Raw genomic sequence first — 144179 nt, 5'->3', positions numbered from 1 at the left:
GCCTGTCGACGAAAACTTCACCATCGAAAACCTGGTTAAAAACGTGATGCAGGACATTCATATTGATTCATTCTGAACTTATGACACGTCACTTGCGATGCCATACTGTGAACGTCACCTACGGTCTAAGGTATTTACTTTTAGTTGAACAAAAAACTTTCCTTTGCATGTGCTTGTGACGGGCAACTGATGAGGCATAACGAAAACACTCATTTTCGTTCACCTGGTGTCATTACTATTTGATAGTGATTTACGGACAAGTGTGATAAACTAGTAGACTAATTTGAATCAGGTTGTTATGCTTGGTCACCCGATCGATAGTACGGTGTCATACACTGGTCCATAATATCAATCACAAGGTTGTTTGGTCAATACTCAGCAGTTGACGGTCCAGGTAAAATGGTATGGATAACATAATGTAGGACATGAAACAAAACCCTACAAGTTCTTGTTTTATTTGCCACAACAGTCTCTCAGATTCTTGTTGCTACATGTACGACGCTTGTTGTGTTCGCAATGTTTGTATGTTAAGCAATGGTGTTATAAGCCCAGTAATCAGCATAGGACAGCGAGTCCATTACCTCCCTGCAACATGTGAAGAGGCTGTGAGACCACCACAGCGTCTCATTGGGACGCTATCATCATCTCCATCCAGACACGCTGATGTACACGCCATTAAGGCGTTTGGAATATTTATCCCAACACAGGTGTTTCCCCAGATTAAACTAGGAATTCGTTAGACTTTGCAGACTGAGCGCGTTTACTTGCCGAGGACTTGTAAGGGCGTGTCGTCTAGATCGTCATCGAAACACCATACCACCCTCAGAGTCTTACTTTCTTTTCTTTGTATTTAATCAGTATTTTCAGGTTATTAGTACTTAAATAACCACACCCTTCGTGCAGTCTTTTAAAACTATGAACATTCAAGTACTTTTATATGTCTCCTGTGGGACTGTATTTCTTTCGAATGAGTCAGCATATCATATTTCACTTTGAGTATGTGATGTTCAATTTCGAGTCATGAACGTTTACAGGTTTCAGAACGACATATTCATTAGGTTGTTGAAATAAACATCCATAACATCCATTACTATTGTTAGTAAACTGAAGAAAATGTTAGTTTGTAGAAGCAAGCCTTATACTCCGAGTGAAGGGGTCCTTCAGAGAAAGTAGAGATTGCACTTCAATATTCCATAAAAATACTCAGGTCTTTATCAGACACGATATTGATGAGTGCCATCAGGAGACGATGACAGGCATTTAGAACCAAGTGACTCAGGATAATACTGAAGTATCCAACGAGGGCTAACATTCATAAACACGTATCAACCCAGCATAAGAAAACCAAGTGAGTGAGTGGGTGAGTACGGTAAGTGGTAACGAATGTTTTAGCAACAATCCATGATGTCTCATCAGGGAAGTGTTTTTAAGGTATCCGAGATCATTCAGTGGTAAGGGCAGGGGTCATTTTTGATCATCAATACGTTTCTCTGAGTGTGCAGCATGGCATTTCATCTAGAAGTTTTCCATTTACGACTTTGTCATCCGTTATCAAGTTATCAAGATACGATCAATGAAAATTGGGACAAACTGTTGCCTTTCCTACACTGACTAGTGTTTCATATTAGTTTTTCACAAATTTAATACAAGTAGAGTCTCTACAGTAAAGAGATAAATAATTTTATGAATGACGACAAACGAACTTCGGACCGTGGAACATGTATGTTAATGACTGTAGTAGGAAGCGAATAAGGAAATCGGATGATCAAGTTAGTGGTGTAAGCCACTGGATTTATTTGGCCTTCTAGATTATGTTCCGGCAGAATGTTGTCTCATTCAACAGATAAATTAGTGGTGGAGTTCAGATATTCAACCCTGCATTTTTTCTCGAATGATTATGGGTAAATAATTCCAAGTTAACGGTGTTTAAAGTACGTCAAGGGATGAAAGAAGGTGTCATTTATGCGGTAGATGTCGGATTTGTGGTGTTTTCTGCTCGAACTAATAAATCGTGTATTTGCTAACGGATTAGTTGGAACAGCTGCTGTTGGCGTGAACAGACGACTCTCCCATCATTTCTGTAATCCGTCAAGGGAACATCACATTCTGCTTGGCAGTTCTAATTCCCCAGGCTACAGTAAGTGTGTTTCATTAACGTTTAATCCGGGTTCCAACGTCCGCTATGATAAAATATACAAAACGAACTTCACCCACAAGTGTATTCTAACCTGGTAATAAATGGTTTCCTGAATGAAGAATACAAAAATACAAGAATAACGCAGTTTACAGTGCAGTACTGATACCTTTATTTGCGTCAAACGGACTTATGAGCGTTTGCTTTGGCCAATACAAATATTGACCACGCTACGTACATCGAAGTGAGCATTGGTCAAGCTGTTGAAGGTCGAGCCGCCAACATTATTTAACCTGCTTTATCACCGTATTATCCCCCTGCTGCCCAGGAAATCATAAGAGGATATAAGTCATTATACAGTACAAGCGTGTGTTCATGCATATAGTTCCATTATGAATGTCCTTTGTCATTGCGGGGGATGTCCTGAAACTGATTTCAACTAATTGTTCTGAAAGGGACGGCAAAATCCAGCTGAATGAAGACAAATGCATACCAGCATAGTGACACCTAATGGACGGGCATGGTTGCAAATCAGCTTGATAATCCCACGATTAAGGCGCATCTCATTAGGATGGCTGCTCTGCATGTATCTGAGCGCCTGGAAGACCATCCGCATGTAAATGACAAGGTTAGTATTGCGCCGTTAAAGGTTTCTTCTGAGGTCATATCAGAAGCCGAATTGATGTGATGTGTTGACTTTCCTTGACTTGGAAATTCACAGGACCAGGAAGTAGAATGATGCATGGGTGACCATTGTTCGCAAAGATATGACCGTACGTTATCGATGTTTTAGGTTAGCCGAAATTCCTTTCAGATTTCATGTTGACAGGCATAATGAGTTCACAATTTGCACATGAAGACTTGTCACATTCAAATAACATTGATGTCACTCTCAAATTACACGTGAGAAAACTCCTTCCGAGATTCTATGGCAATTCGTTGTTAATGAGCGTACCTATTTCTCTACTTGTTTTGGAACGTTACATTCACATTTATCTACAACTCCCTCCTTGCACTTGGATAATTAAGCTGTAAAGGCGTAGCGAATATAAATTGAGTGAATGAGTGAGTGAGTGATTGGTTGAGTGAGTGAGCTAGTTACGGAGTTGGGTTCCACGCCTGTTTGGTCTTGCATTCCAGTTATATCACAGAAAGCCAGAAGTGATCTAAGTCTCAAACCAAGAAACATAACAGAGGCAAACCGGAATTCGACTCACAATTATCGGTTTCCTTCAAAGGGAGGAAACTCATCATTGAGAATTTCAGCGACTTGTGCAACTGAATGAATGTTTAACTTTATATGTGAGAACAGCACAGGTATTACTGGCCGTGAGGCCGTGGAAATTGGAGACAGTTTTCTAAACTGTTTATTGATTTTAAGCCTTTATATTGAATGTTGTTGTATTGTTTCTGATTTGTTTGAATACCTTTCAGAAATGGCACAATTTCCATTTGATTACAGATTAGACACTTTGGTCTAATACCTTTCGTTTGTTTGTGGCATACATAATTACGAAAACGAACAAGCCATCTGTGAGGGCAGCACTCTATTATTACTAACATCGTTGTCCTGAAATTCTGGACAACGCTCCAGAAAACCAGTTCTACCTTGAACACTCAATCTGACTTAGTCAGTTTATGCATGTCACAAGAAGTGACATTGTGGATAAGACAAGGCATTATCCTTTAATGATTTGGTGATCGTAGCTCATGATATCGATCACTGGTTTGTCTGTACTGGATCCGACTTTTCATTGTTTGGCTGTTGCTGAAAGGATCATTAAAGTACAAAGGACCGGTCATATAGATTGACCACACTTTCTGTTGTCTGACTTCATACCCTCCGATCGTTAACGGATCACCAACTTGATTCACTTACACACTCGGAGATGGAAATGGTGACTGTACAATGACTACAAAACTGGCGTTGATTCGTGACATGAAAAGTGATAATGGAATGTCGTTTAAAGTGCTTTCTAAAACCTTACTCTGTGTGTTACGCTTCAAGAACTATCATATTACCAGAAGTAGACGTTGGACATTGCACTCACCTACACATCTTTAATGTTTCATCGAATAAATCACGATGTCAGCATATCGTGATTAACATGCATTGGTTGAACTGCAGGATGTTTTCACTTTTGCATTTATCAATGTATTCCATTATTTTATCTCAGAAGTCACTGGAAAGGCTTACAAAAGCAAAGTGACCAAGTGCGTGAATATTTCTTAATGCAGCATCAACAATTGTGGAACTATTTGTGCCCGAAGTAATTTTAACAGACAAGCTGATGACACTAATCTGTCTCACTTTATGTAATCCATGATTGCATGATATTTACAAATGCGATTCTCGCCGATGCAAGTCTAAAATGAATAAATGTCATCAGGATGTCCTGTAGATTAATTGTTTTAGTGAATCAATGTTATACAGCAGCTGTAGCTGCGACACTATCATCCCAAAGACGGTTAGGTCTCGAAGATCCTGTGTTGACAGTCCCTTTCTATCAAGGAATTGGTTTAGTGAATCAGCTTTAGCTGTGATTATGTCATCCCAAACACCGTAAGGATTCGACCATCCCCTATTAATAGTCCCTTCACATCGAGGATGTTCTTGGTGCTAGGAAGACGACTGAAAGCAGTTGTAGCACACTAATTAGATCCTTTCATAGTTGTGATGTTGTACTTCAATATTGACGAAACTGTGGAAAGTACCGAATGACATGGACCAGTCTCCGTATTTAAATCACCATAGAATGATGTTGTAGTACTCACACACAGAGCACACATCGATAGAACGTTCCGTATGTACAGCAATAACAGACTCAGGGTGTAATTATACTCAGTTTATTTTAAATGATGAAACGTTTGAAATGAGACATTGACAATTCCACACCGAAAACAAGTGAAAAGCAATTTTCTATTTCTGATCAAGTCAGAGAACAAAAACATGCATTCAATGCGAACTTGTGGTATTTGCAGGTGTTGCAAAAATAGTATCGATGGTAACGTTAAACATAGGATGTGTCGTTGACTGGAGATTAAACACGTTTGTGGCATATCCTTAGCTGGGAAATGATCCGCTTAGCTGCAAGCATTATGGTCGTGTTCAAACTAAATTAATAATCGAGCTTCAAATTGTGGTTGCATCAGACATCAATGCAGGCGTCAAGTAAGGTTCGGTTGGATGTAGCTATATGTCTCGTTACATCATGCATACCTAATTAATAATCTGAGAGGGTAGAACAAAGAGATCTTGAAAATGCTCAGTAAGCGTTTATTCAAACCTAAAGGCCACACATATTTACATTCTGGCCACAAAGGAGTTATGGAATTTAGATGAATGAATTATGGATAGGAATTTCCTAGAGGTCTTGGGGCGTCACACATCTCCTCTGTTTGACAATGGGAAGGCTGTTTGACAATGGGAATGCTGTTTGACAATGGGAAGGTCGTTTGACAATGTAATCTTAGTAACCTGTGTTATATGGAATTACGCGACAGAAGTTACAACACCAGTCTTTGAGCTTGGAAAACTTACTTTACAACTTTAAAACTACGAATATTTCTTTTAGTGTTGCTTTTACGTTTTGTGTTTTCAACGATCTAAGATTCGAGTGACTTACTACTTCCTGTATAATTTGACTTTTTTCTCGGATAGTTCTCGCTCGTTCTGTTTTGTCTATGTAAGCATTTGTTTTTACTTTAGTATTGGGATTATCAAACAAAAAGAATGCGGTCATTAATTCTAGAGTTGCATAACCTTCCTTTCGCTGAATTCCCAGTCACTATGATTCTCTTTTTAAACTGTCCTGACGCCGAGGTTGGTGCTGTCTTGGAGTGACAGAGTGCTTGGAACATAGCATAGAATTGTACACGCCCAAGTGGTAACCATGTGGGACGTATGATGGGTCTTTCTCTTGAAACGTCTAGGTAAAACTCCATGCCTTAAAAATGCAATACTGCTCAAAGCCACTGTTTAAAACCTTACCTAATTCTTTTAATTCTGGAACACAGCCCTCCTGCATCCAGCCCATAGATACCATTCTCTAGAGCTCAGGAATCATATTTATTCCTACCCTCTGTGCTGCCTGTCTTGAATGTGACTTACGCTTACGCCAGTTTAGATTAATCAGAGAATGATTTTTGAAAGCGGTTTGGCTGATAAAGGAAACTACAGGTAAGACCCTGTGTGGATTACGGGGTCTGCATTATCAGATATGTTTAGAAATTGTATTTCTTCATCTTAAAAGCTGTATGTGTGGGTGGTCTGACACAAAATGAGTGTGGCGAACGCTTAGATGAGCAATAGTGGGATTGCCACGTTTTAAAGAGTGCTCACACAGGAATAAATATCACCCTTTATCTCTATGTTAGCAATACATTCAAAACTTACTTGTGTAGGAACGAACACTTGATGCCAATCATTTGAATACCAAATGTACTGAACACCAATATTTTACAATCTTGTAATGTCCCAACTTCATATCTCCAATGACCAAAGTTACCCCTCTTTCCATGTGAGAAGAAATGTTCTTATTCATGTTTAGTGGCACCAAAGATAATAATGGGTTCGTGTCCTGTCCAGCCTATCACGGCTCCAAACGAGACAATTCTACAATTAGGCACCCAAGCGTTGTTGATGTTCCATTGACTTTGGTATACAGGATATCGTTATTTCCTTCACGAATGAAATACTGCCGATGCAACATTAATATTCGGAATGGTAGACACATGACCATATTTTCACCTATAAGCAGTGCCTTTGTTCCTGGTTGGTGTAGCGGCGGGTGTTCGAGAAGGAAGTACAACATCGTGATAGTAGACCACCCTATATGACTGACGTGATAGATTTGTTATGATTCCGTTCTGTATACACTTAAAGCGTTATGACGGAAGGTGAGACTATTTCAGTTAAACTGACATTACATCCATTCTAAGTGAAAATAAATCTTTCGTTAGTAAAGGTACCAATTCACAAAACCATTTACTACAAACATTGATACTGATATCAACATCCGAATATGGCCTGAGCCTGTGCCGCCTGATAAATTAAATCTGACATATTGTTCTGATAACTGAAACCTTTGACTGTATTGTGTTGTATAAGATAATGTGGTCATATTTCAAAGAATTATTTAGATGAGATTTAACGCTGCATTTAGATTTCAGCGAGTGGCATACAACTCTTGCTCAGTGGTTGTTGATCAGTGTTACAAGATCTGAGTCCTGGAGCAAATGTTTCAGAAGTGAGAAGCTGACTCGCGAAGGACATTTTCCCATCATAAAAAGAGCCTGATGTATTTCCCTATTTAGAATTGTAGCATACGTACCTTAGTTATTTCATGCTGTATGGGACAGATGTCCACTTTTTCACCTGACACCTGATAACATAAGCGACAAAATCTATCCTAGAAATATCTGCTAGAAGGAGAGCCAACTGTTCAGTTAGGAGAGTTATGGCGCCTGACGGGTGTATCCTGCTTCACCGGTTGCACCAATCAAAACCAAATGGTGAAGCTTGGCAATTGTCCACTAGGACAAAATCCCACACAAACGAAATACAGAAATGTGTGATACAAGTAAAAATATGGAATTGTGCCGGGCGAAATTGTTGTCACTGATGCATCAAATTTGGGAATGTCCTCCACATGTTTACTTTAAAATATTTTGAAAGCTTTATCAAGGTCTTGAATGTTGATGCTAAAATTATTTCTGTGCAAAGGCACCCTTCGTTGAAATCACTCATCGGTGTTTCTTATCGTTATGGAAACTTGTCGCTTTTATTTACGTTGAATATCAAGACATACTCGGGGTGAAAGAATGAGCTCTATGGAAGCTTTGTAATCACTTTGAAATCACTGAATGACACTTGCTGTCTTGATTGATGACGTCAGTGATGAACCTCAGCTGTATGTCACTGCATATCATTTTATGTCATCGCCTTACATCACATCCTGGGGCTAAAGTATCCATTACATTGCGTAGTGGAAACTGTAGAGAATGTAATTCAGGTATATTTGCCATCCCAGATAGTCGCACAAGATAGTCACACAAGATAGTCACACAAGATAGTCACACAAGATAGTCACATATTACTTCAGTTAATTTTCACGCCACGTAGTAACATGTTTCTTAATATATTTTGAGTAGCATTCTGTTACAACGCCAAAACTTACACAAGAGGCACCCTGTCCGTTATCTATTGTTGATTAAGGATATGCACTGGCTGCAGCATGACAGAGATTGCTTCATTTTGTGTCGCTCGAAATACCTTCACAGTCCTGTTGAATATTTATCACAGCAAGGCTATATTCTGGAATATTGCAAAACTCTAGTGTGACAATTAGAACGGAAATTCAAGTAATACACACGTGAATGATTTGTGCCTATTTTCTTAGCGTTGGGTTCGGTTTGAGTCTGACTAGTGAATGTAATGTAAAGCAGTTAGATGCAGAGCTATTTACCTTGGTCATTGAACATTTCAGAGAACAAACTACCGCCATCTGGCTGATGTAGTGGGCGTCGGATATGGTGTAAATCCATACAAGATACACAAAGTAAGGCATGAATATTCAACTTTTACGATAAACTATGCACATTGGTATCCCACGAGAGGCTTCCAGTTATGTACAGGTCACGAATGAATCCGACCATGGTGTTGGTGTCATAGAAAGTTTTAAAATGCTACATAAATCTGAAGTCATTCTGAAGTAATTTGTTGCTGAACTGAATGTATATTTCAGTAACTATTTACAAAATGTGTTTACAGCATAACACCCCTGAGTTCACAATTATGGGAAAATTAATCAGCTTTCTATGGAGCATAACTAGGATGAAATCCATTAATGCTAAAAGGATGAAATTTAACCCCATTCACCATGAAATTGAAAACGATACTGCAATACAAGAAAATAAACCCAATGACTTCATCTGTCACAGGGAGTCAAAGCATTAACTGTCAATCACTTTCCCAATAAGATGTGTAGAGTGATTGTTCTATCCTTCACTGGCGTCGGTGTCACTGACTGTTTGGTGATTGTTCAGTTTTTTTTTACCTATTACAGAGTCAATGTGAAAACTGAATCTACGTGATGACGTGTGGATACGCTTTTGGTGCCCTGCACGTCAACACAAGACATCACACTGCCAGAATTGTTCGAGAATACCTTCACAAAGTATTGTGAGGGCCAGAGAGTTCTCCGGACATACCCCATTGAATAACCATGGTACCATCGTGATCGTCAGAGGACACAGCATGTACAGCCTGTAGCCAACCGACTCGCTGTCTTGCACTTGTGGAACAGGATTCCTGATGAGGAGAGGAGAGGTCTATTGGATGTCCTGGGTGGTCACCCTTACTATTGTTGGCTTGTCTCCGACTCCTGTCTCATTACGTGACTCTTTTAGCATTTTTTGAATAAAGTCTGATTGGTGTAATTATACATTTATGAACTGAGGCACAGGCAAGGCCAAAGTGTGTTTTAAATAACTGTAATTGGAAAATGATTCCTGTTAGTAAAATATTGATATTATATATTTGTTTCTCTGTTTGGTGAAGTGATAACGGTGATAACTTTCCTTTGCACTGTAATTTACTTTTACTCATTAAATCTCTAAATGACCTTATAACCTTTGCATCACGTATGTTCCGGCTTATCACTAGCTTATGACAGCAATTGACTTCTTGAAAACAATGGTCTTTATTTTGAAGCAATCTAATGTACTGTGGAGTGTTGTTTCACTCTGTGCTCTGAAATGCATTTAAACTAAACTTATCAATGGAAACTCCACCATCGAAAGCCCGGTTAAAAATGTGATGCAGGACATTCATACTGATTCATTCTGAACTTATGACACGTCACTTGCGATGCCATATTGTGATCGTCACCTACAGTCTAAGGTATTTACTTTTAGTTGAACAAAAAACTTTCCTTTGCATGTGCTTGTGACGGGCAACTGATGAGGCATAACGAAAACACTCATTTTCGTACACCTGGTGTCATTACTGTTTGATAGTGATTTACGGACACTTGTGATAAACTAGTAGACTAATTTGAATCAGGTTGTTATGCTTGGTCACCCGATCGATAGTACGGTGTCATACACTGGTCCATAATATCAATCACAAGGTTATTTGGTCAATACTCAGCAGTTGACGGTCCAGGTAAAATGGTATGGATAACATAATGTAGGACATGAAACAAAACCCTACAAGTTCTTGTTTTATTTGCCACAACAGTCTCTCAGATTCTTGTTGCTACATGTACGACGCTTGTTGTGTTCGCAATGTTTGTATGTTAAGCAATGGTGTTATAAGCCCAGTAATCAGCATAGGACAGCGAGTCCATTACCTCCCTGCAACATGTGAAGAGGCTGTGAGACCACCACAGACAGATAATCTCATTGGGACGCTATCATCATCTCCATCCAGACACGCTGATGTACACGCCATTAAGGCGTTTGGAATATTTATCCCAACACAGGTGTTTCCCCAGATTAAACTAGGAATTCGTTAGACTTTGCAGACTGAGCGCGTTTACTTGCTGAGGACTTGTAAGGGCGTGTCGTCTAGATCGTCATCGAAACACCATACCACCCTCAGAGTCTTACTTTCTTTTCTTTGTATTTAATCAGTATTTTCAGGTTATTAGTACTTAAATAACCACACCCTTCGTGCAGTCTTTTAAAACTATGAACATTCAAGTACTTTTATATGTCTCCTGTGGGACTGTATTTCTTTCGAATGAGTCAGCATATCATATTTCACGTTGAGTATGTGATGTTCAATTTCGAGTCATGAACGTTTACAGGTTTCAGAACGACATATTCATTAGGTTGTTGAAATAAACATCCATAACATCCATTACTATTGTTAGTAAACTGAAGAAAATGTTAGTTTGTAGAAGCAAGCCTTATACTCCGAGTGAAGGGGTCCTTCAGAGAAAGTAGAGATTGCACTTCAATATTCCATAAAAATACTCAGGTCTTTATCAGACACGATATTGATGAGTGCCATCAGGAGACGATGACAGGCATTTAGAACCAAGTGACTCAGGATAATACTGAAGTATCCAACGAGGGCTAACATTCATAAACACGTATTAACCCAGCATAAGAAAACCAAGTGAGTGAGTGGGTGAGTACGGTAAGTGGTAACGAATGTTTTAGCAGCAATCCATGATGTCTCATCAGGGAAGTGTTTTTAAGGTATCCGAGATCATTCAGTGGTAAGGGCAGGGGTCATTTTTGATCATCAATACGTTTCTCTGAGTGTGCAGCATGGCATTTCATCTAGAAGTTTTCCATTTACGACTTTGTCATCCGTTATCAAGTTATCAAGATACGATCAATGAAAATTGGGACAAACTGTTGCCTTTCCTACACTGACTAGTGTTTCATATTAGTTTTTCACAAATTTAATACAAGTAGAGTCTCTACAGTAAAGAGATAAATAATTTTATGAATGACGACAAACGAACTTCGGACCGTGGAACATGAATGGTAATGACTGTAGTAGGAAGCGAATAAGGAAATCGGATGATCAAGTTAGTGGTGTAAGTCACTGGATTTATTTGGCCTTCTAGATTATGTTCCGGCAGAATATTGTGTCATTCAACAGATAAATTAGTGGTTCAGATATTCAACCCTGCATTTTTTCTCGGATGATTATGGGTAAATAATTCCAAGTTAACGGTGTCTGAAGTACGTGAAGGAATGAAAGAAGGTGTCATTTATGCGGTAGATGTCGGATTTGTGGTGTTTTCTGCCAGCGGTCGAACTAATAAATTGCGTATTTGCTAAAGAATTAGTTGGGACAGCTGCTGTTGGCGTGAACAGACGACTCTCCCATCATTTCTGTAATCTGTCAAGGGAACATCACATTCTGCTTGGCAGTTCTAATTCCCCAGGCTACAGTAAGTGTGTTTCTGTAACGTTTAATCCGGGTTCCAGCGTCCGCTATGAGAAAATATACAAAACGAACTTCACCCACAAGTGTATTCTAACCTGGTAATAAATGGTTTCCTGGATGAAGAATACAAAAATACAAGAATAACGCAGTTTACAGTGCAGTACTGATACCTTTATTTGCGTCAAACGGACTTATGAGCGTTTGCTTTGGCCAATACAAATATTGACCACGCTACGTACATCGAAGTGACCATTGGTCACGTAGTTGAAGGCCGTGCCGCCAACATTATTTAACCTGCTTTATCACCGTATTATCCCCCTGCTGCCCAGGAAATCATAAGAGGATATAAGTCATTATACAGTACAAGCGTGTGTTCATGCATATAGTTCCATTGTGAATGTCTTTGTCATTGCGGGGGATGTCCTGAAACTGATTTCAACTAATTGTTCTAAAAGGGACGGCAAAATCCAGCTGAATGAAGACAAATGCATACCAGCATAGTGACACCTAATGGACGGGCATGGTTGCAAATCAGCTTGATAATCCCAAGATTAAGGCACATCTCATTAGTATGACTGCTCTGCATGTATCTGAGCGCCTGGAAGACCATCCACATGTAAATGACAAGGTTAGTATTGCGCCCTTAAAGGTTTCTTCTGAGGTCATATCAGAAGCCGAATTGATGTGATGTGTTGACTTTCCTTGACTTGGAAATTCACAGGACCAGGAAGTAGAATGAAGCATGGGTGACCATTGTTCGCAAAGATATGACCGTGCGTTATCGACGTTTTAGGTTAGCCGAAATTCTTTTCAGATTTCATGTTGACTGGCATAGTGAGTTCACAAACATTTGCACATGAAGACTTGTCACATTCAAATAACATTGATGTCACTCTCAAATTTCACGTGAGAAAACTCCTTCCGAGATTCTATGGCAATTCGTTGTGTATAAGCGTACCTATTTCTCTACTTGTTTTGGAACGTTACATTCACATTTATCCACAACTCCCTCCTTGCATTTGGATAATTAAGCTGTAAAGGCGTAGCGAATATAAATTGAGTGAATGAGTGAGTGAGTGATTGGTTGAGTGAGTGAGCTAGTTACGGAGTTGGGTTCCACGCCTCTTTGTTATATCACAGAAAGCCAGAAGTGATTTAAGTCTCAAACCAAGAAACATAACAGAGGCAAACCGGAATTCGACTCACAATTATCGGTTTCCTTCAAAGGGAGGGAACTCATGATTGAGAATTTCAGCGACTTAGACTTGTGCAACTGAATGAATGTTTAACTTTATATGTGAGAACATCTCAGGTATTACTGGCCGTGATGCCGTGGAAATTGGAGACAATTTTCTAAACTGTTTATTGACTTTAAGCCTTTATATTGAAAAGTTACAACTGAACAACACAATATAGTTTTTAGTCACAGGCTTGTAATATTTAAACGCAAAGGTAGGGAATATGTTTTCATGGTTTCTGATTTGTTTGAATACCTTTGACCATCCAGAAATGGCACAATTTCCATTTGATTACAGATTAGATACTTTGGTCTAATACCTTCCGTTTGTTTGTGGCATACATCATTACGAAAACGAACAAGCCATCTGTGAGGGCACCACTCTATTATTACTAACATCGTTGTCCTGAAATTCTGGACAACGCTCCAGAAAACCAATTCTACCTTCAACACATATTCAGACTTAGTCAGTTTATGCATGTCACAAGAAGTGACATTGTGGATATGTCAGGGCATTATCCTATATTGATTTGGTCATCGTAGCTCATGATATCGATCACTGGTTTGTCTGGACTGGGTCCGACTTTTCATTGTTTGGCTGTTGCTAATAGGATCGTTAAAGTAGAAATGACCGGTTACATAGAAAGACTACACTTTCTGTTGTCTGACTTCATACCCTCCGATCACCAGCTTGATTCACTTGCACACTCGGAGATGAAAATGATGACTGTACAATGACTGCAAAACTGGCGTTGATTCGTGACATGAAAAGTGATAATGGAATGTCGTTTTAAGTGCTTTTTAAAACATTACTCTGTCACTCTCTGTCGTGGGCAAGTGTAGTGTTATTATCACATCGGGAGATACCAGAAATGGGCTTTTGACATTGTACTCATCTGCACATGTTTAATGTTTCGCTGAATAAAGCATGATATCAGTACATGGTTATCAACATCGGTTTAACTACAGGATGGTTTAATTTTGGCACTTACCAGTGTGTTCGATTATGTTATCCCAGACCTCAAGAGAAAGTTTCACAAAATGAAGGTAAGAAAGTGAGTGAATGTTGCTTAATGCCGCATCAACAATTGTGGAGCTTTTTGTGCACGAAGTAATTTAGACAGATACGCTGATGACACTATTCTGTCTCACGTTATGTAATCCATGATTGCATGATATTTACAACTACTATCCCCGCCGATCACAGGTGCCTATAATGATTGAATGTCAGGAGGATGTCCTGTAGATTAATTGTGTTAGTAAATCAACGTTATATTGCAACTTTAGCTGTAAGAATGTCATCCAAATTACGATTACGACACGGTGTCCCCCTATAAATGGTCACTTCACATCGAGGATGTTCTTGGTGTCAGGAATATGACTGATTGCTGTCGTAGCAATATCACACTAGTTAGATCCTTTCATATTTGTGATGTTGTACTTAAATATTGAGGAAAGTGTGGAAAGTACCGAATGTCACGAGCCATTCTCTGTATTTGTTAGTTATGTTGCAGTAGTCACACACAGAACACACATCGATAGAACGTTCCGTATTTACAGCAACAACAGATTCAGGGTATAATTATACTCAATACATTTTAAATGATTAAACGCCTGAAATGACACATTGGCAGTTCCACACTGAAAAGCAATTTTCTATTACTGATCTAGTCAATGAGTCACAAAGCATGCATCCAGTGAGAATCTGTGGTATTTGCAGGCGTTGCAAAAATAGTATTGATGGTAACGTTAAACATAGGATGTGTCGTTGACTGGAGATTAACCACGTTTGTGGCATATCATTGGCTGGGGAATGATCGCTTGGCTGCAAGCATTATGGCCGTGTTCAAACTAACTTAATTATCGAGCTTCAAATTGTAGATGCATCAGACATCAATGCAGGTAAGGTTCGGTTGGGTATGGCTGCATGCCATGTTACATTGTAACAATATGTCCCTGGATGCACATATACGAAAGCTTGTGCTCCTCATAATAAAGACGTTGACACCCATAAAAAGTCTCTTCCTTATGTGTATCACCTCAAAATGCCATTCAAAAGCATGAATGCATCATTGACACCCGTTGTTTTGTGGATATGGTACGCCTCTACTGCAGTCTGTTTTCACACTAAGTACATTGAAAGGTTAATGTTTCTTGCAATCCTTCTGCCATACGACGTCATCTTCTAAAACATGGTATAATTTCACATCGTTTTTACCCCAGTTCAGAGATTTCACATTGGGTATGCCTGTTGATATTGTTGTGTATTGTCGATGCTTTTACGTTGAATTCACGTAACAGACGAGGGACATCAGTACCCACTTTGTAATGTGGAGTTACGCGACAAAAGTTACAACACTAATCTTTGAACTTGGAAAACATACTTTTACAACAAGAACTAAATCTGCGAATACTGTTTTTCGCATTGTTTTCACTTTTTGTCTTTCCAACGATCTGAGATTCGAGTGACTTACTGCTTCATATTGACTTTGATAAAGGACTTTCCTCTCGGATAGTTCTCGCTCTTTCTGTTCTGTTTTTTCTATGTAAGCATTTGTTTTTTCTTTAGTTTAGGGATTTATCAAACTAAACATTTGCGGCCATTAATTCTAGTGTTGCATAGCCTTCCTTTCGATGAATTCCCAGTTGCTCTGATTATGTTTTTTGAAACGTTGTGACGCCGAGGTCGGTACTGTCTTGGAGTGGCAGAGATGCTAGTGCTTGGAACATATCATACGATTCAAATTCCCTAGCCATGGCCCTGTTGTCAAAGACAAGCATCGATCAGGAGTTTGAATCGCCATTAACTTCGATTATTTTTCTTGGTTTGTAGTCGCCGAAGTGGTGAACATCATGCTTAAAATGCAATACTGTTCAAAGCCACTGCTTAAACCCAGCTTACTTAATTCTTTTAATTCAGGAACTACCCTCCTGCATCCAGCCCATGGGGACAATTCTCTAGAGCTCGTATCTATTCCTGCATTACCTGTCTTGAAACCACATCATCGTGGAGGGATTGCCGTGTGTCATAAAGTGCTCACATATGATTAAATATCGCCTCTTTTCACTATGTTAACGATAGGTATAAAACGTTCTTGTGTAGGAAAATCACTTCACTCCTTTTATCTTCCAATTTCATATTTCCAATGGACCAAACCTCAAACAAAACGAAACAAACAAAAAAAAAAATAGCAACGCTGTGCCACCAGATAATTATATTGGACAAATTGTCCTAATAAATGAAACTGTTGACTGTATTCTGTTGTATGAGATAATGAGGCCATATTTCAAAGAATCATTTTGAGGAGATTTAACGTTGCATTTAAATTCCAACGAGTGGCGTACGACTCTTGCTCAATGGTTGTTTTTTCAACACTTGAGTCTGAGTCCTAGAGCAAAGTGTTCGGGAAGTGAGAGGAAAGGACTTTTTCAGATTTTCCCCATCAGAAACAGAGCTGGTGAAACTCCCTGTTTAGACTTGTCATGAATTACTCCAGTAATATATGCTGCTAAAACCTTCCACACCCTTAAGAAATATCTGTAAAATCAGAGGCGATTACGACACCTGGCGAGTATACCCTGTTCTATCGGTGGCACCAATTATCAAGGTTCTGTCAACTGATCACTAGAAAAAATACTACACAATCAAATCACGGGAACGTATGATCCTTGTATGTTAGAAATATGGAATTGCGTCGAACAAAATTGTTATCGCTAATGCATTAGATCTGGGAATGTCCTCCTCTACTTTAGAACATTGTGTTCGAGATCATGTTTTGCTTTGAAAATATGCTTGACTGGCAGTTGTCCATGTTTATCATATCGTTAAATGGGACAACGAAGATACTTATCAACATAATGCTTCTTAGCGATTGCTTTAGCTGTCAACTCACGGTTGGTTTATCTTAATCTTAACTCTGACGAATCGATTGTGTCCATTGTGTTAGTTGTTTTGTTCAGCAAGTAATGCTGAATGCATACTTTAGAAACTCGGTCGTATTCCTTTGATTTACTTGATATTGGTCAAGACTTTTAGAACTAACCTGTCGTTACATGAATTTGCTGTAGATTCAGCTGTTTTTTAATCATTTGCAAATTAAGTAGGGCGTTTCTCGGTTTTGTCAGTATTCCATGCTGATGACAATTGAACTTTAAGTAGGAAATGTCCACATATTTCATTTAGCTAAATAGAAACTATGAAGGTTTATAACATTAAAACATGAATGGATGAATGACATATGGTATTTGAATGGCAAAGTGACCTTATTTTTGCCAGGGATCTGCCAAGGATGGTGCCACTCATGTGAAATGTGTGAGATATGTTCGAAGCATGCTCCTGCCTTTTTTACTGTGCCACCAACCTATGAGATTATATACATAAAGAGTCTGGATAGAGGTGTAATATATGTGAGGCTGAACGCCCGTTTAATCTGGCCAGAGATTGTCCAATTGAAATTGTGTCTACGTCTGTCCGTCTGTTCATTTTGGATTGTATAAAAAACAGTGTCGGATTCTAGCGATGGAGTTTCAGATGTCCTTGGATGCACCGTCAATTTCGTCTTTTTGAAAAATGTATGAGATTCTGGTTAGAGAATGAAGAAAATTTTCAGATATAGTGTCACACATTTGTGATTGTGTTAGCAATCGAATTGTAGCTGGGAAATCAATCAAATCAAATAATCAAATAAAATAATATCAAACTTTTTCATGTCAGACGGTTTCACCTTTCCGTAGCATGAAACAATATCACATTGGTTGTATGGTACTTAATTTAGTCATCTAGTGAAGTTCACTCATCCGACGCTGATGCAACTGGAAAAAGACCCCATTTTCTACAAAGGAAACACTAAGGTTTGTCCCATTAACACAGGACTGTGTCGATGCTTGTAAGGTGGAATGATTTGAGATGCTGAGAAAGTGACACTTAAAACCCTGAATTGTGGAAACACTACAAGATGACGGACGTTGTCCACCCAACGGCTGGCACCAAAGGTGTGGCACTGTCAACCTCAGTATATGTCCACAAGTTAATTCCGTTCCATGAGTAATTATAACCACTGGAATGATTATACTTGTCTGTGTGAACATCTCCAGACGTAAATAACGTTACGACGAACAGCCTGCAAAATAAGGATTTCGTCTTTGTCTTGTTTTCTTCATGATAGCTATTAAAGTTAAATGTTCCTTGAATCAGTCTACAGAATAGACCGTCGAATAGCCTGCAAAATAGAAATTTCGTTTGTATTATTTTCTCAATGATGGCTATTGGAGTTAGATGTTTCTTGAAGCAGTTTCTGAGAATAGACCGTCGTAGAAACTCTGCTTACAACAGTTAAATGTTAAAGCCAATGCATCATGTACATTACTGTGGCGAGATTATGAATTCTTTAACGTTACTCATATTATTTCAGTCACCGTATATGTATTTAATGTATATTGTATTCCTTTGACAAACATGTAAGAAATCTGATTACAATAAACATACACAGAATTGTACCTGGGGATGGTGAGGTGCAATGAAATTTAACGTCGAATATTTCGCTCATATGACCACGTGCATGCGTGTGTATGTGTGGTTGTTTGCACTATCCCAGACCTAAGCTAGTTTTATAAAGAGTTAGCTCACCGACATACTGTGAATACCCTTTTCGGGTGCATTTTACTGACCTTGTCCAGTCCTTGTTGAACCCATTAATGTCGAACTCCAGGCAGGGAGCAACAAGTACCATATATTGACGTCATTTGGTATGACGCAGACGGCGACTGAACCCTCGGACCTCCGCTCTCGGGGGAAGTAGCTGTATCAATACTGTGATAATACCAATTGCAATCATGTCATAATACCTCTTGACAGATATTGACAGATATTATATACTACCCATGAAAAGGTTTAGACTCAGTAGTGCATATGCAACAGTGTGTAAATAAATGTCATTTTAATATGTTAAACTTTATTATTTTAAACTTAGGTATAAACCAACTTTATCATTTCTAAAGAGGTCTGTGTTAACACTAACATTTCACTGATTCATTAACTCACTAGTAAGCTAGTTGCAGCAGGTAGCTTGGGGTCTATTGTTAAGTAATTTGTGTCAGGCCCAATCTCTGCATTGGCCTGTTGACAAGGTTTCTATTGTTTGATGGATTTCACCCTCTTGTTATATTTAAAGCTTTGTACTGCCTTTGACCTGGGCAGTCCACATTTTCTCTCTCTATGAGCACAGCACAACACCAGCACATTACGGGGTAAGTTAAGTTAGATCTTTTTATATCAAATTACAGTAGGGCTAATAGGATTTAGTATGTTAGATTACATGTTTTAATGATTAGTGTTTCATCATTTCTAGTACATGTTAAGTGTTTGTAGATATACGCATACTTAGTATTTTAGACCAAATAGATTACGTATTTTGTACCAGTACACTAGTATACTGGCATGCGGTTATTCGAGCAGTAATGCATTTTATACCATGATGCTATAGTGTGTATACACGTATATGTGTGTATAGTCGGTATATGTATTAGCTATTCTATGATTGGCATGATACAGTAATGTGTATCATACATGTTTACTATAAGGTTTAATTTCTATATGCATATCTTGTGTGTGTATTAAGTTACCCTATTTACGTGAACGCTGATATATATATATATATATATATATATATATATATATATATATATATATATATATATATATATATATATATATATATATATATATATATATATATATATATATATATATATATATATATATATATACAAGCAGCATACTTAGGCAGTATTTTGTATATTTAGGTTCACTGAGAAACACTATTAAGCTGTTGGCCTAGTCTGCCTGCGTCCCTGAGACGAGGTGAGGTATTGTTTTGAGACTACAATTGTATATATTTGTAATTATAATTATCATTTATGTGAGTAAATATCAAAGCACATGTTTTAAATCTGCATGATTAATTAACAGTTATTAGACATAACAATAGTACGGTGTTCATCATACTGAATGCATGACATGAAATGTATAGTATATATGAAAGGCATGTAGTTATTTATGTATATTTTTATTATTCAGGGCCTTTTTTGTTAGTTCGTCACCTGGACTGACGGCCAACTGGGGATCTTCATATCCCAAACACCAGCTCCGAAATAAATCCCTGGAAACCCCCTACAAGTGTTCGCCTTTCCATACTAATGAGGAACACCTTTGTTACATATATGTTGCCACTGACATCACGCAAGTGTTCTTATCTGGATTTTGCAAACTATTCCATTCCGTTTAAAGGGACTGTTTGCACATGAACTTATACATTGTAAAACAAATTCGTCACTTTCAAAAGATTACTTTCATGAGTCCGAATAAGTGAAAATTGTCGAAGTCTTAAGAAAACTTTGCACCAAAACGCAGTCGTTCACATGCACAATAATTGCACATTCTTTTCGGTAAATTGATGCATGGTCGTCTAGCAATTCATCTACATATGATATGCAATAGTTGTCCCCAAATTAGTGGGAACAGAAGGGTGATATAGTGAGTGTTTGAAGTGAGCCTTAACGTTTGATGAATAGAATATAGCTGTTAAAACAAAAACTACAAAACAAGATTTTTAGGAAATTCGTTATGTTGTTATTACAGAACCGCAAAACATATCATTGTATGTGCTATCGTGAACTCAAGGATAGTGTTTCTGGAGTTAACGAGTTATTGCGTTATTGACAAAAGACGTAACAGTCCAAACAGGAAGTAACCTAATAATATGCCCGTAAGATTACTGTAAATCAATGCCTATCAAGGCGTGTCAGCTTACTCTGTGAGGAGAGAAAAAGTACAGTCGGATATGAAGACATTAAAACGTCGTAGAAATAAAATGACAGCATATATTTTCATAATTATTAGAACATTTTTCTTAGGGTAGTAATATTTGGGCTACACAGTACACATGCGTTCATGTACCACTACTTAACTTCTAGATGCCTATTTGTGAAAATGAGCGTATCCTGTCCCAACGGTGGAACCCTCCACAGATATCTGCAAGTAGAAGTGAATTGTTCAGATGAAGGAAGTTTCAAGCCCTTCAGCATTCTTTGGTGGAGTTCTGTTTTCTATAGAAACATGGACGTACACTTACACTGTGTGAAAACCTACCAGATTTATGCAGCTGGTTAAAGCTCCGTGCAACTCATGTCTTGCAGTGTGTTAAACCTCCCCGGATTTATGCAGCAGGTTTAGCTCCTGCAGGTCATTTCTTACAACAGCATGCACGTCCGCTCTTGGATTGTAAATATATGTCATTAAGTCACCAGGAAGTAGATGTTTATGCTTGAGAAGCTGATGCTGGAACGACCAGAATATATCACATTATCAGATTAAAAGCCTCTTCTGTCTGGGATTATATGTAAACAGAATTAGAAAAAACAACGTTAACGTTGCAGATTTCATAAACATACATATTGTCGAATATTTTAGATGTAGAGGTGAAAGTATGTAAAATACTAGATGTGCGACAGTGTAAGTATGTAAAATAACATGGAGATGCTTTTTTATTGTATACCACTGACTTAACTGAGCTCTGTGTCCAAAATCGTAGTTGAGTAGTTTATATTGAATATTTTATTTGTACCAGTGTTATGAAATAAATAGAATAGATTGCTTGATACTGAAAACAGGAGATGTATTTCACACTTAATGATCGTGGTGGACTAGTCTTCCGCTTCAGATATTTATCGTAAAAGGAAACAAACACGACAGGATGGTCGGACTTGGTATTATATACGTGATACTATCCAAGTTCAAGCTGCCATCACTAAATTGTCTTATCCGGAAGTCATTATGTACAGACCATAGATATGTAGGTGAAATATTGCATCGTTAAACAAGCTATGAGGTAAACCTCAAATGTTTTCTAGTAAGTGTTAAGAATGGCGGACACGTTTCTTTAACAGAAAGCTTGTTTGCAGTCCGAGTTGTCATGAAGACTCTGAAACAAATCACGCCAAACATGTGGCACATCAAGATTACCAGAGCGTCTGAAAAAGGAGGGTCTCTGAACCTTTTTGTTATATAATTCTGGAACCTTTAATCTCTAAATTACTTTCAGTTCAGAAGTAGGTCTGGCAATAGCCATGACTATTCCCGACTATCATGGCTTGAAGAGAAACTTACATAGTCGTCAAAACGTGTGTCAAGCACCTCAAAAGGATAGGAACACATTCTAATCAAGGATTGGAAATTTGTTGAGATGAGAATTGTATCCTCTTGAGATGAGGATTGTATTTCATTAATCCCTTTAAGGTTTGGGTTAGTAATCTGATGCTGTGTGTATATTCATGTTACTATTTGAACAGGGGTGATACCATTTATTGAGTGTTATTTTAGAAGCACACGCGGGTACCGAAGACTGTATGATTCGATGAAAGCTGACTACATATACTATAGTATACTACTTGATGAACTATGCGCAATGGCATAAACCTCTTTTGTCTTCAGCTCCTGCTTATAATTTTGGACAAACCTCTTATCATGACCAACGGGTGAACTCAATGAACCACGCCGAGATATTTATGTATTATACATTTTATAACTCATTCCACGCACTCCCTCACTAACCCGTAGTGCTTCTAGAGGTATTACCTGAATGCATAGTTTAAACGCTTATTGGTCTATTTAAGAGATAGCTAAGAAAGAAAGTTTTTTCTGGCTATGCGTGGTGTCATGTGAGAAACGCTACTACAATTGCTACTGTGTGCGTTCTTTAAGAAGCTTCAAGTGGCATCAAAATTGCTCTCACTCTAGCCTTCGCAAACACGACATCAATGCACACGTTCGTTTCTTTGGACATTTGGACTATGTCTGTAAATAAACGCGACAGGACACTTTCTGTAATCATAACAAACCAGTTCTGTGAAGAATACATATTGTTGAATTTTATGCAGACTTGCACAAGTCTCTAAAGTAATAAATGATAGTTAGAATGATTATTTCTCATCAATATAAAACATTCCTGTAACAGACTGGCGTCCTTATAGTCCCCCTTACCTAGACTTGCTTCTTTAAAATATAGAATTACTATGCATCTTTGGGTTTTACATTCAGTACAGTCCCGAAACAGGGCCAACTTTTATGAATCGTTATCAAATGATTTCAGTGATGATTCCAGATGTTCTTAAGGAGGTGAACCTGTCATACCATCCTTAACATAGGACCGTCACAAACACATTCCAAGGCAAGTCAGCTACGATAAAACATAGTAGGTAAGATCGTCAGGTATCAGATACGTCAAGCAAATCACATTGAAGTTGATCAGGGTCTGGTTTACTACGTGATATACGTGGGGAAAGCAAGGCTATCACTCGCTGTCAGGTCGGATATATTCGTTAAAGGTGAACACGAAGCCGGAAGTGTAGAGAATTCCGGTAAGCAAATGGCAAAAGGAAATGAATAAATTCCATTTAGTTCTCTTACTTTGAGATCTGATTACGACCGTCACTAGCTAAACCTATGGAAACTCTGTAAATAGAAATCTTCCAAAACTATCTACCGATTTATGTGAGATTGTACAAATGGTGAATGTTTGAAGCAATTTGAAAATGGATGTACTGGTAAACGTGTGTGAAAGATTGGTATAGTTTCTTTGCCGCAATACAGATTTCATCCAAGATTTTGGTTTCAGAGAAATTGTTGAATTAGTTTTTTTCTTAAAAACAAACAAACCCACACTAGTGAAAAAAGACAAGGTATACGACCATAGGCGATTAATGGGAAAAACGAATTTCTTTCTCGGCAAACAGATGTCCCATGAGTTCCTGAGATAAGGCAAGTCGACGTCTGTCAGGTTAAAGTATCTATGCACGAAATGAAATGGTTTTCATTCACGGTCAGAATACATTGCAAGTGTGTATCTCTCCTAACTGACAATGAAATCTTTTCACTTCATAACATGATCCGTGCAGCAAGTTGTGAACATAGTTTAACAAGTATCAAGGCAGTTTAGGTGGTGAAAAACAAAGTTAACGCAATAGCTTCATTGTCATTCAAAGTGTAAAGTGGTTACCTTTTCTTAAAATAGAATAGCTCTGCACCCAGCCATGTGCTTTGTCATTTGTTCATTTGTTTATAAGTTATTACTTGCTTCCTCCTGAATCACCGGATAACCCAGGGGATGAATTAGAATTTCGTTACGGAAGCTACATGGGTTTGATTTCAAACGGTGATGATGCGTGAGATTAGAAATTGGAAGCTTCTAAGTGCCATTTGTATTTTTACTTGAAAATGCCAAATTCTAATGTTGAAATTGCAACTTTTTGTCTTGAAATTCAAAACCATTACCTTCATATATGACCAAATGTATCGAGACATGCAACACTGCATGTTGAAAGTTGCACTAGTAGCATGAAGATGCAGGATAAAATGTTGAAATTAAAAAAATGAAGGCATTTCAGTTTATTATCTTGATCTGACAAGAACGTTATTAACTGAAAAGACTCTTGGTATACAAATGGAAACTATCAATGTAAGTTTAAAGATTAGGTAGGGTATTACCACAGGCTACAAAATAATGGCATCCAATTTGACATTGTTTTTAAGGAATATCAAATAATAATTGAATAATTTGATTTTATCCTGTTTTATTCCACTAGAGAAAGAATTTCCTTTTTTTGCCAATCCTGTTTTCAAACAAATATGTTTCCTGATGAGGATGTTGAAAGTCAATAGGTTCCTGGTATCCGCTACATCAAATATTACCAAACTAGCACAGAGTTGAAGAACACATATTTTGATCGGGCTGCTTGGCTGAAATTGTGACATGAGACTTGATCGTACATGTGCGTAGTGAGTATTTTCGGTAACATCTTGCCTGAAGATTGTAGATGTCGCTGATTACGTCGTCAAATAATGCCACCCTCCCATTTACGCCGTTGCATTACGTCACATTCTCCATACGTAAGTTTCAAGGCTGGCAGCGTGTGTATCTACCGTAACACATGGCAAAGACAGGCATTTGTTAGACGACTCAAACTGTCGATTATAGAAACACTAACTCTATGGCAGGAATGGAAACATCGTGACATGAAGAGAAGAAACTCCATCAAATAATGGTTGCAAGGCTTTTAGTGTCAAGCTTAAGCCTATGTTGTCTGTACCTGGGTGAATGTTCATTAATCAGACTGTCACTAGCCCATTCACCTGAGTAGCTTCTTGTACTAAGTATAACCATTTTGAATAAGAGCTGATCGATGTTTTTATGCAGAGAAAAAAATACATGTCTCAAGGACATACCAGTGGCCATACTACTGAACATGAACTTAAGGACGAAACGTACGCTTCATAATTACTAATGTATTACAGAATTAGAAACCTTATCCTAATGACAGCATGATCAGAGATACACCGATTTTGTATTGAAACTGGTATTCCAAACTCCCGTGGGAATATAATGTACAGACTGTCTGTTTCCTATGGGTTAACATTTCCATTGTCATCTGGCTTAGAATTAGTCCATAGGAACATTGCTTGTCGTAGGAGGCAACGTTTGGGTTCATGTGGAATATGCTCCCTGTTTTCGCAAATGCTTGTCGTCACTGTTGATTTGTAGTAGACTATTACAAGATTAAGAGGTATTTTGTCCTTTACATTATTCCAACTGGAACTTGTTTGTGAGAAAAATGGAAAAGACCTATTCTTGTTCAGTTCCATGTTTATAAACAATGTATGACAACTGTGATTGTTTAACGTATGTAGCATGTCAACTATGGTAATATTAGCATGTTTGATTATGATCGGTGCATATGGCAAGTTGCATAACATCAATCTACTTTCTTCCTAACGTCAGTTGTCCGTTCTGTTCATGGACATGCTGTTTTCTGGTGAACATTCCATATTCCATATTTTTAGAAAATGAATATTCCTTACTTAACCTTCATGCAATGCCCTATGGGTTCTCCACACACAAAAAACATTTTAATAGATAAGTATTATAAGTAAATATTTGAATATCAACACAACAAGCCAGTGATGAATATTATGAGCAGTGATCCAACATAGGGGTACGATGCCCCATCATCGGTGCGCCGAGTGAAAACACCCCTTTAATTAAGTTCTTTTTACGAATATCTTCTTTTTGCCACCAGCACATTTTGAGAGGTCAAATCTTGACTGGAGATCGGTCAAAGAACAGCCTGGTTATCGTGGAAAATTAGTATGAGCCAGGCCTCTGTAAACTGTAAAGAAATATTGCAGAATTTCATCGTCAAATAGACCCAAATAAAAGAAAATCCACGTTCAATGATCCGTCAGAGAAATGGTTCAGAGTTAACGAGGATAAGATCGCTGAGTGGACATGTCATAGTGAGAGACGTCAAGCCCAACAGCTGACGATTTCGTTCAGGATCAAGACCATATAACCGTAACTAATCCCACCTTTACGATGATTTCCAGTGCAAATCGAAATTCATTTTCGGAGTCTTTTGCAAATTGTGAGATATTTATGCAGTAATGCGCCAAAGAAATCGGCCAATCTTTAAACGATAATGGGACCGTAAACTTAGAACAGTAAAAGGGGAACAAACAGAAAACCTTTACAAAGATATTTCACTGAAGTTCTTCCGTTCTTGCACTGTTTGGTACTAGTGTAGATCCGGGTTGTCGTATGAGACTGTCATATGAGGCAGGCGGGAAATCTCGCTGACTTGTTTGCACAGACAGTTGAACCAATAAAAAGACAAGATACAAATAAATATGTCTCTTGAAACTTAGATGGACAAAGAAATAAAAATGACAACGACAATGATGTTGTTAAACAGTAAGGGCTACTAACACGAATACTCAGGATGAAATACTCAGATTTCAGGTCAAAAACAGAAATACAACCACGATACCCTTCATAAATATATCACCATCGATAACCAAATCTTCTTTTGTCCGAAAGTTTATCCTGGTAAGAACTGATTTCCATCGACCCGTACCTGTCGTAAGTGGCGCCTATGGGATCGGGAGGTCAGGCTCGCTGACTTGGATGACACATGTCATCGTATTCCTGTTGCATAGACCGATGCACATGCTGTCGATCACAGGCTTGTCTGGTGCAGACTCGATTATCATTAGCGGCGTGATATTAGTGGAATGTTGCGGAGTTCGGCCTCAAACAACAAAGCAACCAATCTTATGTGACGGTTACAATACACGTGCCTGTAGGAGTTAGGCAATATCATAATCATGATTCTGTGAAGTGCGGGCTTCTTTGTCTCTCATACTCCAGTTTCGTTTGATAGCAGATTTTGCTTGTGCCATGTAAACGCTGTTAGAAGCTTTGATGAAATATCATGCGTCTTCATACGTTTCGCACCAATTATGAAAAACTGTGTCATTTTAAATTGTAAACATCTATATAAATAAGTGGTTTTAACACACATCACCAGAACGCTTTCCGGGAGCTGAGACGTAGAAAGTCGGCCTCATCTTCGTCATCTTCCTTGGTTTATTGGTGGAAATAATCGATACAAATCTGGACATTTTAGTAAAGTATCACCAGAAACGTTTTGAACCGATTCAGCAAGATTTGTGAAAAGTACATCAGTCTTTCAATATGTAAATCAGGGATTAATTTGGCGAAGTCGACCAAACCCATACAGCACGTAGGTCAGATGTGCGTCTCTTAAGCATTATATACGAGAGAAAATTTCCCATTCCTGCTCTGTTTATGGTTCCAAATGTACATGGTGCATGAAGTGGGTAGGTTTATACGCTTCAGTGGCGGTGATGTTTTCGAAACAGAATGTGACTTATTAGATTGCTAAAAAGGCTAATTAATTATATAAGGTATTGTTTTAGTTATTTCAAGAAAAAGAATCACCTGAACACTTCCAGTTGAAGCACAACGAATACGTCAGGCCCAGTTTGTGATGTTTATTCCAATACAACATGAACAGATGTAAGTTAATTTATCCAACTGAGACACTGAATAAAAAATACGTCTTGGTTTGCTAACAACATTGTCCTGTCTGCTTTCATTATAAACTGATGAACTGAACGTAGAAAAGAGAAGGCGAGGTGCAGAAGTGAGTACATTTTTTGAACTGTGTGTGTTAAAGGGGGTAACTCCTTCACAAGTAATAGTCTAATAGCTGAACGTCCTTGGTGAAAGGCACACGCCTAGTTTGTGTCTAAAGATCATGAAAAACTGTGCTCTTACGGCCGTCATTGTACCTGGATCCATCCCATGGCCTTTATCGCGTTGCCTACATACTTTCTTGTCGAAAACAACCATCAATGTACTTCCTGTTACAAGGTCGTTTTCGAGAAGACCAGTAATACGGTTAGGAATTTCTCAACAATATGTATGGCAGGATATCGTGTTTACGTCGTATTAAAACGTACGTACAGTGATAAGTGATTGTATAATTGCGAGAACAGCTGACTGACGCATGTTATAGAACGGACCGTATTCTGCCACAACATTCACGAGGTGAAACATTTTGGACCTAGGGATGCAGAAAATAAAGGGATACAACTCTGGTCTTCTACCTGCACTACGAGGTTACCGATGTCCCTGTATTCATCGAATAACGGGATTCTTATGAAGGATTAACAAATGGTATGTCTTCATGAAATTGATCTAATTGCATTTTAAGTCAGTTAGTTTGGTTTAACACTGCCGTTAAAATATCTGATTTACATGGAGGCGCATTGGTCAGTGAGAGGGAGTAAGTTTTTTAGCATAATGAGCACACCAGAAAAGGGCTTCACGTATTGTACCATGTGTGGAATCGACTCGGGAGTTGTATGTGATGAGCAAACGTTCGAACCACGCGGCTACCCGAAGGTCCCTACGTCGTAATTGCTGCTATAGGGGTGACACTTGTACATGTAGAAACATGATCAGGGCGATCCGGGATTTGAACCCACTGCGACGCGTTTCTGGGTAGAATATGGGTGCGTTCCTATACATTAAGTACCGACACAAGCAATCAAATTACCTGAAGATAATTTCTGGTATTATGCAACATATAAACACAGTAAGTTGAACTAATGAAACAGATTCTTCATGGTCCAATTCTAATTTAAATGTTCTGGTGAGAATTTCAACGCTTTAGGATAAATGTTTCAGCTTTATTTTCAATTTTGTTTGTATTGTCGACAATGTAGAATATATAAAAACGTAAGTATTTGATTTCATCATTGTCTTTGTGTTACTTTTGAAACTTGACGTTGTGAATCTTGAATATGATGCTTTCATAATATCAGAAATACATAATATCTTTCGAGGTTTCGAGGTCCTCAATTGATATTAAAACCGAGCCGACCCGTGAAGGTCCCAGGGTAGAATAGGCCTTCAGCAACACATGCTTGCCATAAAAGGCGACTGTGCTTGTCGTAAGAGGCGACTAACGGGATCGGGTGGTCAGGCTCGCTGACTTGGTTGACACATGTCATCGGTTCCCAATTGCGCAGATCGATGCTCATGTTGTTGGTCACTGGATTGTCTGGTACAGACTCGATTAATCACAGACCGCCGCCATATAGCTGTAATATTGCTGAGTGCGGCGTAAAACTAAACTCACTCACTCACTCACTTCAAACCGAGCCAAAGAATGTTATAACTTGCAAATTGTTTGAGACATCATCGAGGACTGGTCGATACTTTCCTTTGAAGCATATACTACCTCTTTGTTAAACAAGAACACACACACACACAAACACACACACACACACACACACAGACAGAGTCATGACAATATACATACAATAGTCAAGAACCCTATCCATCTTGACCTCATGTACGTCGTATGTCAAGGTAGCCATAGATCAGAGTAAACAAGGTATTTATAGCTTGGATGGACGTTTATAGGTTGCATTAAGAAGATGAGGTTTACGTTTGCAGGTAAAGATGTGTTTTATGTAAGAACGGCTTGGTTTTCCATCTTTGACATTCGCAGCTAATATGTTCCGTTTGGGGATACAATCGATATGTCGAGGACATTTATTTGTTTTCAAATGAAGCTTAAGTGGCAGTTGTCCAAGTTTATCATATTGCTAAATGGGATCCCGAAGATACGTGTCAACATAGTGTCTATTTGGAATTGCTATACCTGTTCAATATAGTTGGGTTTCTCTGAGTGGTGATTTTTACGAATCTCATTGTGTTTATGTTGAAATTTTGTTGTTTTGTTCAGCAACTTTTATTGAATGGATACTGCAGAAACTCGGTGTTATTCATGTGATTTGTGAGTAAATTGGGATTGTTGTGGATCCCTCTTTTGTTTGTTTGTGTGATCATTTTGAAATTGAATAGGTGATCCTCGTTTTTGTCAGTATTCCATGCTGGTGACAATTGAACTTTAAGTAGGAAATGTCCACATATCCCATTAGCTAAATGGGAAGGTTGATAACAGTAAAACATCGACATGATTGACATATGAAAAATGAATGGCAAAGTAAACTTTGTTTCTTCTTTTATTGCTTGCTTATCCTTAAACTGCTTTGAATGGAATTTACCCATTTATATCCATGTCATGACAACCTATCAGCATGTGATCTTTCTACCATGAGATGACAGATAAGGGTTTTGAAGGTAAATCCAAACGTAGAATTGATGTTCAAATTGCACATGTATGGAACAATTGCTTTTTGTTGATAACTGTTTTAAATAGAACGAGATAAAGCGTACACTTTACAAGCCAGACGGAATGTAGTGTAGGACATAGAAGTAGCTGGACGATCTGATAAATACATAACTGTGTGTCTAGTTACGTGTATGGCCAACGATGGTCCCACTCATGTACTTGGTACAAATTACAGTACCACCAACATGTGAGAGTATGAGTAGAGGTGGCACATATAAACTTGTTTGCAAAATGTTTGAGGTTGAACACCCGTTGAGTCTAGCCAGAGATAGAAATGCCCATTTTAGATTGTTTCAAAAACGTATCAGATTCTAATGATGTAGTTTCAAATGTCCTCGGATGCTCGGTCACATGTGTGATTGTGGTTAGAGAATAAAGACAATTCTCAGATATAGTGTCACACCTTAGTGACTTAGTTAGCAAAGGAAAGGTAACAGGGACCAACAAACGATGAAATGTCATAATTTTGTATGTCAGACTAAACACACGGTTTCAGCAGCATGTAATAATATGACATTGTGTGTATGGTACTTATTTAAGGAATCTAATCAAGTTCGCTAGAACTGGAAAAGGAACCCACTCTGCACTAAAGGAACATTGAACTAGGTTTGTCCTACTAACCGAAGACTGTGACGATGCTTGTAAGGTAGAGTGGTTTGAGATGCTGAGAACGTTACACTGAAAACCCCTAACTGTGGAAACACTACAAGATCACGGACAGTGTCCAACTAGCGGCTGACAACAAATGTCTGGCACTGTCAACCTCACTCAGTATATGTCTATAAGTTAATCCCGTTTTCACACATCATGAGTAACCATGGGAGTGATTATACTTGTTAACATTTCCTGACGTAAATATCATCACGATGAGTAGCCTGCTAACTATAGACTTCATCTGTCTTATTTTCTTAATGATAGCTATTAAAGTTAAATGTTCCTTGAATCAGTCTACTGAGTTTCTGAGAATAGACCGTCGCAGAAACTCTGCTCTCAATACTTAAATGTTAAAGGCTAATGCATCATGTACATTACTGTGGCGAGATTATGAATTCTTTGACGTTACTCATATTACTTCAGTCACCATATACCACCACCGTTTGTATTCCTTTGCAAACGTATAAGACATTTGATTGCTCAGAATTCGAGGTGTGGTGCAATGAAATTTAACGTCGAATATTTCTCTCATGTGATCACGTGACTACGTGTGTATGTGTGGTTGTTTGTACTCCCCCAGACTTAAGCCGGTTTCGTAGTGCTAGCTCACACAGATACTGCACTGCAGTTAAGCATGAATACCCTTCTCAGACGCATTATACTGACCCTGGACCCGTTTCACAAAGCACTCATACATGTCCGACCTCGTAAAGCAGGTCGTAGACAACCTCTTACTTTTTACCCCGTTTCACAAAGACCTCGTACATTTACATGTCGTAAACAGTCCAAAATTTAGGACCCCGACTGACCTGTCGTAAATGCTTTAGGGGGTCGTAAAGGCTACTAGTCCAAAGATGGCGTCAACGACCATGGTACAGCAAGTGATTAAACACGCTAACTAATAGGGCCTGAGAAATTTTGAGATCATGATTCACAGCATTATTTGGTGTACAGTATAATTCCAAATGGGAAAATCGGATAATTACTATGATTATTTAATTTCAAAGTAACATGCTAACGATCACTGATATCAGTTTTTCATGTTACTACCATCGATAAATTTGAAATGCAGCCGTTGAACCTAGAACCGGTTGGGATGCTTTCGAAACTATACTCACACGAACGCCGAAGTACGCCTTCCGTCATATTGGATTGTGTTTAGAAAATCTCGTTTCGCGAAGGCCGGTATTGAGACGCCCATTACATCACGAATATTCCATAGTCAGCTGTGATAAATGTATCAATAAATTACCGATACACGTTAACATGATGTTACATCTGGTCTTTGCCACCAACACCAACGGTCTAGATAAAATAAAACGAAACATACTGGGGGTGAAACAAAGACTGCGCTAGTTTGAAACGTAAACAAACAAAAATTCCGATTTTACATTGTGTGGCACTTTATAATCGAATTCCGACATCCAACCGGCTCTCCATTTCTTTGAATGGCTCAATACCTGTATGCACAGAAAGAGTATCATAGCAGCAAAGAGGAAATTAAAAACGGATACAATGCAAAGATTTGATACTTCATAAGTAATTGTCAAAATTTCCGTGCAGCTTGACGTCATAACAGAAGCAAAATCACGCAGAACAACGGTAATTATCAGTGTTTCTGGTTTCTTCTCTTACTTACAATGAAAACGATGAAAACATATAAGAACACACAGATAGTCAGAGTCATTCTGATTACTTACATATCATATTATGCTCAAACGATCCCTGAATCGAAGGAAGAGTCCTCGCAAAATCCTGAGTATCCTTGTCAGCGAAGCAATTTTGCCATTTTGTAAGAAATCGGCCATCGGTTGTGATATCATACGTCAGCATTGTTGTACATATTATGCCATTTCTTTGAGGTGAAGGTCGGAAGGACAAGAGTGAACAAAAAAGTGTCCGATAACATTTTCAGTACTATGAAGTATATTTAGCGTATGGTCCAGATATCTTTTCATGGAACTTGTATCAATATCTACCTTTAGCCTTGTTCAATATCACATCAAACGTGGATGTACGGTATACGTTTTCATTCTTTGAAAGTTTTTGATTGAATAAAAGTTACGAAAGAAGCTGATACATTGAGCGCACGGACCATATTAAAACCATTACACAAGTGTTTGGAGATCAAACGTAGTAGGAGAATCCAATTATTACGATAAGATAACTTGTACCTTCAATTAAAAACATGACATTTGCATTGTTACAAAAACTGTGTTTCTATTTTGAAATACTTTGCGAATAACAAGACATGAAGGTGCCTGTTTGGTCTCGCTGTATGAGTTGCTGTGCAATGAAGTACATCTTAAACGATATGCGACATGGATTTAGGACCCCGTGGTACGACATGGATACGACGTCTTTGTGAAACGGTCGTAAAGGAGGTCGGAAGAGGGTCGTAAACAAGGGCGTATGGGCTACGACCTCCTCAATTTAGGAGGCTTTTGTGAAACGCAGCCCTGTGTCGACTAACAGAAAATTGTCGAATTCATAACAAAACTTTGCACCCAAACACAAATGTTCACATGCACAATATTTCCAAATGCTTTTCAGCAGCTTGGTGCATAGTCCTCTGGCAATTCATCTGCATATGATTTACGTAGGTTTTCAGAAATTAGTGGGAAAAGGCATGTTCGATGTAACCATATACACACACACACTGAGAGAGAGAGAGAGAGAGTTAGATAGAGAGAGAGAGCGAGAGAGAGAAGGGGGAAATAGTGAGTGTTTTAAGTGAGCCTCAACGTTTGATGGGTAGAATATATATAGAGTTATAACAAAACAACAACAACAAAAGATTTTTAAGTAATTCTTGATGTTGTTATTACAGGACTCCAAAGCATATCGTTACATCTGCTATCGTGATTTCAAGGATAGCGTAATAATGTGCGTAATAATGAATTGTTCAGATGAAGGAAATTTCAAGCCCTTTAGGATTCTGTGGTGGAGTTCTGTCTTCTATAAAAACATGGACGTACACTTACACTGTGTGAAAACCTACCAGATTTATGCAGCTGGCTAAAGCTCCGTGCACCTCATGTCATGCAGTATGATTGTGTGTTAAACCTCCCCGGATTTATGCCTTTTTATTGTATACCACAGACTTACGTGTGCTTTATGTTCAATATCGTAGTTGATTGGTTTCTGCTGGATATTTTATTTGTGCCAGTGTTGTATATTGACTAGAGTATATGTGTCGTTATATATGTTGATATTGAAAACAGGAGGTGTGTTTCACGCTTAATGATGGTGGTGGGGCAGCCTAGTGGTTTATGCATTCGCTCGTCATGCTGAAGACTAGGGTTCAATTTCCCACATGGATACAATGAATGAAAGCCATTTCTGGTGTCCATGCCCTGATATTTCTGGAATATTGCTAAAGGCGCTGTAAAACCATACTCATTCACTCATTACATGACATATATTTTTACCTCGGTCTTGTTAGAGCCTGAATATATTTTATTCAGGAGATCGTGCCGGTCCAGTCTTCAGCTTCAGATATTCATCGTAAAAGTAAACAAGCGCAACAGGATGGCCGGACTTGGTTGATATATGTTATATTATCCGAGTTCATGATGGCAATCACTGAATTGTCTTATCCGGAGTCCATTATGTAGAGACCGCTGTCATCTATATGTAGGTGGAATATTGCATCGTTAAACAAGCTACAAGATAAACTCCAAAGTTCTCGTGTAAGAGTTAGGAACGGTGGACAAGTTTCTTTGAAGAGAACCTGGAGTATCCGACATGTAATAAAGACCCTGAATCAAATAGACCCAATAGACTCACACAGAACATGTGTCACATCACGATTACCATAGTTTCTGAAAAAGAAATATCTTCGAACCTTTTATGAACGTCAATCAGAAACCTTTTTTCTTGTAAAATATTTTAAGTTCAGATCTTCAGAGTTTCGAGTCTGTGAATGATCATCATGATAAACTATGACAAATAAATTCATTTCTCGCTTCTTACCCCAAGAATTGGTGCTATTTACGTGCGTCTTATTAACGATTCCCCAGAACAGGACCAGTAGTAAGGACAGGGTATTTGCTTGTTTTGCTGTTTAACGCTTCATTCAGTAGACCAGACAAGTGATCACCAGTATGAACGTTGATGTATGTAATTGGGAGACGATGACATACGTGAACTAATAAACCTCATCTCATCTCAGTGTTAGTATTCTATGAAGTGCCGGTCCGACGGGGTATTACCTGAATCTTGATCTGGAACGATTATCATCAGATCCTGCCATGAGTTGAATAAGAAACATACATGAGTATTTCTGTAGTCATTGAAACGTGTGCCATCCACTTCAAAAGGATATCAAAAGATTCTCATCAGGGATAGGAAATTTGTTGAGAAAGGATGTTATTTGAGATGAGGATTGTATTTCACTTAATCTCGTTAAGGTGTGTTATTTAAAGATCACATCAAAAGCAAGGCATTGGGGCCTGTTCGTGGTAGTCATATAATGCTGAGTTTGTATATTCATGTTATTATCTGAACTTTTGTGATACCATTTGTTATGTGTAATTTTAGACGTGCACACGGGTACTGAAGACCATAAGCTTCGATAAACGTGGCGATGAAAAGCAAACTGTCGGTTAAGGCATTCAGTACTTAACGTTCTAATCTTTAAGACACCTTTTCCTTTCGGCTTGGATGTTTGGATTCGTCGAATCGTAAAATGAAAGCGGACGAAATAAAGTATAACTACTTGATAAACAACTACTATGCACGGTGATATACACATGTACTCTAAACTCAATAATACTTACGTAATAGACAGTCCCAGACGCACTCCCTCACTAACCTGTAATGCTTCTAGAGGCATTACTTGAATGCATAGTTTAAACGCTTACGAGCTATGTAAGAGATAACTAATAACGAACGTTTCTCTGACCATACTTGGTGCATGGTGAGAACTTTTATAGCTACAGTATGAATTATCCAAGAAGCTTCAAGTGACGTCAATAATACTCTCACTCTCAAGAGTTTCGACTTCACCAATATGACATCAATGCACACGTTCCACACCGTCATAGATCCTTTGTCAGTAAATAAAAGCGACAGAACACCTTTCTCTTTAATGATAACAAACCCGCTAAAGGAAGAGTGCATTGTTGAAGTTTATGTAGGCGTGTACAAAAATCTCTAAGGTAAGAATTAATAGTTTGAATGATTATTTCTAAACAATATAGAATATTCCTCTAACAGTCTGGCGTCCTAAGAGGTCATCCTATCTAGACTTGCTTCTTTAAAGTATATAATTACTGTCTTTGGGTTTAACTTTTATGAATCATTATCAAACAATGATAGTGATCATACCAACATCGTTCTTTTACTTTGATATCTGCCACATCGGATATATTCTTTAAAGATAAACACGAAACTAGAAGTGTATAGAATTGATGCCGGTCTGCCAATGGCAAAAGGAAATGAATAAATCCAACTTCGTTCTTTTATTTTGATACCTGATCACTACCGTCTCTAGCCAACGCCATGGAAACTCTGTTCTGTTTTAACTTTGAAGTAATACAGATGTCATTGAAAGAGAAATCTCTGCTCCAGTTCTCCTGAACGCAAAAATTTGTTTTTCAGGGAAATTGTTGGATTATTTTTTTCTTAAAAACAAACCCACTCTAGTGAAAACGGACAAGGAATACGACCATAGACGCCTAATGGGAAAAGCGAATTCCCTTCTCGAAAAAAACGATGAGAAGTGAGCTTTCTTTCGGATGCTCAGTGAGTTCTTGAGATAAGGCAAGTCGTCCTCTGTCAGACTGAAGTACGTATGCACGAAATGAAATGGTTTTTATTCACGGTCAAGGTACATTGCAATACACAGAATACATAGCGTATACTACATAATTGCTTCCTAAAGTTTAAATGGTTTCGTAATCTGAAAGTGTGTAACTTAGAATTAAATCTTTTCACTTTATAACCTGATCCGTGCAGCAGGTTGTCATCATAGTTTAACAAGTATCAACTAAGTTCACTTGATGAAAAACACAGTAAACGTAATAGCTTTATTGTCATTCAAAGTGTAAAGTGGCTACCTTTTTCTTTCTGCACCCAGCCATGTGTTTTGTCATTTGTCTATGAGTTATTACATGCTTCCTCCTGAATCACCGGATCACCCAGGGGATGAATTAGAATCTCGTTACGGAAGCTACATGGGTTTGTTTTCAAAAGGTGATGGTGCGTGAGACTAGTATTTTTATTTGAAATTGGCTGATACTAAGTTGAAATTGGAGCTTTTTATCTTGAGATTTAAAACCATTATCATCATATTTGAACAAATGCATCCTAACATGCAACACTGCAAATTGACATTTTAACTAGTAGCATGAAAATGCAAGACAAAATGTTGATGTCCCAAATTGAAGGCTTTCAGTTAATTCTCTTGAACGGACAAGAACATTGTAGAGTGAGAAGACTTTTGATATAACAAAGGGAAACTACCACTATAGGGTTAAAGATTTGGTAAGGCATTATCAAAATAATGAAGGCTGAGGACTATTCTATGGATACACAACTTCCTTATTTTGTAATTGAAATCTACGTTTCGGTGAAGATTATAATGTTGTCAAGCAAGGGATACATGGGAAGCAATTTAGTATATATAGAACTGTACAAAATGATTGTAATTAATTTTACGTCGTTTTAAGGGCTGTGAAATTTCACATTTCCATTGGAATTGTAAATTTTATTTCACTTAAGAAGGAACCTGCCTGGTTTTCCTAATCGTGTTTTCAAATAAATATGTATTCTGATGGGGATGTTGAAAATCAATAGGTTCCTGTTATCCGCTGGATCACATATTACCAAACTCGCACTGAGTTGAACATATGGCTGCTTGGCTGAAACTGTGCCTTGAGCCTTGATCGTATTTTCGGTCACATCATGCCTGAATATTATAAATATCGCTGATATCGTCGTCAAATAATGCCACCCTCCCACTTACGCAGTTACATTATGTCACATTTTACGTTTCAAGGCTGGCAGCATATGTGTCTACCGTAACACATGGCAAAGACAGGCATTTGTGAGACGACTCAAACTGTCGATTATAGAAACACTAACTCTATGGCAGGAATGGAAACATCGTGACATGAAAAGAAGAAACTCCATCAAATAATGGTTGCAAGGCTTTTAGTGTCAAGCTTAAGCCTGTGTTGTCTGTACCTGAGAGAATGTTCATTAATCAGACTGTCACTAGCCCATTCACCTGAGTAGCTTCTTGTACTAAGTATAACCATTTTGAATAAGAGCTGATCGATGTTTTCATGCAGAGAAGTAAATATATGTCTCAAGGACATACGGGTGGCCATACTACTGACCATGAACTTTTAAAACAATCATTTAGGGACGAAACGTACGCTTCATAATTACTAATGTTTTCCAGAATTAGAAACCTTATCCTAATGACAGCATGATCAGAGATATACCGATACGTATTAAAACTGGTATTCCAAACTGCCAGTGGTGAATATAAATATCTGTTTTCTATGGGTTAACATTCCCATTGTCATCTGGCTTAGAATTAGTCTATAGAGACATGCTATTTTCTGGTGAACATTGTGTTGAAACGTACCTATGAAAAAATGTATATTCCTTATTCAACCTTCATGCAATGCCCTTTGGGCTCTCCACACACACAAAGAACATTTTAATAGATATTTGTAACTAAATATTTGAATATCAACACAACAAGCCAGTGATGAATATTATGAGCAGTGATCCAACATCGGGGTACGATGTCCCATCATCGGTGCACCGAATGAGAACACCCCTTTCATTAAGTTCTTTTTACTACCAGCACATTTGGAACGTTGCACCGAGTGAGAACACCCCTTTCATTAAGTTCTTTTTACGAATAACGCTTCCATTAAGTTCTTTTTACCACCAGCACATTTTGAGAGGTCCAATCCTGACTGGAGATCGGTCAAAGAACATACTGATAAACGTGGAAAAGCAGTATGAGCCAGGCCTCTGTACAAAATGTAAAGAAATATTGTAGGATTTCATCGTCAAATAGACCCAAATAAAAGAGAATCCACGTCCAATGATTAGTCAGTGAAATGGTTCAGAGTGAACGAGGATAAGATCGCTGACTGGACATGTCATAGAGAGAGACGTCAAGCCCAACAGTTGACGGTTTCGTTCAGGATGATTTAGGATGATTTCTGATAGGATACCCCAAACCAATGTAAATCGAAAATCATTTTGGGAGTCTTTTAGCCATTTTGCAAGTTGTGAGACATTTATGCAGTGATGCGTCAAAGAAATCGGCCAATCTTTAAACGATAATGGGACCGTAAACTTAGAACAGTAAAGGGGGAACAGACAGAAAACCATTACAAAGATATTTCACTGAAGGTCTTCCGTTCTTGCACTGTTTGGTACTGGTGTAGATCCGGGTTGTCGTATGAGATTGAGGCAAGCAGAAAATCTCGCTGACTTGTTTGCGTAGACAGTTGATCCAATAAATAGACAAGATACAAATAAATATGTCTCTTGAAACTTAGATTGACAAAGAAATAAAAATGACAACGTCAATAGTATTGGTAAAGAGTAAGGACTACTACCACGAATACTCAGGATGAAATACTTAGATTTCAGGTCAAAAACAAAAATACAACCACGATACCCTTCTTAAATATCTCACCATGGATAACCAAATGTTTTTTTGTCCGAAAGTTTATCCTGGTAAGAACTGATCTTCATCGACCCGTGCTTGTCGTAAGTGGCGCCTATGGGATCGGGAGGGCAGGCTCGCTGACTTGGATGACACATGTCATCGTATTCCTGTTGCATAGACCGATGCACATGCTGTCGATCACAGGCTTGTCTGGTGCAGACTCGATTATCATTAGGGGCGTGATATTAGTGGAATGTTGTGGAGTTCGGCGTCAAACAACAAATCAACCAATCTAATGTGACGGTTAGAATACACTTGCCTGTAGGCGCCTATGGGATCGGGAGGTCAGGCTCGCTGACTTGGATGACACATGTCATCGTATTCCTGTTGCATAGACCGATGCACATGCTGTCGATCACAGGCTTGTCTGGTGCAGACTCGATTATCATTAGGGGCGTGATATTAGTGGAATGTTGTGGAGTTCGGCGTCAAACAACAAATCAACCAATCTAATGTGACGGTTAGAATACACTTGCCTGTAGGCGCCTATGGGATCGGGAGGTCAGGCTCGCTGACTTGGATGACACATGTCATCGTATTCCTGTTGCATAGACCGATGCACATGCTGTCGATCACAGGCTTGTCTGGTGCAGACTCGATTATCATTAGGGGCGTGATATTAGTGGAATGTTGTGGAGTTCGGCGTCAAACAACAAATCAACCAATCTAATGTGACGGTTAGAATACACTTGCCTGTAGGCGCCTATGGGATCGGGAGGTCAGGCTCGCTGACTTGGATGACACATGTCATCGTATTCCTGTTGCATAGACCGATGCACATGCTGTCGATCACAGGCTTGTCTGGTGCAGACTCGATTATCATTAGGGGCGTGATATTAGTGGAATGTTGTGGAGTTCGGCGTCAAACAACAAATCAACCAATCTAATGTGACGGTTAGAATACACTTGCCTGTAGGAGTTAGGCAATATCAAAATCATGATTCTGTAAAGTGCGGGCTGCTTTTTCTTCTCATACTTCTATATTAATATGCGGTTTTAACACACATGACCAGAACGCGTCCCGGGAGCTGAGACGCAGAAAATCGGCCTCATCTTCGTGTTCTTCTGTGGTTTATTGGTGGAAATAATCGGTACAAATCTAGATATTTTAGCAAAATATGACGTGACACGTTTTGAACCGAGATCAGCGAGATTTGTGAAATGTACATCAGTCGTTCAATATGTAAATCAGGGATTAATTTGGCGAAGCTGACCAAAGTCTTACGGCACGTAGGTCAGATGTAGGTGATGAAGAAATCCCATTCCTGCTCTGTTTATGGTTCCAAATGTACATGGTGCATGAAGTGGGTAGGTTTTTAAGCTTTCCGAATTAAAATGTGACTTAGTGGATTGCTGGATCCATTACTTGTTTTGCCGTCGGTCATGTTTCTAGTTGTGTGTGTAGCATCTTGACTGGTTAAATTTCTAGGTTTGTATGTGGTCTTGTGGTTTGTTATTTTGCCAGGTTTATATGTTACCGGTTACTTATGGTTTTTTTTGGTTTATATGTGGCGTTGTAAGGGCTTTATTACGGTGTTTATTATATGTGGCCTTGTGGTTGGTTATGTTTCTAGGTTTTCATGTGGCCTTGTGGTTGGTTATGTTTCTAGGTTTTCATGTGGCCTTGTGGTTGGTTATGTTTGTAGGTTTACATGTGGCCTTGTGGTTGGTTATGTTTGTAGGTTTACATGTTGTCTCGTGGTTGGTTATGTTTCTAGGTTTACATGTTGTCTCGTGGTTGGTTATGTTTCTAGGTTTTCATGTGGCCTTGTGGTTGGTTATGTTTGTAGGTTTACATGTGGCCTTGTGGTTGGTTATGTTTGTAGGTTTACATGTTGTCTCGTGGTTGGTTATGTTTCTAGGTTTACATGTTGTCTCGTGGTTGGTTATGTTTCTAGGTTTACATGTTGTCTCGTGGTTCGTTATGTTTCTAGGTTTTTATGTGACCTTGTGGTTGGTTATGTTTTTATATTTCTATATCACCTTGTCGTTGGTTATGGTTCTCTATTTCTATATCACCTTGTCGTTGGTTATGTTTCTATATTTCTATATCACCTTGTCGTTGGTTATGTTTCTATATTTCTATATCACCTTGTCGTTGGTTATGGTTCTCTATTTCTATGTGGCCTTGTGGTTGGTTGTGTTTTTATATTTCTATATCACCTTGTGGTTGGTTATGTTTTTATATTTCTATATCACCTTGTCGTTGGTTATGGTTCTCTATTTCTATGTGGCCTTGTGGTTGGTTATGTTTCTATATTTCTATATCACCTTGTGGTTGGTTATGTTTTTATATTTCTATATCACCTTGTCGTTGGTTATGGTTCTCTATTTCTATATCACCTTGTGGTTGGTTATGTTTCTATATTTCTATATCACCTTGTGGTTGGTTATGTTTCTATATTTCTATATCACCTTGTCGTTGGTTATGGTTCTCTATTTCTATGTGGCCTTGTGGTTGGTTATGTTTCTAGGTTTACATGTTGTCTCGTGGTTGGTTATGTTTCTAGGTTTACATGTTGTCTCGTGGTTCGTTATGTTTCTAGGTTTTCATGTGACCTTGTGGTTGGTTATGTTTCTATATTTCTATATCACCTTGTCGTTGGTTATGGTTCTCTATTTCTATGTGGCCTTGTGGTTGGTTGTGCTTCTTAGTTTATATGTAGTTATGTAATGTAAGTATTATTTTGAGGAGATTTATTGTTGCATTTAGATTTTATTGAGTTGCAGAAGGAATTGCAAGATTTAGAGCATGTGATGTACACCGTTAAAAAATCCCATTCAGCTTATTGTTTTAGTTATTTGAAGAAAAAGAATCACCTGAATACTTCCCTTTGAAGCACAACGAATACTTCAGGCCCAGTTTGTGATGTTTATTCCAATACCACATGAACACATGTAAGATAATTTATCCAACTGGGACATTACATAAAAACTACGTCTTGGTTTGCTAACAACATTGTCCTGTGTCCTTTCATTATAAACTGATGAATTGAGCGTAGAAAAGAGAAAGCGAGGTGCAGAAGTGAGTACATTCTTTGAACTGTGTTATTATATCTGTTAAAGAGGGTAATTCCTTCACAAGTAATAGTCTAATAGCTGAACGTCCTTGGTGAAAGGCACACGCCTAGTTTGTGTCTAAAGATCATGAGAAACTGTGGGCTTACGGCCGTCATTGTACCTGGATCCATCCCATGGCCTTTATCGCGTTGCCTACATACTTTCTTGTCGAAAACAACCATCAATGTACTTCCTGTTACAAGGTCGCTTTCGAGAAGACCAGTAATACGGTTAGGAATTTCTCAACAATATGTATGGGAGGATATCGTGTTTACGTTGAATTAAAAAAGTATTTACAGTGATAAGTGATTGTATAATTGCGAGAACAGCTGACTGACGCATGTTGTACTACGGATCGTATTCTGCCACAACATTCACGAGGAAAAACCTTTTGGATCCGACCTAGGGATGCAGAAAATAAAGGGATACAACTCTGGTCTTCTACCTGCACCACGAGGTTACCGATGTCCCTGTATTCATTTCAATAACGGGATCCTTTGGAAGGATTAACAAATGGTATGTCTTCATGAAATTGATCTAATTGCATTTTAAGTCTGTTAGTTTGGTTTAACACTGCCGTTAAAATATCTGATTTACATCGAGGTGCATTAGTCAGTGAGAGGGAGTAAGTTTTTTTAGCATAATGAGCACACCAGAAAAGGGCTTCACGTATTGTACCATATGTGGAATCGACTCGGGAGTTGTATGTGATGAGCAAACGTTTGAATCACTCGGCTACCCGAAGCTCCCCACGTCGTAATTGCTGCTATAGGGGTGACAACTGTACATGTAGAAACATGATCAGGGCGATCCGGGATTTGAACCCACTGCCACGCATTTCTGGGAAGAATATGCGTGCGTTCCTGAACATTAAGTACCAATACAACCTACCAACAACAACCAAAACAGTGATCCTTCATGATCCAATTCTAATTTAAATGTTCTGGTGAGAACTTCAACGCTTTAGGATAATGTGTCAGCTTTTTTCAAGTTTTTCAAATTTTCAAGTTTTTGTATCGTCGACAATGTAGAACATATAAATACGTTAGTATTTGATTTCATCATTGTCTTTGTGTTACTTTTGAAACCTGACATTGTGAATCTTGTATATGATGCTTTCATAGTATCAGAAATACTTAATATCTTTCGAGGTTGTCCTCAATTGATATTAAAACCGAGCCAAAGAATTTCATAACTTGCAAATTGTTTGATACATCATCGAGGACTGGTTAATACTTTCCTTTGAAGCATATACTACCTCTTTGTTAAACAAGAACACACACACGCACACACACGCACACACACACGCACACACGCACACACACAGCCATGACAATATACATACAATAGTCAAGAACCCTATCCATCTTGACCTCATGTACGTCGTATGTCAAGGTAGCCATAGATCAGAGTAAACAAGGTATTTATAGCTTGGATGGACGTTTATAGGTTGCATTAAGAAGATGAGGTTTACGTTTGCAGGTAAAGATGTGTTTTATGTAAGAACGGCTTGGTTTTCCATCTTTGACATTAGCAGCCAATATGTTTCGTTTGAGGATACAATCGATATGTCGAGAACATTTATTTGTTTTCAAATGAAGCTTAAGTGGCAGTTGTCCAAGTTTATTATATTGCTAAATGGGATCCCGAAGATACTTAGCAACATAGTGTCTCTTTGCAAGTGCTTTAATATAGGTGGGTTTCTCTTAGTTGTGATTCTTGCGAATCTCATTGTGTTTATGTTGAAATTTTGTTGTTTTGTTCAGCAACTTATATTGAATGCATACTGCAGAAACTCGGTGTTATTCATGTGATTTGTGAGTAAATTGGGATTGTTGTGGATCCCTCTTTTTATGTTTGTGTGATCATCTGGAAATTGAATAGGTGATCCATGATTTCATATGTGCGTAATTTATTGTTTCCGTATGGATTTGGTTATGTTTGGTTATTTCAAGGTGTTGGTAACGAATCCCATTTTTTTGAAATGTTCAAAAGAGTCGCAGTTGACATGTATATACAGACATGGAATAGTACCATGGAAGAAAGCTCAAGGTATAAGCTATACAGACAATACAAAAGCCTATTAGAGCCGGAAAAATATTTGACTTAATAAAAAATACAGAAATATTCTTACTAGGATCAGAGCATTCTAAAATGCGGGCATTCTAAAACTAAAGGCTAATGAGGGACGGTGGTTGGGAGTTGATTCTAATCAACGCATTTGTTTTATATGTAATAAGGGAATAGAAGATGAATTTCACTTTATACTTTTATGTGAATGCTACAATAATCTAAGAACCTGTTATTTACCACAAAGGTATAATCACAATCCGTCTACCTATAAATTCAAGCAATTACTGTCTTCCACATCTGAGTTATTGAATAGTCTTTGTAAATATTTATGTTTGAGCTTTGAGCTACGTCAGCGGTTGGTTAATGGATAGCACATTTGTATCCCATGGTGCCTCTTATGTTGTCATAAGCGTGTTTACAGTGTACTTGTGTATCATTCAACATATATATGTACGTATCTGTATAACTGTATATGGGCCGATGGCCTTCATACGAAATACAAGACTTGACTTGAATAGGTGATCCTCGGTTTTCTCAGTATGCCATGCTGGTGACAATTGAACATTTTACGTAGGAAATGTCCACATATGAGAGATGACAGATAAAGATTTTGAAGGTACACCCAAACGTAGAATTGATGTTCAAATTGCACATGTATGGAACCATTGCTCTTTGTTGATAAGTGTTTTAAATAGAACGAACTAACACAGGCTGCTATACAAGTGATAAAGCTTACAGTTTACATGCCAGACGGAATGTACTGTAGGGCATAAAAGTAACTGGAAGATCTGATAAATACATAAGTGTGTGTATATGAGTATGTGTATGTGTGTTACGTATATGGCCAACGATGGTCCCACTCATGTACTTGGCACTATGCACCTATTTACAGTACCACCAACTTGTGATAGTCTGGGTACAGGTGACACATTCAAACCTGTTTACAAAATGTTTGAGGTTGAACACCTGTTGCGTCTAGCCAGAGATACAATTGCCCATTTTAGATTGTTTCAAACACGTATCAGATTCTAATGATGTAGTTTCAAATGTCCTCGGATGCTCGGTCACATGTGTGATTGTGGTTTGAGAATAAAGACAATTCTCAGATATAGTGTCACACCTTAGTGACTTAGTTAGCAAAGGAAAGGTAACAGGGACCAACAAACGATGAAATGTCATAATTTTGTATGTCAGACTAAACACACGGTTTCAGCAGCATGTAATAATATGACATTGTTTGTATGGTACTTATTTAAGGAATCTAATCACATTCGTTGGAACTGGAAAAGAAACCCACTCTGTACTAAAGGAACATTGAACTAGGTTTGTCCTACTAACCGAAGACTGTGACGATGCTTGTAAGGTAGAGTGGTTTGAGAACGTTACATTGAAAACCCCTAACTGTGGAAACACTACAAGATCACGGACAGTGTCCAACTAACGGCTGACAACAAATGTCTGGCATTGTCAACCTCACTCAGTATATGTCCATAAGTTAATCCCGTTTTCACACATCATGAGTAACCATGGGAGTAATTATACTTGTTAACATTTCCTGACTTGAATATCACCACGATGAGTAGCCTGCTAAATACAGACGTCATTTTTCTTATTTTCTTAATGATAGCTATTAAAGTTAAATGTTCCTTAAATCAGTCTACAGAGTTTCTGAGAATAGACCGTCGCAGGAACTCTGCTTTCAACAGTTAAATGTTAAAGGCTAATGCATCATGTACATTACTGTGGCGAGATTATGAATTCTTTGACGTTACTCATATTACTTCAGTCACCATATACCACAACCGTTTGTATTCCTTTGCAAACGTATAAGACATTTGATTGCGCAGAATTCGAGGTGAGGTGCAATGAAATTTAACGTCGAATATTTCTCTCATGTGATCACGTGACTACGTGTGTATGTGTGGTTGTTTGTACTCTCCCAGACTTAAGCCGGTTTCGTAGTGCTAGCTCACACAGATACTGCACTGCAGATAAGCATGAATACCCTTCTCAGATGCAGTATACTGACCTGAGGCCACTAACAGAAAATTGTCGAATTCATAACAAAACTTTGCACCCAAACATAGCTGTTCACATGCACAATATTTTCAAATGCTTTTCAGCAGCTTGATGCAGAGGGAGAGAGAGAGAGAAAGAGAGAGAGAGGAGAGAGAGAGAGAGAGAGAAGGGGAAATAGTGAGCGTTTTAAGTCAGCCTCAATGTTTGATGGGTAGAATATATATAGAGTTATAACAAAACAACTACATCAACAACAAAAGATTCTTAAGTAGGATTCTGTGGTGGAGTTCTGTCTTCTATAGAAACATGGACGTACACTTACACTGTGTGAAAACCTACCAGATTTATGCAGCTGGCTAAAGCTCCGTGCAGTCCATGTCATGCAGTATGATTGTGTGTTGAACCTCCCCGGATTTATGCAGCGGGATTAGCTCCGTGCAGGTCATTTCTTACAATCAGCATGGACGTCCGCTCCTGGATTGTAAAGAGATGTCATTAAGTCACCAGGAAGTAGGTGTTTATGCTTGGGAAGCTGATGCTTAATCACATTTAATGCTAGAACGACCAGAATATATGCCATTGAAAGGTTAAAAGTCTCTTCTGTCTGGGATTATATGTAGACAGAGCTAAACAAAGGAAAGTTAACGTTGTAGTCTTTGTATACATCTTCTTTTGTCGAATATTTTAGATGTAGAGGTGATAGTACGTTGAATACTAGATGTGTGACAGTGTTAGTATGTAAAATTACATAGAGGTGTTTTTTTATTGTATACCACTGACTTACCTGTGCTTTTTGTTCATGTATCGTAGTTGAGTAGTGTATGTTGAATATTTTATTTGTGGCAGTGTTATATATTGACTGGAGTAGATGTTTCATTATATGTGTTGATATTGAAAACAGGAGGTGTATTTGACACCGTGGCTAGCCACCTCCTCTTGGTGGGTGCTGGGTAACGCTAAGAGCTCGACAACCCCCGTGTGGACCCGGGTCAGCAAGGTCCATAGCACCCCATTGCTGGTCGCAAGAAATATCCCGTTTGCCGTGGGTTGTGTCCCGTGTCGGTGGAGGACGGGATCCTGGTGGGTGAGGGCAATTTGGCCTTTAACAATGTTCCGTTTTCCTAACACACCACTTCGGCCCTTACTTCACCTAGACCGGTAGTTGAATGGGCCCGATTCAACCAATCGGCTGGTCATGCCAAGCCGCCATGTGCATGGATTTTATACAACCACACAGAATTTTTATTTGGAATTGTTGAACTCCTGGCCTTGGCACCCTTATTCATAGAACAAGATTTGACTTGACTTTGATATGTTTATTATGAACTTTGCCTAGAGCCCTATGCTCAGAAGGCGGTGGCTCATGGGCCAATCTGGTAGAATCATTAATCATTTTTCTGCAGGAGTATATCACCTGGGTATCCTTGGTGCTGCACGGTGGAGATCCGCTCGTTTTTAGCATTGTCCTTATCATACTCCGTGGTGGGTGATGAACAAATATGTCTTCAACATGGAATACTAAACACCCCCGAAAAAACCAAAACGTCCACTCGATGATGTTGGAGAACAGCTACCATGTGCTTCGACTGATCATTGGCCACGATTTTGATAATGGAAACTCCGGATAAGACTCCCTTAAAACTTAATCCGTTTGCGATCTCTAAAGGTATCAACGGAATAGCTGGAGAGGTACAAAACACCAAACGCTTGCGTTCAGGATCCATTCTAATTGAATGTAACAGAAAACAGTAAGCTACCAACCTTTTATCTACGGATATGTTTGTTGGAGTTCCTGTAATAGTCTCTGCCCATAGAACACTAAATACCAGTAAAGGTATAATCAGAGATAGAGATCGACTGTTGGCTGATATGTCTGACTTAGATATTGCTTCTGAAATGAAAGATCATGGAGTAATATTTGTCAAACGGTTTACTACCCGAAGAAATAATGAAAGCATTCAGACAAATACCTACCTCTTTGCTTTCTCTTCACCGACTCCTCCAAAGTCAGTCAAGGTTGGTTACAGCAATATGTCCGTTGACATCTATATCCCAAATATTTGGAGATGTTTTAGATGTCCAAAATATGGACACGGCGTTAACAACTGCACAAAACCAGTAACATGTGGGCACTGCAGTGAAACTACCCATGTTACAGAAAACTGTACTGGTAACATAAAGAAGCACACAAACTGTACAAGATACCATTCTTCCTTCCCAAAAGACTGCCCAATTTGAAAAAAACCCAAAACAAACGGATATTACTAAAATCAAATTTACCCAAATTTGCCAAAAGAATCGTTGAATCAACAGCACCAAGTGGTTCATATGCATCAGTTGCCAGGATAGTTTCGGACACCAACCCAAAGGTAAACACCTTATCAGTACCCACCTCCGCAATACATTGTCAGATCGACTTGACGTGGGTTAAAACCAACACGCCTCAGCCATTCACATCTGAACAGTCTACTCAGACTGTTAACTCTGGAAATAACGTGGTTATCCTGGCTGACATTCCATTACAGTCTTCTAATCAAGATTCATCTTCATCCGGGGAACATTCACCATCTCAGTCCACCCAACAAACTCGAGCTAAAGTCTATTCTCAAAACACATGTCAAAGTATTCATAAGCAAGAACAGAATCATTGGAAAAAAGTGGCAGACCCCCAAAGGTTCAGAAAATCCAATCAAGATATATAACAAATACGTTTCACTAGAGGACATGGAAGTGTCAGAAAACTCCTGTCCCAGGGCACATAGCTTGTCGCCCTCGATGAAAGTGAGGGGTAGATCCCCTATCAATCCACCAAAACGATAAGCCAACCTTCTACTATTGTACAGTGGAATTGTAGAGGTCTTAGAACTAATTTTAATGAACTACAGCTATTAGTCCAGGATCTAATGCCATCGGCAATCTGTCTGCAGGAAACGTGTCTAAAACAGACGGATAATTTTACTTTGCGCCAGTTTAAGCCTATCATTGTTTTTCCCCTCTTGGTGATAGGGCCACTGGATGATCTTCTATACTTGTACGAAGAGATGTTATTCACAGTCCTTTCATACTAAAACCCATCTCCAAGCTGTGGCAGTGCGACTTACTCTCGGTGTTGCATTTACATTATGCTCTTTCTACATTCCAACTTCATCTGCACTTCAACAGACTGATCTTCAATCACTGTATGATCAAATCCCGAATTATTATGGGTGATCTAAACGGTCACGACCCACACTGGGACAGAACTAATATTAATACTAAAGGCAAAATACTTGAAGATTTTATTTCCAGTAATGATCTGTGCATATTTAATAATGACTTAAGTACATATCTCCATCCTGCAAGTGGTACTTATTCTTGTCTGGATTTGTCTCTTGTCTCATACCATCAGTGTTTCACTTGGTAATAAACTTTCTAGCTTGAGCAAGTCCTGATGAATGTATTTCAAGAGTTTTTTAATTGGCATGCGGGTCAGGTCATTTGAGCCGAGATGGATCAGTAGAATATTTGGCGGTGGCTGTCTCCACAATTGCTGTACCACTCTAGGTATCAGGTTATCCCATTGCATCCCTCTTCGACCATGCCATCTGACTGATACCCCATGCTGTTTTAACCCCAAGTGCATACCTATTGGTCTTGTTACTGCTCTTCTATGCGCCCAGTATACAAGGGATGAACCCATCATCCATATCACTGAATGACTTAATTGATTTTTAGATGGGATAGAGAAAACATAATTCAATCAGAATGGGAATAAACTTTGTACAAACCCGTGAACACAAATCAGGGTTACCTGAATAAACATTCTGCAAATAACCCCCACCCCCCACCCACCCCCCCTCCAAAAAAAACCAAACAAAAACAAAAACAAAAACAAAAACAGAAACAGAAACAAAACAGATCCCCGAAAACGAACTCTTGTCATTTTACTACAAACATTAATATTCAGTAACATTCAGGAATGGTATTGGTTACCCATGGTTACACTGAAAGGCGTATGTAGCGTGTGTAGGCTTGGGACTTCCATCGCCCCCACTTGCAAATGCTGTCGTGGAATATTCCTTTCAAAGCTGCGTATGTTGCTGCCCCTATTCTGAAGGAATGTGATTTCATCTTTGATTCTGGCAGGTTCAAGAACATCAATGCTTTGCTCAACACTGCTGTAAATTGGTATCTTGTAACCGACATGCCATCCAAGTGAACAAAAAGATATGAATGAATCTTTGGCCGAAGTGCCAGGAAACATCTCATTTTTGCTACAACAGGGCACATGGCTTTATCGGACTTCGACGGCATTTTTAATATCTGCCTTAGCCATGTAGGTAGAGATTGCATCTTCTATTGATGAATACTGTACAGAACAGATGTTTGGGTCAATGAAGTCATTAACTGATTCACCCTCAGGATGAGATAAATGATGAATTAGTTTGAACTCACCTACAGCTTTCACCTACGGAATTATGCCGGTGGGTCAAACGATCAAATTTTCTTAAGGTGGGGAGTCAAATGGCCCTGACATCCCGCCCAAACTTATCTCTTTGTCCAATTTCTCTTGAATAATAATTTCAAAATTGGGATCCCTGGCTGACAATAAATTTACAGATTCCCTAGCACGCTGAGTACCTTCATATTGTAGGCTGAAACCCTTTGTGAAACCCACTGCAAGAAGTTGTGCGTCCTCATGATCAGGGTAGTGTGCCAGTTCACTACACAATTTAGCTACGTGTATTGTGGTGTTTGTCAGATATAGTTTCTCCATTCTGTACTACGAAGAGACGCCATTCGAATGGTGTGCATATACTTCAGTATTTCTTGGTGTTTGTTTGGAAATTGCTCCAAATATATGCTTGAAAAAATCAAGAAAGCTGAGGTCCACTCAAAAATATTTCCGATTTCTTTTGCAAGCCGAACAACCTCTATCTAACCCATACTATTCAGTTTCAACGAGCCCTGTGATCGGTCAATGTTTGAATTCCTGACCAATGATGTCAGCTCAACATATTCTCCAGTTCGTATCCAGCTTGGGTCCATGTAGGTAGCAAAAGTAACGTCCCCATGGTCCCTAGTGAGGTGATTTACCTTCAGTTGTTGGCAATCTATAGCCCATTTTTATATTGTATTGTCCTCTATAGTTTGAACTGTTTTAGATCTAATTACTACTTTTACATTCTCTGTGATTTTACTGTCCTTCGTTGACAGATCCTTATAACGTGCCATTACTCAATGTGTAGTTTTGTAACTAATCGCTCTCGTCACGATATGGCTGAGATATTGCCGATGTGACGTTAAATTTTAACTCACTGACTAATCTCGTTTAGGTGTGTTATTTAAAGATCAAATCAAAAGCAAGACATTGGAACCTGTTCGTGCTAGTCATATAATACTGAGTTTATATTCATGCTATCATCTGAACAGGGGTGATACCATTTATTATGTGTAATTTTAGAAGTGCACGCGGGTACTGAAGTCTATAAGCTTCGATAAGCGTGGCGATAAAAAGCAAACTGTCGGTTAAGGCATTCAGTACTTAACACTCTTATCTTTAAGACACCTTTTCCTTCCTGCTTGGACGTGTAGATTCGTCGAATCCTAAAATGAAAGCGGACTCAATAACGTATAATATAACTACTTGATAAACAACTACAACTACTGATGGAATACACAGTTTATAACCTTTGTGACTCCAGCACTCCTGTACCAACCTGTAATGCTTCTAGTGGTATAACGTGAATGCATAGTTTAAACGCTTACGAGCAATATAAGAGATAACTAATAACGAACGTTTCTCTGACCATACGTGGTGCATGGTGAGAACACTAATTGCTACAGTATGAATTATCCAAGAAGCTTCAAGTGACATCAATAATACTCTCACTCTCAAGGGTTTCGACTTCACCAAAATGACATCAATGCACACGTTCCTTTCTTTCGACCATCACAAATCCTATGTCAGTAAATAAAAGCGACAGAACATTTTCTGTAATCATAACAAACCCGCTAAAGGAAGAATACATTGTTGAATTTGATCTAGACGTGCACAAAAGTCTCTAGGGTAAGAATCAATAGTTTGAATGATTATCTATAAACAATATAGAATATTCCTGTGACAGACTGGCGTCCTTAGAGTTCCTCCTATCTAGACTTGCTTCTTTAAAGTATAGTATTTCTGTTTTTTGTTTAATCTTTATGAATCATTATCAAAGAATAATAGTGATCATACCAGATATTCGCAAAATGGCGAACCTGCCCTATCTACCTCACCATAGGACGTTCACAAACACATTCAAAGGCAAGTCAACTACGATGAAACATTGTTAAAATCAAAATAGGGAAAGCCGTCAGGTATCAGTTACGTCAAACAAATCACATTAAAGTTGTTCAAGGTCTTGTTTATTGCGTGAAGTAAGTAATCCAGCAAGGTTATCACTTGCAGCCACATCGGATATATTCTTTAAAGATAAACACGAAACTTGAAGTGTATAGAATTGATGCCGGTCTGCCAATGGCAAAAGGAAATGAATAAATCCAACTTTTACTTTGATATCTGATTACGACCGTCTCTAGCCAACCCCATGGAAACTTTGTTCTGTTTTAACTTTTTATATTGCTGAGTGCGTCGTTGAGTTTTTTGAGACTTTGAAATACTGGTAAACGTGTGTGCGTTGGAAAACTCGCAATTTGCTCCAACACAGATGTCACTGAAAGAGAAATCTCCGCTCCAGTTCTCCTGAACGTAAGAATTTGTTTTTCAGGGAAATTGTTGGATTATTTTTTTCTTAAAAACAAACCCACTCTAGTGAAAACGGACAAGGAATACGACCATAGACACCTAATGGGAAAAGCGAATTCCCTTCTCGAAAAACCGATGAGAAGTGAGCTTCCTTTCGGATGCCCAGTGAGTTCTTGAGATAAGGCAAGTCGTTCTCTGTCAGACTGAAGTACGTATGCACGAAATGAAATGGTTTTTATTCACGGTCAGGGTACATTGCATTACACAGAATACATAGCGTATCCTACATAATTGCTTCCTAAAGTTTAAATAGTTTCGTAATCTTAAAGTGTGTACCTGTCTTAAGTTAGAATTAAATCTTTTCACTTTATAGCATGATCCGTGCAGCAGGTTGTGAACAGAGTTTCAAGTATCAAAGCAGTATAGGTGATGTAAAACAAAGTTAACGTAATAGCTTTATTGTCATTCAAAGTGTAAAGTGGTTACCTTGTCTTAGAATAGAACAGCTCTGCACTCAGCTATGTGTTTTGTCATTTGTTTATTAAATGCTTCCTCCTGAATCACCAGATCACCCAGGGGATGAATTCAAATCTCGTTACGGAAGCTACATGGGTTTGATTTCAAACGGTGATGATGCGTGAGGCTAGAAATTGAAAGCTTCTAAGTGCCATTTGTATTTTTACTTGAAAATGCCAAATTCTAATGTTGAGACGTGTACCACTGCATGTTGAAAGAGATGCAAGATAAAATGTTGAAATTCAAAAAATGAAGGCATTTCAGTTTATTATCTTGAACTGACAAGAACGTTATGAATTGAGAAGACTCTTGATATACAAAGGGAGACTATCAATGTAAGTTTAAAGGTTAAGTAAGGTATTATCAGAGGCTACAAAATAATGGCATTCAATTTGACATTGTTTTTGAGGACCATGAAATAATAATTGAATAATTTGATGTGATCCAGTTTTATTCCACTTGAGAAACAATCTCCCTGGTTTTCCTAATCGTGTTTTCAAACAAATATGTATCCTGATGGGGAGGTTGAAAATCAATAGGTTCCTGGTATCCGCTATATCACATATTACCAAACTAGCACTGAGTTGAAGAACACATATTTTGATCTGGCTGCTTGGCTGAAACTGTGACATGGGACTTGATCGCACATGTGTGTAGTGATTATTTTCGGTCACATATTTCCTGAATATTATGGATATTGCTGATTACGTCGTCAAATAATGCTACCCTCCCACTTACGCCGTTACATTACGTCACATTCCCGATACTTTTCAAGGCTGGCAGCATATGTGTCTACCGTAACACATGGCAAAGACATGTATTTGTGAGACGACTCAAACAGTCGATTATAGAAACACTAACTCTATGACAGGGCTAAAACATCGTCATATGTCACATGAAAGGAATATACTCCATCTAATAGTGGTTGCAAGGCTTTTAGTGTAAAGCTTAAGCCTGTGTTGTCTGTACCTGAGAGAATGTTCATTAATCAGACTGTCACTCGACTATTCACCTGAGTAGCTTCTTGTACTAAGTATAACCATTTTGAATAAGATCTGATCGATGTTTTTTTCCTGGAGAGAAGTAAATATATGTCTCAAGGACATATGATAGCCACACTACTGACCACAAACTTTTAAAACAATCATTTAGGGACGAAACATGTGCCTCGTAATTACTGTGTTCCAGAAATAGAAACCTAATCGGAATGAAAACATGATCAGAGATAGATGGATAAGTATTAAAACTGGTATACCGAACTCCCCGTGGCGAAATCAAAGCGTGGACTGGCTCTTGTTATTTTAGATGTTAACATTCCCACTGTCTTCTGGTTTAGGATTAGTCTAAAGAAATCGTCGTAGGAGGCAACTTTCGCGTTCGGGTGGTCCCTGGCTTGGCTGAAGCATAGCATTGTATCCTGTTACCTGTTTCTTCGCCGGTTGTGTATCTTTTCGAGTGGTACATGCTCAATGTTTTTTGAAAACACCCGGTGTCATCGCTGATTTTTAGTAGACTATTATAATGTTCACACGTACTAGTATCTTACCCTTTATGTTACACCAAATTGAAACTGTTTCTGAGGACTGGTTTTGCTCATGCTAACTTATGTATAAACCAGTCTACTTTCTTCTTAACGTCTGTTGTTCATTCTATTCAGGGGCATTCTATTTTGTGATCTGAAAATTGTGTTGAACCGTCCGATCAAATATTACAGCATTTACGTTATTCAACGCTCATGCAATGTCCGTCGAATATTCTACGCAAGATATTAGTAGGTAGTTATAAGTAAATAACTGAATCTGAACACAAAAACCCAGTGATGAATAATATGAGCAACGACCTGGTACACGGCACGATCCCCGTAATCGGGACACCGAGTGAGAAACGTTTTTCATTAAGTTCTTTCTATGACCAACCCGGGAGCCAATCCCGACAGGAGATCAGTCAAAGAGCAGTCTGGTAAACCCGGACGGTAGTATGATCCAGGCTCTGTACAATGTAAACATAGCAGGATTTCACCATCAAACAGTCCCACGTCCAATGATCAGTCGGTGAAATGGGTCAGTGTTAACGGGGATAAGATCACTGAGTGGGCATGTCACAATGAGGGACGTCAACCTTAACAGCTGATGGTTTTGTTCAATATCACTGAGTGTCAAGAACAAATAACCCTAACTAACATTACCTTGACTGGATAACAGGATATCTTTTGATAAGATAACATAACCAAATGTTGACTAAAAGTCGATTTAGTGGTCTTTAGCCATTTGTCACGTTGTGCGATACTTATGCTTTAATTCATCCACGAAATCAGCCAATATGTAAACGATAATTGGATCCTAAAATTTTAGCAATAAAAGGGAATCAGACAGGAAGTCTTTAATTATACGTACAAAGATATTAAACATACCGTATTACGTTCTTACTATGTTTGGTACTGTGTTTGCCTGTCGTGTGGGTTTGTGGCAACTATTAAAATCAGACGGTTAGACTCCCGTACTTGGTATTTCCAGACACTAGAACATCGCTTATCGCTATTAGTCAGAAGACACGCCGAAATACAGCAGATTTCAGGTCCAAAAATACAATCATGATACCCCCCTTAAAAATATCACCATATATTAACCGTTTCCCCTTTGTTTCATTTTCAGGTGAACGTGCATTTTCCTTTGTCTGACAGTTTATGTGAGGGTTGACCCGTAGTGATCTGCGTTAGAATTAATCTTATTAATTTTCGTAACGTTTATTCTACATGAAAACACTACTGGCGTAATGGGAAAATGAAGCAGGGGAGGTAATTGTACGTATTCCATATGGAAGATACCCTCCTGTTCCTTCACTCCCTTGACCCGGAAGCTGGAAGGGGGAATGGAGGCGAAGAACTGTCTGAGATACGCTAAAAATTGAGTTGCACTAAAACATATTTCACGTGAGTTATTGTTCAACATGGGGTTGGCGATGTGAGAGCACAACCCCATGAATAAATGAATGTATACCTTTGATGGTGGCACTATTTCATTTTGACATAAAAAGTATTTTTTGAACTGAAGCGAGGAAAGTACGTTGCCAACCTTTGCTCGCTTCGCTCGCATGTGAGAAGACTAGTCATTTTCTCTGTGCTGCGCAACCCTTTTGCGCTACAATTTGCCTGTGAAACAACCAGCCTAACGTAAGAAGTATTGCCTGTAGGAGTTATTTCCCATTCATGTTCCTGTGAAGTGCGGGCTATATTTTTTCTTAATCCGGGTCTCGTTTGATGGCAGGTTTTGATTGTGACACGAGCATTTTAAAATGTTAGCATCTATAATATATGTGTTTTTAATGAGAGTGTTTGTAGTTGTTGTAGCCTTGATCGTCTTAAAGTGGCCCACATCAGCAGGAAGCATTCCGGGAGCTGAGACGAACAAAGGCGGCTTCATGTTCATTATCTTCCTTGGTATATTGGTGAAAATAATTGGTACAAATCTGGACATCTCAGTATAATATCATGAGAAACTCTAGGAAACCGAGGTCGGCGAGATTTGTGGAAAGGATATCAGTCTTTCAATATGTAAAGAAGGAATTTGGTCGACCGAAGCTATACAGTTCTTAGTGCTGATGTGCACGAGAGAACAATTCCCATACTTTCTCTGCATATGGTCCCTACACGGTGCCTGATGTGGGTAGATTTAAAAGCTTCGGTTGTGGTGATGTTTCCGGATTAAAATGTGTCTTGGTGGATTAATGGATTAATCAACTGTTTTGTGGTTGGTTATGTTGGCGTCTAGTTGTGTATGTAGCGTCCTGGTTGGTTAAGTTTCTAGGTTTATATGTTGTCTCGTGGTTGATTATGTTTCTAAGTTTCCATGTTGCTTTTTGGTTGGTCATGTTTTCAAGTTTACACGTGGTCTTGTGGCTGGCTATGCTTCTAGGGTTCTATGTTGCCTCTTGGATGCTTATGTTTTCAGGTTTTTATGTGTCCTCGTGGTTGGTTATGTTTTTGTGTTTATATACAACCTCGTGGTTGGTTATGTTTCTATGTATACATGTGGCCTCGTGGCTGTTTAGGTTTCTCGGTTGGTATGTGGTCTCGTGGTTGGGTATGCTTCTACCTTTATTTATGGTCTTGTGGTTGGTTATGTTGCTCTGTTGGTACGTGGCCTCGTGGTTGGTTATGTGTTCTATGTATACATGTGGCCTCGTGCTTGTTTAAGTTTCTCGGTTGATATGTGGTCTCGAGGTTGGGTATGCTTCTACCTTTATTTGTGGTCTTGTGCTTGTTTACGTTTCTCGGTTGATATGTGGCCTCGAGGTTGGGTATGCTTCTACCTTTATTTGTGGTCTTGTGCTTGTTTACGTTTCTCGGTTGGTATGTGGCCTTGTGGTTGGCTATACTGTGTCACCTCGATACATGGATATGCGTCTTGATGTATATGTAACATCCTGGTTAGCATCTGATGTGAAACGTTGGCGTCACGGGATACATTTATTCTAAACAATAACCTATCACGCTGTGACACAACTGAAATAAGGACCAAACCAGCACAAACTCAACACACCCATTCATTGACTTACTTAGCATGATTAGCCTAGCAACGAGTATTTGTTCAGACAGGTTCTGATGCCCCAGTGAATGATTCTAATTAAACAAAATACGCTGGAAATATTGAAAACTCAATATTTATGACAGATCATGCTAAATCGGGAATTTTTGTTGTTGTTGTTTTGAAGTATTCGATGCATTGAATACCCAGCAGAACCCTCTGAAGTACCCAATACATTTATCAGCATTGCAAATAAAGCTTCAATGCGTTAATTTTTCCAATCCGATCCTCTTTGTCACAGGGTCAAAATGTAACAAAGCAAAATTGAGACATATTTCGGTTTAATCCATATTACATGTCTCTGCAATTTATGTTGCCAAGGTTGTGAAACAAGTCATTTTCTAACTCGTACAAATACCTTTTAGATGACTATTAAAGTAACCCTCTGTACTTGAATGCATTGTTTGTCTTCGCTCGCCTTGTGTTAGGAAACTTACCAGATGTTAGTGTATTGTGAAATGCCACTCAGATCATTCAGGAAAAAAGACTGTATGTGAAAAAATCTAAAACTTTCTTCCTAAAAACAATGCTAGTCCCTAATATGAAACTGTAGAAATGAAGAAAGTCCTGATCTGTTTCATATGAAAACGCTTCTGACAACTTTCCGAAAAATGTCTTATCGTTTTGCAAATTTCTTAAAGTATGCAGATTTTGGGGTTCAAATGGGCTCCGAGCTTGTCCTTCATAAATCTAACATTCGGAGGGTTTGATTACAGGAGTGATGTTGATTGATGCTTCCGGTGACACATGTATGAAGACTGACCGGTAGTCGTTGGTCTTTCATGAGGCTTTCAGTTGTAACTCAACCACTCAGTGGTATAACAGATGACGAACCATAACTGACAGAGTGGTCATCGATCCGAGCCTCTTTCGTTTGAAGTAAAATGAAAACAGGTCACTAGGGATATTTTATCCAAACCTTTCAACCAGGGAACCCTTTATCAAATTTAATTATCACTTATGTCACCCGGTTGTGCTTTTAGCATTGGCATCCTGTATGGGAAGGAGCTCTATGTCTGCTCTGGTAGTTGACGCTCTTCTTGGACTTCATTCCACATAAACTGGCGCTTGTTGTTTGAGGCTATTAAACTGGATTGGGTGGACAGACCTTGTAGCCGGCGCTGATTGCCTGTCATCTGCCCCACTGACAGTTCATAGATGTAAAATAAACGGCTTTCCAATTTACTTATTTCCACCTTCCTTTTATTGAAACGAATCCGAAACCACAAAATAACATATTAAAGGCTTTATGACAAACATGAGTAACTGTTGCCTATTTTCTTGACTCAAAATCCCCACGGGTAAAAGTCTCACCGAAGGATATTCCTGAAGAGTGTATGGTGGGAAGAGGATTATATATCTCTCACCATAATGGGAATAGGTGAACATTTCTCTTGCCTGTGCATGTGTTTTGATGGATACAATCGGTGGGGTACTATCTAATAGTGACCATTGCTCGCAGGGTCTCCTGTGTTGAGAATGGCACACCTGACAATACTTTTAGAAAATAATTCTTATGAAACTGGAACTCTGGAAACGACCAAATGTTCACTCTACATGTTTGATATTGTGAATAAAATCTATCGTATCTATCAATAGTTTGAAAATTGTGTCTTGAAGAAGTAAAAGAAAAACAAAATCTTTAAAAAAGATAACGTCAATTCAAATAATTCATTGGGGAATTATTTTGGAATAGAAGTAAGAGACAACTCAGTTGGTTGTTATTTGCTCTGGAAAACACGCCACCAGATGATATAGTTGTGTTCGATTGTATTACTATTAACATGATTATTTTTCTTTAAAAGGAAATCTTCAAATCCCTGCACACACAGCAACCCTTCACGAATGATTTTTTAATGAACGTTGTCATGAATGGTTTACTTCAAAAGTTTTGCTAATCCCTGTTCACACAATAAGTCATCTCTTCTATCTCTCGAGTCCCCTGGTCGGAATTTGCGTATAGAAGGCGTGATGTTTGACACAGTTTCCTCACTCATTCATTTGTAGACGTTAAAAAGATTCATACGCCCACGACCTGCACGCAGGCATTGAAATCCTCTTGGTACCAGCTAGCAGAAGATTTAAACATTATACCTGTCTTCATTATTTCTTAATTCCTTAAATACGTGTGCTGCAACCTGAACTAAAGTCTCGACGTGTGCTTTAACGTTCTTTGAAGTATATATGGTGTCTTTGATAACGATAACAGGTTAGTACGCATGGGAGACTGAACCTCATATCATGAATAAACAAACCAGTTTGAGTCAGCCCAGTATGCGTGTCGTCAACTGGCGTCCTCATATTATCGTGTACAGGGACTGGAACGACAAAACACGTCTTCTATCAAGTTAATCTGTCACCAAGGCCTGAGATATCGCTCAAACTCCACAATCGCTGATGTCGTTGGAAGTGATGGATGGTAGTCATATAATGAATTAATGAATTAACTAACCTTTCCCAAATCCTTCGGAAAGCGATGTCTCCGCATACACATGTATTTTTCGCTTAAAGCCTGTATTTTGTGATATGTCAAATGTAACATCGAGAATGTCTTAGATTTACAGCACTCAACTCTCTCATAACCGCCCACGGATTCATGGAACAGCACCTTGTCGTCTTTTATGTCATCACAAAGATTTAAAAGTCGAGGGACGGTTATATTGAATCGCCGAGAGAACAGTTTGATCTATCCATAAAAGTCTTGATCTATCTATTAAAGTAGCATGAAAACGATTTTAACTTTTCCACATTTGACAACCCACCGTGTCGAATAAACTGTGATAAATATGTTCCGTGAAATTTGAAACTCAAACAAGATATGAAGTGAACGATTTTCAGTGTTGCGCCTAAACGTTACAGTGAATGGCCGTGCTTGTTTGTTGAAATATGAATTGATTTGGGTTGCCAATTGACTCCAATTTCCAGATCGATACACATCGTGCATGCAGGTTTCTGACGTATCGATTGCGTTCTGATATTAGTCACATTCATGTGGAGTTATGTAAGAAGTTTGGCTGACGAAAATATCTTTTGTTTTAAGTTAACTTTTCCGTCAGTTTACACAGTACAATTAATCATATTAGGCGATAAAACACAGATACATTGTCTCTATGAAAACCGAAATATACAAATTCAGACAAAGTTGATTCCCTCATCATTTTGTTGGAGTGAAGGCAAGTTTTCTGATATGACTTCAAACCCCAGTCTCCATTAACAAACAGACATTCATATTTAAAATGGGCACAGAGACTTATAAAATCACATTAACAGCTATGTTGGAACTCTCCTGATTTTGCAAAGAACCAATAAAGGTTCCCGTTAATGACTATCCTATGCGGGTTTCCCTCTCGCCCATAATCCTATATAAAATAGGGAAGCCGACTGAATAACAGCATAGCCCCAGCTCCTAGTTCGATCAGCATTATCACTGGAGAGGTGATCCGTGAGACCACAGATCGAACTGGTTGGATACTCTAATAGTAAGCGAAGGTGACACGAATCTCTCCTAACAGAGGGCGCATCGGTCTTTCTAGTTGGAACTTTGCGCCAGGACAGTAGCACAATATTACTGGGATAAGCTTAACTTGAAGAGTGAGTTCTATTCCTATTGACGGTAAGTAAATATTTTAGTTGCCACTTGTTCGTATATTTATGCTGTAGTTTACTAGTTGGAGTCAAGATTTTATTTCCTGTTTTAAGTAAATGTTCTGTTATGTTTTACTTTAGGTGAATGATACAACGTTTGTGTTTGCAGAAAGCACTTAGCACTGCTTGTATGTTTAATTTCGGCGTTCATTTTCACTGGGAAGTTTACGTTTTCTTCAGTTACTAGGTCAACTTCCAAAAGAAAATATTTGAGAGTTAAAAGCTATAGATAAATGATGGAATGTTACACTGACAGTGTTTAGCAAACTTGCAAACGTACGTCTTGTCTTATTGTTATCTTTGAAACTATGATATCTAGATTAGTGATTTATACATAGAAAGTTCTACGTCATTAGCACTTATAACTTTCCTTGTAATATAATATATCACGTTTGAAAAGCGAGTACTCAGAAAGGTCTTTTGTTTGTATATTTTTAATAATTCAAGATACTGAAGAAAATGTACACAGATAATTCCAGTAATATCATACAGAAACCTTGCTGAATTTACAATAAAATGCCTTTAATTGTTTAAATCTCCAAATGGGTGATTCTAGAGAGTCTATGAATGATATCAATGACGATTTCCATTAAGACGACTGCAGGGGTTCTTAAGTGGGAGCAGTTCACACTTTGTCCAATCTGGTATTGATCTTAATGACGTAGTATTTATGACGGTTCTACTGGCAGCGTTGATAACGTGATCGCTCTTCTGGGTTCGTTTCTCGAAAAGCGTAGATATAAACTGTCAACGGCGGACAGTAACCAGTCTCCGTTATCTAACTACATGCTAAACAAGCAGTGAAAGCATGTGAATGGATAATTGGAAGGATATTTCTTATAGATATGAAATACTACTTCTACATGCCTCTGAGCGCATCAGGGTACGCGACAAATATAAAAGTTTTCTTGGTATAGATGATTTGTGTGTCACAGTTTGATGTATCCAAACACACGACTATTTCACCCATCCACACATACGACTAGTATAGGGCGATTTGTCGTATCCACACATACCACTAGTATTCCAACATTTGTATCCACACACGATTAGTGCTTGGCTATATCACGTATCCACAAGCGACTAGCATGTGACTGTGTGGCGTATTCACCCACATGACTAGTATGTGACAATATCGCGCGTGCGTGTGACTATATCATATGACTCCACACACACGAATAGTATGGCACTATCTGACGTACATATGTAATACACTAATATGTGACTATGTGGCGTATCCAGAAACAAACACGACTAGTATGTTACAAAGTGATGTATCCACACACACATGACTATTATGTGACTATTCGACATATGAGACGATGTGGCGTATCAACACACGACTAGTATGTATCATTCATGTATCCACACACATGACTAGTATGTGACTACATCACGTATCCAGAACAACGACTAGTATGTGACAATGTGGCGTACCCACACACGTGACTAGTATGTGAGTATGTGACGTATCCACGACTTCATATGTGATTACACACAACTTGCACACACACAACTTGCACTTGACGTTATGACAACCACTTTATGACAGCGACCAGTAATTGGATGTATCCACACAAGACTAGTATGTGATTATATGACGTACCCCACACACAACCTGTATGTGGCGTATACACCCACGATTAGTATGTCATAATATGACGTACTCCCCACACGACCTATACATTGACGCATCCACACACTTAAATAGTGTGTCACCCATAAACGCCCACCTAGTAATTTACTACATGACGTATTCACATACACGACCACTATTTCTCCATTGCATGTATCCACTCACATATCAAACCACACAATAGTATGTCTCTATTTTAAAGAACCACGCATACTAATTGTGTCCCTGTGTTTCAAGTTAACTAAGCAATATTTCATAAGATCCTTCGTCACAGATTCAAATCCCAGAGAACAAGAAAGAAAACATATCAGAACAGATATGGTTCATGGAAACGTTCACTTGGTACGTTCAATTGTCAAGGATTAAACGGACTCGATGGCACTATTTCTTCCGCTAGGGGCCTATCTGTGCTGAGATTAGTTTTTAGGTGGTGTGTCGTCAGTTTGACATTGGGCGCTTAGCTACTCGTTTAATAGAGTCAATGTTAAGTCAACTAGGATTAAAAGGGCACTCAAAAGTCAATGTCCTCAGATAGAATCTTGAAAGAGACATTTCGGTTGAGGTTAAAAATATCTTTTTGCTCCACAATTGGTCATTTTGTCGACTAAGCCTTAATTGTTCAGTTACGTAAAGACCATTTCGACCAACTGTTGTTTTTGTCACGTGCGTTTGTTTTGCAGCTTGGAGTTAAATAAACGCCAGTTGATATCGTGGCTTTCTATTTCAGGTGTTTAGTGAAATTAATGTTTGGTTAGTTCTATCATTTGTTGAAAGATTAATACTTTCCACAGAACTGAAATATAAAGCTTAAAAAGCGCACGTTTTTATCACAGCAACTGCACGAGTCAAAAACCTCAATCTAACCTAACCTACTTGAATGTCATCAAAACTGCACGTTCAGGAAGTCCCGGCAACATGTAAGCGTTATCGGCTCGACTCGGAAATATAATTTATCACCATGTCTTACTACAAAGAATATGCTGATTTTACAAAATAGATTATTTGTTGGTCCAAATACTTTAGCCTCCTTGTTTGAGAGAGAAAGATCTATATGTATTGAAGCGCAGACATTTATAGATTCACTGCCTCAAGCATGAAGCCCGAATAAAATCCATTTTACCTCATCCATTAATAAGTTTTGTTATTGCTGGTGGTGAGTCAGTGAATGGATTGGTGAGTGAGTGAGTGATAAGTTGAGTGCATCTTTCGTTCTATACAGAGGGCTTTAGACATGATAACAAGGTGGAATAGAACATTTCCAATGTGAAATCAAATCGAAAAACGTTTCAACCACCAACCTCATGTCACATCTTGCACACAACTGACATATTGAAGTTGCTACCATCCAAAGTATTATTGTCATTTTATTGTAAATGGTTCATTAAACCTGGATGAAATACAATAAACATGGCTGAAATGAGTGAAAAGATCGATTACTAGGACTTTATGACCGAAATGCATTCTTCATCGTGATTAGCTTAGTCTATATGTTGTTTAACGTTGTGGCAATGATCGAGTCTGCGGAAAAAATCCAATGACCGACAGCAAGAGCACTTATCTATTCATTTGGGATAAGATGACATGTGTCATCAAAGTTAGCGAGCCTGAGCATCCGATCCCGTAGGTTGCAACCTGCGACAAATATTGGCTGCTGAAGATCAATCCTTTTCCGTATCCTCAAGGGCCCTTAACTATGATCAAAAATGTATTGGCACCCCTCAAAATCAGTTCAGACCAAAGTGAGTATTTTGTACTGTTTTGAGTATATTCAGAAGTTGGAGCAGTAAGGAAGGATAGCAATATATAGCTGAATACGTACAAGAGGCGTAAACGTCACACCGTCACTTTTCAAAGACTCTGTTATGTTTAAGTGCAACATTTAAAAACGCTTCCGCGAAACCTCATATATAAGCACTTGATGCAGTCTAGTCACACCTACACAAGTATTAAAGTAGTAATTAGTCACCAACAGGCCTGAATCTCACTCACTCACATAAAAATACCTTTTGATTTGAATTATGCATTTCCCATAGACCAAAACCTTATCATGCCTTGTCCCTCTGGTCACTTAGTGCTTTCTACAAATCATGACGTTTTGTTTGTGGTAAACGTTTGTGCAATCTGATATTTCAGTCAGCAAGTGTCCGCAAATTCATACTCTCTACCCTTTCGTAGCAATCCACTAATCATTTCCGTTTAGACAAATACTAATGGTTTTTATGCGTATTAATTATACGTGAAATATTCCACACCCAACTAATGTAATTAAATATTGGAACCGCACCTTAAATCAATGCCGCTGTAAGTTCAACGGGGCCAGTAGGCAACAGAGATGTATGTTTAATTCAATAACCGATAATGTTCCGACAATACAACACAATACATTCTATGTCTCTTGCTAGGGTCTATAAGCATACAACCTTAATGCATAGTAACCATTATGAGACAAATGCAAACACACAATGTATCGTTTAGTCTGTTGTTGCAATATTTGACGATGGTTTCAAATGTCAGCCACAGACCGATTTGTTTGTTTGTAATATCTGGTCTCATATATTATTGACTTCATTGCTCAAACGTCCCGACAAGTCCTGATTTTGATGAGAGTCAATGCTTTTCTGGCAAATTAGTGCCAACACTTACCATCAACTTGTTCAAACGCTGGCCTCAAGAGCACAATCTCCTTTGGTCCAGTGAACAGTCAGTGACACACTGACCCACCTATTTACTGACAAAACAACCATTTTTGCTGATGTCTGCAATATTTATTCAGTAATAATGTGGTACAGATTCCATCAAACAAAGACGTTGTCTCTGAATCGGTGACCGTCTAATGCCAGCGGCGTGGACTAGTAACCTTAACCTTTGTTGTCTAGGGTAATCCTGAATTCAAAGAAACATTATGGTATTCATCACAGAAGCTGAAGACATTTCGTTGCGATTTGTCTGAGCACAATGATATTGTAAAATAGAGTATATATTTATTACGATACTGCAGAGTATCTTGTACTATTCATGGCATCTTTCTTTTATGGCGAATTTCAAAAAGCCCTGCTGTTTGTAAATTAGTTTCGTAACATTTTGATTTGAATACATTCATTGCCTTTCGGGTGCACGAAGAAAGGCGAGGCTGTTTCATATGAGTGGGTGGGTGACTGTAGCTATGCAATAGTCCAGCTGTAGGGAGGCGGTCTGTGAATAATCGAACGAGTGTGGCCCAGACAATCCAGTAATCAACAGCATGAACATCGATCAGCCCAAATGGGAACCGATGACATGTGTCAACCAAGTCAGGGAGCCGGACCACCCCATCCTGTTAATCGTCTCTTACGATAAGCAGAGTCACATTTTGTGGCATGTTACAGTTCAAACAAAGAACGGTGAAGTAAAACTTTATATATCAATTCATCTACAATTTATACATTTCATGTCATAAAACAAGTATCTGGCTGTCGGTGTAAGACAAAGGGTATAAAAAGAAACGATATATATTACTCAGCACACGACCGGCTTTTTTCTGGCAGTTCGACGTCAGTTATGCAAAAAGCATCAGGTGCCGCCTCGACAGATGATTGTTGTGCCCAGTCTTCAAAGTTCAGATGACAGAGGATGGAATGCTGGGTGCAAACTGCGTTCAGGTTATGCAGTTGAAGGTGACAGTGTTACGATAACGTCTGCCATCTCTCACACCGGAAGAACAGTTCCCAAACACTTTGAAAGAAAACTGATAAATATATCTTTGATCTTTATAATCCGATGCCATTAATTGACTTCTTTAAATTAACTTCTTATATGAAAATATAGTTAAATCTGGCTACTCGTTTCGTTTTATATTTTGTGTTATATTAGTGTATGTGTATGCTGGACTTATGCTGAATTCATTCACTGTACTGACTTCAGCGCTCCGAGTCGGAATAGAGGCTCCATCAAGCCGTGCTCATACTGGACAACTAAAAGACTTGGGTGGTTAGCTCTGAGAACCACAACCGCTGATACCGCAAGTTTTACTTCGGCTAAATTTACAAGTATTTGTAACTTCATCCCCATCCCTTTGAGGCTGAATATAACCCTCAAATCGCGTGATGTGTCATATGAAAAGACGCTGCAGATCCTTCTCAAGATTGGCATTGGACGAATAGGACAACACCGATACATAATAGGGGCCTCTCCATCTTTTAGGTTTTGACGGGAGACTTGGGATAATAGTAAGAAATCGGACTATATCGTTTTAGTTAAATTCATCGCTCTATATATCTGTACGTAAAACAAGTCAAAACATTCATTAATGCGGTCTCGTTTCCTGCTGACTGGGTTCCGTTAATATTCGGCAACTTCGTACAATGACCAGACCACGTTTGTTTTGACTAATTCATTCAACTGGATACGTAAATATTAATCAGTATGATTTGATACATCCATGTACTTGTACATTCCAAAACTCCTTCTATACCTTGCAAATACGTCGTGAACCGAGCTCTGACAAACGGAAATCTGGAAATAATCGAAATGTCAAAACGAGGCTCTGTCTGCTACGGAATTGATGTAATATATGTCTCATAGCACGATACAGAACTACACTGAATAAGCGCAAAAACATAACAGGTGGAACCAGTGAACCAGATGCATTGTGAATCATTTTCCGATCTGATCTTAGTTATGAGGTCATACTGCCTACACCTCGCCATAAAACACAGACATACGGTGTTACTAACGTTTAAAATTAATATTCATTTGTAAATAACATTTTCTTATGAAACAAGAAATTGGAATCAAGTGTACCCAGGGTTGTTGGTGATCGGCTGAAAGTAGGTCATCGTCTGAATAGGTTAATGAGACTCAAGTTTCGGTATGGCGACAAAACCGATTCATCAACATGTTAAATTCCTTCGAGAACCAATGTCGATTGAACGATGGCCTGTGTCTATTTTTAGGGTCAAATGGTGTAAATGCGAAGTGTTAATACGATTACCAATTCTGGTCCAGTGGTAGCCCAAATACAAATATACACAAATATAAGTTAAGCGTCGACATGTATCATGATCAGTTCCTCTTGAGTGTTGGCGCGGTGGGGTAGACTAACAGTTAAGGCGTCCACTTGTCACGGCGAAGACCCAGGTTTTTTTGGTGTTCACAACCGTGATATTAGTGAAATAGTACTAAGAGCGGCGTAAAACCATACTCACTCATTTGTAAATTTCTGGAGAGTATGTTATTCACATCAAAGAATGACCAAGACAAATACAATATATAAGACACTGAGTGAGGTACATAACATTCACACGAAATGCCTGTTCAATTGTACAAAACATTTTGTGGATATAAACGGCTTTTGAAGAAAACGAAAGCTAAAACAAAACTGGTGATGTATTGTAATGTGTTTCAAGCCTTTTTTGATTCCGCGCGAAGTAATCTAATACCAGTCTTATTTTCTGGCGTTTCAATTTATGGATATTTAAAATTAATTTTGTGGGGATTATCAAATTTAATCTTCCATTACAGGATACAAAAATGCTTTCCTCCACTCTATCGATCGCAGCCTATTCCCACCAGTCAAGGTACTTTCGGGGAATACAAAAATTGCCATCTCAGAAAAATCCGTTAACGACAGTTTTAATGAGCTGGATCTAGGTGTGACGATGTCAGAAATTCATCTTACCCATTGAATCTTCTGATGGACCTAGGGGACATAATTTCCCCATAAAGAGCAAAACCTTTCCGGCTCCCGCTGCTTAGTGTAACAACATTATTCGCATCAAAGACTTTGGTTGACGGATATCGATATCAGCATGCAATGAGACATTGGCTACACACAGGAACACATACTGATCCACTAACTACACACGCACACACTACACACAGACACACAAAGGGGAGAAATCCCAGATTTGGCTGGTATCATGTTTAGATGAACACCTTGGCTTGCCCTTGCATGTGTTTTTCATTTCGGCTTCCCCATCGAACAACAACAAGTAGCCTTTTCGCAAGCAACTTTGATCCTCGCTTGTCCATTTCGGTTCATTATCACATTCTCGTGGTTGTTACGTAATGATTCGAGGTTTCACCCGCCCAAACTTTCGGAGGGGTTTCCAAACTTCAGCTGTAATGATTACTCTGCTGCAGTTTTCTTTCTTGCATTAGAAGGAAAGATCAATGCATTAATGATCTAATAATAACAGGGAAAAAATGAAGTTTCGTAACATATTGATGCTTTTGTGAATACGTAAAGCATATGCAGAGGAAATGTAATAATTATACTCGTATCCGAATGGCGCGAGTATGTATGGCATTGATTGGGGTATACAGCGTAGATGACGTTATGGAACTGAGTATGTTGACATGTGGTTGTGGATATCTATTCCTACCTACATCAGTACAATAGTCTTGGGCAATGTTGGATTAATATAAAATTAACAGCAAATGTCATCACGCACGCAAAGTGGGTTTGATTCTGTAACTGGTTAAAAATATGTCGCTTGGCTTTATAATGCCGATTATCAATCATAGTTATGCATTAACTTGAGGTTGAATTTGCTTCATCAACCATGCAGTAACGTCACATCGGATACATGTGTAATACAAATAAAAGGGAGGAAGGGTACTCTAGATGCGAAAACAATGGGTTTTATACATCATGTTGCCGAGCCAACTGTGCTCATTAGAGCAGACCACTCAGATTCTTACATCGTCTCGACGATCGGTAATCGGAATGTTTATTTTGTGATAACATAAAACGGCCCTGTCCCGTGATGAAAGGTCGTATGTACCTTGAAGAGATGCATGAAAAGATTAGGAAAACGCTTTTACGCATGCTATGCAAATTGCGCAGTCGTCATATTTCGATTTTCGAAATTATCGATTTCATTACCCGATTTTGATGAGACTATACTGTGATTCGTCAGGCAAGATCCAGCTTCGAAATTCTAGTCTTGCTTGGCAGATATGGAATCTGGACTTAATAGTCAGTCAGCTCCTTACTGAACATGACGCCAGTCCTGGTGCACACGGTTCGATTCTCTAGATGAGTCTTCGCCATGATAGGTCAAGAATATCACACAAAGCAGGGTAAAAGCTACTTTCAGATGTTTGAACGGGGCTCGATTATTTCCAACTATATTGCATTTTCGAGTGGTTTGTTTAAACCTTATCATAAGTTCTCATTTTGCTAGTAGTGTTTATCTGCATGTATTTCAGATTGTATGAAGAATATGGTCTGTTGTGGCCTTTGATCGTGAGTGCGTGGTTTGCCTTCTTTGACTTGTTGCCTTGTCGAAATCAGTATAACTAAGGCTCCAAGGTACCACATGTATGACATGTATAATTAGGTGTGTCTTCACCATTTGATTATACCATGCAGCCAGTTACCAATAACGACTGTTGTAATTCTCAAGCATCAATTGTTCAATAACACTCGCAAATTGTCAACACGGACTTTCCTTAATAATAGCCTTTATTTCCATGTCCCTCGTGTACAATGAAAATATGTCTAAACCTGGTTCATAGGAGATGGCCTCAGACAGTACAGTAGAAGGACATTTAGCGTCCATTATTTGAAGGACAGAGGGGCAATTATCTAATTTGGTAAGTAGGGCACATCAAGAAGCACTTAGTGACATCAGTTGAAGCAAATCTCTTAACAGGGCCAATACTTCATCTTTGGCAGTTTCAGGAAACAGATCGGTTGTTTTGATATGGGCAAGCAGCTCCATTCACAGCGAGATCTACAGTAATGACAAAACACATTTGATAAGATGAAAGCCAACTTAAACGCCTGCCAAGGAAGCTGTAATTCTAGTCCACCGATCGACGTTATCTTCTCATTATTCTATGGAAACCAATACCAACCATCTTCCGTGCGCTATGTTTTCCGGGTACGTGACTGGACGTCAAGTGGTTGCAAGTGCAGGTTTTGTTAGGCACTAGGGAAACGCCGGGTAAACACACATTCCCAGATCCCCAGCAGCAATAAGCCAAACAAACTAAGTGCTTTGGAGATGATCCTTTCATGTTTGAAAATGTTTCACATCTCAAGTTTACTGTTTTAGGGACAAGGAGATTGTAACAACCACATGGCTTGTACAAACATTCCCATAAATCACGAGACAGTATTTTTAAAGGAACGTATTGGATCTAATTAAGATCATATTATGACGTATTTAGATAAACTGGGATGGATTTCAGTCTTGAACGGGTTTAAATTTATTTGCTCATTTGAATGATCGTATTTTACGTCTATTATCGTTGCTTTTTCTCTATGTCACATCGTACATATATTCTAATCAACCCATGGGGAAAATGGTTGTTGGAATATGGAATTTGTATCTATTTCTGTGCTTTGCCTTCGATAAGTAGTTACAGGACTAGGCGTCAAATGTACATACGTTCATTGATTAAACTTTACTAAAATGAGTAAACTACGTCTTCTCGTAGAACCTAGATTACCAGTGACCAGCAACCTTTCTTTGTTTAAGACGCGACAGGATCGAGTTGCAAATGGTCAAGTTGGGTGACTTATTCGTGAGTTCATACCGCAGTGGTGTAATTCGCTACTCATGCTATTGATCAACGGATTGTGAAAACCAGACGCATCACACAGGGTGCATAGTGTTAAATAAAGCATTAAACACCAAGAAAAAAAAATGTATGTCCGTGGTAGCCCCACCGGGGTGACCTGAAATGGAATAAAGGCGTCGATGAGGATTGTTTACAAACTAACGTGAGGATATTGTGTTGGTCAGATGAAGATAAAACACGACTGTAACGCATCGTTTTGTTTTTAGGGGCGGTGGGGGTAGTCTAATGGTTAAAACGTTTGCTCGTCATTCCGAAGACCCGGGTTCGATTCTCGACAAGGGTACAATGTGTGGAGCTAATTTCAGGCCTGCCTGTTTTCGGGTGTTGCTCGAATATTGCTACAGGCGGCATAAACCCATACTCACTCACTCATTCACGTTTAAAAACAAGCAACGTCCTTTGACCTTTGTTGAAAGATTGCGACCGAGACCATTCACATCAAGGAGTGCTATGTTAGCAAACAGAAATTGCCATAGTTAATACCGTCGGACGAAGAATAAATCGACATATTGAGAAATATCTGATCGAAATGAATAATACCTGTCATTGCTTTAAAAATATGTGATCATTTCTGAATTGTTTTCTGTTCAGCAGAAGTCTTTTTTCATGTACGTAAAGTTACTAATTATCACTGCTTATAGATGACTGCTAATTGTTATCAAAACGCCCAAAGCGACAATCAAAAGATAATTGGGATCCATTGTATCCACATTTGTTCACTAAACAAATCGCAAGAAAAGGCAGCATACATGTGGTAATGATAAATCGAATTTATGTTTTCTCCGCGACCAGAATTATTTGATTTTCCTATTACATAGCTGAACGTATATTACAACACAGCAGAAGGCCGAACATGATAATTATTGAAGGGTTACCGGAGGTACATTCGTTTATGCTCTGTAATCAGATGATCTTGGTTTCGTTCTGATGGTTATCTGATATCCGTAATAGATTGAAAAGAAATTATTTACCATCACTAGTCCTAATCGTGCGTAGAGCTTTTGGCAAAAAATTTAATCTGGTTAAAGAAACAGAGAAATGTTTGTTTATAAAGTTTCCTTACTACGCAACTGTAGTTAATCAGAACTGAGACAATAAACAATATAAAGTTGGCAGCAAAACAAAGTTTGAAGAACATTACTAGATTGTCCTGTGTGCAGACTTCAGTTGAAAGGTACTTTGGTGAATACTGAAACTAAAAGAGACATTTTGTTTTTGATAATCATTTGAAATATACTGAGGGGAAAATAAGGGGACACATGAGAGGACAAGTTTTCTTTTATTTTTCCCAGGTTTCATCACAAACCTTGTATCGTACAGTTTGTTCTAGAACAAATAAGCATATCCTAATACACCGGTGGCACAATTCAGAAACACATGCAAAGGCAAATCAGTTGACACATATGTTACAAAGTATGATGGAGAATTGGTCTTCAGAAACCAATGATTGTAGGATAGGATAGGACGACAGGCTCCGTGACATGAATGACACGTGTCATCGGATCCCAATTGCATATAACGATGCTCATGGTGTTACTCAGCGGATTATTTGACCTAGACTCGATTATTTACAGACTACCGCCATCTCTAATATGCTGAGTGAGCGTTGAAAAGCAAACACACCACCAAAGCAACCGAGCCAGAGAAATGTATCGTGCATCAATTTGGAGACGTTTCAGTTATCTTGAACACATATAACCTGGATGCATGTAAGGGACGAAACTTGCATAATTGAGTGGCAATATGCTTCTAGCGCTCCTAAATGAGAAAACATATGAATGATAACAGTCAAAAAGCAATCAAATGATAAATAAATCTTCCATTGGAAATGGAATTGTGTTACTTACCTAAATGTCTTCTTCGAACCTTGATTTATTTCACAAGGCAAAAGTGTTGTTTATTGATTTGAAGAAAAAAAAAACTGATTTGAAAGAGTAATTGTACCTATGTTACATTTAATGACATATTCATTGAATCTACCGATTTTGATGAGCACAAAGACCCAGACAACATCCTTCTTCCAAACACAGAAAACATTAGCTTCAATTAATTATACCTATGCTGCATTTATCACGTACTATGGTAAATGTATCTGACGAATGTCATTAGCCGTATCACAAAGAGTACGACTATATGGGTCTTGTAAATGGCTTTGTTCGCTCGCGAAATGACGTTTAGACAGTCCAGGTGAATGTCATGTTTATTTCGGGATGCATTGTCTGCACAGAAATAGTGTAATCACATTTCTTTACACAACATGGCCATGTCCACGGGAATCTAAAGATGTTTTTGCTGGTTGTACGTGAGACTGATTATTTTATTGACTGCGATATACCTGCCATTTCAAATAAGCATTTCCTACTGTGCGTCACTTGAGATCGAAAATACGTACTTGATGCAGAAAATGTGTATTGCGCAATAATACACCTACCCCTTATCATAAAATCAAATGTCATCTCCCTTCACTTTACATGTTCTTTTACTATTTTCCTGGGGGACAATATCGCATTTTTGTAAAGAGCATTTGTCAATATATAAAAAGTATATATAAATTTCATGTCTAAATTACCGTAGATGTCGCATTTTTGTGCATGATGTCTGCCAATCGTTTGATGACGAAATGTGTTTTTCTGCAGTACGAGGTAGTAAAGATACATTACACTGGATTGCGTAAATTGGAAAACAATGAAATATGCTGAGAGTAGAACAAGTTGTAAATAAACATAGTAATGTGCATCATGTTATGACATTAAAATAATTTGAACAATTGTGTGGGTTTGAACAATAAACTGTTTCCAGATGTTATTTATTCACCGCAAATAGAGTGTAAAACATCTTTTATTAAAACCTACCACAAGTCAGACAATAAACAGTCTCGAATACCCGATACAGACTTCACTTTGCGTAGAAGACTAAAAAAGGGTGAAAACAACATGGAATCTTTCAAACTCCACAAAATGAATAAGCATGTCCTGTTTTATCAGGCGTAACTAGCAATCATACAGCTTGCATGATGAACAAAGTGTTAGGTAGTTAATCTTGTTTGTTCGCATGACACGCGAAAACAGTAAAGAAACCAGACAATGAAACGACACGATTCTGATTTGTTAAAACCCCAAACAAGACGTTAATCTGAATTCACTATACGCCGATTCATTCGCTTATAAGAAAAGAAAATGTAAGATCGTTTCGCAACGCAGAAGGTGAGTGAGTGAGAGTGGTGTTACTCCGCTTTAAGCAATACTCCTGCAGAACCACGACGGTGACTCCAGAAATGGTCTTCACACATGATTTAATTTTGCGAACACTTTGACCTCTAGGGTACTTCCCCTCCCCTATCGATCGGGAACGTTTGTCTCAATTTGTGATCAGGATAATTATCTATAATCTCATTTCTGGACATCCAAACAGAAAAAACAAACATCCAACAATTAAGGTTAAATGCCCTCCTGATTTCGATCTCCAGGAAGTCTTTTAGGGGGGCTTTGATGCAGTGGTATCATCAGAATGATTTGAAACATCTTAAATATATCACTTCTTCTAAAAGCTGAACTGCAGTTGTAACGATGACTTACCAAGTTCTATTATTTTGTGTCATATTACACCACTCAATGCCAAACACGCGGAAATAGAATGTCCTTAATCAGGTACGCATCTGGGAATGAGAGGACCATAGTATGAGGTTTCCTCTATAACAAGGTTGACCTTTATCATTTAATGTGGAAGACTAGACCACCCCAAGGTGTGTATTACATTCAGCATGGCCATATTTATGTGAGCTATAACTACGGATTATGATGCAGCGCTGAAGCAGGAAGCAATTTTGTCTGTATCATAAACACCGGGTATCAGACACATTACAGCCGGCGGATGATAGATAGTAATTGATTCCATGAAGTCCCTAGCAGGTTAGAGCTACGCAGTTGTAAGTGTTGTCACCATCATCTGCTGTATGTCTGTCATTAATCAGCAACAATACCGATCAGGACAATATCGTCTTAGATTTCAGTGTATGTTCTGTACATCGCGACTGCTATCAAACACCGATCGTAGTAGATGTCGTTAGTGTGATATATTAAGACTGTAGCGGCGTTGTAGACAGTCGTAATGGACGTTGCTCATGTTGCTCGTTTTTCTCAGTCTTCGTGTTTGTCTCTATCCGTAGAAGCACAAGAAACCATTTTAGATGCTTCTGCAAGTGAACATTCTTTCATTCCTATACGATTTCTATATATTAATGGTAAAAGACATAAGTAGTTGTAATTCAAGATGAACTGTTAATGTCGCTAATAAAATGTGATATGGTGCCGTGTCCTTATGCCTCTTACTACAAATCGAATTTGTATAATAATTGTAAACGGACTAAGTGACCTTCTGTGATGACGCCAGTGATCATTAACGGCATCACTGCGATTGTGGAATGTCTTGCGAATGATTACATATCAAGTGTAAGGTGTACAAGATGTTAGACAAAGAGAATCTGAAGGAACAATCAGACAGTGAGATTGGAGGATTTTCAATTTTCTGTGTCAATCGAAATCATCACTTTTCCCAGCGACATACCCGGTATGAGATATCAAGTTAAACACGTAAAACACGTGAATCTGCAAAGGTACATCGCATGTTTTGTGTGTGAGACATGATTCCAATTGAAACAGCACTGTCAGCAGCATTTGCTGAAATCAATGCTCTTCAACTTGGCAGGAATCGAGTGCTAAATACATTGAGTGTAATGGACATTCTACTGTCCACTTGACCGACTGGGCAGCGAGTGACTAAATGGAAATTGATTACATGCATCAAAATGTGAATAAATATATGACAGATTTGTTTGAATTGGCGGCTGTGTAATCTGAGATGAGTACACGTGCATTTACTTAAGGAATGGAAGTATCATTTGGGTGTCTTTCCACACATGAAAGGACTCTTCTTTGATTTCATTTCCTCCCTTGTGGTGTGATTCCGGGATTACAGATTGGACGGAAAGATGAACCAGTGTATTTCCTTTATAAATTTAAGTATGAAGACATGATTTACTTCTGAAGTTGTTTATTAACAGAGCATATACTTTCCAAAATGAGAATTTCTGTAACGTTTACAGACGTTTACGTACAGCTTCTTCAGCTTTGCCTGGGCTATTGTACATATTCATGACCGGGGAGGTCCAATAGCACACACGGCAGGTCGAGTTAACTTCAACATTAAACAGGGGAACAGAGAATGTTAAACACATGATACACAATGTATTTATAATTGCATAGTTAATCCACCTTTTTATAGAAAGACATACGTTAGAATGTTATCCTCTGAAAAATCAAGAGGCAAAATGTAAATATTTCTAAAAACCTAATTGTCAGTCAGAAGGTTCTGATCACAATAACCATCTCTGATTGAAACAAGTGATAATTTAACGAAAGCGTCTCCACACCACACCAACTAATATATTAAAAAAACGTAATTCATACTGAACCCTTATCATTTGTCATTTTTAGTAATGATATGTAGACGTCCACTTGTAAATATGTCCTGAGTACAATTGAAATGTTTCTGCAAACACAAACAAATTTAGCTTGGTATCAAAGGACGTAAAAAAACCAAACAAACAGAAATTAAGTTTGCTTTCAAGTTTTATGTATAGGGATTTAAGTGTTTCATTTCGATATCCCTATACTGTAGTTTCTGACGTGTAATTGTAGGGAATGGAAGTACGAAGCACTAAAAACTATCACGCTCCATTTTGAGGAACTCTCTACAGGTTACGCGTGCATCTGGACTTTACACTCTCAGTGACAGTCATATATTGACAGGAGCAGCTGCATTTATGCTGGAGTATCTACACCATCGTGGGTGTTAACCTAATCCAAGGCTTTAACCCAGTACAAACCCTTGGGATCAACACATGTAGTTAATCTGAACAACTTGGCAAACCCCAAATACGTTTCTTTCAGAATGTTCTAACCTTTGAGTATACCGAAATCCTGATATACTTCAATGAAAGTGTTTGAGCTGTGCCCTTTACATGAAGATACGAATTCTCTCTGGAATGAATATTCATGTAACAAGTTAAATTTATCGATCTATGGATAAAGTAATGAATTCATATTTTAAAAACTACCCCAAACATCGATGGTAATTTAAAATATATTCCCAAATATTCGATACCTCGAAACAATGAATTGGTGACGTCATATTACTGAAGTCACATGGACAATGGTTGCGAGGTCCAGTTAGCCATATGAAGAGTAAGCTCCAGAACAAAGACAATGATGAATGAGTCATACAATCTGTAAAGAAATGTCACGATTTACTATATGACTGCAGTCAATTCTGATGCGTAGAACATCAACTTCACGTGTTTAAAGATAAGATATTTAGCGATTCATGTAGTCTGTCTGGACAGTATAGTATTCATTTTCTGATTGTCTGAAGCAGGATAATAAAACTCTTTGAAATGGCAACGTTAAATGCTTATGGAAATGACATATTAAACAGTCCCCATGTACGATCAGAGGTATTGTATGTGGAATTATGTGAGTGCCCAGTAGCAGAAGTGTTAGTTGACGGCTTGATGGCCTTTCACAACATTCTCCCCATGACCTCTTTGCCTCCTTATCTGCTGCCAGTATATTACAAAGGAACATATTTGATGTTCTAGCTCGTTTTCCTCTGATGTTAATCTTGCTCTTAACAATATAGGGTCACCTTATCCATGTCGTCTGCTTTGGTTATAAAACGCCATGACTCACTGCCATGTTTACTTCAAATGCGACTTTGCAGATGGTTAGCAGCATTACAGTAAAATCTTAAATAGGTCACTAAGCTTCAGTTGAACACTCTTTCTTCAAAAGCTAAAGTTTCTTATCATACCTAATTGGTAAGGGCACCGTTTTCCAAGAGAACCTCCATCTCAGAGCCAGCGACCTACAAAACCCAAAGTCTCAAGACTCCTGGTGATGCCAATTAGGTAAATTTTAACCGACTTTGCTTTCAATGTGTGTTACTCGCGCTGGAGAACACAGCTGGCAATTACACAGCCCCAGAAGCAGATGTTCTTGGATGGTTTCGATGAGCTGTGAAGTGGAATATAGTATCACTAGACGGCCTAGGTGACTCCCACTCTCCAATCACTGTTAAGTAACAATGTAAGACATACAGGTGACAAGGTTGTTAAGCAAAGAACTAGCTTCGATGTGACACCATTTGACGCCTGTAACCTACATACTGAAAACGGAGTGAAAAGGCTTTACGCGAAATGATCTTATGCCACTTCATATATCTCGTAGTGACAGTCCAAATCAAACCTAATAGAAATTTTTCCAGACAAATATGATTTCCTGAAACATACATACTATTGCCTTTGGAGACTTGGCTTGAGTGAGTTGGGCTTTGAGGCCGTTTTAGCATTATAGTGGTCCGTGCAAGGGGCACCAAGAATGACTTTAGTATTCATACAGGCAATCGAACCTGGGTATTATGTGTGACAAGTGAACTCTTCAACCACTAAGTTACATCACCCCTCCTTGAATGATCGTTTATTGGTTAGAATACCAGAATCCACTTGACAGCTCCCAACATTTAGTCTTGTGACCTCCTATGTTGGAAATAACTGTGATGTTGTTGTGCGTTCTGATGAATCATTTCCTTCCTGTCTGATGGATAATGGTATACGTTGCACTTCCACATATTTTGAGACGATTCTTGATAAATAATGTTTGATAAGGGTTCAAACAGCACTCAAGGCACCTGAATATTTCTAAGAATATCATAGTAGACATGCATATGTGGACGACATTTGAAGTTGCAGTTTGAAGATGTGGTAATAGGGCAGTGGACAGAATCATCTTTGAACGAAACGCATTGCCTTGTGCAGCGATGAAGTAAACTATATCGAAAATTTGGGTATCAGTTGGTTCATAGTTGTTTTGTCATCCATAGTACCTTACTAACTCTTCGATATGACTCAGAAAATTGATATTCTAGAGTTACGCCCCTTTGATGTATTAGGAAGCAAACTGAATGTTCGTATGTTCTCTTGGCGTTGTGTCTGTTAGTCATGAGTGATATATAGAATAAACCATTGCTCATGATCAGTTATTTGTTAAAATGTTACATTCCGAAACAAGGATTATTATGTCTGATTTTACGATTACATTGAGTAACCACAGATAAAACCTAATCTCTTTATTTCCTATTCGACACAGCATGCAATTATCACCTAGTCTCCTGTTCGACACAGCATGCGATTATAACCTAGTCTCCTGTTCGACACTGCATGCGATTATAACCTAGTCTCCTGTTCGACACTGCATGCGATTAAAACCTAGTCTCCTGTTCGACACTGCATGCGATTAAAACCTAGTCTCCTGTTCGACACTGCATGCGATTATAACCTAGTCCCCTCTTCGACACTGCATGCGATTATAACCTAGTCTCCTGTTCGACACTGCATGCCAATCTGCGCATTTTCAAACTTTGGCGTTACATGCGCTTTAACGTTTGTTGACGGTTTGGTATGCAATATATAGTTTGTCTCCACTTCGGAAGGAGTAAAATCGCCCTGTATTTCTGCCTGTCTGACACCGTTTGAGCGTTCCCCAGAGATACCGGCAACCACGAAATAGGCTTCTGACAAGGATCCCATAAACACTTGAGACGTGCAGGTTAATTCGTGTACGTGACCAGTCTTAGACAAACTGTCACGCGTTGGAATATTTTAGAAGGCAGTTTGTTGTCATTACATTCAATCCGCGGCTCAGTTTGATTCTCATCCAAGGTGTATACTGAAATGTGGCATCAAATTTCCGATTGCGACCATTCCACTTACTGAATGGGTCACATGTTATCACTGGATAACAAATAAGGGTGTTCTGGAAAAGGTTCCAATGCATTATACCTTTATGGGGAATTGAAATAGGGTCTTTGACGTGAGGTGCGTGGTTTAAGGACACCGTTATAGAGTTGTCTACAGATGTATCTGTCGAAACAGGCATCGGATGTGACGAACGAATGCTTTAATCTCGAATCATCATTTCCGATATGCATCCATGATAAACAATACAACGATGAAATTTTAGAGACGGACAGGAGCCATGAATAGGTGTATATATTTAGAAACGCGATCTTTCTGAATTCTCTAATTCAGTAGCGCACATATTCAGAAGCTACGCAATAGACAATCATTGTTGATAAGTGTTAATATTTTATTTGTCATATTCTGTGTGAGTTTTTGACTAGTCTCTTCTAGATTGACAAACATGACTTTATTATAAGGAGATCCATTTAACTGTACTTTTCTATTAGTTCACAACGTCTGAACTGATTTGAATCATACCTAAAACACTAGCAACTGTGGAAATACTGGGAAGCTGTGAAGAAATGTTTCTTTCAACGTTTGGAATTTACCAGCAAAAAGAAAACGACATACAAAACGAAAGTCATCGTCATACATTTTAGTGTCATGATCCCTGGAATAGTGCTAAACGCGGCGTAAAACTAAATTTGCTCAGTCACAATAACTAAAAGAGGCAAAACCATACCCACATCAACTAGAAATCCCTGCTACAAAAGTTGATTATGCTATTCACAAACTTAATCACGTTAATCTTATCACGAATACATGTATGGGTTGCTGGGGACTACTCATTTTAACGCGAGATTCCCCGGGGGTTAAGCAGCCGTGCAGCGGAGTAAGGTAAACTTCACAATGCTGGACGACCCAGGACTTCCACTCACATATCGATGGTAGCGAAGGTGAACTCATCTGTAGCTGCAACTGTGAATATGACCAAGTCACCGAGCTGTTCGAACGTATTTGAACTTTTGTCCAGGGTTCGAATCCCTGTTAGTGTTTATTATAACACGTGGGTTTCATCATATTGGCAAATGTCCATGACTAAAATCACTCTCACCCTTCCCCCACATCAGGCTAAGACAACTCCAAGATGGAATTCTGTTATAAGTGGCGATAAACCCTACTCACAGCAACTGCTGTCTTGAGAGCTAGATAACAGAAACGGGTCCACTTGCAATATTCCGTGGATTGCGAGTACCTTACAATCAATTCATGAAGCGTAGTGACAGAAAGTGATATAACAGTGGATAAACTTAAAACTTTCGGCTCCAGATCCTTCTATCTCAGCCTGTACTCTGTGAAACTCTCTACCCGAATCACTGAAGTTGATTCCATATTAGAAATTTGTTAAATCCAGTCTTAGATCCCACCTTTTCAAGCTTTATAATTTAAAAGAAAAAAACCTAAACTCACACCATTGTGAAGTAGGCAACTACCTCTGTTACCATCGTTTGAGCCATTGCGCCTTGAGGGTACCTTCATGGCGTGGATATGGCGCAATATAAAAAGTGCCATGATATGTTTTACAGATCAAAAGTAGTATGCATCATTAAGGGTTCAGGTGATCTTGGCACTATCTCTTGGACTGGTAAGGCTCATCATCAGCTCAGGGCCTTTGTCCCCTCTACACGCAGCCCAAACAGCGAGCGGGACGTCTCCCAGGCTGCCTAGTCAAACCCGCCAAGAGCTTTCCGGAGAATACGTATACGTTCCAACACTGCAACCGTCTGCATTACCCAGAGTGTCAGAAGGGCTGTGCTCCCGGTGGAGAACCCGGGTACTCTCCTGATCTGCACCAGACCAGGAGGTACCAAACCAAAGTCACCATAAAAAATGGGAAGTCTGATGACAGTGTACTTGGGATTCAAACAAAATATTTCAAAGGCGAAGTCCGCATATTATGCACTCATTGATACAATGTGCTATTGCAGTGATACAAAATGATTAGTACAACACAAGACACGCTAGCCTGATCTTAACATGACTGTTGATCTTGAATATAAGCTTTCCGTGACGGATAACTGATGCCGTCAGGCTGTATTGTGTGGTACGACAGTCGCGTGAACTATTGAAACTTGCAGAAAGTATTCCTTGCGTTCTGGCAGAGATACCTGTACTTTGGGGTAAGAGGGGTGGGTGACACAACGTGATGTATGAAATAATTTAGTCCGTAGACATGTCACCACCTGACATTTACCTTCACGTATATTTCAGCATAATTATCGATGCGTTAAGTGTCATTGCTCATGTTACTCAATTTCGTTTAGCCAGTATATAATTGGAAGTTTGTGAAATCACATATGTTCACTTAATACCGCGATGCTGTAACATGCCGATGGCAAATGTATTTTCTTTGGATGTTTATCTTTTGATGTTGTGTATTATGACGTTCTCAAATTACAACAGACTGACAAATTTCATTAGGAGTGTTTCTGTGAAATATCATCTCAGTGCAGATATACGACACCCCAGGGAATAATCAGTTTCTGCCAAATTGAAAATCAAACCAATTTTGGTTGGGCGTTTTACGCCGCACTCATCAATATTTCAGCTTTATAGCGACGGTCTGTAAATCGAATCTGGAGCAGACAATCAGGTGATCAACAGCATGAGCATCAATCTACGCACATGGCATGCGATGACGTGTCAACCAAATCAGCGATCGTTATTCGCCACTCACGACAAGCATGGGTTACTGAAGATCAATTCAAACCGTATCTTCATGTGTCGAAAAGAAAAGCTAAACCTCAAAGTCTATAATGAAGGCGGTTATATTTAATTTTTCTTTCTGAAAAACACCATAGTGTTTTAGTTCCTAAATCATATAGGGCGTTATTATTTTTATCATATGTTGAACTGTGTATATCTACATCCAGATATGACACCAGCGGTTATCAAAGAAATCAACATAATACGAAAGGGCCACAGGTTCCAGGCGTGCTTTTAAATTTGTCTTGCGTTTCCAGCTGACTTCCAACTGTGACAAAAACAAAACAAAACAAAAAACACGTACAACAATAGATAAAAGCAACCGAACCATTTCCATCATCACAAAAAACCGACTGTAGATTCCGACTTTATCATGAGCAGGTGCACATGAACCACTTTGAAATGGCGATGGTACTAGGCATCCTGCACCACCGGTGGCACCTGCCACAAACTCATGCAGAGGCATGTCACTTGAAAAGAAATCATCAAGAAGTCTTGTTACAAGTGGTGGGAAAGTGAATCGGATATAATACTTTTAGTGATATGTCAAATCGGAAAATGGCTTGTTTTGTGGTAAAGGTCTGTTTGGATTTGCCCATCATCGGACCATCATCGACTTCTGCTGCATATTCACTGCGATCACTTACGAACGAACATAAATCTTAAAGGATATAACAATGCAATTTTCAAATCCCTTACTCCCCAACACCTGAGTATAGTTCATGGTTTGTCCACGTATTCGGGCAACTTGACTATCTCAGTTGTGAGCGTCATTTTATCCTTCTTCCACACCATGATAGAAACCGACACACTGTTTCGAAGTTTAGTCTCATGTAATCCTTATTGCTCACATGCTCTTGCATTTTAATCACAGGCATACATCAGGCTAGTTGCGGATATAAGCTCTTCAGTGATTCATTCCATACATTTACAAACATTGAAGTTCAAAATAATGAGTCGTGCTGTGATTATATCCTAATGAAGCATATGAATTCATGAAAATATATTTCTTTTGAAATTATTATTCCTGAATTTCAATGGTGCTTTGGACGTTGATTAATGCAAACGAACATTTGATTCTGATTGGGCGAAATGTTTGCCGTAAGTTAAACATGTAAACGTGTGCATATGGAACTCCTATCAGGATAGAGGCTAGTGATTGGACCATGTGTAATAGCATTAATACACCTGGGAAAAGGTTAAGTATCCCCTGAAAATGTTAATCACTGTCGCGCCATCGCTTATGCAATCGGTGGAATCAATTTGGTTGTGTCACGAACAGTTACGCATGATGTCTTAATTTGATGTGAATTTCTGCTGGCAGCTCTGAAATGTAAGGCCTCTTTTCGACTTAATGAAAGCCACAAAACATGCCCATGATCACAAGACGTTTCTGTCAAAGGTAAAGTCCTTTTGTACTATTTCTCCTAAATTATAAGCATGTTTATAAATCAGTATCAAAACTGATAATACTGAGAGTTTGCGTACAAAAGAACACTGTGGGCCGATGCTGAAATGATTCTGAACAGTTGTCTTAATGCTCGTTCATTGGCTGATGATGGCAAGTCATACTCGGGATAGTCATCGGAGGCGTAATGATCCAGTTTTGTGACCACCATTTTGTCTTAATAGGCAGTAAATGTACGAACAACAGTGTCATGAATGACATTTCAAATGTGATGACATTTACCCTTAGTTTTACACTTTCAGGAAGCACAAGTTCTGCTTTCTGTGCAAAGAGATGTCTGTCAAATGCCCAAGTCTTCAACCCCATGACCACAATAGCAAGAGTCTATACATTTTGAAGATGTATTGATAATAATTCCTCTTCACAAAGATAAAACTGAAAATCTTTTATCAGAAATGTTCTAAGACAGAATCTTTCAACCAGTTGGCACAACTGCACTGTTTCAGGTGAAATTTCTGCTACAGCCATGTATAGGCATTGATTGCAAACAATGATTGCAAAGTCAGTATTCACGAATGGTCAATCCAATCCACATTTGTTAATACACGTATACTGTGAATGTTTAGCAACATGTTTGGTCAAGTATAATGGGAATTTGGCTTAGACTAATCACAACTAGGATCTGTTCTCACCATGCATGCGAAGAGCGTTTTGCTGCAAATAGATATTGTTTCCCCACTCATCTGATGATGACATCATTGGTGCCTGTTATTATTACTGTTACGAATACAGATTAATTTCAGTGTCCTCAAATACCGAGTTTCCTTTCGAGAGTATCTGCTATCATCACAATTTGATAGTGATTCACATTCGCATGCTTACGATAATTGGACTGGCACAATGAACTCTACTTTTAAACCTCAGGTGCTAACAGAAACGCGTTTCTGACTCATAGTTATCATAATTTTGTGAAAAATCTTTAAATATCACTGTGTCTACTCGATCAGTTTCACATCGTTCTTATGGTTTTATATAAATTACACTTGCATGCGAATGGTTCTTTACAATCAACCTGCTTACCGGCAAGTAATAAAGTTTAACTTTACCGTTCAGTCAATGACTGTGCTCTTTAGAGCAACATACAGTCCATTTCATCTTTATTTCCCCATCGTATCCTAAAATTAATCAGGTTTTGTAGTAAGTACCAACGATGACGTTGCAGATGAAGAAACTATTTTTGTTGTTGCTGAGATGTGTACCGAGAAATTAAAATCGACATTATTAGGATGCATGTACGTAAACTGAACGTACTTAATTACTAGTTAATCGACATACCTGCCATTTCATTCATATCTGCTTCAATGCGATCAGATCGTACCTAGCACCCTTGATTGGAATCTGTCTGGATTCGGCGTCACGCAAGGTTCGTAGGAAGAATTATGTCATGATCGATGTAATAGAAACCGCTCTGATACTCGTTTCTGTAACGTCTCTGCACTCCTCATCTGTGCTCTATTTTCATCAATAGCTTGTGCAACTACACTGTGCTTTGATCATATCAGGGGACATGTCACCCTCGTGTCAGTATGCAACCTGTAGTAAATGACATAAATGTAGTCTACTGTTCATCAGCAGATCCAGTTAGTTCTTGAAGGTTCCAGATGGTTGGTTGATGTCGCTTACTTCTTGTCTCTCCATGCAGAATGATTCAGAATGACTAACATCTCTCCACAAAGCTCCATGACAGGAGAAAAGACTTCACCTTTCCAAAATTCCAATTACCATCTTTGCTGAAAACATCAACAGCTACATCTGTTGTTGGGATTGCAATCGCACATGACCATTTTATCAAGATTATAAAAATCATCAAAGGGCTCTTGTTCAGAAGTTGTTTGATCAAATACATCATTTAATTCATAAGTAAAGCCTCTCAGCAAGGTTTATGGTGACAAATATTATGTTCGAAGCAACTACCTATTTTGAGTTGCATCACACGATCCCATATTATTTCAGATGAAGAATTGTTTAGTCTCCATGTGTTTACGACAGGTCTCATCCTTTTCACAGACACCTGATATTACCACTGTTTCTTTACGATTTCTAAACACACGGGCATAATATGGTTGGAATCTTACAATCGACTCAGCTTTCAGCAGAGATTTCTTATAGATGTAGAAAGGATTTTAACGCATTTATTTCTATCACCTAGGTATTCCCGAATCATTCCCTATTCGCTAAACGCCTTCTCCTCAGATACATTGATCTCTTTGCACTGATCAAATAGCAATTAACACTGGTCAACGTTAGTACCAATCAGAATGTTCTAGTCGTAAGAGGAAGTGTTCGATTAAAGAGGTTTCTGGCTATATATTACGCATTAATGATCATCGTGTTTATATACGCCCACAAATAAATGAATGGATTACAGTGAAATTGCGTTCAACCGAACTGTAGTATACTAAATAACTACTTACGCCCAGTCTTATGGTAAATTTTGCCGATAGTTTTTGTTTCACGTCCCATGGAGTATGTTTCGGGGAATATGCGAGAGTGACTATAGTTTTGGCTCAGTGTCATACATTTCCAAAGCACATGGTATGATAAAAGAAACTTCTGGGTATTAACGGTGGAATGATTACATATTTAGCAATCTTTGTGAAAGTTGTGTGTTATTTATAATAAGAAAGTTAGTTTTTACAGGTTCTAACACAAAATACCTAAGATTATCATTTCTTTGGGGACATCATGTAAACAGGAAAACACTCATGACCTGTTGTCAACGTGCCACAACAATGTTCGGTTAGTGCATTTACTGAATCGATAACAAACGTCCTCGTTATAATGGGTTGTGACCAATCAGTTTCGGAACAGAGCTTCTAAGGAAGGTCACCAGCCGACCAGCCGTCCAGGGATTTGTCGTGTATCCTACTGCATCTGACTAGAACAGTACACTATTAACGGAGAAGCCAAGGCTACGGATTAGGGAGCGGAACATTGGTGTCAAGACCATATCCCAGACATCTTCCCTCGGAACATGTCTGGAATAAGAACCATGATGCAAACGATAGGATCAGAACCAGCTGGTAACTCTTTCAAGTGGCCAAATATGAATTCTTACCATACAAGGTAATTACCGGATACACGGTTCATTGGTAGTATAGTATATATGATATGATAACTACAACGATACACAATTAAATCAAACTACTTTCAGGAAAATGATCTGGTCGATTTTGTAATGACTAGTAGCTCATATGAACTCTGGCTGGTTGGACTGGTATGTGGGTGGAAAGTAAAGTTAGTATTAATTTCATGATGTCTATGGTGATTTCCAATATTGCAACAGAAAATAATTAATATAAGTAGCTAATCGATCGTTATTTCAACATGAATATAGGATTACTGAAGAAGCTACAAAAGGCATCCCAGACATTAATGACCCCATTTATACACGTAGTTAAACTGTAAGCTACGTTTTGTCTACAGTTCATTGTAGAACCTATGAATATTTTCCTCATTATACCCGCCGCATATTGTTCCTGATCTTTTTAATGTTTTGGCTTCCAGTCATAGAGAGTGAAATGGTGGGACTTCATCGCCCGTTCCCGGGGCACTTCATATCTTTCACGAGAGTTGTGACCGAAAATTTCTGACCCTGTCCAACAGTTTGCAAGCGCTATTTTAAACACTTTTACATCCAGTCCACCTACAAGCAACATATCTATGCAGGAATTACACAAACCAGGTCAACATATCTATGCAGGAATTACACAAACCAGGTATCCGGGGATAAAAAAAGACGTTGCCAAAAATGCAACTTGTAACAATCGGCATAAATTGCAGGAGCAGTAAGTATATGCAAGCATTTGACAGCCATTATTAAACATGCAAATTAGTGCTATTAACAGCACGTTGAAGAATGCTGGGAACAACTCTAGAATTAGGAAGTTGACAATAAAGACACAGATCACAGGTCAAACGTTAAGTGGGATTTAGTTGTTACTAATGAACTCCAATAAACTCAGTTTGACCTTTTGCTGACGGTTTACGGGTTCATATGGTGCCAGTAACCCTCTCTGTGATTGGCAGGTCTCTCTTTGAGGCATTATAAAACATGACATCAAAGTCGCACAAGGAAGTTCCATGCACAGACATGAAACAACTGCGACTACCAAGATTGATGTTGGTTTACCTGACACAACGTGTTCCGTCCGTGCTCTCTACGATTGGTGTATCTAAGATAAAGTCACTTATTCGGTGAAAGATTCCTTGGGAATCTTGAACCTCGGCCTGTGCATTTCTGAGCTCACGTCCGTCAGACCATCTATGCACAAAATCTACGCTAGAACAGGGGTTAATATCTGCTAATCTTGGCCACTGGGACGAGGATCTCATGTGGACGTCTGACCATGTAATGGTCAAACTGATCTCTATGAAGATTTAGTGCCAGTTCAAGAACGACATAATTAGTCTCCCGGGTACAATCACAACACTTGCCTGTCTAGGACAAAACAGAACTCTGTGCGCACAGGATGTTCCACATACTTTGGTTTCAGTCTTAAACAGCGAGAAATGTCATACAAATCTACGAAAAGAAGTAAACGCACATCATTGCCGTGAAAATACAAAATATGCGCAACTACTACTACTACTACTACTACTACTACTACTACTACTAGTAGTAGTAGTAGTAGTAGTGCAATCGAAGGACTGCATGAATTTACCACACCATTTCTGATGTTGGAGCTGGTTGGTATGACGTATCTTTATTATGCGCCTAAATATTCCGAGAGAGGCTCTCTGAACAACTAATGCATAGAGTTGGGTGTTGAGTTAAGCAGCAACTGCAGAGTCCTTGGTTTGGATGAAGTCGATTAGATTCAGGCAAAGCAGTAAGTACCAAGTTGAAAAATTCTCCAAGTGTTCCCAGTGCCTTAGCTTTGGTACCTCCCGATGCCCTTGAGTGGCTTTGGGTGTGTACCCTTACGATAACACTTCTGATAATGTAGGCGCTTGGTTCTATATTCTCAGAGAGGGAAAAAACACCGGAATGTGGTAAATAATACAAACATATATGAAATTGCATCTAGGTCCATTTTTGTCACTGAATGTTCCATCTATAAGATGGTGGTCTGTAAATAATCTAGTACGGATAAGTTAATTCACTGATTAACATCAACAGCATCTATCTACGCAATTAGCATTCCATGGTCTGTGCCACACAATTCATTTACGACAAGCAAATCAATTCTAAACCAGACCTTGGCGGATCCCACGCATTCCAAAACATTTGTGTGTTAGGTACTGTTCAGAATAACGTTCGTTTCATGTTAGATTTTCCTGGAGCATCAACATATACGGTTGTGTTTCCCTATAGAAATCCAGTTTAATACTACATGTTCCATATCTTAATGTTGATGGTTACACGGATTAGAATTGGTCTTAAGCAGCCCATGTTGGTTGAGAAAGGCGACGTGATGAGGAGTCCCGCGTCGCTGACATGGTTGACACAAGTCATTGGATTCCAGTTGCCTAGATCGATGCGAAAGATGTTAACGTTGACCACTGGGTTGTTTGGTCCAGACTCGGTTATTTACAGACCATCGTCACACAGCTGGACTGTTGTTTTGTGCGACGTTAAACAACAACCAGCCTGTGCAATGCAATGGTTGTCAGCATAATGTGCTTCTCGTGGCACGAGACACTTTACGATTTCACCTATGGACTTTCAGGTCACATTGCAAAGGATGTTTATAGTCGTGTAGAGGATGAACTGAACTCTGATTACCGTTACTGGTTGCTTATGGTTGATTCTGACCCATACACTGTGCATAATCAGTTAATTGACCGATAGAGTATCGACTCTTTTTTTATGTTGTGCTGGATCAAAGCTTTTCCGTTGTGAATCATCAGGGAATCACCGTTACCGTTTATAATCCAGCTATAGCGTAGACAGAAGCACCAGAAATAGACTTCACATGCGTCATCAGTGTTGGGACTCGAACCTGAATCCTCTTCGTGACTTGCAAAAACTTTGACCATTTGGCTACATATGAGTCCCCTAAAGTAATGACCTATATAAATTTAGTACCCTGCACAAATCTATCTATCTATATATACGCGGTCATCATAGATTTATTGATATAGTGTTCCAATTAAGACTTAAATCAAGCAACTTAGTTATCATTACTGAGCTCATGATGGATTTAGGACCAGGAAGAAGTTCGACCCATTCGGTAATGAATGACGTCATCGCGAAATATTAAGTCTGGATTATACTTACTTCTCACCTGACGGTATTTCAGTGTTGCCGACAATATGCATGTATTCACGAAACATAATCCATTTTGTCATGCACAGAACCCTTTAACAAAAGGAATCTGAGAGGAATACATTAATGAATATGAGAGCGGGATGAAAATTTAAGAAGGATTGACCTAATTTTGTGAAGCTTCTTAATTTTTTACGCTGAAAAAGATTTCACAAACTTCATTGAATTAGGCAGAGAGTCACTCGTTTTCTTTCAACTTTTGTATATAATATAAAAAAATTCCTCGAGCAAAAACTACTTAATGCAGGAAACGTGTTTTATGGTGACGTACATGTGTGGAAAAGAAGTGAAAAGAAAATGCATTGATTTGAACGTTATCTGGAGCAGTGCCGGTTTCTACAGGCACCTGTTTCGATGCCCAGTATTTCCTGGCATTCATTAAGAAAAAACACCCAGTAGAATACTGAAGACATCTTACGGAGAAGGCGAAAAGGAGACAAAATGCACCAGTACATTCATCACGACAGCAAAAACTACACTACCGTGCAAAAGATAGTTAACTCGTAACGATTGGATTTGACTGGTATTAAAACAGCAGCCGAAATACAACAGTCTTTATTTCCGAAGCGCAAACATGATACCTGTATAAAAACAAACATCGCCATCGAATATCGTTAACATATGTTTTGTTTATTATATTTTTGTCAACATTACAAATGGGTGTATATCTAATTTGGTCGCTAGTTTATGACTGGATCGACTGATCAGGCTTGTTCACATGGTTGAAGCATGTTTTCATATCGCAGCTGAATAGGTCGTTGCTCATGATATCAGTCACTGAATAATTTACAGACCGTCGTTATAGAGCTAAAATATTCTTGAGAGAAATAGGGACAAACCTGATCTGATGGAACTATCAACTCTATAAACATTTAGCAATGATCATACACTTTGGATACGAATGAAAAACAAACACACCTTCTTTGGTGCTGTGATCAAATTCTGAGCCAGTAACCTTTCTCTTTACAGACATTGTAATTTTCGTCTATGAACTGTTGGTGAGCGAAATAGTTTCCAAATGTTGCTAGCCAGTCGGGCAATGTCAGAAAGTTACTAGCCATCAAAATAACCCACAAAATAACCCACTAGCTCGAAATCTGAATTTAGAGACTAAGCAAAAGGCATAATCGGCATGACATGGGTTTCAGGATTACCTGCTAATATGAAGAACATTTTTGTCTGGTCATAATCTTGCATGATTTAAAAGTGAATCATAACGTAACAAGTCGCAAATATTGATATCTTTACAAAATGACCCCATGAAAACTCACTACCCAGTCGGGCTAATGACAGTGAAGATTTGCTGGCCGGACTGGATTTTTACTGGCCACGAGATAACGGGCCAGTGTCTATTCCTCACTCTCGGTTCACGTGCGTAATAGCGGCATTGTCACATCCAGTCACTACAACCGACGTGGGGACACTTTCACTGTGTCCATACACGTTAAAAGTGAGAGCATGATAACGAATGATTGAATGCCACAAAAGCACTTTGCGCTTTAATTCAGTCTTCATAATGTTAGAGAAGCCGTTGTTATGCACGATTTATGGCACTTATTGAATGCATTAGAGTCTGAACACCAGATGATGCCTGTATAGGACAAGTCGTTCGAGAAGATTCAAGAAAATATCGTTATCCGCTTTTGACTTCAGCAAAGATATTGTGAATAATGTCTTCCATGTTATAGCTCCTGTAAATCAGGTAACGTTAGCGTGGTGCGGCCAAGAGAAACATGTATCAAACTGTATGAACTATAATATAAACTAACTGAGGTATGCTATAAATATTATTTACGCATTGAAATCTTCATATCATCATAAATACACATCACACATTGTATCAAAAATCAACTATTAATTAGTGAGTGAGTGAGTGAGTTAAAATTTAACGTCACATCGGCAATATCTCAGCCATATCGTAACGAGAATTTAAATGAAATATACCCATGTAGTAAAATCTCTCAACGATGGACAGTAAAACAACTAGAATATCACAATTTCAATTAAAACTAGCATGGAAAGTTAAAACTAATATCACTATTTAGACAATACAATATAAAAACAGACTATAGATCGCCAACAACAGAAGGTAGATCTCCACACTAGGGACCATGGGGACTTACAGTACCTTTGCTACCTACATGGATTTTCACCATCCCTTCAGTTGCTGGCGATTGTACGAAAAGTTAGCCAAAATTGAAATAACATGAATACTACGATTAAAAACCTGGTAGACTTAAATTTACTGAGAATGTTTTTGGACTTACGTACCCTCTCAGGTATTAACATTTTGTATGTATTGAAATCTTCATATCATAAATACACACCAAGCATTGTATCAACTATTATGTAAACAAACCAATGTGTGGGTATTAACATTTTGTATGCATTGAAATCTCCATATCATCATGAATACACATCAAGCATTGCCATGAAAGATTAAGTTAGGTCAGTTGAAGTGACATGGTAATGCTTCCACCCATACTACAATAAGCACGAGAAGTATGCATGGCTGATTTACTTATGGTGGAGTTCATAAAGGTAGGCACCAGGGATACCATTGCACAGCTTAACACTGACGCAGCTCTCAAACATCTCTGAGACTCCAAGTCGACCAATCCTTGTGTTATTCCTATAATATCCAGCTCCAGGCAGGGTAACATCAAATCACATCTTCATAACAACTAAATGCAATATTCCATGATTAGGTGAGCTACAGTGTCCGCTAGTTTAAGAAGTTTTTCTGGTGCATTTAGTTTAAATCATTCGCTCTTCATGAGGTTGATGTCACCATAATCGGGATGCTTAAGGTGCCCTGAAGAAATATTTACAGATCGATTAAATGACAGTTAATACATCAAACCGCTACCTAATGCCACGCAAACGTATTACCTCTTGATTTGTAATACTTGAATCAACTAAGCACGGCCAATGGAAAGCCCCTTTGATAAGTCAACTTGGCCATTAAGGTTACTGTTCATCAAAGAATGACGTCGGTCTCCAAAGATGTTTAAGTAGAAACAAAACATGATAAGCTGTAGGTGCAAGCTCTTTGCTTAGCCTCCACCTGTGTTAATGAGTTGAAACACTGGTTAAAACGTTTGAAGTATACTCATATATTTTTGGTTTTAAATTTCTCCTTTAAAAAGAAAATTGTTGCCCTTTGATGCCCGTTGGTGTTCACCCACCATCAGCTGGAGTTTACGGTCTGCTTATGATGTGGTTAACAAGCTGTCCGGAAATTTAGATGCTGGCAGTGAAGATTTCAATAGTGTCTGAGATAAAAGGGATTTGAAAATCGTATAGGGTTGTGCGTGATGCCAAACAATGATTTTGCACAACCGAGATGAGGTGAAATAGGGCTGAATGTCGGCTTAAAGAATATCGACTCTTTCATAGTGACGTTTGAGTGAGTGAGTGAGTGAGTGAATGAGTGAGTGAGTGAGTGAGTGTGTACACTAGTACACTAGTTCTGTTTAGTACTGCTGGCTCACTGAGATACCATATCACAACTCGATGATACGTGACTTAAACACAGCTTTCTGTTTCTGAGGTGACAAGCCCTTGTTTTATCCTCCATAGTGTTAAGTAATTTTGTGAATGCAACCTTACACCCACGTCAGCATCAGTCCCTCCATATTTTAATCCGATCCAGATAACACCGCAGAACTGGAGGAACTGAGGAATAGCCTTGTACAATAAAAAATGAAGCGACCCAAATTACATATTGTGACCCTGATTACCTATGACGGTTCAAGAAAACACACAACACACACGCACGCACGCACACACACATATGTTATATGTATGTACATCATTTACATTTTGTGCAAGCACGGAATTTCATGTGACCCTATTTTCTTTGTGGAATCTGTATAGTGTAAGTTTGGCATGGCAAGGCATGATAATGTCCTATATCTATTTGATGCACTGTGAACATTTTTGATGAAGATGGACACCGACTGAATGCTTTAACGTACGTTTTGTTAATTTTGCATATGGTACAATAGAAAATAAAAACAATAACTATTTCTGCAGACTGAGTAATAATAGGAAGGTCATTTGCTTGTTGACACGGAATTTGTTCTTATCTCGCTTCACAGGATAAGTAAATAAATTAATGCGGCAATGAGCACTTGTAGATGCTCATCAGTTGTATCCCCTTATTTTCTTGACAGTGACCATGATCTTAAAAAAGCGGAAACACAATATTTAACTGAAATGATTAAGGGTAATGGATCACATTCACATAAAGAAATTCATTTTAAGTCGGAAATGAAAATATTTGAATCTGAAATATGGAGTAGATCAAACATGTAAGGTAAACTGTAATAAACAGAACTAATCTGCTAACGGGCAATCATAACAAAAAGAAATGTGTTGATCGATGTAGTCTCAGCGGAATTGCTGTCGGTCATCAGATTCCTGATGAATAGACACTATGAGAAAAATAAAGCTAATATTGGACAGGTCTGTAATTGGTTGTAGTGGACATTGAGCAATGTTATGCCCCGTGGGGCAATTCTGTCTGATGTATAAGCTGTTTTATGATCTCAGGTCACATTCCGCCCTTGAGACCCACAGGCACACACAAATCACAATGAGACAAAGAGTCACTCACATAGTTAATAATGAAATAGATTGGATAGGACAAATTTACAGCGGTTGTTCAATCACAGAAAGTCCGTTGTGATGAGGGGAACATCACGCTACCATTAGTGCAAATAACGCAATGTATTCGCAGATACCGGTCAAACTAAATTCTGAGTGAATGTGTGATTTGTTTTACGCGTCTTTTAGAAATATGTCACCTGTGGTGGGGACACCAGAAACAGTATTTACGCATTGGATCCATGTGAGAAACAGAACCTGTGCATTCATCGTGACGAACCTTTTAACAACTACGCTACCAGAACACATGATAGTGTAAAATTCCACATGGGTGTAAAATGGCAAATTAGACACGGATAACTGAAAATTACCGGTGACAATCTTGACTATACTCAGAATTCCTTTTGGTGTAAAGGGAAGAACAGTTGTGAAAAGTATTGAATGGATCACTGAAAATTCGTGATGACAACAGGTGCAAAAAAGGCAAGCATGTAAGACCCACCTGCACAAATTATGATCAAACCTATCCACAATTTACATATATTCATGTGATTCGGGTACAATACATATTTCCTTCCCCCAACACCTGGTGTTATAAGAGTTATTGATCAATATTCCTGTAGTTTTAATCACTCTTTAGCTTTTTTTTGCCTTACGAAATCGGTTTCTGTGGGTGTTGAATGTTGGTTAACTTTAGTCGTTGACGGTTTGAAATAAATTAACTTTTGCATGAGTTAATCATTCGTCCTCTTAGTGTCTGGAACATATCGGAATTATTCAACCACAGCTTCCCTGCCTAAGGAATGGCTTAAATATAGAGGAATATAATGATTACTTCTTGCAAGTAATTACACCCCATGGCACTGGACTGCACCGTTGGTACCCACTGCGTCCCTCATGGTCCCTTGAATACATATTAAAAGGGCGGCGAACATTTAACAACTTGTTAGCGTCTGATTTCTCAATTCATTGGGCTCGAATACTTTCAGTAAAGCCTTTATGTCCAAACGTCAAAGGATTCCCGCAGAACACCAAGGCTACGCTGATATTGAATCAATAAGCTTGCGTTGGTAGGCGACGCTAACATGGGCTGACGGTATCCTTCTAACTTCTCCCACTGTGATTTTCTCTCGGAACAGCATCTACTGCTGTTGCACGTGTTATCACACAGTCGACACAATGGTACACAGAAGACAAATGATCATTTATACATTTTGACCGTACATGATACTTCAGTGTAAAAAGATAACGTGACGTGCTACTTAAAGGTGAAGTGAGGGGAAGGAGGGCGTTAACAGCGCTTTCAAGATTATTGCATGTACAGTGAGATATGCATGTGCATTTAATCGGATCTCATGCACAATTAGCTAAATACTTGTCGACCAGTCCCTCTTTATTGTGGTAAAACCAAACGTCATTCCGGTTTAAACTCCGGATTCTTTGACGTTTCCTTGGTGAGAAAACATAAATAAAAGTTATTGTAACACAATAATAAGTGAGTCAGTTTAGTTACACGCCGCACTCAGCATTATAAAACAATAGAGAAAAATACGAGATTATGGGTACATTGCAAAAACAGGAGCAGAGACTAAAATCGAATTCTGTGATTATAAGGATCGCCGAACGCTTAGCAAAATCATTCAGATATAGCTGACAGTTTGCGAATATTCTGGCACGTGAGTCTGTTCGGAAGTCATTTTCAATACCTACCCTTGTACGCAATATAAAGTATGTTTCGTATAACAAACTTTACACAAATGCTTCCCAAAACTGTATGTTTATCCAAACCTTATAGCACTGTAGAAGTGTCATGACGGTGTGGACGGCACTATCGCAAGCCGTTTCACATTTAATAAGAAACGCACGATGTTTTGAGTTGTTGTAAAGATATCCATATTCCACATAAAGATATCAAGAATGTTTTAAAGATATCTGCAAATAATTGAAGATAGTTTTACTAATTTTCTGATATCCTAATTAGAATTGCTGATATCTTGAGATATCATTGAGATATCAGATATCTCAAACTGTGTCCCACATATCAATGAACCAATTACAACCAAAGAGTACAAATTAATTGAAAATATCATCAATTCAATTTAAGGTATCTTGAAATAATTTACACATACTTATACACAAACGCATTATCGAAACTTTTCATTCAATTAGAGACCTGTTTAATTCAGTCATATATATGTGCAACTCTGGTTGGTACTGATATCTAAAATCAACTTACAGATATCAGAAATACTTTTGAGGATAGTGATACACACTATAGTATATATAATAATACATATAATCTAACAGGAAAGAACGACCAAAACATTTTTTAAAAAAATATGTAATTCATTCAAGATATCCCATTTTCAATAATTTATTCCCGATATCAGCAATTCTTTTCAAGATATCATTTATATGCTTCGTCATATACAAATTTCATGTCTCCATATCATAGATTATATTGCAGACATCTATAATTATCGCTAATCGATACATCTTCAATTTATTTCAAGACATCTTCAATTTAATTCAAGATATTTGCAACGCTTACATATGCTGCGTCAACTGAGAAATTCACTCATGATTAAGATGAACAACATTTTAATGAAGACGACTTCTTTAGTTGCTTACAAACAAGTGTACTTGAATGGGGAGTTCCAGGTCAGTCCTAGGGCGTTTCCTATGAACGGCATTATGCTGCTCGTGGTAGTCCCCGCCCAGGCAGTCTGAGTGCCACACTCACCCTTTTCAACATAGACGTATCTATACCGTTTTTTGACAACAATGAACAGATACAGTAATTAGTGAAACTGACAAAGAGGAACAATTTGGCTGACAAGACAATGTACTCTGCGGTAGTGATTGAAGATTAACAAGACAGATTAAGTAATAACAAACAGGTCTCATATGTCTGGCTGCATAGGTTTTGGTTTTTAGAAATATTTGGACGGTGACTGGCCTGAATTAGACACAATAACAATATCTTTAAAACAATTAATATATCAATGATTCTTTATTAAAAAGACCCTCCTGGCTCAGTAGACTAAATTGCCTCTTTTAATCTTGCCGGGTTGTGGTTTCGAATAACAGTATAATATAGTATTTACTTTGCCAGCGTTATACTCAAAATCGTGCATCTTATCAAAGTCTAATTATAAACACTAAAATGTGATTCCAGCTCTGAAACAGCAATTTAGGCAACGCGCACAAAGCTCTTCATGGTATTATATACAACGAATAATATGAGTCCTCTGTCACCTTTTGTAATCATTGCAAACAAATACGTGCAGGCAATGAAATGTCAAATCATTCGCAAACATCGTGAAATATAGGAGCAGGAGAGAATGAGAGACTGGCGAGATCAGCTGTACATAACGGTGAAGTGTCACATCCAGGAAATGTATGTGGGAATATTTTGCTAAATAAATTGTGAAACTGTTACCAGTTCATATGGAAACTGTTGAAACTGTACAGCAGTCACCTGTTCAGCTCTATCAATCGAGCGAGTGAGTTTGGTTTTACGCCGCTTTTGGTGACATTCAATCTGGGGGACGCCAGAAATGGGCTTCGAACATTGTACCAATTTAGCAAATCAAACCCGGGTCTTCGGTGTGACGAGCAAGTGGTTTAACTGCTTGGCTACCCCTGCGCCCGTTTTCAAGATGAACACGTATGTTCTATTAATGTAGTATGGTAAGGAAAGCTAGCCATGGTCTTCGGCGAGACAAGCAAACGCTTTAATCACTAGGCTACCCCAGTGTCTGTTGTCAAGACGAGCTCATATGTTTCATTAATTTGGTATGATAACGAATCGAAATTTTCCCGTTATAAGAATTGATAGACAGCTCTGGGAGTAGTTGCACCTAACACCGTGACGCGAATCTTTGTGAACGATCGCAGTTCAGCTAAAACCGCTTCAAGTAAAAGACAAACATTCCATCAACAGTCTGCTTTATTTCCCAATATCATGCATGTACAGACGGAAGTGCTTTTAATTTGTGTCTGCGACACTAAATAAAACTGCGATGCCTTCATCACTACGCCTGGCCCTCAGAATGTCGACATCGATATTCCATAAATAACATCTCTCAAAAACATGTTTGGTTAATGAAACGTAAACTTTCCTATTTATTAGAATATTTTTCTTGTAATGCTACATTTGGGCACTGAGTGATCTTACTTCAGAGTGACTCGATAAGGCTAAGACTCGGGTATTTCTACCTTATGTGTTCTGGATTGTACGCTGATCGCAGGAAATCCTTTGCGTGTTGAATACAATGATCACACGTATCAACTCTAATTTAAGAAACATTATCACAGAAACATTCGTTTAAAGTAAAAGTTCTATTGATTAGCCATATCATTGTCGAGGAATAATATTGTGTTTATCTGGATATCGAAGTTTTCATCCTCCTCATGATGAATTTAGTTCCGCATATTAAACAAAATCGTTCACCTCCTTGTTCATACCTGATGTTTGTTACGCTGTAATGCAACGGGCACTCATTGGTAAAGGTTACAGTAAAGGGGTTTTAGAAAGAATGAAGACTTGATATGTTTATGGCATGGTCTGATCCGCTTTTTAGCAACATTACAACAATATCACGGCAGGGGGCCATAAATGGACATCACGCATTATACCCATGTGTTAAGACGAACCCGAGTGAACGCTTTAACCACTTGGCTACGCCACATCCCCAAATATACCTCTACTAGTAATTGCATGTCATAATTATAAACACCTCTTTACAAGTCATTAAACACATCGCGTTGGAACATAGGCACATGATATGTGAACAATTTACACTGAGTCATGGTGTGCACTTGTGTCTGTATTCTTTAGATACGTTTCGAACCAGCGCATGTATACACGGCGTGTTTGATGTCTAAGATACATATGTCTAAATAAGCACTCTGCATGTTCTTTAAGGAAACTTGTCACAGTGAGAAACAAAGCGCTGTACATAATATACATGTATGTTGACTGCTTTGCAAAATGCAAAGACAAGCCAGCTAAAATGTACTATATAACTGCAATCACTACAATGACATATGGACACTCTTACTTGTACAGACCCGTCAGCCAACGTCTTCAGCAACCCATGCTTGTCGTAACTGGCAACTATAGGAGTCGGGTGATTATGCTGGCTGACTTGGTTGCTGCATGTCATTATGTACCAGTTGCATGGATCGATGCTCATGATGTTGACCACTGGTCCAGATGTGACTAGATGGAGTATGCTGATTAGGGGTTAAACCGCAAACAAGTCTTTGGCTCTGTCCTCAACAAACCTCTTGTGACGACAGACTTGAGTTCATAAATGCGTCTTCTACGCCATTTATGGGTAAGAAGAACGTTCAGCATGTAATCAATCTCGCACCATTTAAACATTCATGAAATGAGAATTATTGAACATTTCCACCTTCATTTGTTAAAATACCGCAAACATTGTTCGACAGAATTTGAGTATGGGTGAATATTTGTTTTAAAATAAATCATGTCTGGCATATTTCGAACATGATCTCATGGTTAATTATGCCTTTGAGGTTACGTTTATGGTACATGTATTTACGAATTTTAAATTTGAATTTCGGAAATATTACATGCGGACCACAATAATATTGCAACTTACATAACATAATCAGAGACAGAAATACACATTATATAGTGACACGTATCACCTCCCTAACACTACTGATTTTGAACAGTTTCCAAATGATGTTTTCTGTTCGTGTTCAAGAATACGTGACAGGACAGGAACTAGTAAAATGCCAAGTGAGATAAATGGTAGAACAAGCCATCAGCACAACTCCGAGTTAGGAGTTGGGTGACAAAACCTTTTCCGCATCACTAATGCAATAACAGCAAACTTGTGTATGCATCATACAACCCCCTCATCCATAACCCAAATAACCCTTTTATTTAGCAGGAATCAATATTCGAAACATACAATGACATCATATCTAAACCGCTGGTCTCATGTAGTCAAAGCTACAGGACTACACATAAACATACGTTCCCCTGACAGAATGTCACGTACTTATGTATCACGCCAAAGTAATGCTTATGTTGTCACCAAACCTGTGAGTCTTTAACATTTTCATGTGTTTAGTGTTTCCTCGTTGTTTCTGATTGTGCAAAGGTTTTAAAAGCTTGAGTGTAAATTATCACTGAAAATGAACTCTGGTTTGAATGCTACTATCCTGACATTACTTCATCGATTTCAGATCATCTCCCAAACACAATATATCCCGACCACTCTCTTTTATCAGTATCGTTTTGGATTAAACAAGACATTTGTGATTTAAACTGTCGTGAACAAAATCTGCTTCCCACGACCATTTTGTCATTACGCAGATTTAACACTGGAACAAAACACCACCTGTCTAAATTCTGAACTCCTTACGAACGAGATAAAGATCCCCGAACGGTTGAACGATCGCGGCTTTACAAAATTTATAATCAACTTCCGTATACAGAACTCACACTCTCATATACCGTTGATAAGTTACAAGTATGTATTCTATTTGTCATCATTTCTATTAAGAATGTTTCACAAGAATGTTCAGCTTTGAAGATTTTTCACAATGTGTGAAGCCGATTCCAGGTGCCTCCGGTGTGTTATTGCTGGAGTATTGCTAAAAGTAAAAGCTAAACTAAACATACTTACTAAGAGTAGACGATGATCTTGTTCCTTCTTGTCATTCCAGTCGTGCATCACTTGTGTTCTCCACTGAATCAGTGAGTTTAGTTTTACGACGCCTTTAGCAATATCAAAATACCACTACAGGTGGCACCAAGATGTGTTTCACACATTGCACCCATGTGGGGAATCGAAACCACTAAACTACCCACAGCACCTCAAGCCATATGGCGCCTGTCTGTAAATAACTGAGCCAGGGCCACACAATCCAGTGATCAGCAGCATGAACATCTGTTTGTGCTGTTGGGATACGATAACATGTGTAAACCAAGTCAGTTAGCATAACCAATCGTTCCTGTTGATCGTATTTTACGCCATGCGTGCGTTACTGAAGACCAATCTAGATTTTGACGAGTCTGTTCGCTTAAGCTCAAACCATTACACTGGGAAACACAGACAACATTTTAATTCTGTTAGCAGCTTGTGCATTGTAACTACAAGTTTAGTGGCCTTCAATATACAACGCCAGAAAGTTCACCTTGTAACACGACAAAGGCCAGAAACCAGTTAGTCAAAGCGACCGCAGCACTAAGATAGTCATAAGTATTGAAGTATCGGAGCTAAAATCGTCATAGCGTTACGATCACGTTGAGGTTTTGTGACGTAGGAATACACTGACATTTGTGGACATGCACCGGCATTCACGAACATTCGCGAGCATCATCATCAAAGGCACTCGTTTCGAGTTCCCCAGGGGCCAGTTATAATGTATTGAGACATGAACGTGTTGCATAAAAACGGGCACATGAGGCCGGTGTTAGAAGAATGCTCGTTGCTGTCAATACCAATACTGAAATTTTGGGTCAGACTCCATCGTATTCATCATCCGACTTGATACAGTGTCAATATAACGGACTTATTATTGAGTACGCAGTTAAACAGCCAACAAAACATTCAAAATCATCTACAATTCAAGAATATTTCATTACTCAGTCACGCACATGGTATTCTGACAAATACATTCCATTTGGCGAATATCACTTGTGTTCGACCATGCTATTCATTTGTAAGGAAATGTTGACAAAACCAACATCTATTTCTATACATATATTTACAATAGGAAAGTATTAGTCTTTACCATATATTCTTTTGATCTTCGGAATAAAGGTAGAGTTAATCATCTATGTTTATACGTACAGTTTGGACACACTGAATTCAGTTACAATGCATCGATAATTGGCATATGTATATATTTATATATATTTTATATATATTTATTAAAGGGATGCCTGGTATGTAGTTTAACGCAACACTCAGCAATATTCCAATTTAATGGTGGTAGTCGGGAAATAATCGAATTTGGATCACACAACCCAGTTATCAAAATCTTAAGCAGCGATTGGAATATGTTACATGTGTTAACCAAGTCAGTGAGTCTGACCACCCGATCCCGTTTGTCGTCTTTTACAAGCATAGGCTGCTGAAGAACAATTCTTAGTCCGGATATTAAAGGGCTACCAAATGACTTAAACACGTGTTCGAGGAAAGGATGAGCTACCGGCTGAAGACGCATCAGTCTGAGATTAATATAACGTACGCATTGTACCATTGACCTTCTTACAGAGTTAACGCCATTAGGAGACGATTAGTACATGTCTTTATTCTACAAAATGTCAAAATGTCGACATTATTTATTTGACATTTTATTTAAAAATAGTCATTGATTGCCATGTCCATTGTCAAGCACTTATTAATATTCATACAGGCCGATTTGGATGTGATAAACCCAGAGCTTTAAATAGCTAAGCGTCGTTTGCTTCATATTTAATAGATGTAAAACATATCGACGATTTTATCAAGTCAGTTTTAATCAGTGTCACCTGACCTATGACCTCTTAGACAAATATGGCTGACAGCTGTAATTGATAGGGCATTTTCAGTGTACATGGCGTATCATTTATAATTAACCTCAGCTTCAGCAACATCATACACATTTGAAACTCATACAGGTGTTCACATTCAAGTGTTCACATTCCTAAACAGTCGGTATTCTTGAAACAATACCTCTCTTTAGATCTAAGTAAAATATGGCTGAAAATGGATATGTTTATATTTCACGGAATCTGATACCAGACACACATTTCAAGCATACTGGATTCAGGTACGCAGAATCGTTAATTCATGTTCGACTGTGAACCAGCAAACGATTGGCAGTTTGGACAACCTTGATAATAGTTAAATTCACATCAGAAAATTTACTAATGTAGTGCATAAGTTGAAAGACACTTTTCAAGTTAAATATTTTGATCGGAAAACAAAGGTTAACAGAGGATCAAAATACTTAAATTTATGACGTAAAGTATTCAAATACTGACCGGAGTTCTATGTTGAAAGCGACACAACGTTTTCGCGCCCCAAAGTCTCCTCCTCTAAACATCTACCGCTTAGTACAAGAAAATGTATGAGCAGAAAAGTAGTTTCTAACTTTTTTTTGCTGTTTATACTACTTAAATTGACGTTGTCGTAACGAAAACAGACCGGACAAATGTTGTGTAAAGGGGAAAATGACTGATTATATTATTGACCTATTTAACTGACAGTCGAACGTGATCTGACAGCATGGACTCCCCACATTCAGGTACATATGCCCTTACTCAGTCATCCAAGGCCAGACTTAGACAAGTTGAGTGCACTTTAATCATCACAAGGTGAGCTGATTTTAGCTGACCTTTTACGAGACCTTTCAACATCCTATATTGGTCGAAGGTGTCTATCTGAATGAAAACAAATATTGGCGGATGTGATTGACCGAAAGGGTCATTGCAGAGTGCAGAGTTCTGTTGATACCAAATGTAGTTGACCTACACATTATTTCTGAGCGTCAAATTCGCTCAACACATTTATAATTATGGATTATTTTATCACTAGGCATCTCTGCTCTCTGTGGTTTGAGGGAGATAACGCCGCTCACAACAATATACCTGCTATATGACGGCAGTTTGTAAATAGTTTAATCTGGAAGAAGCAATCCAGTGATCAACAGCATGAGCATCGATCTGCACAACTGGAATACAATGACGTGTGTCAACCAATGAGCCTGACCACCCGATCCCTTTAGTCGCCTCTAACGAGCAAGGGTGGATTGCTGGAGATCAGTTCTAACCTGGGTTTTAACGGGTACTATAGGTGTTGACGAGCAATTGCGAACGATATACTTAGGAACAAAGGCGTACCAGGAGTTACATGAAATACAACAATATATTTTGTTGCAAAATCATATTAAGATAAGCACCCCCAAAACATAAAGTAAGTGTGACCTTCAGGCCACTTGATAACACAATGAATGTTTGTACTTCGGATCTTCACGAGTAAAATTCCAACATTTTGCTAATATGACTAGATTGGGAAGAGTTTCCTATGGTAACAGAAAGACTGATTATGTTATGAACTGTATATGATAAATGCACGTGAGTTGGGTTTGGATCCAGCTCCACAGTATACTACGTTCATAACGAACCAAGTGATATAACGAACTGTTTTTGTCCCGATGGCGTACTGTGTCGTTTATTTGAAATGCGTTTAAACGAACTACGTTCATATCAAACTAAAAATGTTCGATCCTTTGCATTTGCTACAAAGATACCTACCTGTATATAACGGTATGCCAACGGGCTTTAACACCAGGGTAGAGATATGCAATTTCGATACATGGACTTCATTTCTAGTCTTCATAAGCAATGAAAGGTTTGTGTGATTTGTTCTTATATACTTGATGAGAGGAGTCCTATTTACAAAGTGCGCATAGAAAAGGTAAGTTCGACAGTTCGACAGTTCGACAGTTCGACAGTTCTTTTCCCCCAAACCCCCCACAACAATAAAAATAAACAAACAACCCCCCTCCCCTCCACACACAAACACCCCCCCCCCCAAAAAAAAATAAATAAATAAATAAATAAAAAAAAAATAATAATAAAAATAAAAACAAGCGCCAATCGACCTTCCAAAACGACGTTTCTGGGGGACGACAGAGATCACTTAAGTGAAAACCGCACCTATGCTATCGATTACTGGTTCAAAGTCTTTCAGTTGAAAGTAGCTATCTCTGTGCCGACTGATATATATGCCCCTAGTCGTCTCAGGTAGCATAAGTAGCCAATAGCTTCGGGATCGTAGTTACCCCGTCAGGGACGCATGCATTCACTATACACAGTTGCGTCCCTTTGGCGTGGCAGGAGTTTGAATCTCGTCATTTTGTGTCTCAATTTGTTAGCAACATGCCCATGCTCCTGGATGGTAACTTCGAAGGTGCTAAGGTCTAAAGACACACTTCAGGCACTTATCACACCAAGAATACAACAATGATATAATTGAACAACTGTTCAATCAACATTAGATAAGCTTGTTCATCCACTCACTTGTCTTTATGTTCAGGTTGCCGAGGGCCGACCCCGCGTGGAGATGTGGAAAGTGTGGACTCTATATATTGTGCTTGTCTTCGGGGTTGTGGGCACACAGGCTGGGAAACAAACAAACGATGAACCTGATAAGGTGAGTATCTTTTTTAAAGAATTGATACATGATGAAATGACGTTTCATTTGATGTCAAGGACAATGTCTGCAATTGTGAGAAACGGTACTGAATCAGTTGCTTCAAATTATTTGCGAGTTTTTATAGAAGCGGTTCCCATCGTGCTTAATTTGGTTGGTTGGTTGTGTAACGCCGGGCGTAAGAATATTTGGCGGCGGTCTGAAAATAATCGAGTCTGAACTAGACAACCGAATGATCAATAGCATGAACATCAACATTCGCTATTGGGATATGATGACATGCGTCAACCAAGTATGATCATCTGATCCTGATCAGTCGCCTCTTTCGACAAACAGACTAATTCTGTCCCGGATCTTCACAAGTCCCATTTAAAGGCCCAAAACAATGTTGCAAATGAAATGAATGGATAAAATTATAAAGAAGCGACACCAAGGAAAATCTTGTCCGGCTCTACCAGTCACTCAGTGCCATCCGCCATTCACAGAAGCGTCAAAACCAAATAAGTGTTTGTTTGTGATGTAGCATAACATAAACTCTTTTGCCATGAGCTTGTCACGCATAGGCACTATATAAACACACATTATATTTTGCTGGCATTAATACACAATAAACGCATAAGTGATGTTCTGTGTCTTCATAAACACATACTATGAGATCATATGATTCACGTTATTTCGTGCACATGTATAGAGCACATACTAGATAGTTTGACAACGCAATAATGACATATTCGAATTCATGAACGGACAGATATTTATTCCGGAAATTGTTATTGTCAAGTTTGAGTTGAGTCGATGTCATAAATGTAAGGAACACAGTTTGTGGTCATAATCAATGCCAAATAGAGAGCATATCATAGTATAGCCATAAGGAAATATAATTCAATACATATACGTATTTGTATGTCATTCAGTATCTTAATGTTATAAAAAAAGGATATCAGTAAGAGGTTGTGCTTATTCATTTTCTGTGTTTTCTCCCGCCCTATGTTTTCAATCCGACGTCAAATAAAAAATGTTTTTTTGTCTCATTTTTTCCCACCATCTGTGGAAATGTCTGGTATGGTAGAAAAACTCTCACTAAAGCAGACTGACACAAAACACAGGTCAGCTTGACCTTCTTCATCTTGAAGTGAAAAACTCCAAACCGATCGATCGATCTGCACCCCAAAATTCTTTTAGAAATTTTATAAGTGATATAGTTTTTAAAAATTTCACACAAATAATTTACGATCCAATTTTCACCTGTTTTTTTTTCTTTGACCCGTTTGTTTATACGGGATATCTGTATACATGTGGTTAACGCTTCTTTCTTCTTGCTGAAGGTCTGGGTTCGATTGCCCATGCGCCTACAATTTCTGAACTGGTGTCCTCAGCCTTGGTATTTTTGGAATCTTACCAAACACGATGAAAGCACATACTCACACTTTTCAAAGTGCTTTTGAAATGTACTGATGAAAGAAATGAGTAGAAATTCAAAAAGGTACCGTCAGTGAAATCAACTGGCGCATAATCATGATCATCCCCTCGCTACCAGTAGTAAGCGCACGTACTATCTTCACTTGTACGCGTAATAAGTAGAGAGTGAGTTTAGTTTTACGCCGCCTTTAGCCATATTCCAGCAATATCAAGGCGGGGACACCACAAATGGGCTTCATACATTGATACCCATGTGGGGAATCGAACCCGGGTGTTGGCGTGGCGTGGCGTGGCGTGGCGTGGCGTGGCGTGGCGTGGCGTGGCGTGGCGTGGCGTGGCGTGGCGTGGCGTGGCGTGCGAACGCTTTTGACAGTAGATTACCCTAACGATAATAAGGTGAAAACGTAAATGCTGCTTTAAGCCGTATCAGCATCACTGCTGGGTGTTTTGTCGGCTACAGTAAACTGACAGACACACCAAAAGATATGAAAATATCAGTCATCAAAGACAGAATCTTAGAATCTCGATTGTTTGTTGAAACAAATCCCACACAGAGTGCTAGAATAAACCGCCGTGTGCTCGCGAATAGGGTAACAGTGCCCGACTAGACAACTTGTAAAAGTGGACCAGCTAACCCGGTGACACGCGTTTACTGATTTCGTGGAAACTGAAAACGATAAAAAACGTTTGATTTGATTACATTTTGCGTGTGAACGTGCAGATGTCCTTTTACTTTCATTCATTGAGAAACACAAACGAAATCTCTTCATTTTTCGACCCAATGTCAAAGATAGCCTTTGGACATTTCGAAAGAGCGTTATAATTCAAGCTTCATTTAGGTTAGTTAAAAGTCGGGTTTTGACTGTCCCGAGTGTTTCACTTGCATATAACAAGGGCTGGTTGGCCATGTACACAGAAACCTACCACAGAATTTAAACCTACCACAGAATTGAAGAGGTGTAGGCTGATTCTCAGCATTATTTCAGTTGTAAATTCTGTAAATAATCGAGGCTGGACTAGACAACCAAGTGATCAACAGCATGAACATCGACTTACGCAGTCGCAATGAATGTGTCAATCAAGTCTGTGAATCTGACCATATGATCCCGTTAGTCTCTTCGGACGACTGGCATGGGTTACTGAAGATCAATTCTCATTCGGATCTTCACGGGTATCACAGAATGTAGGTGTTGACAAGCGATAGCGAACTTTATACACGGGAACAAAAACATAGTTATCAGATGAAGCGGCATGTTATCTGCAGATCGTTCACACAAATGACACTAAAAACATTATTGATCAATTTTGTTGAAAAAATCTTCAGATAAACAGCACGCAAAGCACTGAGTTAGTGTGACCTTCAGCCGCCCATTTGGTAAGATATTAAACGTTTGTAGTTGCAAGCATGTCTTTCAAAGTCAAAGCCGTAATACCATAACAGTGTAATGGAGGACCGCCCGTTACCATTGCCTTCAGAGCAATTTATCCCGTTAACCTTTATTACGCTCAGCCAAGGATACGTAGGTGGTGCGTATGACCGATTCATTGCTCTGTCAATAACAGGTAATAAGGAAATCAGGAAAGTATTAAATGTTCTATCTGTGATTGCTGCGAAGTAGCCTTTAAGCGACAGCATTTCGACATTAATTGCTTTAGTGAAATTCGGCATTATTATCAGTCTTTGGGGAAAGGTGGGAGTATGTTTTACCTGTCGATATTTTCAATGATTTTTCTTTATTAGAGATGCTGACTCATTATTGGTACTTGACAAGCCGACGGGAGGTTAACACTAATTATAAAATGAAACAAATCGTTTTAACGTCGTCAGTAGTTGACGTGACGTATTTTGATATGACGATTCTTTCAAAAACAGTTTTTGCAGAAATCTACTCCTGAATAAAATGTGATACCTTAGAGACACTTAATGTGAGTAGTATTTGAATCTGGTGCAATTCATTTTATTATCATCATTGCATCATTCCATCAGTTCACCCGTGAAGATTAAAATTGGTCTTCAGAACCCCATGCGGGATCAAGTGGTCTGCTTCGCTGACTTAGCTGACACATGTCATCGCATCCCATGCATAGATCGATGCTCACGGCGTTGATCACTGGAGTGTGTGGTTCAGACTCGATTATTTACAGAAAGCCGCCATATGGCTCGAATATGGCTAACAAAGTGCAAAATTCAAAACGTTTTCGACAGGTAATATATTAAAATTTAGGGTTTTTTAAAAATTTTGGTTGCAGAGATATGAAGCATAGAAAAAACACAGTGTAGAATAGCTTATCACGACTTATGCTTCATGACATTTTCAGCACCAAGGTTCAAAGAACGATACAGAAGGCAGCAGTGTAACATCCATTCCTCCCCAAGCCCAAAACCCTCAGGAGGATCCTGTTGACTTTATGGACTCCGTGTTAGGATACCGGTTACCCTTGAGCACGAATGATAATGAACTAAAGAAACGTGCCAGGCACTTTGGGTTCGTGGGGAGTAGAGGCCGACGAGGAAAGACGTCAGCAAATTCCGTGTCCGAGGAACTATTCCCAGTGCGACGACCGATGAGCAACAGCGCACGTCTCCGGATGCTCCTTGAGAACCGAGACGAAGGTAATGTCCCTAAAACTTCCTTGTCAGTGTTCTTTAGTCAGCCAGCCTTGAAATTCACGAGTAAATTCGGAAATAAGAAAGATCTTGATTGATGATAGCAATTCTCAAGGGCAAACTATACTGACAACTACTGGTCTTAGAGTATTGTTTTGTTGCCTTGAGCTTATTTGATGTATGGGATAAAGAAAGCATTGTTAAAGTCGTTATTGAGAAAGTGGAATCCTTAAGCTTGTGTTCAAGACATTCATTTGGAAATTAATTTCCCTTTAGATGACCAAATGTCTTCCCACTTTTGTAGTCAACCCACTTTAAGGTTGCTTGTTTTCTTTTGTGTGCGTAATTGCTCCTGCTTTGTAATGAGAACGCAAGACATTTCTCATTTATAGGACAACTTCTGGCTATTTGTCTATGTCAAAGCAATTACAAAGTGTTGTGTCAACTAAATGAATTTTGCCAATCGGGTGTTACAGACTTGTAATTAATACGTCACATCCTAATTCCCGAAATGATATGCTGCACTTATTTATAGCTTTGGTCATCTTTTGTAATCGTCAGTCATTAATTGAAACCTCTCGTCGACGATAATGACAGATGTTTCCTGTGTGCATCCAATACGACAAGGCTGAGAAGGCATCACCTTCCTCCGGCACTGCACAGCTTATGCTTGTCTTAACGCCGGTGTAGTGTATCTTAGTGTACCATTCGCAGTTTGCTGTGATTGCCACATAATCTCTTTATTTCAAGAAGGATATTGCTCACTTCTTGTGAAATAGCATGCTCACACACTGTTTGAAACTGAAAACTTGACATGGCAAAGTCACCAGTCCTAATGTAAACTTTGCAGGTCACAACACATGAACACTTCATTTAAAGAGAAAACGACAAATGTTCTCTAATATGATTTTGTTCCACCGCGCTCTTTTACTTTTAATTACATATCACAATGTCATTGGGGGGAAGCTGCTACTAGCTGTTTTATGAAATATCACTTGCGTATTTGGAGATGAATACACTGGTCATCAAATGCATATTACACACAAGTAATCGATGTGATGGCTCTGGTGTTTGACTAACCCCAAAAGACCCCAAAAGACCCTAAATCCGTCGAATGACCAAACATTGAACACATCTCAATCATTAATCATCAGCGTTAAGGCTGAAGTCAACAATATTCCCGTTTTATAAGTAGATCAGAATGAGAGACGTATCATTTCAGTGGATCGTTTTTTGTCATCTAAACCTTTTGTTTCGTCGGATAGTTCGATGCTCAAGAGAAAGAAAAAAGATAAACATGATGAGGGTGTTGTAGTTCAAAACAACCTTAGATCGAAGACGACCTTAAGTCTATGTTACGGCATGGGAGTTACGGTCCGCACAGCGCCAAGATCGCTTGTACACCGCAACCAGATCTTGACCAGCAGTAGAATGTGTTGGTCAGGCTTGGAGACTCGTAATGGACTATAAAGGGAACCACAACGGCGTGGCAATGTTGAGAGAGTGGCCCAGAGTTTTTGTCATGGATTCACTCGGAACAGATGATCCGTTATTCTAAACCAAATCGTTATTCTTCTAATGCCCAACTTTGATTTTGAAATAAAAGTCGAGTTGATGAGGTAACCCGAATCGTTGAATATCCATGCAAACGGCGTAAAACAATATTCACTCACACTGAGGACATTTCAGCAGTCCTCGGGGATGTTACTTCATCCCTGGCTGAAATGAAAAGTACCATTAAACCAGAAAACAACCCAACAAAACACAATTGTCTGTCATGCATTTAACAGGATTAAAAAATTATCTGCAGTGTAATAATGGGCGCTCTGTTAACTAAAAACATGCGAATCTTTACATTACGTATTAGTGATCACATGATCTCGGCATAGCTGTGAATACAGCACCAAAGCGAGATAATGCATATAACATGTTTGACTGGATGCTACAGATCGAAATCGTATTGACTGCACAACTAAAATCACCATAGGTTGGATCACCGTCCAATCAGATATTCAAGCGATCAACTGTAAGGATCAGCACACTTGTTTTATGTACATTTGCACATATTGACACGATTTCAAGGCAAATTCCCAACAAATTTTATTACTTAATTTGCGCATATTTAACAGACCGGAGCTATAATTCCCTCACAAACAGCAAAATTTACTCAGTACAGCATTAAACGCGATTTTCCACGGGATAAAGTTTAATATAAGGTTGTTAGATGATTTTACCGAGAGATAACTCAAAACGTAAACGTATTAATACCCTGCCATGGCAACGACTCCAGATCGTCTTAAGTTTCTGAACGGAGACAAATTTGTGCCTCCGATAAAAAACTATGACAATTTAAAAATGTCACGATTTAGAAATTGGCCTTCGATCGCGATGTTGACAGAAGATAAAAGGAAATTGTAAGCATGAAAACAACGCCGATTAGAATATGCTACTTGAAAAACGGACGATCGATTTTGTCTCTTTATGTTGAGGTTTGCCAGATTCGTTTAATGTCATGTAATTTGCCAATTATAGTTTTTGTTTTTGGTCTTGTCTTTGATAAAGCTTTGTTACAACCCTTAATGTAAAATATACTCTTACTCTAATTTCTTTTACATTAATGGTTATATGTTAAATCTTTATGTGAAAAACATTCCATTAAGAGCACGCCCGCAATCCATAATGTAAAAATATTATTTTTCAACATTAATGGTTGAATTACATATCTCCTTTGTTGTAATGATACGTATTAAAAGAATTCGGGCATATAGAGTAACTATCCTTTGCTGTCTGTAAATTCTTTATTATTGCACCCGTTTTTAATGATTATTCATAATTTGTTTTTCTTTCAATTTGGGATATGTTGATTAAATCCATGCTGAGAACTAGTGTAGATACTCCTCACCCCGAATAATCCGAATGCCTCTCAATAACGACCACCTGTTACCTGTTTACGGGTTAATGGTCTTTTAGTGGTCATAACCAACATGTCATTTAACCGATTTTTCTTTCAATTCAACAACTCAGGGACTATACAAACTATACAAATTAAATGTACAAGTCCCCTGATTGGTCGATATCAAATAATGAACCTATTAAAGATTGTTCTACGGAACTATTGTGCAAGGTAAGATGCGGCATTCATGGTCGTATGCCCAACACGGGACCCAAAATCATTCAAAATGAAAACACGTAAACAGAGAGTAGAAAATGTATGCAGTGGCTGGATTGGCGTGTGGTTCCGATATGTATGAAACTGTTTATGATCATCAGTCCTTGAAACCAATGATAATCGTTTATTTACCAGAGAACAATCTGTATGTACATTGTCTCGAAGGATAACACCAGGCTTTCGAAGCATACATTTCTAAGTCGATATCCTCAAACTACAGAGGCAATTATGAACAGGTTTATTTTGTACTATTTTGTCAAAGTTCATCATGTACATGAATAACTCCAAACTAATAGGGTATGCACATTTCACAGAAATACACGTGTTACGACACATCATAAGACATATGTATTGACATCTTCTACTCATCCCTTATGAGGGTCAAATAACACATTCACATGTATTTTATGTAAGTAAGGAAGTCTACTAAGATGCCGAATTTTCCAGGATTGAAATGCCGATCAGTGTGTAATACTATTTCATTCTGTATTTTATTACTAATGAATCCGAACAGATGTTTACATAAGATAATTGATTATCTAAACATTGCATCGTTTTGTTTTCAAGCACGAGCAAAGGCAAGATGAAATGAACTAATTCGAACTAATTCAGCCACTTGTGTTGATGTCACCAAAACCCTACGCCAAAAGTCAGTGGTATTATTAGATTATGGAATGTTGGGAGTGCCCACCATTAATGCACTGGCAGAAATCATACCAGGTACCTAATAGACGTTTTACTAGTTGTATAGACTACATACATTTTCACGCATTCTTTGAATACAGTCTTCAGTTGTACGGGGTTGTGATAATGGATGATTGTATAGTCTCTGAAGTTGGAAGTTTGTTCTTGCTTTCAAGAACACATGTGATATTGTTTTGAGACGTTAATGTAATGAACTCCTTAATAATGACCCTCCTTCTCACAAAGACAGAACATATTTGACAGTCCTGGATACCTACATTAATATACTGAACAGCTAAAGGAACGCAAGTTTCGAAACAATGAAATCAAAGTCATCAAAGTAAGCGTTCATGTTTATGTCATGTTGCGCTTCTTTTGCTGTTCAGTATATGTGGAGGCCAGTATATTGAATCGTCAATTCATATTGTAACACAAGAAAGGAAGAAGAATGAAACAAGTAGACTTGTTTAAGTATTCAATAAGAATTCAAGGTCCGAGTTTACTATATTGCTCTGTTAAAGTGTGTATGTTATTACATCACATACGCCCATGATTCCATTCCAGTCGGTTATCAATGATGATGAATTTCCAGTCTTAAGCATGGGGCTCATACCAAAATCAATAATCTTGAATTGCTTAGGAGCCGACAGTCTGTTTATAATATCTTGTGGATGTGGATGTCAGGGCAGGCTTTTTCTGGAACAATATCTCTATAAAATAAAGAGATTACCAGTTTTATGAAAGAATTTTAGCATGCATGCATGGATGCATGTATGTATGTATGTATGTATGTATGTATGTATGTATGTATGTATGTATGTATGTATGTATGTATGTATGTATGTATGTATGTATGTATGTATGTATGTATGTATGTATGTATGTGTGTGTGTGTGTATGTATGTATGTATGTATGTATGTATGTACGTATGTATGTATTGCAACTGCTAGAACCATTGGTGAATTCGCATTCGCAGGGGAATGGTAATTGTTTTGAAGTCCTATGTTGACATCTGATCTACGTACAATCTGCATATTACCGGGGCCATTACTTGTTCAAGTAGAGGAACACAATAATCGCATTAAATCCTTAAGTAAGTCTTTTCCAAGAGGCAAATAGTGACACACACAATCTGCTTTTTCTTCGCAAAATCATTTGTACTGCTTAGAAAGTGACCTGGGCCTTCATTTTCGAAGCTCTCTTAACGCTGAGATCGTCAAAGGTTAATGTATGGGACTCACGAGTATATTAGCGCTAGGCGAGCTTCGGAAATCTAGGCCTTGACTGAATTTTAAGGTTACGGGGTGATAAATTATGTTGAAAGTATTATGCAGCTCAAAGCTGTCATCAAACTGTTTGCTTTATCAGTTCATAACCTTGAACATATGATTAAATGCATGACGTGTTTATTTCAGTTTGGATGAAAACACAATCGAGTAATGTCAGAAATCAGTATTCTGTCAGAACCTGCTCTCGAAAGCCATCCCCAATAACATATCCATTATTTACCTGACAGGCACCGTCCGTGAATGCTAGTACCAAATAGTTATATAGATTGTAATCATTAAGTGTTCAAACCAAATCTTATAATGACATTCGACATAATGGTGAATCAAATTTTAACGAAATCACACAGATATGGCAGTTGCTCTGTTGTGGAGTCCGTGAAAGTAGCAAATAATCAATGAAACCAAATACATGTTGGTGATTACATATAGGTACCTTTAAAAGGTGAAAATAACAATCATAACTTTTAAGATGCACTTGATAGATATATCGTTACATATTTACGGTCTTATACTTTACAGGGTTGTTTGCCAAGGAGAAACGAAAGCCCCACTTTGGCTTCCATGGGTCCCGCGGTTAAGGTAAATAATTGACCCTTTTGCTTGCGGAAAAATCCATGTTGTCGATGTTGGCCATATATGTCAAAAGAATATTGTTCTCTGTACAATAGTGTGCCATAATCATAAGATTGTGGATGGAATCCGGTTCTACCTGTTTTTCACCTGGCCTATCAATGTACATGTTCGTGTTGTCTGATGTGTGCGTTTTGATATGTGTTATAACCAGCCTGTCCTTCAGAAGAGTGACTGCTTAATACACTGTATATACCTCATTTCAGCAGTGTCCGGTGAGTAAGTTAACATCTAAAGTGACACGGCAATATTTTAGCCATATCGTGACTACAACAAATTCCAAATACATGGTAATGATCATAAATACCTTCTACCGAAAGATAATAAAATACACCAAAAGATCATTATCAAGAAATGAAAGTACATGTGGTTTGTAATTTTAAAACGTTCATACTATCTATGCAACACCAACACGAGATATAAATTACCAACAAGCGAAAGTAGGTAACCTTTGTATACAGGTTTGCCACAAAATACGGGTTTGTCCTAAGATCGTGTGTTCGAATATACCTACCGCCACGATTACACGATTATGTTTCCAGATTTGTGCATGTAAAAGTGACAAATGTAAGGCTGTATAACCCTCACATCCAGCACACACGTCGTGATATAACAGGAATACATCAGTCTTCAGCTCCCATCGAAACTGCTTCATCCTTAGAAGCATTCAAATCGGGACTCAAAAAGACCTACAACCTGTAACTGCCAAAAATCCTCATGGACAGTTTGACGAACTGGCATATTAATCCCATGAACTGTAGTGACTATTGTATGTTTTGATTATGTTCTGGGTGGACAATGACGCAGAGAAATATCCAGATATGATTATTATTATATGATGACATGGATACAATACAGTACGTATATAGCGTCAAGCAGGTAAGTCATTAGAAGTGTGATAATCATGATATGTTTATGCTTCAGGACCAGACCATGAATGGTTGAAACCTAATGGAATGCGTTTGAAGGAAACAACCTTGAAGTCATAATGTTATTGTAAGGTACTCTATGCACCCACGTATCTGCTTGAGAACACTGCATCTTTACACGACAGTCAAACCTCCATACTGCGACGACGCCGCGACACGGCGACACGGCACACCATTGTAGACAGGACACCGTTGACGGTTACAAGTAGACAAAAGTCTGTTCTCACGCCAATCGTCGTTGCTACAAGGACGTAGATGTTTATTGTTAGCTGTTGGGTATCCATGGACTTTAGTTTGCTTAATAAACTATTTCTTGATAAAATATTCTACAGGTACAGAACTGTTGTATTGACATTCCTCTCATTCAATCAAGGCTTGGTTTTAGAAACTGTGAAAGGGAACTGTAACGGGGTGGATCAATATGGCACAAATGGTAAACAAAGAAGGAACAGTATGCACTTTACTGAATAAGTCAGGGGTCACTGGCATAAACATGAAATACTTATATACATTGAGTTTCTTTGTTGAAGTAGTTTTCTCAACACAGCAAAATTGCAAAATTTAACTCAAAAGCTTTTACTGACGATCTCACCTGCATTAATGAATCGATGATATCATTCTTAAAAGGCCTTATCACTGTTGCATGGTAATTCAACATACTTTCGTTATGATCGGAATAATTCAAAGGACTCTACTTTCATGGATGAAAAAGTTCGATTTGCTTTCAGATGCAATTGGTTCTGTTTTACATGTTACCGCAATTTCAAATCTGAAACAAGAAGCTTTCGGCGGTCCTCCCTATTTTTACAATCTTCACCACAGACACGTAGTTTGGGTTATCTTGTACTTCCAAGTTTGACATAAAGGAGTTGTGAATTGTCTGTAAAGTTAAGAAATTATTACATTTCGCATGGTATGACATTGCTCTTAACAAAGTCTTCTGTCCTTCAGTTTCGTCTAATCTCCCGAGTCTCAAACGTGTTGTCTTCCTTTGTATTGCTACTATTCAGAATCCAGAACGGCTTTTGTAGGATTTGCTTAATGTGGAGTATTGTTTTACAGATTGTCACGATGTGTTTAAATCACTGAAATATCATGCACAACTACCCCTGTGGAAGTCATTTTTGAATAGGTTTTTGATGTTATGTAACCAATTCGTTAATGTACCTTTCGGCTTGAGAACCTTACGCCTGTTTATTTCAGCACAAGATTTCTCGCTACACTTGAATTGTTTAATCTGAAGACCTCCTCATAGCGAAACATGGAAGTCTTCGAGGTATAGTTAGGATATGTTCCGGCCTGGTTCTAAGACTCAAAGTTGTACGTCGATGATATGAATTCAAACAATAAAGCATGGCTTGATGAACTTTCTATGGGTTTTTATTTTTGTTAAGTTCAAATTGTGGCATGACGCGATGGTTGATCTCGTGAATGCCCGACAACTGCCCACGTGCATAATATTATAAAGAAATAAAAATACAATAATAACTGGGAGGCAAGAGATTTAACATATCATATTGTATATCTTTCTCTCCCTCTCTCATAATATGTTTTGGCACGCGAACACCAAGAGATAAAATTCACAAGTTAATGACATGGAACGAATATTATTCTTCTGTATGTTTCAGATCGAAACACTTTAAGATGCATGCTCCGTATAAACAGTGTCGTATGTCTCTTCGTGCTGTATTAGTCAAAATAACGCCAATCTAACCTTACAATTTAACTCACTCACTCTTCATGCGTCAATCGCAAACATATGACCGATGGAATTCATTACAATGATTTGAACTAGATGCCCCCTTTTGTATATTACGGGTGCATACCTTGGGGTAGGATGCACACACCTGTTGATACACAGATATTGTGACTGTTTGATAGTGATTAATGAACGCATACTTGTTTAACGAACTAGATTTCCTGAGAGTTTTGTCACAAATGTTTATTCTATGACAATATAAGGAAATTACAATTCCTCCTCAAATGAGTTCATCACAAAGGATTTCCTTAGTTGTAATTCTGAAATCATATAATGTATCTTTTCACAAATATTTATGAAGCAATTCCTGGACGCGACCGTTGTGTTTCACCGCATTGCACGTGCATGTTCATTCACGGCCCATAGTTTGAATGTTTGAGTGAATGTATGGAGCATGACGTTTGCACAAGTGGATTGTGAATGTGAACTGCACACAACGACGCTATCAGGTGCCCATAGCAACACATTTGTACGTTATTGCAGTAAGTGCAGCAGAGTCCTGAAAATCAACGTCGACGGCATGTGAATATGCTGCAGTGGGACAAACCTCAGTACCAGACATTATAGTAATCATGGAAAAATCACCAAACAGCATATGCTGTTTGGTAGCTCATCGTCATTAAAATAACAACATTCCTAACTTTCCACAGGCCGGTCGACCTCACGTGACATCACGTCAACTGGACAGATATATTCGGTTGTTGCAGCTTCGAAATTGATATCACATTGGCAGCTCTGGCAGCTCCGATGTTGAAACCAATTAGTGGCGTAACAGTATGCAACTGAGGGAACACAATATCTGGCTCAGACCTCCAAAGAGTGAGTGAGTGAGTGAGTTTAGTTTCATTCATCAATATTCCAGCTATATGGCGGCGGTCTGTAAATAATCGAGTCTGGACCAGACAATCCAGTGATCAATAACATGAGCATCCATCTGCACAACTGGGAACCGATGACATGTGTCAACCAAGTCAGCAAGCCTGACCACCCGATCCCGTTAGTCGCCTCTTACGACAAGCATAGACGCCTTTTATAGCAAACATGGGTTGCTGAAGGCCTATTCTACCCCGATACCTTCGCGGGTCAAGTTCAAAGAAAGCCATTTTTAAGGCTCCTGAAAGAAAGACTACACACTGTTCAAGTTTCGTTTGGACAGCTAAACTCAGCTCAGTGAGTCATGCACAGGGGCAACAACAAAGACCATGCAACTCAAGGTTGTCACCTTTCGATACACTGTTACAGATTCTTCCGCTTGTACAAAAGCAGGAATGAAAAATCACGTTGCTGCAGAAGAATTCCCGCCCACAAGTTGCAGGTTTTGTAACGGAAAACACTGGTGTACAGCCATGACCATTGTCTGGAATGTCATGAACGGTTTCTTGCCAATGGTCTTAAACACATATGGCAACACCAGAAATTATCCCTAAAATCTCACCCGCCAAAGAGACGCAACTCTGCAGAATGGATTGCCTTCGATATCAGGCTCGACATGCATCCTTCATATGGCAGAACAATGAAATAGATACGTGTGTGTAGTATAACATTGCGTTGAGTATTTTCGTCACGTAACAGTATGCTACAAAAGGTAAGCCCATGTTCGAAGATGGTTGCTATGTTCATTATCAGGAAATAGAACGCAGTGTCAAGAATGTGATTAATATAGAGAAAAATAAACGTTCCAAATATGAAATGCATGCATATCAACCGTATCAAAAAGCTGTGAAATCCAGGGTACACTCAGTGCACACTCTGTTATTTGTTTGAGATTTGACTGGTAAAATGTAATTACACATATTATCATATTTATTCATAACTTCACATTTTAATTGGCCACACCTTTCTAATTTCTTGCATTCTCAAATTGAAAAATTGCTCTTCCAGTCCTTAGGTACTGTTAAAGTGTTCATGTCACGAGGTCATGTAACCGTTAGGATGGTAATTAAGCGGAATGTCTAAAATCCCCTGAAAATTATCTTGACACAATGCTGTAGTACTCTAACAGAGAGGATACTGACATTTTGGTTTGTGGCGAGAGTGTCGATATCAGATGGTAGTGTTCTGAAGTAAGGTGAATAACTGGTGTAATATAACGTAAAAACAACTCTAGCTGTACTTGGAGCGTTTACTCTGTAATTATGATATCAAGAGGTGTAATTCAAGAAGTTGTCGTCAAAATTGGATACTGTCAACTCAATATAGGACACAGGTGGGAGGAAATTGATCTGCTACATGTTTCTCTGACATCGCACACCTCACACGTCATCGCCTCATTTGCAGTGATCACAATCTCTGAAGTTGAGTCGGCTTAACGTAAATCATTGTGTGTGTGAGTGAGTGAGTGAGTGAGTCGACAGGTGAGTGAGTGAGTGATAATGACTTTTCGACGCTTTAATGTACTTGACTCCAGATCACGTAAAGCACGTTATCAATTTCCGTTGAATAAGAAGTGCTGCCGTAACTGATATAAGTTGCAATATTATCAGGGATTGGCCTGGTAATTGTGTCCATCGTTGCAACGTAGCCTGGACATAAATGTGACAGACAGTCAATGCTTGGAATTCATACATGAAAATCGATTCTCTTTACCATACTCCGTTCAACCTTCCAGTTGAGAAATATAAAGTTCATAGACTGCGTGCAGCGGGAAGTTCGAGGTGCTTCGATGTAGAATAAGAGTTCAAGTTCTCTTTCGTCAGATAAAAACACATAGCGGATTAAGTACAATCTGCCTGATTGTGGTGTTTGCAAATTTTCAGACATTCAGAACGCTGAATATGCAACGATCGTATTTTCTCAGTCAAACAGAAGCAGATTACCATAAAAATAAAGTCCCTTATTGGCGACAGAATAATATATATTTTATGAATTTCTCACAGTCATCTCTTTAAGTAACCACACACCACACACTAACGGGATCGCATAGTCAGGTTGGCTCAGTAGGTTGATGCATGTCAGGAATGTTCATGTGACCATTGTCCCAGTAAAGAAGAACTGGAGTATTTGGACTGCGATGTTAATAATAAACTATATATAAGGAAACACTCTGGTGAGGTATCTGGCTTGTCATCAATTTCGGACACCCGTATTACTAAACGTCTAGCATCCACACAGGCAGGATGTTTCGGATACCACTCTTTGGCATGGTGTCACAAAGATCGAAGTTACATACAAAAACGCGGATGCAGTATTTTATCTGAAGTGGTGTGGTCAATACTTCCGGTGGTGTGAAACCACCCTTTGTACATTTCATATATATTCCTCCAAACATGAGCACGCTTGTACAATTGCTAAGCAATCTCTCTGTTTTCCACTTTTTCCACGCTCTGGTGTGTATCACTATACACCGTAAGTATGCCTTCTATTGCCAGTTGCAGCATAAAAAACGCTCATAAAATATCATGTGTTCTGCTCGACCAGATCATGGTCTGTATGAGAGTGACTTCCCTTGGTTCTTTGCAGTTCAAGCTCTTTTCCAACGCTTAAGACCGTCGTTATCGTCCCAGTGTGGACAGTGCCTCTGTGAGGAGCTTGTTTGCGTACGCTGATTACTTTCCTGGACTGACAACGACCTCCAGGCTGGTTCGCGAGGTTAGGTAGTTTCTACACCCCTGGCTGTCCCACAAATGTCTCATTCAGACTCCACGACATTCACAAATTCTGTACATTCGTGAGTGCACTGACTTAGGAAATGGGGCTGCCGTTCGTGTGTGTTGTAACATACCTGACTGTGTTGCCTTGAGTGATTCTATACTGAATCCTGAATTTCAGAATAATTTTCTTCACTATTCATCATTCTTCTGTGGTTATCTAAATTGTAGAGCACAGTAGTGCCGTGGTAATGCCTATCACACTGAAACCCCAGGTTCGATCTCGGGTGCAGGTACCCAGGTTCGGGTCCCAAGGTGGGCACATTTTCGTGGGACAAGGTATTTCGGTCCACATTGTCTCAGTTCACCTGTAAAATGGGTACCCGTGAGGATGTGCTGGCAATGTGAGTATTTAGTTCATTGCGTCAACAGGCAGCATGGCTCTATGGTCCCCAGGGAGTTGAAAAAGTATCGGAAAGTACGATAGGGTCCTGTGACCAGAGATAGTATTGTAGGTAGCGCCGCGAGCAGGCAATGTGTCAGGGCAAGAGCGTCATATAAATGGACTTTTATTCACCGATTTCAAGATATCAATATATCTACGTTTCAACAAGGAATCACCTCATTACTTATGTATAATTTAGAAGGCGGATGACGTTACACGATGTTCTTGAAAATTACGATTTAACGGTCTTGTAAAGACAAGATACCTACTTAATTTGACGTTATAAACGAACTGAAATTGCATAAGTCTGTAGGTGTGTAGTATTTATACCCAGGTCATGTCTTACTCGTCATACTATTGTGTACTTCTGTATGACTTACAAGATGACTCATACGCAGTAACGGATTATTTGAGACAATCACAACCTTTATGTTTGAGACGAAACAGATTTTCTTCTATTTGTCGGTAAAATTGCTTTTTAAGTGTGATGTAGCTAGATGTACTTTTCCTGATGTAGAGTGAAGTGGACAGACACGGAAACCCTCAAGATTCGGAACTTATCCGGAAGGTAAGCAAGAAGTGTTTTTAGTTCATGCACTTCCTTGTACCAAGGAGGCGATACACCTGCTTCCTTACTACACTTGTCTCTCGATTTCAAAGACAACCCAGGAAGCGTCAATACGCCCACTTGTTTGAATGTAGGTCTACAGAACACAGCTGCGTCGGAGTGAGTGAGTATGTCTGCCCTAAAGTCGCATTTAACGGTAATTCAGTTATATCAAAGAGTCTCAGCTTAATGTGAGAGAAACACTTGGTAAACCCTCAGCAGTGGTGTGGAGTACAACAAGGCTGGAAAAATGACGAGATAAATCTTGAATTACAACCAACGACCATGCGTTTCCGGTAGGACTAAATCAAAGGAATTGTAACAGCGATTTGTCGCGTCTTAAACGAAAGAACCACTCGTACGTCTCAGATGAGTCTACTTGTGTACGTAAAACTACATTCCTGAACTGCCATACAAAAGAAATAAATACTCCCACGTTTAATCGTGACTACAAATGAACAACCAAGATTTGCTAGTTATGTGTTCGATATGGGTATAGTTGAAGCAATTTACAATATTCATCAGTATCCTAGTTGAAGCAATTTACAATATTCATCAGTATCCTAGTTGAAGCAATTTACAATATTCATCAGTTTCCAGTTTCCTTCAGATTGTGATAACGTCTAGGTTTGTTTAAAACCACTAAGGTCGAAGTATATTCTTTCCTTAGCCTGGAGGTTTATTCGCTCTTAATTAAAGCAATACATCTGACCCGAAAGTGGCATAGCCCACAGTCTTAAGCCTACTGTATTTCAATACACTGTATATTAATGTACTGCCAGTGTTCGTGGTCTCAGTCTCGGCGATAATGTGAACGGTAGCTCTAGACTGAATTTAGAAGTATTGATTTTTAACATCCATTGATTAAAGTACTTGTCAACAATGTATCACATTATGCCATAAGAAAATCATTGGAGAAATAAATTCCAAAGATAAACTAAATGCACAAGATATCTGGAAATAGCTTAAAAGTTTCAAACTCTTAATAGTTTTATGATACTGATAAAAGAATCTGACACATTACAACCTGTAGTAAGTGTATGGCGACAGATGTTTTAATATCTTGAAAAGATTGGAGTAAGATTCAAACAATCACTTGGAGATCGAATCTCGAATCCCGAATCCGTTTCTAACTTGATGTTGCATATTTCTATTTAATCATCTCGTGGCGATCTCAAACAACGTCACATACTGGAGATAAAACTGCCGAATCCGACTATGTCATCATCACATACTTTGTTAATCACTGATGAATTGTAAGTAATAAAAAGTGTCCTAAAAAGGGTAATGTATTCTGCTACGCCGATGACATATCCATCACAAACTTGCAAAGGGAAGTCAACCTACACAACATCTTCCAAAAGTGACTACACGAAACAACTCTGGACATAGTTATACTCAGTGATGCATCGAATTTAGTTAGTTATTTTGTTGTTTAACGCCGCACTCAGCAATATTCAAGCTAATATGGCGGCAGTCTGTAAATTGTTTGGACCAGACATTCCAGTTATCACCCGCTTGAGCGGGACTCTAATCAGTTGGGATACGATGACATGTGTCAACCAAATCAGGGATTCTGATAACCTGATAAGTCGCCTTGAATACATGAATTGCAAGAACGTTTAACTCCAACCCCTTAATGTAACTTGGTTACATAACCTTGCTGGTTGTAATACCACCCGATCACGTCAGCCGATTGGTGGATGGTAGCTGAACACCACTTCTAACCTTCATGACGGGTATCAGATCTAGAAATGTTTTAGACAACACATAATGTATTTTGATAATAAAAGTTTGAAGTCTGTAACCCTTAGTAAAATATAAGCGACACAACCAGTTCCAAAGTCGTTAGAAGGTTCTGCGATTATGATTCCTGCATGAATACTTGTTTGGAGATCTGTTTTAAATTGAGATGACACCGGTTGTTCACGAAACTGTCTTGCATCTGTTACAAGCAAATGATATGCAAAAATATGTTACACGTAAACACAGGAAATCGCATCTGGAGAAAGCATTGTCACGAATTAGAAATGTCCTCCTCGTTGCTACCATGAAACATTAAACCTTTACTTATGCCTCAACGAAATTGATCAGACACGACTTAACACCACAATGTCTTGAAATTATGATAATAGTTACTGACAAAGAGCACAATAGTCATGTGAATCATCTAATTCCTAGTATTTGCGCCATGGCTATCAGATAATGTCTCAGGGATCAAGGTACGCAGTCACATGCTCCCTCTCCCAAATGTAATCTCTGTCAGGGCGTTGTTTGCTTGCGCCTTTCTTCTTACATTGTAACGGTACAATGTAACCGTATTGTAACTGTAGAATGGCATCAGTGAATTTCCCCTAAGATGTTGGCGTTTCGTCCACGTTTGAGTTATGTTTGTGCTAAATGATTGAGAATTAATGTTCACTGACCGAAATATATCGTATATTGATCAAGGGTTAGTCCTACATTTGAACCGGAATATTGTAAGCTGTATTTGTACATGCGGCAATATTTGATCCCGCAATCAAATGACGTTATTTGATTCTCTTAGCCCTGTACGATCAGTTGCTCGAAATTTGATTTTACTTTAGAGAATGTTTTCATGGAAAACATCATGCTCGTTTCAGAAGTGAATATGGATGAGGAATAACTTCCTGTATATTCACGATATACATATGTGGAGATGGAGTTGCTCAGTCCTACAGACAGAAGGATATCATGATATAATATCAGTCCTACAGACAGAAGGATATCATGATATAATATCAGTCCTACAGACAGATGGATATCATAAGATAATATCAGTCATACAGACAGATGGATATCATGATATAACATCAGTCATACAGACAGAAGGATATCATTATATAATATCAGTTCCACAGACAGAAGGATATCATGATATAACATCAGTCATACAGACAGAAGGATATCATGATATAATATCAGCCCCACAGACAGAAGGATATCATGATATAATATCAGTCATACAGACAGAATGATATCATGATATAATATCAGTTCCAGAGACAGAAGAATACCATGATATAATATCAGTCCCACAGACAGAAGAATATCATGATGTAATATCAGTCCCACAGACAGAAGGATATCATGATATAATATCAGTCCCACAGACAGAAGGATATCATCGCAATCTGACACCAAGATTCGCCGCCATTATGGCTTCTTCAAAAAGACATGCTGCTAATACCTATTCATTCGACTACAGTCAACAATTCGAGATCTCGAGTAAAAAACTGCATCGATATAATATTACATGCATGAATGTGTAATAACTATTATGAAAGGCAAACGCAACCACAATCTTAAATTATATATGAGTCTAGTTAGGGTCTTAAAACATTCGCAGCTTGAAAGTCATTCAGCTTTCATGATGTTCTTGTTTGTGGCAAAATCGACTTTTACAGTTTTCCAAACACAGCAGAAGCATCTCACATCAGTCCTTTATTGTCTGTCTGGTTTTGTCTATGGTTAGATTCTTCAGAGGTCTGTTTAATTCTACTTCCGTGTTCTGTTGTTCACAAGACAAGTTGATTTGCGCACTTTACTATTACACTGCCACAGTTCCTCGTGTGTGTTTAGGTCGATCTATGGCGCTTGATATATATACGAAAGTGGGGGTGTTCTCCGGTCGGGTGGAGTGGAGGTTAAATCGTGAAGCCCATTTGTTCGCCCATTTACGGTGTCCCTTGTGGGATACTTGTTACAGGCGACACAAAACACAACTTTTGGACAAGGGTTAGTGCTATGTTTTGGTCTGTTTCCTATTTCAGTATCGTCTATTTTATGATAAGTCCTCTGATATTTAGTAATACTGTGTATTCATTTTTAACAAGGCTCCTTGGTTTTAGTTACTTACCATCATTATAGAACTTTAGTGTCAATTAGTAGTGTAGTTGATATATGACATACTTTTTCCTCATCAGAGAAACAGATGTACATATGCGGTTGTTAGCAATTTCCAAAGCATCTTAAACTGTAAAGTTGGCATCGATTTGTTCAGTTTTCTTTATCTGTGTACAAGAGTATCAACTTGGAAAAGGAAAATTCTTTGTGTTCTAGTCATCTATCAAATGCTCTTTCCACATACTGATATATGTGTGGTCTGTCTGTACCAAGACCCGTGAAGGTCCGGTGAAAAATAGGCCTTCAGCAACCCATGTTTGCCATAAAATTCCACCATGCTTGCGTATGACGAGTTTAGCAGGGGAGTTCAAGAAGGAAAGAGAAAGCCTCAAAGATGATCCAAGATCGACCTTCACTAGTACAAGAGAAGGTGGATGAAATACAAGAGAAGCTAGATGATAAACCGTGAAAAGGAAAACTCTTTGTGTTCTAGTCATCTATCAAATGCTCTTTCCACATACTGATATATGTGTGGTCTGTCTGTACCAAGATCCGTGAAGGTCCGGTGAAAAATAGGCCTTCAGCAACCCATGTTTGCCATAAAATTCCACCATGCTTGCGTATGACGAGTTTAGCAGGGGAGTTCAAGAAGGAAAGAGAAAGCCTCAAAGATGATCCAAGATCGACCTTCACTAGTACAAGAGAAGGTGGATGAAATACAAGAGAAGCTAGATGATAAACCGTGAAAAGGAAAACTCTTTGTGTTCTAGTCATCTATCAAATGCTCTTTCCACAGAGAAAATACTGATATATGTGTGGTCTGTCTGTACCAAGACCCGTGAAGGTCCGGTGTAAAATAGGCCTTCAGCAACCCATGTTTGGGAGGAAGGAGAAAGAAAGGAAGAAGGAAAGAGAAAGCCTCAAAGATCCAAGATCGACCTTCACCAGTACAAGAGAAGGTGGATGAAATACAAGAGAAGCTAGATGATAGAACCGTTAATGCACGGGTTAGAATTTATCTTAAGGAACGCGTACTTGTCCTAAGATGTGACTAACGGGACTCGCTGACTTGATTTACGCATGTCATCGGTCCCCAACTGCGTAGATCAATGCTCAAGGTGTTGATCATTGGATTGTATTATCCAAACTCAATTATTTACAGAGCGCCACCATATAGCTGGAATATTGCCGAGTGCGGCATAAAACTAAACTCACTCACTCTGTACCAAGGCTTTTTGATAAGTGAAGTGTGATGTCACTTTCGATATTTTGAGTTGGAAACCGATCTATACAAGGTGTGGCTCCTCGACCTGTGAATTCTTTTCCTACATATACCAAATCCCCCATGACAATATAGTAAACGTACTTCCTCGATTGCTTAGTGTCACCGTAAGAGTTGTAACAAGATACATTTTCTTGATAAGGATCACCTGAAACTGCCATCGATATCATCCTCTAATCTGTGCACGTAAACATCTGGATACTATGCTGTTCTCAGACGTATCAACTTTGCAATCATTTACCGCTGATCTCATTTCAGAGGGTCTACAAATAGTATATATAGTCATTAATCTCAAAATTAAAATCGTAATGGCAACAGTTGTTCTTACGGAAAGGTCAACTGAACACTGTCCTTTGAGATTAGTTCGCAGTTTTCTTCGGCCATCAATAAAAAGACTTGTTGATTCCATTCATGCAACACGCAGTTTACATTTTACTGTGTCATACATACAACAATAGAAACCCACACCTAGACCTACACCCACCTACACCTGCCTACATTGGCACCTACCCATCTACTTAGCTTAAACTACCTACCTTTTCTTAAACCAAATCAACTTACAAACATACGGTTCTATCCCCAAACTTCCACACCCCAAAACATCCAAATCTCAATATACACTACCACGCACTGTTAAACCAACTCCTTAGCTCCCCTTTTAGGTAACAGGCTAGAGCAGAAAGTGCACTAAGCTGAAACAGCAGATAGCGATCCTGATCACTTGGTTGTTTTTCTTGTAATGTCTTAGTTAGGTTTAACTGAATAGTCCAGGGACTTTGGAGGACGTGCACTTTCTTTTGATGCCCTAAACATGTAAACAGGGAACACAAGAGACGTAAACACTTAGCAGAGTAGAGATTTCGTAGAGAAGAGAGAAGTTTGATAATAAATCTGAAAGATATATACATATGGAAATTAATTAAGCAACACCAAATTCAAAGACACATAAAAACTTAACAAAGTTTAACGAAGTAATTTTGATGATTGATTATTCAATTTTGATGTATTGACATACAGCATGAGCTTTTCATGGGTTGATATGACACGCGTGAAGCTTGCACAGCGCACGTGCATTGCTTTAACCTCAACTTTCGAAAAATGCACTTTTTCCCTGGGGTGTTTACAAGCGCAGGTTGTCGATTGCATTCGGTTTTTCATTCATTTCAATGTCATGGCACGTAGGAAATTATCAGAGGCCACTCGTTGGCAAATAATCGGCATGAGGAATGCTGGTATGTCTCTAAGACAAATCGGGACTCAAATCGGACGACATCATTCCATAATTTCAAAACTTTTGAAAAAATACCGGGCCACTAATGAAGTTAAAGACCTGCCTAGACCAGGAAGACCCAGGAAGACCACAGTCCGGGAGGACAGAGCTTTACTGAGACTTGTACGGCGCAGGTCCTTCGACTCGAGCTCTCGGTTGAGACAGGAGTGGCTTCCAGGGAGACCCATCTCGAACAGGACTGTTCGGAATCGTCTGAAAGCTGCAGGATACCGGGCAAGGAGGCCAATCAAGCGACCCAGACTGTCTCCAGCCCATAAGGCAGCCCGACTGGCCTGGTGTAATGACCGTTTGCACTGGAACATTGCCTCTTGGAGGAAGGTCCATTTCTCAGATGAGAGCCGGTTCTTGCTGCACATGGTGGACGGTCGTACTCGGGTCTGGAGGCAGAGGAACACAGCAATGGCTCCACGGAACATCCAGGAGACTGTGGCCTTTGGGGGAGGTTCCGTTATGGTATGGGGGTGCATTTCCATGAACTGCAAGTTGGATATCATTACCATCCGTGGCAACCTTAACGGTGTTCGTTACCAACAGGAGGTTCTTGACAGGGCTGTGGTACCTCATTTTGAGAACCATCCTCTGGCAACGAGACCCATATTTATGGACGACAATGCTAGACCTCACAGGGCGCATGCTGTAAATGATTTTTTGCGGCAAAATGCAATTGACAGAATTCCATGGCCTGCCATGAGCCCTGACCTCAACCCCATTGAACATTTGTGGGACTTTATTGGCCGTCGTGTGAGGCAGAGAGACCCACCAGTCCATAATCTCAACGAATTGACGGCTGCCCTGCATGAGGAGTGGAACAGGATCCCCCAGAATCAGATCCGGAGACTCATCCAAGGAATGAGGAGGCGTCTGGAATCGGTGGTGCGTGCGCAGGGAGGACACACTAGATATTGATGAAAGTCGGTGTGCAGACTCTCAGATGACTGTTCTTTCTTTCCATGTGACATTTGTGTTAATACACCTGACAACAACGTCTGTGGATGAATAGTAAATTGTGTCCATTTTTTCATGAATTTAAGACAGTTTTAAGAATTTGGATTTCGTTGCAATAAAGCAAAGTCTTGATACTTTTTCCCTTTAAGTTGTTTGTCAGAGATCGTCTGTTGAATAAAAAAGTGTCAAACTATATCAACCCGGCATATTTTGATTGTCAGAACACTTCAAAGTTGCTCCAATAGAAAAAATTGGGGTGTTGCTTGATTAATTTCCAGGTGTATATATAAGATGTGGAAAGAGTTTCATTTTGTCGTCATCGCAGGTTTAGTGAAAGTGGACTTTGCATTGTCTCAAATTGTGAATGGCTACTTGTGCAACAGACATGTTGTAAGACAGTCGTGCACAAATTGGAGTGAGTGAGAGACTTCAGTTTTTTTAGGAATTCTACCGAATTCTCCCATCCCCAAGAAGATTTCAACAACGTCACATTCATAAGCAACAGAAGAGATTACACAGATACATACATTGAACAATGATGAAGTAGTTTTCATTATGGTCAAGCTATGTGGAGGAAAACACAACCGCTAGGTCTGTCTGTGACATACAAGGAAGATCCTAATGTGAGAAAATGGTCGAGCTTGTGGTTTTAACTTCCTCCTGATGGTGTTTGGCGAGCGATAATAGATGCTATCCACGATGTTTCACGAACAGAAGATTTTAATGACTTCTTAACCACAACATAGATTGACGATGATACCAGGTTTCCCTCCCCCTGTGGAACCATATATATAAATGTTCTAGATAGACCGTACGTTATTTTAATGTATTGTTGTGTAATAACCATGCCTTAAGGAAATGTACAATCTATAATCTATTAATTACTGATTGTTTGTATTTGTTACTGGTCAGTGGGCTAAATCATTACAGACACATCTAATCAGTATGCCTAAGTATGTGCAGTCAACCAGAATTGTTGGGAGTTCGGGGATGTGGAAATTTTAGGTGCTGTCCCGATTAATTGAAATAATCAAAGATCGGTAGAGGTGAGCAAACATTATATTTTCTCATTATCGGGCACAAACAATTCTGGAACTAGTGTTTTAGTGTTTGAAACACGAACATATCTTAGAAAACGCGTTAAGTTGTTATAAAACTCACCAAACGTACTGAAAAGCCATGGCTGAATAGTTCTTGAAGACTCTGGGAAGTTTATGTTTATGATATATTAGACATAGCCTTAAAGTTGCAAGTTGCATCATATTACGTTGGATGTGAAATTTGCAAGTGTCATTTGTGCATTTTCTAAATAAAACAACAACCAGAGAACCACATGTTTTATACTGCATGCAATAACAAACTAAACATGAAAATCTGACAAATGTCGTTTACCAAAATATTATTGTTTCGGATGACTGCTCGTTGGTATTGAACCAGTCATCACTATGAGATTTCAACAAATTACCAAAACTAATACCTACCTACCTATCTACCCACCTACCTACCTATCTACCTACTTACCTACATACCTACCTACCTACAATATAGTATACGATACGGTAGTTATTTCAAAACATCACCGCACCATGACTTTAAAAGGTAATGCTCAATCACCAAGCAGGTCACCAGAAGCAACACAATCTCATAGTAATAAATTTAGGCATTATTCTGTCATCTGTTTAGACTACAGATACAATTACATCTACGACATAGGCAACTGAAAAAGGAAATCAAAATGTCATTTTAACAAAATTATATATAGTGACTTTTACTGTTCTAATGTCGGACTACATCTAGAACGAGATGCCATGGTAACATCCGAATATCGGATGTCGTGAAGATTAACCTTACATTTCTAATGTTTGTTTAGTGGGAAAGTTGACATCTTACATGTCGAGCTTTTTGAGACATCTGAGTGTGGAATTATATGTCTGTCCGGAAATAAAATAAATCATTTCTACGTTCGTACAAGCTGGGAACACTCTTGAAATTTAGCTGTTATACGATTGCATATAGGTTAACAAACAAACATGTCATTGCGTTGTAGCCGTCAAAACGTGACGGAGGGTGTTTGTACAAGCGATGCGTGGATTTAGAATAGAAAAGTACGTGGATTTAGAGTAGAAAAGATGCACTGCATTAAATGGAGAGCACTTTCAATACTCACTTGGATTGCCCATATAAAGAAAGACATGTTTGTTACGTTCTAAAATACCAAGAAATGCAAATCAACTTTAGAAGTTGTCAAGGTATCCTGAAATATGGTTTATAATTTAGGGAGTTCATAGTATGACAATAATTTTTACGTTCACCCATACAGGTTTCTACATATAGAAATGCATCAAGGAGACACGTTATCATTAGCGTTGTCTTCCTAGAATATGAAAGAACAGGGAACATTTAAACAGCTTCTCTGGTTCCTTTCACTTCAGAAAGACTGTGCACAAAAGACGGGTCTTGGCTGTCAATGGAAGCCATGGACAGCTAACTAAAAACGTCTTGAGTAGAACATTCTCAACTGTTTCACATTCATGCCAAGGCCCTGAGAACCAGAGCTACAAAACACAATCCTCTGATTATTCGGCAAGATGCATGACCAACTTTCTGTATTCCTATTTATCGAGCAATATTCAAGCAGCTGCAGTTTGTGTCTACACATCTTTAAAAGTAGAGTCTGTGAAGAATTCTAACAGAATAATACTATTACTCAAACGTTGTTTGATCATGGGGTTATAGCATCCAAATACTTAAAAAGGCTTTCAAAACGTTTCATGGATGACGTGATACGCTAACCCTTTCGCAAACACATAGTATCACCAATAATTGAAAATGATTCATAATCACACGCTTATGAATCTGACAATGGAGTGTGCTTTTAGCATGGATGTCTTCTGGGAAGGGTTTGGCCGCATGTATCCACGCTTCAGTGAAGTGACAAATCACGTCTATTAGGTTGTATTAATGCTTCGAATCGTCCAGCCTTCTTAACGAATGGAGTATTGAATACAGGGCAGTAGGGGAAGCTATGTTTTTACCAACAGGTCACCATGACAAAAACATTATATCCCTTGTGCCCTTGGGGAACCGGAATACATGGTAATAACCATTCTTAGCTGTGAAGTGATGCGATGGCATGGCAAGGTAATTATTACTACTACACACCCTTTAGGGATATCCTCAGAGTGAATGTTTCGAATTCATTTCAGAACAAAAATGAAAGTGTATACACAAACCAAGTGATTTTTATCCTGTTAACAAGCCGCTTTGGTAATTGATGTGATGTTATATCTCTGGTAATTGTTTGTACAATTGCTCCAAAGATAAAAAAAAGAATCAAATGGTATGTTTTCGTCACAAAACATGCCGTTAAAGTTTAAATGACTTCAAGAAGAGAATATTTTTCTCGAAAAAACATTTACTGCACGTCTTGAAATGTGTGTCTGGGTATTCATTTCAACAAAACAATCTTCACGAGATCCAAGTTACGACGTTGAGCACCTGACCTTCTAAAACGATCAAATTCCCAGAAACTCTTCCTCCACGATGTTCCAATGCCCTGAGAACGTATCCATGAGTAAGCCAGTCAGTGCACGCTACAGTAGAAAATTAGACACAGGACATCGACTCGAGTTCCACGATGAATTTATGGCATTCAGCAATACCTTGGAAACTCCCTTAGGACCCATTGGGCCTCATGTGAGAGGCGGGCTTGACAGCGGCGCGAACGTCAAGCGTATAATACAAACGATTGGTTCTGATTTGTCTTCATCGTTCTCCAGTGACTTGTCACTTACCTCGGCAAATCCTATACAGTGTTTAGGGCAATCTGGGGCTTATGACGTCACAATAGCTCTCTACGGCTATCCCCCCATGCAATTGGTCTCTCGACATCGACATTTTATGCATATCTTCTTTTTCTACAAAGCCTCTACATGTAGAACGCTCGTCCATTTTACCTTTCCTTGTCATTGCGGGATACAAACGTTAAGTCTAGACGGGATTGGATCGTTTACGCGGTATCAAAATCATAGTAAATCGTCTCTTAGATTCTTTATAAAAGAGACATATCTCAATGTTTAGTAACGTGGAAGTGACACAAGTGAAAATGATGAACACAAGTTTGATGAACACAAGTTAGATTCTCCCTAACATAGTGAACAATCACATTGAGTGTTCCAGCAAGGTTGGATGAATCGGAAGATAAACATAATGTGGTTTCAGCCCAAGGAAAGCCAAATATTTCATATGTTAAAACATGATGTTCATTAACATTCAAAGGTACCAAAGGAGTCTGTTGCAGTCTTTTACTTTGTTTGATCTGGCAGGTTTAAAGCAAAACTTGTCGGTGTGTTGTCTGTTGTTTAACGAGGCAGTCAGCAGTATTCCAGCTGTATAACCAACGTCATGAACATCAATCTACGCAACTGAGGTAATCTGCGACAACCAGCGAGCATGTCACCAAATCCTGTCATTCGCCTCTAACAAGCTTATGACCAGAATCGATGCCACTGAACGTAGTGGAAATTGCACATATACATCAACTTATAAAATTGGATTTCATAATGAATCCATAACAGGAAAATAAAATGTTGTGGTGCAAAAAGTTTTCTATGAATATATACATGGCAATCAGGCTGTGAAGAGTCCCGTTGTGAAGATTTCAAAACGAATGGGATTGCGGAACATGTATATTTGTATTACTGACGCATACGTCATGTAGTTTTACTGCTTGAAACAATAACATATCATAGTGCCCATTTCACACTAATAACATGAAGGAAGGTACGATTCGTTGAATAACACATATTCCCTAAGAATATCTTGGCAAAACAAGAACCAGAAAAGGATCAAACACCAGTTCGAAACCTAGTGAGATCATTTCCCGTGTGCACTTTTGGTCATATCACTGAAGTATTTAAGCGAATTTAAAAATGTCAGCTATAGATAATCATAAGTCCCGTTATCTGTCGGAATGGATACCGTAGGTATTGTAACATATTCGCAATGATGGCAGATTATGTTTGGACCAAACATATGTTAAGGAGGGTGATTGAAGTGCCCACTGCATTACTACAGAGAATAGTGTTCAGTACTTTTTAGTGCAACTTCAGCAGTGTGTGGAGTATAGGCACCAAAGTCAGTCATCTATTCCCTATGGAAGAAATCGGCTACTAATTTATTTGTACTGTAATTTAATTTCTTTAACAGCCAAACATTGAGATAATAAATCACTGGATTGTCTTGTCCAAACTCCATGTACAGACCTTCATGCAGCATTAATAATAATGTTGAATGCGGCGTTAAACCAAACAGACAACAAACAAACAAACAAATACATGCTCATAATATTGTCGGAATTCTACAATTCATTATACCTTCATCAGAGATTTCTTATTGATATGATAAGTGAGAAAATTAAGAAGTTCTGAGAAATACTCTTGGCATAACGAAGGTGTCAGCATACTGGACCGATTCTGACGCGTAATTCGAAATATCCCAAGTTCATCATCTCTTGTGAGAATATACATACTTGTACTTCGTTTCGAAGACGACTGAACTGTCTGTGACTTGGGATAAGTCGTCGGTCACGTCAACTTTATGAACAGTCAGTCAAACGACGTTAGTCATGTCAGCCAACGTTATTAAAGCAGTCAGTCAAACGTGTCGTGGGTCGTGCCCTCCAACGTTATTAAGACAATCAGTCTAATATGTTGTTATGTTGTAAGTCATGTCAACCAACTTTATTTAAGTTTATTCAAGCAGTCAGTCAAGCATGTGGGTCGTCTCAGCCAACTTTGTCGGGGCAGTCAAACATGAGGATCGTGCCTGCCAACTTTTAATTCGTAAGTCAGCTGGACAGCCAGATGTTGTGGGTCGTGTCAACCACCTTTAACAAGGCAGTCAGTCAAACATGTTGGGGTCATATCAACCAATTTATCAAGGCAGTCAGTTGAAGAAGGCGGTGCCATTAGCCACTTTGGGAAAAGTTGTGTATTTCGGGATTCAGATAACTTTTACATACAGTGGTTCATCCTCCCGTCACCATTCAACTAAACCACACATTTAAAATCCTGACCCGTGAAGGTACCGGGGTAGAATAGGCCTTTAGCAAACCATGCTTGCCATAAAAGGCGACTATGCGTGTCGTAAGAGGCGACTATCGGACGCATGTCATCGGTTCCCAATTGGGCAGATCGATGCTCATGTTGTTGATCACTGGATTGTCTGTTCCAGACTCGATTATTTACAGACCGTCGCTACATAGCTTGAATATTGCTGAGTGATGCGTAAAACTAAACTCACTCACTCACTCACTTTAAAATCCTCTATATAACAACGATACATTTTCATGGTTGAAAATATTCACTGGCTCTTCATGAATATATTATCTGTTCTTAGAGGTATAGTGGTAGTAGTTTTCATTCTTTGTATTTATGTTGGTGGTCAGGAAGAATTAATTGGCTTACAAATAGAAAACTCTCTTGATGTTGGAGGATTTGTCACAAAAGAACTGTGTGCTCTTTCGTATCTTTTTGTTAAACCAGCGGTTTCTGAAAGACAGGGCCTTTACTTACATCGTATGAAGCTACTCAAGGTCCTTTCTCGTGGACAAGTGGGCTAGCTCATGCACTAGTAACGAGGACTAGGTCATGTTTCAGTGTGGTCTATAGATAACCAGACATTTCAGACAGGTTATTGATACAGACGTTCGTCGGATATACACAAAGACGGTTTTACAATGTATAAATTCGGATGCGATTAGGACTTAACAAAGTAAGCATTATCTGGGTTGTACTAACACAAGGTCAAAGCGCTTAACTGGGGCAAATGTGTCCTTGTAACGGACGGCGAAAAAGTCGCTAATTGTAGCCTTGAGATCAGTAAGATCGACTTACGACTCTGGGCAAGATGAAATAGTAATCGGCTCTAAAGGTTTGACATAATCTAGGTCACGAGGCTTGCGTCTTGCAAATGCTTCCTGGTAGTGCGTTGTCGGTCTGTAATTATGAGTTCTTTCAAGAAACAGCCAGTGTCCAGAGATATTTTCCGTCCAACGAAATTTCAATGAATTTTTCTTGATAAACTAATTTAAGCTACGCTTTCAAGTCATGTCTCCCAAAGGAACTGGGCTGCACGCATCAATTCTTAACTCTATAATTATCCACGTATACACGAAATGTACAAATGGTCTGTGGTTGATAAGAAGGAACTTCAAACAATGTTGTTATAGACAGTTTGAAATGTATGATCCTTCATATAAAGGTTCTACTGAGGGAATTAAAGTGCCGGTTCACCCGGCAGTCACGGAAACTTTGCTTGAAGGTATTCAAATCCCATTTTGCATAATGCCCTTCAAATAGTATGGGATCGTCAAAAAATAATACTATGTTCGGTCCTCCAATTAATGCAGAATGGTCAGCTTTGAAAACGGAGAGTACGGTTTCGGAACAGAGAAACAGCGCCAATGTTTTTTAAACAAAAGTACAGGATCGATCAATAGTAGGAGATATAAGAAATCGAACTCAAACGCTCCATGAACATGTTGTTCACTTACGCGGAACGACTAGACAATTAGAAGAGGTCTGCATGAAGCTTCTCTGTATAGTCGGTGACTGTGTGTTGTATCACCGTAAACAAACCGACACAGTCTCGTCAGTGGGGCTCAGAGTGGGGGAAACTGAGAGAATCGCCTGAACAGTCTGTATAGGCGTGGACGTGTCTGGAGGCGTTCCGTACTAAAGTCATGCGAACTTTACCAAAGGGATGGGTTTTTGATTATCTGGGGCGGGATTTCTATGACTGTCCTAACACACAGTAGGCCCAGTGTCCACACTAGGGTACCAAAACAACAGACTGGCGCCAACAGTAGAGCCGTTTGCAAGTCACATTGGTTCACGTTTTGTCTCATGAGACGATAATGTTCTTGTCCACCGTGATTGTATGGATCACTGGCCTCTCCTCTTTGAGCGTATATATGGGACAGAATCGAGAGATGTCAAAGCTCACAACACTGTCCAATATCCACAAAAGGGCCAATGGACAGTATTAACAAAACAACTTGCTGGTGTTAATGGGTATAACTGTTTGTCAGTCACTATGATTCACCCATGTCCAGCATGATTGTGTCGAACCCAGGCCTCTACTCTTTGAGCATATAGAACAAAGATGGCTGCGACGTCGGACGAACTGGGTCAGACACTGCGTGAAGGGTGCTCAAGACACTCTTTACTTGTCGTCAGAGATTGATTCGGACCGTTAATTTCTTTGTACACTTTTCAAAGGTCCGGCATGGTTGTGTGCACTCCAACAATATAGCGCCATCATTTCTGTTGATTGTCAGTTTACAATCAGTCTTTTTCAGTCCACCAGTAGACTCGTCCTTAGATTGCTGGAATCATCTGTTATTTTCGAAAGTGTCCTACACTTATGGAGAGGGCAATGCATAATTCAGTGACTCAACTGTGTAACTAAATAGGGAAGGTGCTTACAAATTGACGAAGCTTCTTCTAAGGAGTTAAAATATTCTACTGTAGCCTTTGTTCATACAACACTTTGTTCTAAACTGCGTTAACATTCTCAACGTAAACACAAACCTGGAACAAAACCATTCTTCACATTTACTTTAAAGGGGAAATAGATTCTGGCAATTGGCAGCGATCGCAAATTTCAGTTCAGAGCCTACTTTGTTTGCTACCTCAAATATTTATTTTGAATTTGCGTCACTGACACTGAGACAACGTCCTTCGTGTTTCTTACAACAGCTGCATACAACGTCTTGACAATAAATGAAAAAAACTCTATGAAGTTTGTTGCATGCATAACGCTGACCATTACATTATTGCGTGTACGATTAATGTTTTTGTTGATAATTCTTATTATTATGGATATGTTTTGATCGCAAATATTAACATGCTGTCTGTCACGATCAAGAACGTAATCATTCCAAGTCCGCACACTTACTATTCAAATGAGAATGGGCTTCTTTCGACCGATATTATACCTGTGTGCCTTGCTTAAATTTCATATGATGTGGGCATAATTTCATTTATACACAAATATTATGCATATGTATCGTGCTCATTGCAATGATGATATAGGTCTTGTTTGATTCAAATAGCATCATCCAGTCTGGTGTAAGGGCTGACTGTTTCAACTGTACAAAGTATCGTGATCAATGGTTCTATTGTTGCAGTGTTTTCTCATTCGTTGTGTAAAATGTTATACAAGTGTATGTATGTATGTATGTATGTATGTATGTATGTATGTATGTATGTATGTATGTATGTATGTATGTATGTATGTATGTATGTATGTATGTATGTATGTATGTATGTATGTATGTATGTATGTATGTATGTATGTATGTATGTATGTATGTATGTATGTATGTATGTATGCAGGTAGGTAGGTAGCTATAGATACGTGTGTGTGTATGTATAAATTCACATTCCATGGATGTAAAACACATGCATGGATTACACGTGACTCCCAGTGTACGAGATGCAATTCTCTGAACTGCATACACACATTATATATCTCATCCATTACTATCTTAAACTATATAGATATAGGATACGCATGTCTGATAGACACAAAATAGTGACGCATCCATACTATTTTTAACTATGAAGACAAATGATGACGTCATCATATCATCATTTATGTGAACATTCTCAGCATTCAGTTTGACAAGTAGAAGTATAGACCAACACTAATGAGACGACTGCAGTGTGAGTGAATGAGTTTAGTTTTACGCCGCTTTTAGCAATATTCCAGCAATATCACGGAGGTAGACACCAAAAATGGGCTTCAGACGTTGTACCCCTATGTAGGGAACCGAACCCGGGTCGTCGGCGTGACAAAAGAACGCTTTAAGAACAAGGCTAACCCACTGCCCAGACAATTGTAGTGAAATGGTTATGAATCAGCAGGCATATACCAGGAATTAAGGCCATTCTCTTTCTCAGTTATCTTCTTCATCAGTAAATTTATATTGTTTTGTAATGTATATTGTTGATATATTTTCATTTTCTGAACTGCAATCACGAGTAGTTATGGCTAAAGTTAGAGCAATAGATAGCAATTACTTGCGATGAAAATATGTACAAATGTCATTGGTACGTGCACTTGAAAACAAGTGTCAGCAATAGCTATTTCCAAACCCTACATCAGAAAGAAATATTAGGCGTTCTGTAACGATCTTTCAAGGTATCTAGACTGAAGTTAATGATTATCATAATTGATACCATTTGACGTCAGCTGTGTGACATATAGTTTGATATAATTCGATACGTCCAGTAAATGATACACAGTGCTTTATGAAGTCTCTAAAAGTATCATTTTAAAATAGTTACTGTATCGTTTCTGAAATACGTGATGATAGGATCAACTTGCAAAGATATAAATCTTGGATGGGAACCTTTCGCGAAAGAAGAATTATATAAATACTGACGACTGATCCCTTTGTGAAAAGACATTACATATTTTCTCATTCGGTAGATCTCATTCAAGATCTGGAAAACCCTAAGGGCACAATTTGGGTGGACTGGGATCAGGTAAGGTGGTTGGGTATTGTTTTACGCCACTATTAGAAATATTCAAGCAATATCAAAGCAGGTGGGACACCTGAAATGTGTTTCCCGCATTGTTACCTTGCGGGAAATCGATACCGGTCTTGAACGTGACGAGCGAACGTATAGACCACAAGTCTGTCCTAGTAAGGTGAAGTTTGCTGCAATTGGTTTTGATGTTCTGTTAGATTTTGTGCTAGTCCGAACAAATGCCACTTCTCTAGTACAAGTTTAATGACAATTCTACACGTAAATAAATCCCGTTTTAGAATTGATCTTTAGTAAAACGTGCTTATCGTAAGAGGCGACCAACGTTATCGGGTTAACGTATGTGATCGGATCCCAGTTGCGTTGGTCGATGTTCATGCTGTTGATCTCTGGTTTGTCTGGTCCAGGCTCGATTTCTTACAGAGCGTCTTCCTGCAGCTGGAATATTGCTGAGTGCGGTGTAAATCTAATGTCTAACTAATGACAATGAGAGCTGTTATAGTGTACGAATGGTAGCAGTTCAATACCAAGAGTAACCAAACTGGCACCATAATACCCAACTGTCACAGTATTTAATGTTAGTAACGTCGATTATTTCAAGACAACTGTTTAGTACCGTCACCCTAAGAGGTTCAATATAATAGGTTTAGGAATACAGGTGTTGGGGTGTTTGCTTGGTTCAGGGCACCACCCCCAGGACCGTTTCTGGAAATGACTTAAGGCCTCATGGAAGTTAATATTTTTCATTGGCAGAGCCAATTTTGATAATTCCTGGAAGCATTCATCCAGTTAGGATGCTGCATCGCATTATTTGTCTCTCACATTGTGCAGAAGTCGGGATGTGAGTATCAGATATGTGCACTCTGTATATCTGTGTAGTTGTTCTTAACTCAAACAGTCGTTCCCCAATGC

General features: G+C 38.7%; 1 protein-coding gene and 1 long non-coding RNA gene across 2 annotated transcripts; both read left to right on the top strand.

The window, feature by feature from the left end:
* The first annotated feature begins 19441 nt into the window (after positions 1-19441).
* LOC137298124 (uncharacterized) lies at positions 19442-20444 on the top strand. Its single transcript, XR_010957719.1, has 3 exons — positions 19442-19530; positions 20086-20143; positions 20360-20444. It is a non-coding gene; the product is annotated as an uncharacterized lncRNA (long non-coding RNA).
* Positions 20445-62502: 42058 nt separating this feature from the next.
* On the top strand, positions 62503-120296 carry LOC137299081 (uncharacterized). Its single transcript, XM_067831578.1, has 5 exons — positions 62503-62855; positions 108080-108196; positions 111935-112229; positions 117886-117945; positions 118921-120296. Exons 2-4 carry the CDS (start codon positions 108107-108109, stop codon positions 117942-117944), a joined length of 444 nt encoding a protein of 147 aa, XP_067687679.1. The 5' UTR covers positions 62503-62855; positions 108080-108106; the 3' UTR covers position 117945; positions 118921-120296.
* Positions 120297-144179: the final 23883 nt, after the last annotated feature.

This window comes from Haliotis asinina, chromosome 10, assembly GCF_037392515.1.
Source record: "Haliotis asinina isolate JCU_RB_2024 chromosome 10, JCU_Hal_asi_v2, whole genome shotgun sequence".
Taxonomy (NCBI): domain Eukaryota; kingdom Metazoa; phylum Mollusca; class Gastropoda; order Lepetellida; family Haliotidae; genus Haliotis; species Haliotis asinina.
Note: the sequence above shows the minus strand (reverse complement) of the source record. Positions and strands in the feature narration are given on the sequence as shown.

Excerpts from the sequence above, each read along its gene's own strand:
- LOC137299081 (XM_067831578.1), top strand. The coding sequence starts at position 108,107 with ATGTGGAAAGTGTGGACTCTATATATTGTGCTTGTCTTCGGGGTTGTG. Across the intron at positions 108,197-111,934 it reads CAAACGATGAACCTGATAAG|CACCAAGGTTCAAAGAACGA; the intron begins GTGAGTATCTTT and ends TGACATTTTCAG. Across the intron at positions 112,230-117,885 it reads CCTTGAGAACCGAGACGAAG|GGTTGTTTGCCAAGGAGAAA; the intron begins GTAATGTCCCTA and ends TATACTTTACAG.